This window comes from Xenopus tropicalis, chromosome 9, assembly GCF_000004195.4.
Source record: "Xenopus tropicalis strain Nigerian chromosome 9, UCB_Xtro_10.0, whole genome shotgun sequence".
In the NCBI taxonomy this organism is placed as follows: Eukaryota; Metazoa; Chordata; class Amphibia; order Anura; family Pipidae; genus Xenopus; species Xenopus tropicalis.
Genome location: NC_030685.2, coordinates 13141651 through 13261692, shown reverse-complemented (window position 1 = coordinate 13261692; position 120042 = coordinate 13141651). Strand labels below are relative to the sequence as shown.

The 120042-nt window shown below is 43.3% G+C and overlaps 2 protein-coding genes and 1 long non-coding RNA gene across 9 annotated transcripts; 2 read left to right on the top strand and 1 right to left on the bottom strand.

Annotated features, from left to right (window-relative positions):
* The first annotated feature begins 6375 nt into the window (after positions 1 to 6375).
* Positions 6376 to 33547, top strand: LOC100497972. Of its 2 annotated transcripts, none has more exons than XR_209048.4 (6): positions 6376 to 6477; positions 6944 to 6976; positions 7590 to 7622; positions 8739 to 8771; positions 10233 to 10301; positions 33346 to 33547. It is a non-coding gene; the product is annotated as an uncharacterized LOC100497972 (long non-coding RNA). The 2 variants fall into 2 exon arrangements; XR_004220493.1 differs by lacking the exon at positions 33346 to 33547 and adding an exon at positions 11477 to 11678 and having other exon boundaries at positions 6377 to 6477.
* Positions 33548 to 39074: 5527 nt separating this feature from the next.
* LOC101734936 lies at positions 39075 to 46877 on the top strand. 6 transcript variants are annotated; one of them, XM_031893451.1, is made up of 12 exons: positions 39075 to 39182; positions 39975 to 40028; positions 40520 to 40585; positions 41687 to 41716; positions 42494 to 42523; positions 43044 to 43109; positions 43241 to 43267; positions 43824 to 43853; positions 44360 to 44425; positions 44554 to 44583; positions 45282 to 45311; positions 46707 to 46877. In XM_031893451.1, exons 1-12 carry the CDS (start codon positions 39134 to 39136, stop codon positions 46742 to 46744), a joined length of 516 nt encoding a protein of 171 aa, XP_031749311.1. In that variant the 5' UTR covers positions 39075 to 39133; the 3' UTR covers positions 46745 to 46877. The 6 variants fall into 6 exon arrangements, with proteins under 6 accessions (XP_031749311.1, XP_012826843.2, XP_012826842.2 ...); XM_012971389.3 differs by having other exon boundaries at positions 43238 to 43267; positions 44557 to 44583; XM_012971388.3 differs by having other exon boundaries at positions 43238 to 43267.
* Positions 46878 to 76873: 29996 nt separating this feature from the next.
* Positions 76874 to 79114, bottom strand: LOC101734221 (tubulin monoglycylase TTLL3). Its single transcript, XM_031893831.1, has 2 exons — positions 78502 to 79114; positions 76874 to 78396 (listed from the first exon to the last, which is right to left on the bottom strand). Exons 1-2 carry the CDS (start codon positions 79112 to 79114, stop codon positions 76874 to 76876), a joined length of 2136 nt encoding a protein of 711 aa, XP_031749691.1.
* Positions 79115 to 120042: the final 40928 nt, after the last annotated feature.

Genomic DNA, 120042 nt, shown 5'->3' with positions numbered 1-120042 from the left:
GCTACTACTGCTACTACTACTACTGCTCCTGCTACTACTACTGCTACTATGACTACTACTAGTACTACTGCTCCTGCTACTACCACTACAGCTGCTGCTGCTACTACTACTGCTACTATTACTACTGCTACTACTACTACTACAAATAAAGCATGCAAAAAAGCTATCAGGCAAGCTAAAATAGAGATGGAAAGGGATATTGCTGCTAGGAGTAAAAAGAATCCAAAATTATTTTTTAATTATGTGAATAGTAAAAAAATGAAGCAAGAAGGGGTGGGAACTTTATTATCACGGGGGGGTACGTTGGTTGATGAAAACGGGGAAAAAGCTGAAATTTTGAACTCTTATTTTTCATCTGTCTATACATCTGAGGAGCCAGATAATGAAGGCTTCCCTTTTAATATACCCAGTGCTAGTAATTTAGCTACTGACGCATGGGTCACTCGGGAGGAAATTCAAAAGAGACTTGAACATGTAAAGGTAAACAAAGGTCCAGGGCCGGATGGGATTCATCCCAGGGTATTAAATGAGCTGAGCGCTGTGATTGCCAAACCTCTTCACTTAATTTTTCAGGATTCATTGAGGTTTGGCATGGTGCCAAGAGACTGGCGGATTGCTAATGTGGTGCCGTTATTTAAAAAGGGATCCCGTTCTCAGCCTGAAAACTATAGGCCTGTTAGTCTGACATCAGTAGTAGGAAAACTTTTGGAAGGGGTAATAAGGGATAGGGTACTTGAATACATTGCAGTTCACAATACTATTAGTTTGTGCCAGCATGGTTTTATGCGTAACAGATCTTGCCAGACTAATTTAGTCGCCTTTTATGAGGAGGTGAGTAGGAACCTTGATGCTGGAATGGCAGTTGATGTCATCTACTTAGATTTTGCTAAAGCGTTTGATACAGTACCTCACAGAAGGTTAATGATCAAATTAAGGAATATTGGCCTAGAACATAATATTTGTAATTGGATAGAGAACTGGCTGAAGGATAGAGTACAAAGAGTGGGGTAAATGGAACATTTCCTAATTGGACCAGTGTGGTTAGTGGAGTACCGCAGGGGTCAGTCCTTGGTCCTTTGCTTTTTAACTTGTTTATTAATGACCTGGAGGGGGGCATAGAGAGTACTGTTTCTATTTTTGCTGATGACACTAAATTGTGCAAAACTATAAGTTCCATGCAGGATGCTGCCGCTTTGCAGAGCGATTTGACAAAATTAGATAACTGGGCAGCAAACTGGGAAATGAGGTTCAATGTTGATAAGTGCAAAGTTATGCCCTTTGGTAGAAATAATATAAACGCAAACTATCTACTGAATGGTAGTGTGTTGGGGGTTTCCTTAATGGAGAAGGATCTAGGGGTTTTTGTTGATAACAAGTTGTCTAATTCCAGGCAGTGTCATTCTGTGGCTACTAAAGCAAATAAAGTGCTGTCTTGTATAAAAAAGGGCATTGACTCAAGGGATGAGAACATAATTTTGCCCCTTTATAGGTCCCTGGTAAGGCCTTACCTTGAGTATGGGGGCAGTTTTGGGCTCCAGTCCTTAAGAAGGATATTAATGAGCTGGAGAGAGTGCAGAGACTGCAACTAAACTGGTAAAGGGGATGGAAGATTTAAGCTATGAGGTGAGACTGTCGAGGTTGGGGTTGTTTTCTCTGGAAAAGAGGCGCTTGCGAGGGGACATGATTACTCTGTACAAGTACATTAGAGGGGATTATAGGCAGTTGGGGGATGTTCTTTTTTCCCATAAAAACAATCAACGCACCAGAGGTCACCTCTTTAGATTAGAGGAAAGGAGTTTCCATTTGAAGCAGCGTAGGTGGTTTTTCACGGTGAGGGCAGTGAGGTTATGGAATGCCCTTCCTAGTGATGTGGTAATGGCAGATTCTGTTAATGCCTTTAAGAGGGGCCTGGATGAGTTCTTGAACAATCAGAATATCCAAGGCTATTGTGATACTAATATCTACAGTTAGTACTAGTGGTTGTATTTATAGTTTATGTATGTGAGTGTATAGATTGGTAGGTGTGGGTTAGGTGTGCTGGGTTTACTTGGATGGGTTGAACTTGATGGACACAGGTCTTTTTTCAACCCTATGTAACTATGTAACTATGTAACTATGTATGTACTGCTGCTACTGCTCCTGCTACTACTACTACTGTTGCTACTGCTGCTATTACTATTACTGCTACTACAACTATTACTACTGCTCCTGCTGCTACTACTAGTAACACCTAAGGGAGTACTTTAGTAGGTTAAACATTTTTTATTTTCATTGTGTTTTTAGGATTTATATCAGGTTCTGACATTTTGAAACTGTATCTGTTGTTTTGAAATAGTTCTCCCTCTCCTTCCAACTCAGCTGTTGGGTTGTGTAGTTGAACAGAAGCAGGAGGGATGCAGGCAGTGCTGGGCCCAGAGCCCCAGGGGACCCAGGGATCATACAGTCAGTAGCTTGAAGTTTGCTGCCACTGCCCCATCAACCCGGGGTACTCACTATGGGCCCCCAGGGGTTGTTGTGGCCCCAGGGGAACTGTATCATTAATGGGATGTTGGTATAGCAGGGACTCAGTGATACACAGCTGGGTATTTAGAGATATAGAGAGTGCTACTCTGTGCCAATTTGCAATTGGGTGTCATTTATTATTATTTGGGGTTTTTGAGTTGCTAATTAAAATACTCATTTTTGAGACAAGAACTGTCTGTACTTGTCAAGCAGTTCAATTGACATCAATGCAAGCAGCATGGGTAAATTCAGGCCTTCTGCTGCCAGCTAAAATACACAGTTAAAAAACTGCCCCATATACTATGAGCTTCAGGCTAGGAATCAGCTTGTATAGTAAAGGCCATATCTATGTATAGCTCTGTAAATAATGTTATAGTGAGTTCCAAGAACAATAACTCCACATCCTAAAAACATTATGCAGTGAGAGGCAGAGAGTACCGACACCCCAAATACATAAGATACAGTATAAGGGATATATTACGGGCTGGCACTCTTATTAATGCCTATGAAGATTTTCATTCATCCAGGTCGTGATATTCAGTATCTAATAAGGATAAGACTCAGCAGGTCCAACTGCTTTACTCACTACTTGTAATTAATGGATCGATAGATAACTAGCACTACAGAGAGAGGTGACTTTCGGTGGCCAAAACATGTGGCAGAAGGGCTCTGATTCCAGTGTCGGACTGGGTCTCCTGTCAGGGAACCTGATATCCAGGGGTACAAACCGCTGCACTTGGAGTTTTCACTGATCCCCATAGCAGTGATCATGCAGAAGTGATTGACATGCAGCTATGTGTGTAATTCCAACATTTAGTACATACACGTTGCCCTTGCTGGAAGGTCCATGCTGCGAGGCTCGGTATCTTCTAGTTACACCACTGGTGCCGTCACTGGGGTCCCATTACTGACGTGTGAAATTCCTTGTTTTGTGCTTTTTACCAAAACCTGTTTTACTACTTGGAAGTTGTCAAGTGCTCATCAAAGAAAGGAATTATCAGTTGGGCAACTGCCTTTCCATTACAGAGTCTAATGGGCATAAAGGTGGCCACACACGTACCAATTACGACCTGGACCATTGGTTGAAGGAAAGATCGTTCGTATCCTCCACTGAGGTTCAAGGCTGAATCGTCAAATATGGAGGTAGAAACAATAGGGACTTTACCCCTATATGATGATTCAGCCCTAAACGCAGCTTTTGCTCGGGCGCCCAATCAAAACCTTTTGTCCCGTCGGATCGACGAGACAACCGATATCCAAGGCCTTTGCGGCCTTCTCATTGATCCACCATACATGCACCGAATATCGTACAAAACCTTCTTGAGCTTCAAGAAGGGAAAAAATAGCTCTTTGGACAAAGTTGATCCAGGGACTTTGTCTGACTTTGTCTGATTGTCATGGGGAGATTAGTTGCCCGCGGTTAACCTTGGCTAGCGCAGGTGATTAATCTCCACAAAATGCCTTCCCACTGGCAATAAAGTAAAAACACTGGTGGAAAGTCATACAGGCTACTTCTTCCAAAGTCACGTAGGAGAAAACTTTGCCCGGCTTTGGAAAATGAAGTGCCGTGTAGGCCTTCCCAGGGGCGATTCACTTTATTGCCGGTGGGAGGGTATTTTGGTGGGATTAGTCCCCCGCGGGAGCAGAGGTTTAACCAGGGGCAACTAATCTCCCAGTCCAGGCAACTAATCTCCCATATCTGCCAGTTATCAGAGACTGGGGAGGCCAGTGGTCACTACTGAGCATGTGCAAGCCTTCGACTTGTGCACACACTCCAGCCTTCAGCTTCTATCACTTGCAAGGAGGGGTAAACGGGCGGAATGGGATGGCATCTGCCAACAGATACACTGGGATTAACCACATCACATTGACCCTTTCTCTGTCAATCAGATAGAACCTGCTTCACAGGCAGGAATATTACCAGGATAGAAGTTCCCCCAGCACACCTATGTCTTCTCCAATAATAAACTCGGTGCAGAGCCTAGAGGGTCGGCACCCTCAAAGGAACTAGAAAAGTAGTGACTGGCACAACGAGTATAATGCAAGTGGGGCTTAGCCCCTGCGTCTTTATTGAAAGTGTAGCAGCAACGTTTCGGTGGCGTACCCCTTCGTCAGGCATACAAATGAGTACATTGCGAGTTGTTATATAGTCACACAATTAATAAGCATAAGTAAACCCAGATTTCCATAGTAGCAAGTATCAATGTAAAAAAGAGCAATTGTCCAACCTTAGAAAATGACCAGGACATTTCCACAGCTGCTTACAGGGTAGGGGGTTTGTTTATCTTTAATAAACATATATGGAATCCCTACACTTATTTAACACCTTAAGACCTCCTTGAACACAATGCCATGGATCTCCCAAGAACCCAATATGCTTGGGTAGGCACCTTCTCCGATTTCAAGGCTCCATCACCTTTTTGCAGTCACTTGTAGCACCCCAAATAATTAGGTTCAGGCAGTGTTTCCTAGGTGGTCCTAGTTTCAGTGAAGATTTACGCCTGATTTACTCTCCTGCAGTTCTAAAGTTGTCCAGTAGGTGGCAGTGGATTACATTATTAAAGGGGAAGCCCACGTGCTAGGGGTCTTTTGTGGGACGTCACCTCACCGGGAGGTGGTTACAGGTCTGTGTACTAGCAAGTTTGAGTTCGAGAGAGGCTTAGCTTCTAAAGTAGTCGCTACAGGAGTGCAAACTAGGTTTAGGGGAGGTTAATTGTGCAGTTGATTGCCCCACCGAGGAGATCAGAGGGGTTAGGCCCCTGCGGTGGTTTAACCACTAGGTTAGGGACACGAGTGGGTGAGCTCAGGTAGTGTGCAAGACCCCAATGTCGGATCGCCTACACTGGTGATAAAGCCATTTTTCGGGCATGTGTGACCTCCAGGGAGACTGATATACACTGGCATTTGCCCATACTGCCTAACAACCTGTCACTGATGGGCATCTGGAAGAGGACAATGACGGGGAGGCCATGCAAGTATTTGGCATTGGACAAAACCAGTCCCAGGGCCTAGATAATATCTTCTACTTACACCACTGGGGCTGTCAATTGGATCCTTTCACTGAGTTGAACATTTTTCTACCAAGACTTTTTTCCACTGCTAGTGGGTTCCCTAAAGTGCAATTCAAAGAAAAGAAGGACCAGTCCTCAGTCGAACATGTTGGGCAGCCTCTAGGAACATCCATATGCCAACGCTTGGGCTAACCTTCATTTTGTAGTTGCCTGGCTTCTACCAACAATATCAAATCACACAAATAATGGAAAACATTGCCAGGGCACAGACCGAGACTGTGTAAACATACACATGTATTATATTATATAAATGAGATGCCTCCGGTCCAGACAGAGTCTAATGGGCAGTAGATCCTTCAAGCAGACACAGGGGCATCCATAGAAAATAGATGAAAGGAGGTTCCATCATAACTATCATAAAGGGTTTCAGTAAGAACTGGAGAGTGGTCAAAATCTCTCCTTGACGTGGTTGTTTTGGCTTCAAGAAGTTGATTATTAGTAGGGGAGGCAGCAGAAAATGGAGAAATAGCTTATTTCCCCTTTATCAAAAGTATATTGCTCTGTCTATGATATGCCACCTATAACTAGCCTACACTGGTATTTGCCCATATTGTCTAGCAACCTGTCGCCGACGGGCAGCTGGACGAGGACAATGACAGGGATGACAAGCAAGTCATTGAGACTCTGAAGAACCTGTCCCTAGGCTTGTTTCCATCACGAAGAATTCAAGAGGTCTTTAAGGTGAAAGCCATTAGCTAAAAAATGTTGTACTTGAACAATTATTGGAATGCTGAGTCTGCTTTCTGTTGACTATGGGTTGGGGTTGAAGGGGAGTGGGCAAGGGGACAGCAGGGTATAAAAGAAGATGGAGAGAGACAGACCTTTATCCCCAACACCCTGAGAAGGAACAAGATGAAAGCCATTATCCTGTGCGCTCTGCTAGCCACCGTCCTGATTCAGGCTGGTAAGTGAAATAATACACGAGGGATGGGGGGAGATGGCACTATACAAAGTGATTTTTTTTACTTCCCAATACAGAATAAATAGAACAATATTATTTTACATTTTGTAACCTTGGGAGAATCTTTTGCAAATTATAGGGGGGGGTTCGACCAAATCCCAAAATAGTGAATTCAGTGCATCACAAGTAGAGCATGGTAATAACAGTGAAGGCCAACTGCATAGCTGCAGAGGCAGTGCAAACTCTTTGAGGGCAATGAGAAGGTAGTACTGCCCATAGAACACTTTCAGCTCTGTCCAAAGTACTTAAATAAGGGTAAAGGAGAAACCAAGGTAAGTAGGGAAGGAAGGGTTAGTAGAGCAATAGGAAAGGTATAGATAACAAGGGCAATGTATTTCATTGTAGAGAAATGTGTTCTTCGCAGGTTGCTGGACCTCTAAACTCCTCTTTGTTATCTTTTGCTTTGCAGTGGTCAGTGATGATGTGGAGCAATCTGAGAATGGTAGGACGTTTTAATGCCATTATCTCCAACCCTTTCTTATTTTGATTAATATTTTGATTAATTGCTCATTTCTTGCAGCTAACTTCATGCCATTGCTTTTACTTCTCTTATATCCTTCCTTCCATGCAACCAACCATTCATCCATCCATTGCTAAACAAGGCCTATGAGTGGTTGTTTCTAAGCCCCATGTGGATCGCAAGCCTGGAGTAGCTTCTGGCTGCAAACTTGTGTCTTTGTGTCTCCAAGACTTGATGTTGCTCATGAACCACTGGTTGGGGATCACTGATGTAGAATGTCTTGGCCATACATGGGCACCTAAAAACTGATCATTGAGGTTCTTCAGACTGATTTGGCAGCTTATCTGTCTGTATATGATATCTGGCTGCAAATTGGCCAGGTGCCACTCAGGCAGGCTTGATTTTTCCTGTTGGATCAAGGCCCACATCGCTCATGCACTCAGAGATAAATTGCCAAACCCATGCTGGAGGTACTTTGTTTTAGTTAAGGGGAGGTACAGATACTTTTATCTACTTGAGTAGTTTCTGAGACTGGAATGAAGTGTATTGGTCAGATCAAACTCTAAACTCCTCTTTGTTATTTTTCGACTTACAGCAGTTATTGGAGCTGTGGATCAAACTGAGCAAGGTAGGAAGTTTCAGTGCCATTATCTCCAAACCTCCACCAGAATATCTTCTATAATATTTGTATTTATTGCTCATTTCTCATGGCTAACTTCATCCCACTGCTTTCACTTCTCTTCCAGCCATCTATGTTGTATTCCTTTTCTTTCTATCCTATTCTGCTTTCATCTGCAGAATTGTTAGAAGATCACTACACCATTTCCCAGTATTTTATTTTTGATATTATTCTATTTCTTCCTTTTATCCACTTGGTTCTTTCCAGTTAAAAACCCGAGGACAAGCTGTATAAAAAACATTCATAGAAAGGCACACTCAACCCTCCCTTCTCTTTGCATCTTCTTGGCTCCTTCCTGATCATGTTGGCCACCAAAGGTTTTTTGATGTAGAACATCCATGTTAAACCAAGTGGAAAGATGTACAATGTTTAGATAATGGAGGCACCATTTCTGAATAAACAGACCTACATATGAGTGAATATGCTTTGTAAGTAGATATCATGAGTCCATACTGACGAATGCCCCCAACCTTTAGTACTCATGAGCTACATTCAAATGCTGAAAGTCTCGGGGAGCCACAACAGTGGGAATTTAGTAACCCCTACGAATATCTGATGCTAAACAAGGCCTATGGTTAGTTGTGTCTAAGCCCCATGTAGACTGCCAGCCTGAAGTAGCCCCTGGCAACAAACTTGTGTCTTTGTGCCTCCAAGACTGATTTCAAGTCAGGCATGAAAAAATTAGCCATAGGGAGTAACATCCAAGGTGGTGGTGAGGAACATGTTGATTATGAACCATTGGTTGGGGATCACTGATGTAAAATGTCTTTGAAGGTGACCATACACGGGAAGATATATGCTGAAAATTGGGGTCCTTCAGACCATGTATGGGGCCCACTGATGGGGCTCCTTGAGTCATGACCGATTTCTGCCGCAAAATCTGACAGATGTCAATCAGACAGGCTTGATTTTCCTGTCAGATCGGGGACCTCCTTAAACGAGTGGCCACCTTAAGGCTGATGCATGCACAATGTGATAGAGGCAACGCAGAGAGCCTAGGTGCATTTTTCCCCTTATTGGGCAGATGGAACTCTAAGCTCCTTTTTGTTATATTTTGCCTTGTAGGGGTCGTAGAAGCTGCAGGTCAAACTGAGCAAGGTAGGAAGTTTCAGTACCATTATCTCCAAACCTCTCTTGCTGCACCAGAATATCTTCTATAATATATTATATGAATTGCTCATTTCTCATGGCTGACTTCATCCCACTGCTTTCACTTCTCTTCCAACCATCCTTGTTGTATTCCATAGTACTGAAAATGATATTGTTTAAGGCCACTTATAGGGCCACCTACTGTATGGTGGCCATTGCCTTTTGACCAGCAGCAGCCTTTCCAGGCATGAAACTAGTTTGGTCATCAGAAATATTGGTGATATGGTACAATCTTCACAGAGTGCGCCCTCACCAAGGCCATATTGCAACATTTTAAGAAGATAGGGGCCTATAATGTCTTTAAATCTCATACAACGTTCAACGGGGAGGCCATCAGGGCCAGGTAGGCATCTATGGCATCAAAGACAAACCTGTCCCGTGGGTCTGACTTTGTGGCAAGAGGCTGGAATTGTCTTAACTTTTTAAGCAGAATTGGGGTACCTTCTGTATAGGCTGGAAAAGCTGAATGATAGCCAAGCTGAAAGAAACCAAGCAGGATCAGCGATAGATAAAGGTCTAAAAAAACTTAAGTCAACCAGAATATCTTCTATAATCTATGGGTGGATTGATCTCTCTTGGGCCTACTTCACTCCATTCCTTTCCCTCCTCTTCCAGACATCCATGTTATATATCTCTAATTTCATCCTGTTATCCTGCTCCCGTACACTGCTTCCCAGAGCACCACCCCATTAGGGGAGGATTAACTGATGGTAGGGCCCTACATGTTGCCCTGATCCTGCTTGGTTTCTTTCCCAAGACAACCTGCCCCACCCAATACCCACCTGTTTTAATCCAGTACCTGGCCCCATTATATCGTTGTCTTGTTTAGGCCTTCATTTAATCCACTCGGTTTATTGAGATAAACTGCTTGGATAGCAATTATAACATGGCAGGGAAGTCCGGCCTGCTCCATACTTCCTTTCAGCCTAAACAGGAAGTGGGAAACAGGAACAGGATAATGACTCATAAGGCAAAGGGCCAAACTATTGGAATGCCCTTAACCAAAATGTCCGCCCAAGCAGAGGTTACTTCATTCTTAAAATGACATTTTCTTTTACTACAGAACATGGGTGGAGGACTGAAAATAATTTTTGGGTGGATGTGGCCAATGAGATGCCAGGGGGTCATTTACCGCTGGGAAAACAGTGTGCAAGGTGCACTAAAGAAGCAATTTACCATGTTTTCACTTTGAGCCCTGCCTTCCTGGAACTACAGCCGTCCCAATGAATACAGCACTGCCTGGGTTCCGCATCACTGTATTCACTGGGGGGCAGGCAGGGAGACACATACAGGTTCCATCCCAAAGTATTCAAAGATTTCTTAGTGCTGTTTATTTATATAGGAACCTATAGAATGGGAAGGCATTAGGGGTAAGATATAAAACTCTCTTATTCAATATTTTGCTTGCAGAGCATAAGATCCGTCGCCGCCGTCGCTTGCCTGCTTATTAAGACCCTATGGCAACTGGCAAGTTTCAAGGTACGTAACTGAGAGACAGAGAGAGACAAGCAGGTATAGTAAGAGACTGACTAAAGATCAATTCTAAAAATTATATTCCAGCCCCGGACTTTTTTTTGTCTTATGTGCTCATCCCAAGGTGCCCTTTAGCCAAGGCCTTAAACAGCATATCAACTCGAAAAATAACTTAATGTAATCTTCCTCTCTCTAAGATATTTTCAGTTTTAGACTGCTAATACCAATAAAGTTTCAGCATCTCAATAGCAGCAATGATTCAGGGCTTGGCACAGGAGCTCACCATTTTGAAAAGTGCTCAGTGGGCTTTGGGGCAGCTGTTGAGAATATGAGCTTAGGGGTCGTTGCAAATCATTTAGCAGAAAATGAGGTTGCCCTGTCCTATAAGATGATGCTACAGGGCTGATTTTTAAATTCTGATGCTAACTTCACCGGTTTTAGAGCTTCCATGTAGTAATTATCTATATTAATTACTAATCAGCCTTATATTGTGATATTTATAGTCTGTATATGCAGTACAGGTGCATAGGGTGACTCGAGGTTGGTCGGCCCGCCACATACATCACTCCTATAGTTGCTTTGGACTGGAACTCAAGGCCAAAACATAATGTACAACAAAACATTTCTGCCCTGCTTTTAGTTAGGCTTTAGTTCTCCTTTAAATGTAGAACTGATGTTCAAGATCAACTGCATAGCTGTAGGGTGGCAGTAGCTGTTTGGGGGCTATAAGAAGGGGGGGTCCTACTCTAGATTTTTACAAGGACCCATGGGTTTTTAGGTGCACAGAGATACGAGAGAAAAAAACAGAGGAAGGAGGGAATGTCTGGCAGTGTGTGGAACAGTTATCCAACATGGAGGCTTCTCCCCAGATAATACATGGGTACACGGCACAGCAGGGGGAGGGAACACAGTTTATTTAATTGCAGGTGAAGATAAATATAGTTACATAGTTACATAGGGTTGAAAAAAGACTACCATCAAGTTCAACCCATCCAAGTAAACCCAGCACACACACCTACCAATCTATACACTCACATACATAAACTATATACACAACCACTAATACTAACTGTAGATATTAGTATCACAATAGCCTTGGATATTCTGCTTGTTCAAGATTATTGGGAAACTAAAGAATGGGAAGGAATGGTAAAATACTAAACTCATTGTTTTCCTTGCAGAGGTCGACAGCATTGAACATTGCAATCTTTTGATTTGATTTCTTGGGTCTGAGTCCTCGTCGAGTCTTGGGTGCTCTTGAACCTACTGCTCCCCTATACTCTGATTTTACCCCCAGTCTTCCCTGCTGAGTTTTCCTAATCTCAGTTATGTGCTTCTCCCCAACATACAATACCCTATCCCAATAAATCTTGGCTGCTAATATCTCTGTATCTTTTGTCATTTATGACTACCTGCAACTATAACGGTTCAACCCTTTGCCTCGGCTGAGCCATTGCGATGGAGTTGGAGGAAGGAATGGTGTAGGAAAACTACAACTTAGATGCGATGAGGAAAACATAAAGGACGACAATAGTTCTTACATATAAATGGGATGTTAAGTCTACATAAATGAGGTATTCACATAGTACAATGGATCTCCATGTAGTAGTCTGACTATATAGTGACCAGATAAGAGTTAGACATGGAGGCACAGGTACCAATAAGCAGGTCTAGATCACCTGCAGTGGCAGCTTCTCAGGGACTACAGATGGGTGTTCCTTTAGTTTCATCTGGGCAAGCAACACCCAGTCTGTCAATCCATGTTGGAGCCAAGTGCTGCTCTTGCTAAACTCTCCATTTTCCACCACCTACCCTAAATACACCAATCCATAGATCATCCTGAAGATTGTATACAACTAGCTAGTATTTTGTCATTCAGTGAGGGATTCTCACTGACTAGATTGACAATCCAAGTGGTCTATGATGGATATTAAATCCTTATACTCTTCCATCCCCCACCAGAAGGGAATAAACTCCATTTTAACTCCATACATAATACCTCAGACTTTATTGGCACAATCATTTTTATTTAGACATTTTGACAGGTGGGTGTTTACCTCCAGAGATGTAGGACTGCAGTGGGTGCAACCTTTGTGCTCACATATGCCAACCTCTTGGGTTTGTTGTAGCAATCCTTTATACTATGGATATGACAAGCTGTACCACCAGTTTTTTTACTGGTATGGCCGTTACATTGTCCATCTGCTTTTTATTGGGAATGGTCCTGAAGAAGCTGGTTTACTGGAATATATTAGTAAGAATGATCTTTCCACATTGTCACATGATGATTTTACAAATCTTCTTTTTGGATTTTCTTCTAACTGTTATGTTACTACATCAAAAAGAGACTCAGAGACCCTACTGTAGGAAAAGCCGTTCTACGAGCCTATGGTTGCCTGCCAAATCATACCTAAAAAGCATTTCATACGAACAGGTTATTCTGGGGGCCCCAAACCATTTTTACACGTGAGCCACATTCAAATGTAATATAAGTTGGAGAGTAACACAAGAATAGAAAAAGTTCCCAGGGTGCCGAACAAGGGCTGTCATTGGCTATTTGTTATTTATCGCACGCTTTTTTGCGGGAAAAAAGACGCAAAAATTTGCGCGCGATTCACCATAGTATTATCGCGAGCGATAAATCGCCATTTTCGCATGGGGTATTTCAAGCGCTAGTTTTACCGCATGCGTTAATTTCCGCGCTGAAAAGAATACGATCGCATGATTCACTATAACTTTTGCGCGCTAAATATCGCATTCGGCTATGCAAAAATTAACACCTACTACAGGCAGGCGAAAAATTATAGAAAAGTACAGTAAATGAGTTTTTTGGCAATAAAATATGGACTTACAGTGTTATTTATTCAAGTCTGTGTTTCCCCTAGAGTGACGCAGCCGCCAGTTTGCAGCGAAATGGTCATTTTTAATACAGTAACTTTCTGCAAGTATTGGCGTGTATGGCTAACATGGCGTGCGTTCATTTGCGCGACTATTCATATTTGGCTACAAGTGATGAAATGTTTTGCCAGGCATGGATTCGCAGCAAATTTTTGGACGTGCGTTGAATTTTTTCGCGGCGGATTTTTTCATGCGTTTCGCAAAACAATCCGCCAATGGCAAAACGCATGAAAAAATTCGCCACGCAAAAATTCACCGCACATCCAAAAATTTATACAAGCGTCAAAAAATAATAGCCACAGCAACAATTTTTTTGCCCACACAACATTTTTGCCGTTTCGTGGATCTTTCGAAAGATTTGCTAATTTTTCACTAAAGATAACCAGAACACATTTGCTCATCACTAGTGGCTACTATTCATAAGCATCTACTATTTATATGCTACTATTTATATGCTACTATTTATATGCTACTATTTATATGCTACTATTTATATGCTACCATTTATATGCTACCATTTATATGCTACTATTTATATGATACCATTTATATGCTACCATTTATATGTGGCTAATATTTATATGCTACTATTTATATGCTACCATTTATATGCTACCATTTATATGCTACCATTTATATGCTACTATTTATATGCTACCATTTATATGCTACTATTTATATGATACCATTTATATGCTACCATTTATATGTGGCTAATATTTATATGCTACTATTTATATGCTACCATTTATATGTGGCTAATATTTATATACACCATTTATATGCGGCGACAATCTTTATGCACTATTTCTAAGCTACCATTCATTTGCGGCGACTATTCGCGTGCGTAATTTAGTACCAGCAAATACCGCATTGAAATAGTCTTCGCGAGTTAAATAACGCATGCAATATCGCGCGTAAAAAAGCGCGAGTATGCTTATAGTGAATCGTGCGAAAAATCGCCAAAATTAAGACGCGGTAAAAATTTTAGCGCACAATAAGAATAGCGCACGTTTTATCGCACTTTAGTGAATCAGGCCCAAAGTGTATTTGGCATTACATATTTTGTCCAAATTTTTTTTTTCCATACTTCACTCTGTAAGTAGAGTTACACATCACTGGTTCTGTTACATGGATTTTATCCATTTGAGATTTGATAGAATGGCGTTTTATGTGATTTTATGAGATCTTTTTTGTGCACAAATGTAATTTTGTTCTCATACTTGACTAGAAATATTTATTTTGTATATTTTGACCACTGTATATGGCCATAAATACTTATGTACCCTGAGAGAAACTCATTTTGTGTAATAGGGATATTTTTGCATTCAGGATATATGTTTGTAGACAAGACTTGGGGCCAGTAGCGCCCCATAGAAACCCCCACCCTGCAAGCAGCAGCAGACATGGCAAAACTACATCTCTTGCACCTGTTAATTTTCTTGCCAGTGATTTAGGTTCTATCTCATTGGCAGGAAAAGGATTAATAGGATGTGGATAATCCCAGTGCTTCTTTGCATCATAGCCCCACCTAATGATGTCACGGACCCATGCCATCACAGTCCCGCCCCTTCCCTGCCCTCGTGATGTCACCACCCTCCCCCCGCCTGGCGAAAAGAGCCGGCAGAGGTGGCAACCCTACTCTACGGTGAATGTTCACGGTGAACTTTGTGAAGATACTGAAACCAAGTGAAGATATAATAAGAAGTTTGCTCACAGTCTATTAAGTCATAGCAACCAATCAGCAGAAGGATTCAGCAGCCCTATAACGGTAATGATCCAGGCCTACAAAATGGTCCGGAAAAGATCTCCATCTTGGATCTTGTTAGGCCAAGTCTTGTGTGTCAGTGGCACTGCACATGCTCTAAAGATGACTCCAAGATGGGAATGGGACCAGTCCCTGGATCAACTTTGTGCTGAGACTTGATTTCAGTAACCCTGTATTCCTTCACTTGCTAAAAGCCACCCAACCCCTTCTTGTACCTATCTAATGTATCTGCCAGTACGACTGACTCAGGGAGAGAATTCCCACAGCTTCCCAGCTCTCATTGTAATAAACCCTTTTGATAGTAATGATGGAACCTCCTTTCTTCCAATCTTAATGGATGCCCTTGTGCCTGCTGGATGGATCTACTGTCCATTAGACTCTGTAATGGACAGGCAACACCTCATTTTTTGGTAATAATTCATGCATATGTCTATGAAGATTTTCATTCATCCAGGTCATGGTATATCTAGTATAAATAAATCTAAAGCAACTGGACTTGTTAAGTAACCATCAAAGACGTTTCACTACTCATCTGAGTTGAACTGAAGAAGCTGCTCGGATGAGTAGTGAAACATCTTCAATGATTACTTAACCAGTCCAGTTGCTTTAGATTTATTTATACCAGATAATTCATACATATATTTACACATCTTGGCTATTGTTTCCTTTTTTTGGTGTGGCAGTAACCACTGGATATTGTCTGTAGAGGTTAGTCAACTACAAAATGCAGGATAACCCAATGGATGTTCCTAGCTGCTGCTCTGGTTCTGGAGCATTCTTGTATTTCAGTTGCACTTTAGTGAACCTGCGACCCAAAGGGTCTTGGTTAGTCATGGGGGCGAAACATGTTTCGCCAGGCATGTTTTGCAGTGAATTTCCGCGTTTCACCTTTAGCGGATTGTTTCGCAAAACGGATGAAAAAATTTGCAGCGGGAAAATTTGCCGCACATCCAAAAATAGTCGCTGGCGTAAAAATAGAATAGTTGCGGGCGTCAAAAGAATAGCCGCACGACCAAATACTAGCCGCGGGCGACAAAATAATAGCTGCGGGCGACAAAATAATAGCCGCGGGGGCGACGAAATAATAGTCGGGTGACAAAATAATAGCCGCGGGCGACTAAATAATAGCCGTGCGAGGAAATAATAGCCACGGGCGACTAAATAATAGCCGTGCAAGGAAATAATAGCCATGCGAGGAAATAATAGCCACGCGACAAAATAATAGCTGCGGGCGACGAAATAATAGCCACGCGACAAAATAATAGCCGCGTGTGACGAAATAATAGCCGGCTGACAAAATAATAGCCGCGGGTGACTAAATAATAGCCATGCGACGAAATAATAGCCGTGCGAGGAAATAATAGCTGCGGGTGACTAAATAATAGCCATGCAACGAAATAATAGCCGTGCGAGGAAATAATAGCCACGTGACAAAATAATAGCTGCGGGCGACGAAATAATAGCCACGCGTCTAAATAATAGCCGCGGGCGACAAAATAATAGCCACGCGACGAAATAATAGCCGCGGGCGACGAAATAATAGCCGGCCGACAAAATAATAGCCGCGGGCGACATTTTTTTTTGCCACACGAATAGATTCGCTCATCACTAGTTCTTGGTAGAAAAACCCCAGCAAGGAATTTTTCACAATAATATTCACAAGTCAGTTAAGGGACCCCAGTGACGGAGCCAGTGGTGCCACTAGAAGATACCGGGTCCCACAGCAGAATTATTTCATGGACCCATTTCATGGAAAATGAGATATCAGTCAGGGGGCCTGGGGCCCTCAGCAGTCAGAGGCTCTGCCCTTGGACAGAACTGGTTACTTTGCTCGGAGTTTGCCTTCTGGCCGGGGCAATGTGTTTGCACTAAGGGAGTGGAATGGGATGTAGGAATTGCCCCTATTTGTGTTTACATGTGCATAATCATTGCTGTGGGGATGAGTACAAATAAGGGTCATCTCCCTGTGCAGCCCTGAAGGAATATCAGTTATGGAGATGCAAATGAAAGAACGATCCCTAAAACCGTAGGCCCAGGGCATTCCAGATCCTAAATCCCATAGATGTATATGTTTCAGCTAAAAGCACATTAACGTTTATGGACTGAATGGTTAGAAACATCCTGTACAGCGACCCCTTGTTGTGTAATGGGGGGTGCAATCCCATTTGCCTTCTTTATGCTCAAATATAGACTGACAGTTATAATTGCTCATTATCACCATTGTATTATCCTTGAGAAAGGACCAACATGTTAGGTAGATGCAGTACAGGTATTGGATCTGTTATCCAGAATGCTCGGCACCAAGGGTATTCCAGATAAGGGGTCTTTGCGTAATTTGAATCTCCATACCTTAAGTCTACTAAAAAAATCAATAAAACATTAATTAAACCCAATAGGGCTGTTCTGCCCCCAATAAGGGGTAATTATATCTTAGTTGGGATCAAGTACAGGTACTGTTTTATTATTACAGAGAAAAGGGAATCATTTAACCATTAAATAAACCCAATAGGGCTGTTCTGCCCCAATAAGGGGTAATTATATCTTAATTGGGATCAAGTACAGGTACTGTTTTATTATTACAGAGAAAAGGGAATCATTTAACCATGAAATAAACCCAATAGGGCTGTTCTGCCCCCAATAAGGGGTAATTATATCTTAGTTGGGATCAAGTACAGGTACTGTTTTATTACTACAGAGAAAAGGGAATCATTTAACCATGAAATAAACCCAATAGGGCTGTTCTGCCCCCAATAAGGGGTAATTATATCTTAGTTGGGATCAAGTACAGGTACTGTTTTATTACTACAGAGAAAAGGGAATCATTTAACCATGAAATAAACCCAATAGGGCTGTTCTGCCCCCAATAAGGGGTAATTATATCTTAGTTGGGATCAAGTACAGGTACTGTTTTATTATTACAGAGAAAAGGGAATCATTTAACCATGAAATAAACCCAATAGGGCTGTTCTGCCCCCAATAAGGGGTAATTATATCTTAGTTGGGATCAAGTACAGGTACTGTTTTATTATTACAGAGAAAAGGGAATCATTTAACCATGAAATAAACCCAATAGGGCTGTTCTGCCCCAATAAGGGGTAATTATATCTTAGTTGGGATCAAATACAGGTACTGGTGTTGAACTGATCCAGGAAAGTACAATGTTTTATTCCAACCTCATTCAATGGAAACTGATCTTCATTGCTGGCTGAGTTACCATTCTCTTCTTCCCCCTCTGGGGTCTCTCCCTGGCTGGGGTCTCTCCCTGGCTGGGGTCTCTCCCTCCCTGGCTGGGGTCTCTCCCTGGCTGGGGTCTCTCCCTCCCTGGCTGGGGTCTCTCCCTCCCTGGCTGGGGTCTCTCCCTCCCTGTCTGGGGTCTCTCCCTCCCTGGCTGGGGTCTCTCCCTCCCTGGCTGGGGTCTCTCCCTCCCTGGCTGGGGTCTCTCCCTGGCTGGGGTCTCTCCCTCCCTGGCTGGGGTCTCTCCCTGGCTGGGTTCTTGGTCCTGGATCCGCAGTGTCTTGATGATAGGAAATCATTCGTGCGTAAGAGACAGAGATATCAGGCCTCTATACGGTATTTATCTTTCATAATACAAAAACAAGCAACTTTACTTCTTATATTTCATCAGTTGTAAATGATTTATTTCTCGCTACTTACTCGAGAGACAACATTCCCAGTAGGTGGAACTGGTTGCTGGTTAAGAGAAAAGAGAATAATGAGATCAGGGAGATCAACTTGCTCTTTGCTGGAAAAGCTAAAATCTATTTCTAGTGACTATGGTTTACTGCTACTACTATTACTACTGCTCCTGCTACTACTGCTACTACTACTACTGCTGCTACTACTACTACTATTACTACTGCTCCTGCTACTACTGCTACTACTACTATTGCTGCTACTACTACTATTACTACTGCTTCTGCTACTACTGCTGCTACTACTACTACTACTACTATTACTACTGCTCCTGCTGCTACTGCTGCTACTACTACTACTGCTGCTACTATTACTACTACTACTGCTCCTGCTACTACTACTACTGCTGCTGCTACTACTACTGCTACTACTACTGCTGCTACTATTACTACTGCTCCTGCTACTACTACTACTGCTTCTACTACTACTACTTCTACTATGACTACTACTAGTACTACTGCTCCTGCTACTACTACTGCTACTACTACTACTATTGCTACTGCTACTACTACTACTACTGCTAATACTACTACTGCTAATACTACTACTGCTGCTCCTGCTACTACTACTGCTACTGCTCCTGCTACTACTACTACTACTACTACTGTTGCTACTGCTGCTGCTATTACTACTACTGCTACTACAACTATTACTACTGCTCCTGCTGCTGCTACTACTACTACTGCTACTACTACTGGTACTGCTACTACAACTATTACTACTGCTCCTGTTACTACTAATGCTCCTGTTACTGCACATACTACTGCTGCTGCTGCTACTACTAGTAACACCTAAGGGAGTACTTTAGTAGGTTAAACATTTTTTATTTTCATTGTGTTTTTAGGATTTATATCAGGTTCTGACATTGTGAAACTGTATCTGTTGTTTTGAAATAGTTCTCTCTCTCCTTCCAACTCAGCTGTTGGGTTGTGTAGTTGAACAGAAGCAGGAGGGATGCAGGCAGTGCTGGGCCCAGAGCCCCAGGGGACCCAGGGATCATACAGTCAGTAGCTTGAGCTTTGCTGCCACTGCCCCATCAGCCCCGGGGTACTCACTATGGGCCCCCAGGGGTTGTTGTGGCCCCAGGGGAACTGTATCATTAATGGGATGTTGGTATAGAAGGGACTTAGTGATACACAGCTGGGTATTTAGAGATATAGAGAGTGCTATTCTGTGCCAATTTGCAATTGGGTGTCATTTATTATTATTTGGGGGTTTTGAGTTGCTAATTAAAATACTCATTTTTGAGACAAGAACTGTCTGTACTTGTCAAGCAGTTCAATTGACATCAATGCAAGCAGCAGAGGTAAATTCAGGCCTTCTGCTGCCAGCTAAAATACAGTTAAAAAACTACCCCATATACTATTAGCTTCAGGCTAGGAATCCGCTTGTATAGTAAAGGCCATATCTATGTATAGCTCTGTAAATAACGTTATAGTGAGTTCCAATAACAATAACTCCACATCCTAAAAACATTATGCAGTGAGAGGCAGAGAGTACCGACACCCCAAATACATAAGATACAGTATAAGGGATATATTAAGGGCTGGCACTCTCATTAATGCCTATGAAGATTTTCATTCATCCAGGTCGTGATACACAGTATCTAATAGGGATAAGACTCAGCAGGTCCAACTGCTTTACTCACTACTTGTAATTAATTATGCTATTGGCCAATCCCTGGAGAAGCCACTATTTAATGAGGAAATACAGCCTAAAATGGACATTATGCATTGTGCAGGCAGTGGAGCTGTAAAGCATTATGCTTTTGTTTTGAAGGACACGGTGGAAGATGAATAGAGAAGATCTTGGATCGATAGATAACTAGCAGTACAGAGAGAAGTGACTTTGGGTGTAGTGATGGGCGAAATGTTTCGCCAGGCATGGATTTGCAGTGAATTTGTTTTGCGAAACGGATGAAAAAGTTTGCCGCAGAAAAATTCACTGCACATTCAAAAATTGTCGCCCGCATCAAAAAGAGAATAGTCACGGGCGTCAAAAGAATAGCCGCGCGACAAAATAATAGCTGCAGGCGACAAAAGAATAGTCACGTGACAAAAGAATAGCCATGCGACAAAAGAATAGCCACGGGCGACAAAAGAATAGCCGCGGGCGACAAAAGAATAGCCGCAGGCGACAAAAGAATAGCCACGCGACAAAAGAATAGCCGCGGACGACAAAAGAATAGCCACGCAACAAAAGAATAGCCACGAGCGACAAAAGAATAGCCGCGGGCGACAAAAGAATAGTCACGTGACAAAAGAATAGCCATGCGACAAAAGAATAGCCACGGGCGACAAAAGAATAGCCGCGGGCGACAAAAGAATAGCCGCAGGCGACAAAAGAATAGCCACGCGACAAAAGAATAGCCGCGGACGACAAAAGAATAGCCACGCAACAAAAGAATAGCCACGAGCGACAAAAGAATAGCCGCGGGCGACAAAAGAATAGCCGCACGACAAAAGAATAGCCGCGTGCGACAAAATTTTTTGCCGTGCGACATTTTCGAGACAGATTCACTCATCACTATTTGGGTGGCCAAAACATGTGGCAGAAGGGCTCTGATTCAAGTGTCGGACTGGATCTCCTATGAGGGAACCTGATATCCAGGGGTACAAACTGCTCAGTCACCGTGCCGGCTGGGGAAAGACTCAGATCTCACCTCAACAACCAGAACAGAAAATGTCATTGCTCTGTGCTAAGGAATGGGATGCGCATAGTGAATGAGCAGGGTGTGGGCCTAAAGGGGTAGTAGAGAAATAACTGATATTCCATCAGGGCTGCACTTGAAGTTTCCACTGATCCCCATAGCAGTGATCATGCAGAAGTGATTGACATGCAGCTATGTGTGTAATTCCAACATTTAGTACATACACGTTGCCCTTGCTGGAAGGTCCATGCTGCGAGGCTCGGTATCTTCTAGTTACATCACTGGTGCCGTCACTGGGGTCCCATTACTGACGTGTGAAATTCCTTGTTTTGTGTTTTTTCCCAAAACCTGTTTTTCTACTTGGAAGTTGTCAAGTGCTCATCAAAGAAAGGAATTATCAGTTGGGCAGCTGCCTTTCCATTACAGAGTCTAATGGGCATAATGGTGGCCACACACGTACCAATTACAACCTGGACCAGTGGTTGAAGGAAAGATCGTTCGTATCCTCCACTGAGGTTCAAGGCTCTAAACGCAGCTTTTGCTCGGGCGCCCAATCAAAACCTTTTGTCCCGTCGGATCGACGAGACAACCGATATCCAAGGCCTTTGCGGCCTTCTCATTGATCCACCATACATGCACCGAATATCGTACAAAACCTTCTTGAGCTTCAAGAAGGGAAAAAATAGCTCTTTGGACAAAGTTGATCCAGGGACTTTGTCTGACTTTGTCTGATTGTCATGGGGAGATTAGTTGCCCGCGGTTAACCTTGGCTAGCGCAGGTGATTAATCTCCACAAAATGCCTTCCCACTGGCAATAAAGTAAAAACACTGGTGGAAAGTCATATGGGCTACTTCTTCCAAAGTCACGTAGGAGAAAACTTTGCCCCGCTTTGGAAAATGAAGTGCCGTGTAGGCCTTCCCAGGGGCGATTCACTTTATTGCCGGTGGGAGGGTATTTTGGTGGGATTAGTCCCCCGCGGGAGCAGAGGTTTAACCAGGGGCAACTAATCTCCCAGTCCAGGCAACTAATCTCCCATATCTGCCAGTTATCAGAGACTGGGGAGGCCAGTGGTCACTACTGAGCATGTGCAAGCCTTCGACTTGTGCACACACTCCAGCCTTCAGCTTCTATCACTTGCAAGGAGGGGTAAACGGGCGGAATGGGATGGCATCTGCCAACAGATACACTGGGATTAACCACATCACATTGACCCTTTCTCTGTCAATCAGATAGAACCTGCTTCACAGGCAGGAATATTACCAGGATAGAAGTTCCCCCAGCACACCTATGTCTTCTCCAATAATAAACTCGGTGCAGAGCCTAGAGGGTCGGCACCCTCAAAGGAACTAGAAAAGTAGTGACTGGCACAACGAGTATAATGCAAGTGGGGCTTAGCCCCTGCGTCTTTATTGAAAGTGTAGCAGCAACGTTTCGGGGGCGTACCCCTCCGTCAGGCATACAAACGAGTACATTGCGAGTTGTTATATAGTCACACAATTAATAAGCATAAGTAAACCCAGATTTCCATAGTAACAAGTATCAATGTAAAAAAGAGCAATTGTCCAACCTTAGAAAATGACCAGGACATTTCCACAGCTGCTTACAGGGTAGGGGGTTTGTTTATCTTTAATAAACATATATGGAATCCCTACACTTATTTAGCAGACACCTTAAGACCTCCTTGAACACAATGCCATGGATCTCCCAAGAACCCAATATGCTTGGGTAGGCACCTTCTCCGATATCAAAGCTCCATCACCATTTTGCAGTTACGTGTAGCACCCCAAATAATTAGGTTCAGGCAGTGTTTCCTAGGTGGTCCTAGTTTCAGTGAACATTTACTCGTGATTTACTCCCCTGCAGTTCTAAAGTTGTCCAGTAGGTGGCAGGGGATTACATTATTAAAGGGGAAGCCCATGTGCTAGGGGTCTTTTGTGGGACCTCACCTCACCGGGAGGTGGTTACAGGTCTGTGTACTAGCAAGTTTGAGTTCGAGAGAGGGTTATCTTCTAAAGAAGTCGCACAGGAGTGCAAACTAGGTTTAGGGGAGGTTAATTGTGCAGTTGATTGCCCCACCAAGGAGATCAGAGGGGTTAGGCCCCTGCGGTGGTTTAACCACTAGGTTAGGGACACGAGTGGGTGAGCTCAGGTAGTGTGCAAGACCCCAATGTCGGATCGCCTACACTGGTGATAAAGCCATTTTCCGGGCATGTGTGACCTCCAGGAAGACTGATATACACTGGCATTTGCCCATACTGCCTAACAACCTGTCACTGATGGGCATCTGGAAGAGGACAATGACGGGGAGGCCATGCAAGTATTTGGCATTGGACAAAACCAGTCCCAGGGCCTAGATAATATCTTCTACTTACACCACTGGGGCTGTCAATTGGATCCTTTCACTGAGTTGAAAATTTTTCTACCAAGACTTTTTTCCACTGCTAGTGGGTTCCCTAAAGTGCAATTCAAAGAAAAGAAGGACCAGTCCTCAGTCGAACATGTTGGGCAGCCTCTAGGAACATCCATATGCCAGCGCTTGGGCTAACCTTCATTTTGTAGTTGCCTGGCTTCTACCAACAATATCAAATCACACAAATAATGGAAAACATTGCCAGGGCACAGACCGAGACTGTGTAAACATACACATGTATTATATTATATAAATGAGATGCCTCCGGTCCAGACAGAGTCTAATGGGCAGTAGATCCTTCAAGCAGACACAGGGGCATCCATAGAAAATAGATGAAAGGAGGTTCCATCATAACTATCATAAAGGGTTTCAGTAAGAACTGGAGAGTGGTCAAAATCTCTCCTTGACGTGGTTGTTTTGGCTTCAAGAAGTTGATTATTATTAGGGGAGGTAGCAGAAAATGGAGAAATAGCTTATTTCCCCTTTATCAAAAGTATATTGCTCTGTCTATGATATGCCACCTATAACTAGCCTACACTGGTATTTGCCCATATTGTCTAGCAACCTGTCGCCGACGGGCAGCTGGACGAGGACAATGACAGGGATGACAAGCAAGTCATTGAGACTCTGAAGAACCTGTCCCTAGGCTTGTTTCCATCACGAAGAATTCAAGAGGTCTTTAAGGTGAAAGCCATTAGCTAAAAAATGTTGTACTTGAACAATTATTGGAATGCTGAGTCTGCTTTCTGTTGACTATGGGTTGGGGTTGAAGGGGAGTGGGCAAGGGGACAGCAGGGTATAAAAGAAGATGGAGAGAGACAGACCTTTATCCCCAACACCCTGAGAAGGAACAAGATGAAAGCCATTATCCTGTGCGCTCTGCTAGCCACCGTCCTGATTCAGGCTGGTAAGTGAAATAATACACGAGGGATGGGGGGAGATGGCACTATACAAAGTGATTTTTTTTACTTCCCAATACAGAATAAATAGAACAATATTATTTTACATTTTGTAACCTTGGGAGAATCTTTTGCAAATTATAGGGGGGGGTTCGACCAAATCCCAAAATAGTGAATTCAGTGCATCACAAGTAGAGCATGGTAATAACAGTGAAGGCCAACTGCATAGCTGCAGAGGCAGTGCAAACTCTTTGAGGGCAATGAGAAGGTAGTACTGCCCATAGAACACTTTCAGCTCTGTCCAAAGTACTTAAATAAGGGCAAAGGAGAAACCAAGGTAAGTAGGGAAGGAGGGGTTAGTAGAGCAATAGGAAAGGTATAGATAACAAGGGCAATGTATTTCATTGTAGAGAAATGTGTTCTTCGCAGGTTGCTGGACCTCTAAACTCCTCTTTGTTATCTTTTGCTTTGCAGTGGTCAGTGATGATGTGGAGCAATCTGAGAATGGTAGGAAGTTTTAATGCCATTATCTCCAACCCTTTCTTATTTTGATTAATATTTTGATTAATTGCTCATTTCTTGCAGCTAACTTCATGCCATTGCTTTTACTTCTCTTATATCCTTCCTTCCATGCAACCAACCATTCATCCATCCATTGCTAAACAAGGCCTATGAGTGGTTGTTTCTAAGCCCCATGTGGATCGCAAGCCTGGAGTAGCTTCTGGCTGCAAACTTGTGTCTTTGTGTCTCCAAGACTTGATGTTGCTCATGAACCACTGGTTGGGGATCACTGATGTAGAATGTCTTGGCCATACATGGGCACCTAAAAGCTGATCATTGAGGTTCTTCAGACTGATTTGGCAGCTTATCTGTCTGTATATGATATCTGGCTGCAAATTGGCCAGGTGCCACTCAGGCAGGCTTGATTTTTCCTGTTGGATCAAGGCCCACATCGTTCATGCACTCAGAGATAAATTGCCAAACCCATGCTGGAGGTACTTTGTTTTAGTTAAGGGGAGGTACAGATACTTTTATCTACTTGAGTAGTTTCTGAGACTGGAATGAAGTGTATTGGTCAGATCAAACTCTAAACTCCTCTTTGTTATTTTTCGACTTACAGCAGTTATTGGAGCTGTGGATCAAACTGAGCAAGGTAGGAAATTTCAGTGCCATTATCTCCAAACCTCCACCAGAATATCTTTTATAATATTTGTATTTATTGCTCATTTCTCATGGCTAACTTCATCCCACTGCTTTCACTTCTCTTCCAGCCATCCATGTTGTATTCCTTTTCTTTCTATCCTATTATTCTGCTTTCATCTGCAGAATTGTTAGAAGATCACTACACCATTTCCCAGCATTTTATTTTTGATATTATTCTATTTCTTCCTTTTATCCACTTGGTTCTTTCCAGTTAAAAACCCAAGGACAAGCTGTATAAAAAACATTCATAGAAAGGCACACTCAACCCTCCCTTCTCTTTGCATCTTCTTGGCTCCTTCCTGATCATGTTGGCCACCAAAAGTTTTTTGATGTAGAACATCCATGTTAAACCAAGTGGAAAGATGTACAATGTTTAGATAATGGAGGCACCATTTCTGAATAAACAGACCTACATATGAGTGAATATGCTTTGTAAGTAGATATCATGAGTCCATACTGACGAATGCCCCCAACCTTTAGTACTCATGAGCTACATTCACATGCTGAAAGTCTCGGGAAGCCACAACAGTGGGAATTTAGTAACCCCTACGAATATCTGATGCTAAACAAGGCCTATGGTTAGTTGTGTCTAAGCCCCATGTAGACTGCCAGCCTGAAGTAGCCCCTGGCAACAAACTTGTGTCTTTGTGCCTCCAAGACTGATTTCAAGTCAGGCATGAAAAAATTAGCCATAGGGAGTAACATCCAAGGTGGTGGTGAGGAACATGTTGATTATGAACCATTGGTTGGGGATCACTGATGTAAAATGTCTTTGAAGGTGACCATACACGGGAAGATATATGCTGAAAATTGGGGTCCTTCAGACCATGTATGGGGCCCACCGATGGGCCTCCTTGAGTCATGACCGATTTCTGGCCCATAATCTGACAGATGTCAATCAGACAGGCTTGATTTTCCTGTCAGATAGGGGACCTCCTTAAACAAGTGGCCACCTTAAGGCTGATGCATGCACAATGTGATAGAGGCAACGCAGAGAGCCTAGGTGCATTTTTCCCCTTATTGGGCAGATGGAACTCTAAGCTCCTTTTTGTTATATTTTGCCTTGTAGGGGTCGTAGAAGCTGCGGGTCAAACTGAGCAAGGTAGGAAGTTTCAGTACCATTATCTCCAAACCTCTCTTGCTGCACCAGAATATCTTCTATAATATATTATATGAATTGCTCATTTCTCATGACTGACTTCATCCCACTGCTTTCACTTCTCTTCCAACCATCCTTGTTGTATTCCATAGTACTGAAAATGATATTGTTTAAGGCCACTTATAGGGCCACCTACTGTATGGTGGCCATTGCCTTTTGACCAGCAGCAGCCTTTCCAGGCATGAAACTAGTTTGGTCATCAGAAATATTGGTGATATGGTACAATCTTCACAGAGTGCGCCCTCACCAAGGCCATATTGCAACATTTTAAGAAGATAGGGGCCTATAATGTCTTTAAATCTCATACAACGTTCAACGGGGAGGCCATCAGGGCCAGGTAGGCATCTATGGCATCAAAGACAAACCTGTCCCATGGGTCTGACTTTGTGGCAAGAGGCTGGAATTGTCTTAACTTTTTAAGCAGAATTGGGGTACATTCTGTATAGGTTGGAAAAGCTGAATGATAGCCAAGCTGAAAGAAACCAAGCAGGATCAGCGATAGATAAAGGTCTAAAAAACTTAAGGCAATTGGTAAGTATCAATGCCTTTAGCTCCAAACCTCTCTTGCTCAACCAGAATATCTTCTATAATCTATGGGTGGATTGATCTCTCTTGGGCCTACTTCACTCCATTCCTTTCACTCCTCTTCCAGACATCCATGTTGTATATCTCTAATTTCATCCTGTTATCCTGCTCCCGTACACTGCTTCCCAGAGCACCAACCCATTAGGGGAGGATTAACTGATGGTAGGGCCCTACATGTTGCCCTGATCCTTCTTGGTTTCTTTCCCAAGACAACCTGCCCCACCCAATACCCACCTGTTTTAATCCAGTACCTGGCCCCATTATATCGTTGTCTTGTTTAGGCCTTCATTTAATCCACTCGGTTTATTGAGATAAACTGCTTGGATAGCAATTATAACATGGCAGGGAAGTCCGGCCTGCTCCATACTTCCTTTCAGCCTAAACAGGAAGTGGGGAACAGGATAACGACTCATAAGGCAAAGGGCCAAACTATCGGAATGCCCTTAACCAAAATGTCCGCCCAAGCAGAGGTTACTACATTCTTAAAATGACATTTTCTTTTACTACAGAACATGGGTGGTGGACTGAAAATAATTTTTGGGTGGATGTGGCCAATGAGATGCCAGGGGGTCATTTACCGCTGGGAAAACAGTGTGCAAGGTGCACTAAAGAAGCAATTTACCATGTTTTCACTTTGTGCTCTGCCTTCCTGGACCTACAGCCGTCCCAATGAATACAGCACTGCCTGGGTTCCGCATCACTGTATTCACTGGGGGGGGGAGGCAGGGAGACACATACAGGTTCCATCCCAAAGTATTCAAAGATTTCTTAGTGCAGTTTATTCATATAGGAGCCTATAGAAAGGGAAGGCATTAGGGGTAAGATATACAGTAAAACTCTCTTATACAATATTTTGCTTGCAGAGCATAAGATCCGTCGCCGCCGTCGCTTGCCTGCTTACTAAGACCCTATGGCAACTGGCAAGTTTCAAGGTACGTAACTGAGAGACAGAGAGAGACAAGCAGGTATAGTAAGAGACTGACTAAAGATCAATTCTAAAAATCATATTCCAGCCCCGGGCTTTTTTTTTTCTTATGTGCTCATCCCAAGGTGCCCTTTAGACAAGGCCTTAAACAGCATATCAACTCAAAAAATAACTTCATGTAATCTTCCTCTCTCTAAGATATTTTCAGTTTTAGACTGCTAATACCAATAAAGTTTCAGCATCTCAATAGCAGCAATGATTCAGGGCTTGGCACAGGAGCTCACCATTTTGAAAAGTGCTCAGTGGGCTCTGGGGCAGCTGTTGAGAATATGAGCTTAGGGGTCGTTGCAAATCATTTAGCAGAAAATGAGGTTGCCCTGTCCTATAAGCTGATGCTACAGGGCTGATTTTTAAATTCTGATGCTAACTGGACTGGTTTCAGAGCTACCATGTAGTAATTAACTATATAATAACTTCACTGGTTTCAGAGCTACCATGTAGTAATTAACTAGAGGTTGGTCGGCCCGCCACATACATCACGGGAGCTTAGGGAGCTAAATGCGTGGCTAAAGTCTTGGTGTAGGAAGGAAGGGTTTGGGTTCCTAGAGCACTGGGCTGACTTTTCCTTGGGGTACAATCTATACAGCCCTGACGGATTGCACCTCAATGGAAGGGGGTCTGCTGTGCTAGGGGAGAGAATGGTTAAGAGGTTGGAGGAGTGTTTAAACTAGACAAGGGGGGGGGTGGGTGAGCTAGAATTCCATGGGAAAATTAGTGTAGACGGGGTAGGGGGACTAGCAAAGGGTTGTGGGGGAGGAGTGAGGGGGGCATATAGTTTATCAGATAAGGAGCTTCCGTTACAAGGAAAGCAGTCTCATAATTGCCTTAGCTCTAATTCTCCCTTAGCTAATGTAAACATCAGAGGGAGAAGTAATAATCTCCGCTGCATGCTGGGTAATGCGCGTAGCTTGTCGGGTAAATTAGGGGAGCTGCAGGCTATTGCATGTATTGAAAATTATGATTTAATAGGTATCACTGAGACCTGGTGGGATGATAAATGCGACTGGGCTGTGAATTTAAATGGGTATACACTTTTTAGGAGGGACAGAGAGATTAAAAAGGGTGGAGGGGTTTGTCTTTACGTAAAGTCAGACTTAAAGCCATGTAATAAAGACATTACCAATGAAAACGTCGAATCTCTTTGGGTAGAAATTTCAGTAGGGCTGAAGGTCACAAAGAAAATGATCATTGGTGTATGTTATAAACCCCCCCGTATAGATGAGGGGGATGAGGCCCAGCTATTGTTGCAAATGGAGGAGGCTTCAAAACTGGGTCAAGTTGTTGTTATGGGGGACTTTAATTATCCGGACATTGACTGGAGTAATGGGGTGGCTAAGTCAGAAAAAGCTAGTAGGTTTGTAAATATGCTAAATGACAACTTTTTATTTCAGGCAGTTCAAGAACCCACTAGGAATGACGCTATTTTGGACCTGGTGATTTCTAATAATAATGAACTTATCTCTAACATTTGTGTGGGTGAGCATTTGGGGAACAGTGATCACAACATGGTCTCCTTTGAGATAATGCTGCAGAGACAGCGCTATAAGGGAGTAACTAAAACACTCAATTTTAGACGTGCAGACTTTGCCAGTATAAGGGCATCTCTGCAATGTGTCAACTGGGAAAGGCTTTTCATGGGGTTAGGCACAGAAGGAAAATGGAACATCTTTAAAACATTGCTTTGTAGGTATACACAACAGTATATTCCCCTTGTAAGCAAGGAGAGGCATCGCAAAGCAAAACCTTTATGGCTGAATAAAAGTGTTATTGTCGAGGTTGGTAAGAAAAAACGTGCTTTTAGGGCATTCAAGTTAGCTGGGACAGCAGAAACTTTCATCAGGTACAAGGAAGCAAATAAAGCAGCAAAAAAGCTATCAGGCAAGCTAAAATAGAGATGGAAAGGGATATTGCAGCTAGGAGTAAAAAGAATCCAAAATTATTTTTTAATTATGTGAATAGTAAAAAAATGAAGCAAGAAGGGGTGGGAACTTTATTATCACGGGGGGGTACGTTGGTTGATGAAAACGGGGAAAAAGCTGAAATTTTGAACTCTTATTTTTCATCTGTCTATACATCTGAGGAGCCAGATAATGAAGGCTTCCCTTGTAATATACCCAGTGCTAGTAATTTAGCTACTGACGCATGGGTCACTCGGGAGGAAATTCAAAAGAGACTTGAACATGTAAAGGTAAACAAAGGTCCAGGGCCGGATGGGATTCATCCCAGGGTATTAAATGAGCTGAGCGCTGTGATTGCCAAACCTCTTCACTTAATTTTTCAGGATTCATTGAGGTCTGGCATGGTGCCGAGAGACTGGCGGATTGCTAATGTGGTGCCGTTATTTAAAAAGGGATCCCGTTCTCAGCCTGAAAACTATAGGCCTGTTAGTCTGACATCAGTAGTAGGAAAACTTTTGGAAGGGGGTAATAAGGGATAGGGTACTTGAATACATTGCAGTTCACAATACTATTAGTTTGTGCCAGCATGGTTTTATGCGTAACAGATCTTGCCAGACTAATTTAGTTGCCTTTTATGAGGAGGTGAGTAGGAACCTTGATGCTGGAATGGCAGTTGATGTCATCTACTTGGACTTTGCTAAAGCGTTTGATACAGTACCTCACAGAAGGTTAATGATCAAATTAAGGAATATTGGCCTAGAACATAATATTTGTAATTGGATAGAGAACTGGCTGAAGGATAGAGTACAAAGAGTGGTGGTAAATGGAACATTTTCTAATTGGACCAGTGTGGTTAGTGGAGTACCGCAGGGGTCAGTCCTTGGGCCTTTGCTGTTTAACTTGTTTATTAATGACCTGGAGGTGGGCATAGACAGTATTGTTTCTATTTTTGCTGATGACACTAAATTGTGCAAAACTATAAGTTCCATGCAGGATGCTGCCGCTTTGCAGAGCGATTTGACAAAATTAGATAACTGGGCAGCAAACTGGAAAATGAGGTTCAATGTTGATAAGTGCAAAGTTATGCATTTTGGTAGAAATAATATAAACGCAAACTATCTACTGAATGGTAGTGTGTTGGGGGTATCCTTAATGGAGAAGGATCTAGGGGTTTTTGTTGATAACAAGTTGTCTAATGCCAGGCAGTGTCATTCTGTGGCTACTAAAGCAAATAAAGTGCTGTCTTGTATAAAAAAGGGCATTGACTCAAGGGATGAGAACATAATTTTGCCCCTTTATAGGTCCCTGGTAAGGCCTCACCTTGAGTATGGGGGGCAGTTTTGGGCTCCAGTCCTTAAGAAGGATATTAATGAGCTGGAGAGAGTGCAGAGACTGCAACTAAACTGGTAAAGGGGATGGAAGATTTAAACTATGAGGTTAGACTGTCGAGGTTGGGGTTGTTTTCTCTGGAAAAGAGGCGCTTGCGAGGGGACATGATTACTCTGTACAAGTACATTAGAGGGGATTATAGGCAGTTGGGGGATGTTCTTTTTTCCCATAAAAACAATCAACGCACCAGAGGTCACCCCTTTAGATTAGAGGAACGGAGCTTCCATTTGAAGCAGCGTAGGTGGTTTTTCACGGTGAGGGCAGTGAGGTTATGGAATGCCCTTCCTAGTGATGTGGTAATGGCAGATTCTGTTAATGCCTTTAAGAGGGGCCTGGATGAGTTCTTGATCAATCAGAATATCCAAGGCTATTGTGATACTAATATCTACAGTTAGTACTAGTGGTTGTATTTATAGTTTATGTATGTGAGTATAGATTGGTAGGTGTGGGTTAGGTGTGCTGGGTTTACTTGGATGGGTTGAACTTGATGGACACAGGTCTTTTTTCAACCCTATGTAACTATGTAACTATGTAACTATGTAACTATAGTTGCCTTGGACTGGAACTCAAGGCCAAAACATAATGTATAACATTTCTGCCCTGTTTGTAGTTAGGCTTTAGTTCTCCTTTAAATGTAGAACGGATGTTCAAGATCAACTGCATAGCTGTAGGGTGGCAGTAGCTGTTTGGGGGCTATAAGAAGGGGGGGTCCTACTCTAGATGTTGACAAGGACCCATGGGTTTTTAGGTGCACAGAGATACGAGAGAAAAAGACAGAGGAAGGAGGGAAGGTCTGACAGTTATCCAACATGGCGGCTTCTCTCCAGATAATACATGGATACACGGCACAGCAGGGGGAGGGAACACAGTTTATTTAATTGCAGGGGAAGATAAATATAGTTACATAGTTACATAGTTACATAGTTACAAAAATGAATAGATGCCGCACTCACAGGTCTTAGTGAAAAAATAAAGAAGAATTTATTATATCAAACTAACGTTTCGGCTGACTCCACAGCCTTTCTCAAAGTGAACAAACATTACAGCAAACCCACTCATAAACCCAAACTGGCGCCAAAAACCAGCTGATGACGTCATAGACTGTGTGATCAGTGATTCCCCACCCACTATGTGCAAGAGAGACGTAAAAATATACAAAAAACTATCCAGAAGGGAAGTAAACAGTGCAGATTAGATTAAATATACCACAATAAAGATTCAGTAGAAAGAATAAACAGAAAGCAAACTATAGTTACATAGTTACATAGTTACATAGGGCTGAAAAAAGACCATCGAGTCCATCAAGTTCAACCCATCCAAGTAAACCCAGCACCCACAACCCACGCCTACCAATCTATACACTCACATACATAAACTATATATACAAACACTAATACTAACTGTAGGTATTAGTATCACAATAGCCTTGGATATTCTGCTTGTTCAAGATTATTGGGAAACTAAGGAATGGGAAGGAATGGTAAAATACTAAACTCATTGTTTTCCTTGCAGGGGTTGACAGCATTGAACATTGCAATCTTTTGATTTGATTTCTTGGGTCTGAGTCCTCGTCGAGTCTTGGGTGCTCTTGAACCTACTGCTCCCCTATACTCTGATTTTACCCCCAGTCTTCCCTGCTGAGTTTTCCTAATCTCAGTTATGTGCTTCTCCCCGACATACAATACCCTATCCCAATAAATCTTGGCTGCTAATATCTCTGTATCTTTTGTCATTTATGACCACCTGCAACGATAATGGTTCGACCCTTTGCCTCAGCTGAGCCATTGCAATGGAGTTGGAGGAAGGAATGGTGTAGGAAAACTACAACTTAGATGTGATGATGAAAACATAAAGGAAGGCAATAGTTCTTACATATAAATGGGATGTTAAGTCTACATAAATGAGGTATTCACATAGTACAATGGATCTCCATGTAGTAGTCTGACTATATAGTGACCAGATGAGAGTTAGACATGGAGGCACAGGCCTAGATCACCTGCAGTGGTAGCTTCTCAGGGACTACAGATAGGTGTTCCTTTAGTTTCCTCTGGGCAAGCAACACCCAGTCTATCAATCCATGTTGGAGCCAAGGGCTGCTCGTGCTAAACTATCCTGACTGTCTAATGACAAGATTCAAAACTAACTAACTACTTGATGGCCCTGTTACCCCCATTTTCCACCACCTACCCTAAATACACCAATCCATAGATTATCCTGAAGATTGTATAAAATTGGCTGGTATTTTGTCATTTAGTGGGGGATTATCACTAAATAGATTGACAATCCAAGTTGGTTATGGTGGAAAGTAAATCCTTATACTCTTCCATCCCCCACCAGAAGGGAATAAACTCCATTTTAACTCCAGACATAATACCTCAGACTTTATTGGCACAATTGTTTTTATTTAGACATTTTGATAGGTGGGTTTTTACCTCCAGAGATGTGTAACTGTAATGGGTGCAACCTTTATGCCCAAATACGCCAACCTTTACATGGGTTTGTTGTAGCAGTCCTTGAACCTAAGGATATGAGAAGCTGTACCACCAGTTTATTTACTGGTATGCCCGTTACATTGTCCATCTGCTTTTTATTGGGAATGGTCCTGAAGAAGCTCGTTAACTGGAATATATTAGTAATAATGATCTTTCCACATTGTCACATGATGATTTTACAAATCTTCTTTTTGGATTTACTTCTGTTATGTTACTACATCAAAAAGAGACTCAGAGACCCTACTGTAGGAAAAGCCGTTCTACGAGCCTATGGTTGCCGGCCAAATCACACCTAAAAAGCATTTCATATGGACAGGTTATTCCGGAGGTCCCCAAACCATTATTACACGTGAGCCACATTCAAATGTAAAATAAGTTGGAGAGTAACACAAGCACCATGAAAGTTCCCAGGGTGCCAAACAAGGGCTGTGATTGGCTATTTGGTAGCCCCATGTGGACTGACAAGCTACAGGAGGCTCTGTTTGGCATTACACATGGTCTTTATACCTCCAAGCGAGAAAAAATAAGCACCTGCTTTGAGGCCACTGGGAGCAACATCCAAGGGGTTGGAGGGCAACATGTTGCTACTGAGCCACTGGTTGGGCATCACTGGGTTATTTGCTACAGAAGGAAGTGGTCATTATTGGAGCTTTTTGAGCTTCAAGATTTCAGATGGACTGGCTAAGCTTAAGGGGAACATCAGACAAAACAATTGCATTGATTAAACAACTACAACATTGATATATAAGTGCTGGTAGAAATTACGTACAACTAGAAATTATGTTCAACAACGTCTCTGAGGTGCTGGCAGTTTTAGTGGTGACTTAATGCAGCTTTTTCTCCATATGCGTACCAGTGATACTACCATGGGGGAGAAGATAGATACGGTGTGCTTCTTCCACAGCATGGGCTACAAAATAAAGTCTAGATGTTGTAATAGGTCACATGTCAGAAGTATGGTGGTTCCAAAGGGTCAGAGATGACACTGAAACTGGTTCCCTGCATATACAGCTAACAGCCAGCAGAGGGAGTGCACTGATAATGAGCAACAAAAGACAAGACGATGGAAGCCTATGCTGGAGACATGACAGGGATAGTATGAGACACTACCAAAAAGCTGATGAATTATGACGTCTAATCTCATAATTATGACTTTAAAAAGTCGAAATTATGTCCTTTTATCTCATAATTTTGAATTTTAACAACAGCTTTTGTAAAAAAATTAAATTTTCCTACTTTTTAAAGTCATAATTATGGGTTTAAAAGTCATCATTTCGACAAAAATAATAAATTATCAGATTTTTTTTTCTGGCCCCAGTGCTCTTTAACCCAACCCACATATAATAATAACGAATAGACTCACACCCAGCATATAGTTTGCTTTTTTAGGGCTTATTTACCATAATAAACACAACTTTGACCTATAGAACTTTAGCATTCTGCCTTGAAGCCCAGGAGTAGCCGTATAACCAGAACCTATACTCACTCGAGCGACATTTACTCTGTAAATAATGGCGACAATAACAATACAAATAAACCATTTACAAGTTGTTTTTTTTTTTAAACTGAATCCCCCAAATTGGGTGGGTTGGGAGAAGCTCATTCCAACGCTGCCCAAGGGGCTGAATTCCTGATTTCCCAGGTATTTATAACCCCGCCCAGGTCCACACAGGTTATTTATATGGGGCCCCCCATTATCACAAGTGCACAGTACGAAAATTTTGGCCACGCCCCTTGTGTGCGCAATAGAAACAGCTGATGTTACTCTATAATAAGCAATTCCTATAAAGAGTTCCATTGATTAATGTGCTAATAAGTCAGTTTATTGGGGATCAGTGGGGTTTGCCCTAAGTTTAACCCCTTCCCACCTACCTGCTCTGGGCTGTCCCTGCTTGATACGGAAGTTACGTACGTTTTTGCATTAGTTACGTAAACTGCGTAACCGTAGGGGCCCAATAACTAGTAGTCAGTAGTAGTTCATAACAATAGTAAAAATAATTAATGTGCTAATAAGTCGTTCAGTTTATTGGGGGGCAGTGGGGTTTGCCCTAAGTTTAACCCCTTCCTACCTACCTGCCCCTGGCTCTGCGCTGTCACTGCTTGATATGGACGTTACATACGTTTTTGCATAAGTTCCGTAAACTGCGTAACCCTAGGGGCCCAATGATATTGCTGTGGGGCCCAATAACTAGTCAGTAGTAGTTCATAACAATAGTAAAAATAATTAATGTGCTAATAAGTCAGTTTATTGGGGGTCCGTTGGGTTTGCCCTAAGTTTAACCCCTTCCCACCTACCTGCCCCTGCTCTGCGCTGTCACTGCTTGATACGGAAGTTACGTAAATTTTCACATTAGTTAAGTAAACTGCGTAAGTTTAGGGGCCCCAATGCTCTTGCCGTGGGGCCCAATAACTAGTCAGTAGAAGTTCATAACAATAGTAAAAATAGTTTATTGGGGGTCAGTGGGGTTCGCCCTAAGTTTCACCCCTTCCCAAACTGCATAAGTTTAGGGGCCCCAATGCTCTTGCCGTGGGGCCCAATAACTAGTAGTCATTAGTAGTTCATAAAAATAGTAAAAATAGTTCATGTGCTAAAAAGTCAGTATTTTAAATAAGGGGTCAGTGGAGTTTATGTGTAAGTTATGTAAGTTTCTTTGAAAGTAGGGTAAATTGCGTAAGCGTAGGGGCCCAATGATGTTGCAGTTGAACCCAATAACCGGTCATTCCCCTGCTGGAAAGTTCATGTAGGAGGATAAAATTCAGTAAATAGCTCCTCAAATCAAATAATTCATTGGTGGGGAGTGGAGTTTGCCCCTATCTGCCCCTATCTGCCCCTTCTCTGCATTGGCCTTTGCTGCTACGCAAGTTACCTAAGTTTCTAGCAAGTTACGTCAGTTTCTTAGGATTATAGGCGACTTTTATGAAAGTTACGTTAATTGCGTAAGTTTTAATGTAACCTTATGCATAATGTACATATCTTTTGAGACGGGTCCCCGTCCGAAGAAGATTTTCACTGGGCCCTGCACATCAGTACCCCCTCTCCCGCCTCTCACCTTTCCCACCTATAGACAATCCCCGCCTCCCAGCACTGCCGCTAATAAACCACTTGACACATATTTGGCCTTAGTAATCCCACAATGCCATTCACTTTAATGTTCAGCCCTTTTCATGACCCCCATACTAAACGCTATCCCCAGTGAATCCACTATCAAAGTACCAACCCAGTGCAATTCCGCCATCACCAATATCACGCCAGGGGGTTGCCGCCATTTCCCTGGCCCCTTTACCGCAAGTCTATTGAAGTTCTCTCCCCTTCATCTTCCACCAAGCCCTTCAAATCAATGGGCAGTTACTATGTAGCGGCAGAACTACAAGCCTGGATTCAAAATTTGCCCCAGTTGCGCCATCGCGGTACCTGCGTTAGTGTTACCATGGTGATCAGAATGGCTTTGGTTTTGAATAGAATGTAATGGAGAGTAACAAACATTAAAAATAGTGTTCTGTTTCTCTTCGCAATAAAAGAAAAAGAAATGTCGTAAAATTATAGCGAAACGCATTTGTTGCGCAATTCTTTTGGCACCCGTGTCTTTTTTGTCGCCCGCGTCTTTTTATTTTGTCGCCCACGTTTTTTTTGATGCAACTGTGCCCAATTTGACTTGGCACAATTTTTTTTTCACCCGCGGTGAATTTTCACGGAAGTCTGCGTGAAACAATTCTTTCGTTGTGCGCCAAATTGGGAGTGGTCGCGTCAACATTGGGCGCAGTCGCATCACAAAAGGGCGTGGTCGCGTCAAAAAAACATGGGCGACAAAAAGAAAAAGGACGCGGGCGACCAAAAACGATGGGGGCCACAAAAAAAATGCAGGCAACAAAAAAATGCGTTTCACAAATGTTTCGCGAATTTTCTTGCCATTTCACGAATTTTATGGCGAAGCGAAACAGGAGAGATTCGCTCATCACTATTTGAGATAATTGGTTTTTGGTCTCTGATAGTGATGAGCGAATTGGTTCCGTTTCGCTTCGCTGAAATATTCGCATATCTTTCAAGAGATCCGCGAAATGTGAAAAATTTGCGAAACAGCGAAAATGTTGTGCGCCAAAAAAATTGTCGCCCGTGGCTATTCTTTTGTCGCACATGGCTATTCTTTTGTCGCCGCGGCTATTATTTTGTGGCACGGCTATTATTTTGTCGCCCGTGGCTATACTTTTGTTGCACGGCTATTCTTTTGTCGCCCGCGGCTATTATTTTGTCGCACGGCTATTATTTTGTCGCACGGCTATTCTTTTGTCGCCTGCGGCTGTTATTTTGTCGCACGGCTATTATTTTGTCGCCCGCGGCACGGCTACTCTTTCATTTATTCAATTTTTGGAAGTGCAGCAAATTTTTAGGCAGCAAATTTTTTCATCCATTTCACTAAACAATCCACCAATGGCGGAACGCGGAAATTCGCCGCAAATCCATGCCTGGCGAAACATTTCGCCCATCACTAGTCTCTGATTATTCCTTCAGTAAATGTTAATGCCCCTCAGACTCGCTGCCCAAAACGGGAAACTTAACAGGGACGGGGGACTCTGGACATGACGGGCCCTGGGGCCTAGATAAATATTTGCCCCTGTGCAAACTTCTCTAGCACTTTAAACCAACAGCCAGAAGCTGAATTGCTTTGTAGGAAAATGAATTTTAATGCTGTCCAGTACTTCGGGTTTTTGTTGGTTTTGGTTTGGGGTTGGGGGAGGGAAGAGAGAAAGCCAGGTATAAAGAGACATGGAGAGAGACAGCCCTGTATCCCAGGGACCCTGAGAAGAACAAGATGAAAGCCATTATCCTGTGCGCTCTGCTAGCCGCCGTCATGATTCAGGGTAAGTGAGATACAGAAACATAAGGAACTATTTGCTTTCTTGAATAGTCTTGGAAACCCGACTTAAAGGTCGTTTTGGGCAAGATGGGGTAAACTTTTGGACTGTATAGCAATCTACTCCAGAGACAGGGACAAGACAAAGTTGTTTACACCGATCTCTAAGGCAGAGGGTCCTAATACTGTGTGGCTGCCCCCTCCCCCAGTGAGTTGGTCATATAATTGCCCCTACAGAGTACACCCTAAGACTGATATAGTACATTATTGACTATAAACTGCCTGTCACAAGCAGTAAAAGTTGGTTTCCATTATTGACCATGCTAGAAGGCTGAAGGGTGCCGGCAAAGAATCCAACCCATCAGCCTAAAGCTCCTGGACTCCAGTGCCTTTATGGAAATCTTGACCTCCTAGTGCTTGGGTCCCTTACCTTTTTCACCCGTAAACCACAGTCAAAGGTAAAAAGAGTTGGGGAGCAACACAAGCATTAAAAAAGGGCTGTTATTGGCTATTTGGTAGCCCCTATATGAACTGGCAGTATACACGAGGTTCTGTTTGTCTGTACACCTGGTTCTTATACAAACAAAACTTGCCCCCAAGTCAGGAATTCAAAAATAAACCTACTTTGAGGCCACTTGGAGCAACATCCAAGGGGTTGGGGAGCAACATGTTACTCCTGAGCCACTGGTTGGGGATCCCTGCCCTAGACGAATACAGAGAGCTAAGAGAAAACTACAGACAGGGAATGGGGTGAGATAAGGAGGGGGCTACTAACCACTTACTTTCATTTTCCTTTCAGGGGCTAAATGCCTAGCAATTGCAAAAATATCTGATGATGGATCCGGAATGGTTGGTAAGTAGAATTATTCATTCAGATTCTCCTACGGCAGACATGACATAGTACTTAGAAATATTTCCAAATCAATGTTATAGCACACAAAAGTGCATAGTAATGTCACCCCTGCCTCGTTCCCTGTACCATGGCCGTCAGGACTTGGGGACCACATGGCTGGAGATATCCCTGACCAGTTCTAGCAATTATATCCGGGTAAATGGGGCTTCAGTAGCCATCTCTCAGGGCTGTTGCGTTGGTGGCCTGAGGGAACAATATCCTAATATGTTACATGAGAGCAATTTGCAAAAGAGCTCAGCAGATCACTCTCAACAAGTAGCATTTTATTTTATTCTTGACTTTATTGTCTGTATTAAATAGAAACCAGAATAATAAGCTGTCACATTTATAATCCTATAACCTCTTCCTAAATGAAATGCAACCACTGTATAGGCCAGGGATATAGTTCTCTATAGTTCAATCATATACTAAGTGGTGTTTAATTCCCTCAGAGCCATGGACACCCAATGGAAACATTGAAGAACTGACTTCTGGGGATTCAGATAAAAGCAACACTGGTGAGTAAAAGATCCTGGTTTTCCAAGCCCAGCTCTCTTCTTCCGCAACCTGTGGGTCACCCACTCTTGATCTACCTAGCACTTCCACGCTACTCACCCCTCTACATCATCTCCTAGCTTGACCCCTAATCCTCAGTGGTACAGGAGACCAAGACTCCAGGATTTAGCTAGACAAAAGTAACTCAAGCATATGGCCATCTCTAATCTAAATCCAAATTTGAGTCTACTTTGTTCCCCTCAATCCATTGGGACCAATCTCCACCCCAAGAAGCCAAGAAATTTCCCGCTCTAAAAGCCAATGAGCAGAAAGTCAAACAAACTATGAATAAGCACCAAACTTATTCTGGGCTGAATAATTAAGACTCAGGAAGACTTGTATGTCCTGAAACATTTGTATCACCTTGGTTCCTATCAATCCATTGGGACCGATCTCCACCCCAATCCCATTCCCCTGAATGAAGCCAAGGAATTCCCCATTCTAACAGCCAATGAGCAAAAAGTCTAAACAAACTATGAATAAGCACCAACATTCTTCTGGGTTGAATAATTAAGACTCAGGAAGACTTGTATGTCCTGAAACATTTGCATCACCTTGGTTGCCTTCAATCCGTTGGGACCAATCTCCACCCCAATCCCAATTCTAACAGCCAATGAGCAGAAACCTAAAGAAACTATGAATAACAACCAACATGATTCTGGGTTGAATAATTAAGACTCAGGAAGACCTATCCCCACAGAAGGGAAACAATAACTCTATATTCCTATATACACATGATTATCCTGTCCAATACTCTCTTTCCCCACACACTTTTGTTCAACACATTTTATCTTTCTTATATTTATTTTCAATGCTGTACTATGTTCTCCAAAAAACCCCAATGGGAAAAATAATCCAAAAGTTGTGGGTCTTAACTTTTTACTCTACCCTGCAGCCTACAGCGTGTCCAACATGATCCCCTCTCTGTAACCTCACTCCTCCCCAGATGTCAACAAATAGTCAGATTTACATTGTGACAGTGTGAGAAGAGCACAAATATAGGGCGGGAAGCAGAAATGGAGGTCATAATACTAATCTCTGGCTCTTTATCCTTTTCCATTTAGTCATTGACAAAGAATCCCTCCTTCGGGACGGTGAGTAAATATTCTTGAATTTCAAAACCTTCTGGTCTCACCTGCATCTTATCATTCTGTAGTCATCTGTCCCCCTTAGCTAAACCCCATAGTTCTATAATCAGTCAGATATGAGGGATCATTTACTGTTCTTCAACTCAGCACTAGGGTCTGAGATCAGTGAAATTGTCGCAAAAACATAGCAGAAAAATTCGAGAAGCATCAAAAAGTCAAGGGGAATTTTTCTTACCCCAAATGCACAGAAGTGAAGGGGTGTTTTTCTTTGCGTTCTTTACTGTTTTTCTCGTGTTTTTTGAAGCAAAAATTTTCAAGGTGCCTTGTGCTAGAGCAGTGATCCCCAACCAGTGGCTCGGGAGTAACATGTTGCTCTCCAACCCCTTGGATGTTGCTCCCCGTGGCCTCAAAGTAGGTGCTCATTTTTGAATTCCTGGCTTGGAGGCAAGTTTTAGTTGCATAAAAACCCAATGTAAAGCCAAACAGAACCTTCTATAGGCTGCCAGTCCACATAGGGGCTACCAAATAGCCAATTATAGCTTTTATTTGCACCCCCAGGAAGTTTTTCCATGCTTGTGTTGCTCCCCAACACTTTTTTCCATTTGAATCTGACTCACATGTATAAAAGGTTGGGGATCCCTGAGCTAGGGCATGGAGGGATATGGAAAAGCTGACCCTCCCCTGAACAACCTAACACTAAATAGGATGCAGGTGTTATATTTTTATCTAATGTTCTCTCCTTCCTATACTAATAACACTAATTATTTATTATTTTCTCCTCAGCATTGCTCTTAGGTTTACTTCAGGGACAAGGTGAGTAAAAGATCCTGAATTCCAAAACCTCCAGATTTCACCGTCTCACCTGCATTATCTTCTCATTCTGTGGGTTATTCCATTCCCTCTCTCTGTTCCAACCTTCACTCCCCCACTGCCGCCCCCAGCTGGTCACATTGGGATACTGTCGGCTAGTGGCTTGGTGACCAGAAGTCAAATGGAACTAAAATGGACAGAGCAAGTTTTAAAATGCCTTTATCCAACCATTTCCATTAACATGTCACCCTTGAGGTTTCTGGAACTGAACTTCCATGATGCTTTTAGAGCAGTTTAATAGTTTGTTTCATGACTAAACTGAAGATCACTCTCAACAAGTAGCATTTTTATTTTTTTTCTTGACCTAATGTCTGTATGAAATAGAAACCAGAATAGTAAGCTGTCACATTTATAATCCTATAACCTCTTCCTAAGTGCCCAACACCAATGCAACCACTGTATAGGCCAGGGAGATAGTTCTGTAGAGTTGAATCACATACTAAGTGGTGTTTATTTCCTTTAGCGCCCAGGGCACCCAGTGATAGCCCTGTAGAACTGACTTCTGGGGATTCAGATGGAAGCAACACTGGTGAGTAAAAGATCCTGGTTTCCCAAGCCCAGTCTTGCTCTTTCCCTCCCCAACCTGCGGCTCTTGGGCAGGAAGAAGAAGTGGACATCATAATACTTATCTCTGGCTCTTTATGCTTTTCCATTTAGTAAATGACAAAGAAGCCATTTTGCGGACTGGTGACCCCCACCTGATCCCCCTTAACCAAGTCAATGGGCTTTTTTGTTTCTCACACCAAATGCATTGAAGTCAATTGAAGTTTTTTCCTTACTTCAAATGCATAGAAGTGAAGGGCGTTTATCTTCATTCCATAGCAAATTTTTACTGCGGGTTTGTGAAAAAATGTGGAATTTTATTGTGGGCTATAAAATTGGTACCTTGAAAACCTGAGCCTCCCCTGAAGTTAAATATAAAATCATAATTATTCTACTAAGGGTCCCAAAAGGCCGTTGTTTTCATAGGTTTAGAAAGCTTTAGGCATTGAGGCCAATGGTATGATGGTGGAGGCTGGGGGGAAAGAATGGAGAGGAGTAACCAGTAGGCGAGAGACCTTGATAAAGCATTGGGGAAATATATATTGTTATTAAACTCAAAATTGTTATGTTACAGAGCTTTAGATATGTGTTATTTTTGTACAATATACATTTATTTTACAAATCTTCCATGCACCCTATGTAAGGCACTGCCCTTCCTATACTAATATCACTAATTATTTATCGTTTTCTCCACCCACAGCGTTGCTCTTATCATTACTTCAAGCCCATGGTGAGTCCTGAATTCCAAAACCTCCAGATTTTCACCTGCATTATCTTCTCATTCTGTGGGTCATTCCATTCCCTCTCTCTGTTCCAACCTTCACTCCCCCACTGCCGCCCCCAGCTGGTCACATTGGGATACTGTCGGCTAGTGGCTTGGTGACCAGAGGTCAAATGAAATTGAAATGGACAGAGAAAGTCTGAAAATGCCTTTATCCAACCATTTCCATTAACATGTCACCCTTGAGGTTTCTGGAACTGAACTTCCATGATGCTTTTAGAGCAGTATAATAGTTTGTCTCATGACTAAACTGAAGATCACTCTCAACAAGTAGCATTTTTACTTTTTTCTTGACTTTAATGTCTGTATTAAATAGAAACCAGAATAGTAAACTGTCACATTTATAATCCTATAACCTCTTCCTAAGTGCCCAACACCAATGCAACCACTGTATAGGCCAGGGAGATAGTTCTGTAGAGTTGAATCACATACGAAGTGGTGTTTATTTCCTTTAGCGCCAGCGGCACCCAGTGATAGCCCTGTAGAACTGACTTCTGGGGATTCAGATGGAAGCAACACTGGTGAGTAAAAGATCCTGGTTTCCCAAGCCCAGTCTTGCTCTTTCCCTCCCCAACCTGCGGCTCTTGGGCAGGAAGAAGAAGTGGAGATCATAATACTTATCTCTGTCTCTTTATGCTTTTCCATTTAGTAGCTGACAAAGAAGCCATTTTGCGGACTGGTGAGTAAACATTCTTGAATTTCAAAACCTTCAGGTTTCACCTTCATCTTCCCATTCTGTGGGTCACCTGATCCCACCTGATCCCCCTTAACCAAGTCAATGGGCTTTTTTGTTCCTCACACCAAATGCATTGAAGTTTTTTCCTTACTTCAAATGCATAGAAGTGAAGGGCGGTTTCCTTGTGTTCTTTACTGCACTGTTTCTTGCGTATTTTACAGTTAAACAATTTCACAGCAAATTTTTACCGCAGGGTTGTGAAAGAATTCGCCGATGGTGCTCATCAGTACTAGGCTATAAAATTGGTGCCTTGTGCTAGAACATGGAGGGATATTGAAAACCTGAGCCTCCCCTGAAGTTGTTCTTCGAAGAAATAAAATATTAATCATAATTATTCTACTAAGGGTCCCAAAAGGCCGTTGTTTTCATAGTTTTAGAAAGCTTTAGTCAGTGAGGCCAATGGTATGATGGTGGAGGCTGGGGGGAAAGAATGGAGAGAAGTAACCAGTAGGCGAGAGACCTTGATAAAGCATTGGGGAAATATATATTGGTATTAAACTCAAAATTGTGATATTACAGAGCTTTAGATATGTGTTATTTTTGTACAATATACATTTATTTCACAAATCTTCCATGCACCCTATGTAAGGCACTGCCCTTTCTATACCAATATCACTAATTATTTATCATTTTCTCCACAGCGTTGCTCTTATCATTACTTCAAGCCCATGGTGAGTCCTGAATTCCAAAACCTCCAGATTTTCACCTGCATTATCTTCTCATTCTGTGGGTCATTCCATTCCCTCTCTCTGTTCCAACCTTCACTCCCCCACTGCCACCCCCAGCTGGTCACATTGGGATACTGTCGGCTAGTGGCTTGGTGACCAGAAGTCAAATAGAATTGAAATGGACAGACAAAGTCTGAAAATGCCTTTATCCAACCATTTCCATTAACATGTCACCCTTGAGGTTTCAGGAACTGAATTACCATGACCCATTTAGAGCTTACTTGACTCAACTGATCAGGGAACAGATAGACTCCAGGTTTACAGCCATGTCGTCTCCATATGACCATACCAGCAAACATTTAAATGTAGACAGATGCTTAGGAAAAAAAGATGGTGGAAAGACCCAAAAAAACCATGATGCCCCTCTTCAACAGAAGAGATTATAATGATAAGGATGAATGAGAAAAAGATTATGTACTGTATCAAAAAGAGAAATATCCTACATTTTCATATAATCTTAGATGAGATTTTTTTGTTTCTAGTGCAAATACTTCTGCCAAAATGGTGCTCAGGGGGACTAATCCTGGGAGAGCCAATAAGAGTGCCAACATGGTAGTGGCAAATTCTCAGCTACAAACAATGTGACTGAGCACATAGGTCCTAGGTCCCTATATTATATACCACACCATCTAGAGCAGTGGCTCTCAACCTCTCTAATGCCGCGACCCTTTAACACAGTTCCTCATGTTGTGGTGACCCCCAACCATAAAATTATTCCTAAGAACAATCGGAAATATGTGTTTTCTGATGGTCTTAGGGACCCCTGTGTATGGGGGCAATTGGGGGCACTGTGTATGAGGGGCACTGTGTATGGGGGGTACTGTGTATGGGGGCAATTGGTGGCACTGTGTATGGGGGCAATTGGGGGCACTGTGTATGAGGGGCACTGTGTATGGGGGTACTGTGTATGGGGGTACTGTGTATGGGGGAAATTGGGGGCACTGTGTATGGGGTACTGTGTATGGGGGGCATTGTGTATGGGGGGCACTGTCTATTGGGCCATTGGGGGCACTGTGTATGGGGGGGCAAAACTGGTACATAGTTATAACTCACATATAACTGACTACCTTCTCTCTATATTTGTATTTTATATGTAGGAGTTACTATATTGTTTTCCTTAGGTAGTACAGTATGGGGGTATAGCACATTTTGCGTCTGATCCCACCATTTCAACTATATAAAAGGAGGTTTTTTTTTTAAAAATGGGGCGTGGAAATTAGGGCATGACCATAAAAGTGGGCGTGGGCAAAAAAATTGCCGCACTGTTATGATTCTGTAGCTTCCTCAGAAAAAATCATCTTTGGAAGTGAAATGATCAGTTCTTTCTATTCCCAACAGGTGAAGACTTGAAGAAACTCAATGATGGACAGAACTAAAATGTATCTACAGAACATTGGATGGATCCTGGGCAAAAATAACTTTTTTTGCTAGAAAGCACGTCCTTAACTTATTTGACCATTGGATTCTATCTGAAATGTACAATGTAATAAATGTTAATTATCCCATTGATTTTGTGTGGTGTTCTTTATATTTAATAGACAAATCTAGCTGGATCATTAGTTATGTAACCGCGTGCCCGACTTCTAGTTCTACAACGTTTATAAAGAAATTCTTTTTTATTTTATGGTAGATTTGTATTGCATTCAAAGAACAGCATCCCACTAAATGGGTTCTCTCCCATTGGATGGTCCCCTCAAAGCTGCCTCCCCCACCTCATATCTAACCTGACAGCTCCTAGTAACATAACAGGGTTGGCCAAGTCCAATGTGCGGTCTCCCGACATTGGTCACCAACATGCAACTAGAAGGTTCCATCAGCTTACAGTGTCTATGGTCCTTCTGCGTAACAGATCTTGCCAGATTAATTTGCCTTTTATGAGGAGGTGAGCAGAAACCTTGATGCTGGAATGGCAGTGAATGTGATCTACTTAGACTCAGATCTCACCTCAACAACAAGAACAGAAAATGTAATTGCTCTGTGCTAAGGAATGGGATGGGCAGAGCCAGTTTGATGAAAAATATCTTTGGGCCCAGTATCTTCTAGTGACAGTACCGGTTCTGTTAATGGAGTCCATTTACTGGCTATGGTTTTTTTGAGTCACAGGTTCACTAAAAAATGAGGTGCTGCCTGTTTACTGGGCATTAGATCCACTGAGATCCACTGAGATTGGAAGAAAGGAGGTTCCACCATAACTACCAAAAATGGTTGGTTACAGTGAGAGATGGGAAGCTGTGGGAATTCTCCCCATGTACTGGTAGATACATTAGATAGGTACAAGAAGGGGTTGGGTGGCTTTTTAGCAAGTGAGAAAATACAAGGTTACTGAAATCAAGTCTTAGTACAAAGTTGATCCAGAGACTAATCCGATCACCATCTTGGAGTCAGGAAGAAGTATTTGCCCCTCTGAGGCAACTTGGAGTGGCAGAAAAGAAGATTGGGGGCATTTTAGGAGGCACAGATCTTCCCTGCTACACGGCTGTAGTTACATAGTTACATAGGGTTGAAAAAAGACCAGAGTCCATCAAGTTAAACCCAGCACCCACAACCCACACCTACCAATCTATACACTCACATACATAAACTATATATACAACCACTAGTACTAACTGTAGATATTAGTATCACAATAGCCTTGGGTACTCTGCTTGTTCAAAAACTCATCCAGGCCCCTCTTATAGGCATTAACAGAATCTGCCATTACCCCATCCCCCGACAGGGCATTCCCCAACCTCACTGCCCTCACCGTGAGGAACCCCCTACCTAACATCCCCCGGCAGGGTATTCCCCAACCCCCTCACTGCCCTCACCGTGAGGAACCCCCTACCCAACATCCCCTGGCAGGGCATTCCCCAACCCCCTCACTGCCCTCACCGTGAGGAACCCCCTACCTAACATCCCCCGGCAGGGCATTCCCCAACCCCCTCACTGCCCTCACCGTGAGGAACCCCCTACCTAACATCCCCCGGCAGGGCATTCCCCAACCTCACTGCCCTCACCGTGAGGAACCCCCTACCCAACATCCCCCGGCAGGGCATTCCCCAACCTCACTGCCCTCACTGTGAGGACCCCCCTACCCAACATCCCCCGGCAGGGCATTCCCCAACCTCACTGCCCTCACCGTGAGGAACCCCCTACCCAACATCCCCCGGCAGGGCATTCCCCAACCTCACTGCCCTCACCGTGAGGAACCCCCTACCCAACATCCCCCGGCAGGGCATTCCCCAACCTCACTGCCCTCACCGTGAGGAACCCCCTACCCAACATCCCCCGGCAGGGCATTCCCCAACCTCACTGCCCTCACCGTGAGGAACCCCCTACCCAACATCCCCCGGCAGGGCATTCCCCAACCTCACTGCCCTCACCGTGAGGAACCCCCTACCCAAAATCCCCCGGCAGGGCATTCCCCAACCTCACTGCCCTCACCGTGAGGAACCCCCTACCCAACATCCCCCGGCAGGGCATTCCCCAACCCCCTCACTGCCCTCACCGTGAGGAACCCCCTACCCAACATCCCCCGGCAGGACATTCCCCAACCTCACTGCCCTCACCGTGAGGAACCTCCTACCCAACATCCCCCGGCAGGGTATTCCCCAACCCCCTCACTGCCCTCACCGTGAGGAACCCCCTACCCAACATCCCCCGACAGGGCATTCCCCAACCTCATTGCCCTCACCGTGAGGAACCCCCTACCCAACATCCCCCGGCAGGGCATTCCCCAACCTCACTGCCCTCACCGTGAGGAACCCCCTACGCTGCTTCAAATGGAAGCTCCGTTCCTCTAATCTAAAGGGGGGGCCTCTGGTGCGTTGATTGTTTTTATGGGAAAAAAGAACATCCCCCAACTGCCTATAATCCCCTCTAATGTACTTGTACAGAGTAATCATGTCCCCTCGCAAGCGCCTCTTTTCCAGAGAAAACAACCCCAACCTCGACAGTCTCACCTCATAGTTTAACCCTTCCATCGCCTTTAACAGTTGCCTTGGGCTGGTACAGAATTTACTATTCTCCAGGGCAGAAGTGCAAGAGCATTAAGGGTCTCTTCACATTACACATTACAAGTCATTATAGTGTATAAATCATCCCTGTACGTTTAGCTTCTGTTACAGATAATCCTTTTCTCAGCAGCCGCCCAGAGCACACTGAGCATGTGCAGTGCCACTGACACACAAAACCTGGCCTAACAAGATCCAACATGGGGATCTTCTTCTCTGGGCAACTCTATAGGCCTTGATTTTACTGTTATCTTTCTGCTGATTGGTTGCCATGAGTTACTAGACTACTAGCAGACTTTTCACTTGGTTTAAAGGAATACCGTCATGGGAAAACATGTTTTTCTCAAAACCCATCAGTTAATAGAGCTTCTCCAGCAGAATCCTGCATTGAAATCTGTTTTTCAAAAACACAGACAGATTTTTTCAATATTTTTTTTAAATTGATAAATATTTCTCCTTGTACAAACTTCACTAGGGCTTTAGGGTGACAGCCAGAAGCGAAACTGTTGTGTAACTGTTGAATATGAAGATGTATTTGACTGACCTGTCCATCTGGTCCTTGTTGACTTTGGGTTGGGGGTTGGATGGATGAAAGGGGAGTGGGGAAGGGGAGAGCCGGGTATAAAGGGAGAGGGAGAGAGACAGACCTGTATCCCAGGGACCCTGAGAAGAACAAGATGAAAGCCATTATCCTGTGTGCTCTGCTAGCCGCCGTCCTGATTCAGGCAGGTAAGTAGAACAATACTGTATTACTGCACATAAAATGGCACCTTGGAATTTTCTAGGACGTTCTGGTAGAAAATAGAAGGCCTTGAAGCCCTGCACTTACTGGGGTTCATTCATCAACACTGGGCCAATTTCTCCTGGGCAGTGACCTAATCCTTGATTTTATTTTTCTGCCTTCAGCTGGCTAAAATAAAACTAATCCCTAATTGGTTTCCAAGGGTTACTGCCCAGGGGCAAATTTGCCCAATGTTGATAAATGAACCTGACTGATTATTTATATTATGTTCAGGGCTTTCCAGTGCCGTAGAGTGATGATTGGGTGGTTTTCCATTTAGAGACCCTGGAGGGTTTATAAACCATGTGCTAAAAGTTGTAAGGGCCAACCAAGAGGACTTGGGCAGGTATTGAGGTAAGGACCTGGGTACTTTCAAGGGAAGGGCCCTGAAAACTTAGTAGTGCGGGGCCCCAAACTTCTGATGGCAGCCCTAGGGGGCAACCCCACCCCCATAAGTGACTTAGGGGCATATTTATTATGCTGTGTAAAAAACGGCGAGAAAATTCGCCACACATCGGCAGGCTTCGCTGTGTAAAAACGGCGTAAAATCGGCGTAATTTTTTTACGCGGTTTTTCTTCCACTGGAACTTATGGAAAATAACGGCGTAATATCCGGCGTAATACTGGGCGTTCAGACGGCGATCTTTTCCATTTATTTTACGCAGCTTTTTACTCCGTTTTTTCGGCAAATTAGTTTTACGACGAGAAAATTCGCCACACATCGGCAGGCTTTGCCGTGTAAAAATGGCGTAAAAACGGCGTAAAAACGGCGTAATTGTTTTACGTGTTTTTTCTTCCACTGGAACTTATGGAAAATAACGGCGTAATATCGGGCGTTCAGACGGCGATCTTTTCCATTTATTTTACACAGCTTTTTACTCCGTTTTTTCGGCAAATTAGTTTTACACAGCATAATAAATACGCCACTAAGGGGCATATTTATTATGCTGTGTAAAAAAACGGCAAAAAAATTTGCCAGGCTTCGCCATGTAAAAATGGCGGTAATTGTTTTACTCGTTTTTTCTTCCACCGGAACTTATGGGAAATAATGGCGTAATATCCGGCGTTCAGATGGCGATCTTTTCCATTTATTTTACACAGCTTTTTACTCCGTTTTTTCGGCGAATTAGTTTTACACAGCATAATAAATACGCCCCTTAGTCTTTATTTCTGCTTGAATTGGGAAGTGCGTTGTACCCGTGTTTATCACTTTTGAACAGCAAAAAAAGGTAATTAAAATGTAATCTGACTTCCAATGGGAGCGGTTGGTGGGGCTTGAGGAGCTGTAGGTGCGCAATGGGCCCCCCTGAAGATTTTTTTACAGGGAGGGAGGGGCATCATGATAAAGCTACAGTGCCGGGAGCTATGGATTTCATTGTAGAGAAAGATACATTTAGTATCAGATCCTTAAGTCTCTCTCTTTCCATATCTGACTTGCAGAGACTAGGGACTGCATTTCGATTGTACCCGGTTTATGTGTACAAAAAACAGAAGCTTTGGAATTACCTAAGGCAAATGATACATATTTAGAATCCTTGAGGCCAAACATTTATTGCGCCCCCTACTGCTATATGTTCCCTTCACGCCATCCTTATTGTATTCCTCTCTGTTTCACTCCATTATTCGACTCCCATCTGTGTCCTGGGTCCCACTATACCCTATCCCAATACTCTTTACATCCCTCTATATATTTCCTTTTTTCATACTCATAGCTCCTCCCTGATCACCTCCCGAGGGCCAACTGTCAGCTTAACATGTGATCTGAATTTGGATGATCTTGATCAGTGATCCCCAACCAGTGGTGCAGGGCCAACATGTTGCTCCCCAACCCAACTTGAGGGCAAGTTTTGGTTGAATAAAAACAAGATTTCCTACCAAATAAAGCCCCCTGTAAGCTGATAGGGTGCATAGAGGCCCCTAATCACAGCCCTTATTTGGCACCTCCATGAACTTTTATGGTGCTTGTGTTTCTCTCCAAGTTTTACATTTGACTGTGGCTCAAATGAGAAAGAAAGGCTGGGGACCCCACTAATGAATAAGATGTAAAAAGGCTTTAAACGTTTTTTATCGGTTAGTTTAAAGAGGGTGCCTTATGTATCCCAAGAAAGCCAGCCATGTTCCCCTATATGTGATCCCACACCAACCGGCTCCTTCATATGTGTCCCTCTCCCCACCAATCCAAACATGGAGGGAGATAAAAACACAATGAAGCAATCAAAGTCTTTTATCCCAGGGAGGGCTTTTCAGGTTGCTGAGACAGGAATGAAGTAACCCCCCCCTATTGCTCTTCTCTTTTTTATTATTTGCAGTTGAAGGTGAAGGTCTGATGAAACCTAATGGAATTGGTAAGCACCAATGTCTTTATCTTCAAACTTCTCTTGCTCGACCAGAATATCTTCTATAATATTTTTTTTGAGTTTCTCTTGTCTTTTGGGTCTGCTCTCTTCTTCTCACTCATCATCTCCTTCTTTACTCTAGAAGTCACTCTATAAGTTCATTTCATAAGCCCACATTCATGCTGCCTACAATCAGTTGGTTACCTCAGTAGGGCGGTGCTCTGTGTATTTCCCAAGGACCAGCCATGTTCCTTTTGATATGATTCCTGGCCAGCTGGTTCCCTCATCTCTGCCCCTCTCCCCACCAGTTCAATCAGGTAGGCTTGTTCACACAGTAAAAGGAAGGTACCATGAAGCAAAGTCCCTAAGCCCAGGCCCAATAGGTTTTATAGGGAGGTTCCTTGGGTTTTCTCACTACTTATAATTAATGATGCTATTGGCCTAACCTTGGAGAAGCCACAACCCCACAACCCGATTTCTTTGGGTGAGCAGCAAATGGGCATTGTTCTTGGATTTTTACTGAAGCAGTTACGTGGTTGCTAGTGTCCCATGAATCATTGTAACTGTTTCACTCCATTCTCCAACTCCCATGTGTGTCCTGGGTCCCACCATGCCCCATTTGCTCTATTAAATGCAACGTCTGCCACAAAGTGCTCACTTTAGAGACAGCCCTTCAGCTGGTTCTGCCACTTCCCATATTGGATTTTGCTTTAGTATTATCCAGGATTATGACTTGGGTGAGGAAATTCAGTTTCAGCTGCTGCACAGGGCACAGGAAGTAAAACCTGGGTATTAAAAGCAGCACAGAGTGGCACAATGAGGAGAAAGAATGCTAGACTGATGTGCAGGGAAAGCTACTTTAAGAAGAAGGATGGATCAGGGATACAGAGAAAATGCAGTAGTAGAACAAAATAGTAGAACAAAAAGGGACAGAGAAAGGAAAAAAAATGGTTTACAGGGGCATAGAGAGGGCACAGAGAGGAGAGAATGGCTCACAATGGCATAGAGAGGGTACAGAGTGAAAAGAATGTCTCACAGGGGAATAGAGAGGGTACAGAGGGGAGAGATTGGGTCACAGGGGCATAGAGAGGGTACAGAGGGAAAAGAATGGCTCACAGGGGCATAGAGAGGGTACAGAGGGGAGAGAATGGCTCACAGGGGCATAGAGAGGGTACAGAGGGGAGAGAATGGCTCACAGGGGCATAGAGAGGGCACGGAGGGGAGAGAATGGCTCACAGGGGCATAGAGAGGGCACAGAGGGGAGAGAATGGCTCACAGGGGCATAGGGAGGGTACAGAGGGGAGAGAATGGCTCACAGGGGCATAGAGAGGGTACAGAGGGGAGACAATGGCTCACAGGGGCATAGAAAGGGTACAGAGGGGAGACAATGGCTCACAGGGGCATAGAGAGGGTACAGAGGGGAGACAATGGCTCACAGGAGCATAGAGAGGGTACAGAGGAGAGACAATGGCTCACAGGGGCATAGAGAGGGTACAGAGGGGAGAGAATGGCTCACAGGGGCATAGAGAGGGTACAGCGGGGAGAGAATGGCTCACAGGGGCATAGAGAGGGTACAGAGGGGAGAGAATGGCTTATGGGGGCATAGAGAGGGCACAGAGGGGAGACAATGGCTCACAGGGGCATAGAGAGGGTACAGAGGGGAGAGAATGGCTCACGGGGGCATAGAGAGGGTACAGAGGGGAGAGAATGGCTTACGGGGGCATAGAGAGGGTACAGAGGGGAGAGAATGGCTCACAGGGGCATAGAGAGGGTACCGAGGGGAGAGAATGGCTCACAGGGCATAGAGAGGGTACAGAGGGGAGACAATGGCTTACGGGGGCATAGAGAGGGTACAGAGGGGAGAGATTGGCTCACAGGGGCATAGAGAGGGTACAGAGGGGAGAGATTGGCTCACAGGGGCATAGAGAGGGTACAGAGGGGAGAGATTGGCTCACAGGGGCATAGAGAGGGTACAGAGGGGAGAGATTGGCTCACAGGGGCATAGAGAGGGTAAAGAGGGGAGAGAATGGCTTACGGGCATAGAGAGGGTACAGAGGGGAGAGAATGGTTCACAGTGTCATAGAGAGGGTAAAGAGGGGAGAGAATGTCTTACAGGGATTCATAGAATCATGGCAGGAGAGAAAATGGCGCAAAGAGAGGGTGTCACATGGGGGTTACATTAATATATATATATATGAAGCATTTATGAAGGAATGGGATCTCTACCATCTGCAATTCTTTTTGTAATTGTATTTTTGCTGTGATGTTACCAGTTGTATCAGAAACACCAATGACAAAATGTATATTATGTGAAGGAATGGATAGTGCATCTCCAAAGAGACAGCAATGTGCCCCCAATGAGACCCACTGTGCAATGGTCCGTTATCCTAAGCTACCCCCTCCTCCTGGAAAGCCCACAAGTGAGTATTATATTATTATTGTAATTTATTCCTACAGCATTAATCTGTTACTCGTTACTTTACAGAGATCGTTCATTTGTCCCAACAGCTCTCTGTCTAATGGCCCTACCATGAATCTGCACATATTGGTGTCCACTTACGGTTGCAGCCTTTTGAGAATTTCTTTACCGACTGGGGCAGGTCCATAAGGGGTGGACTGTGACATTAAGGGGTGGAGTCATGACATCAAGAGGGCGGAGTTGTAAAGCTGAAAGGGAAGAGTCACATTGTCAAATTGAAGATTGTATGGGAGCTAGTAGAGAGAAAAAGGGATGATCAGAGGCGGATGGGGGCAGATTGTCTATTTATTGCAGATTTACTGGCAAGTACATTGCTGGTAAATTTGTAATACAGTCCCTGGCCTTGGTTGGTATTATACTTGTGAAATACTGGCCAGGTGGCAACCCTAGCTCCACTTTACCAGTGGCTTATTCCCTTACAGCCTTTAAATTGTAGTCCCTACATTAGGCAAGTATCACCCTGGGGAGTAGTAACCCCACTAACTCAGTACACCCTTGCTCATCAATCCTGCCTATCTTACACCTATATGGTATACTATGACAGGGTCTGACTATCACTTACTTATCCTCACTCATGGAGTTCTGGTACCCTGGTTTATTCCAGAAGTGAGGCCTATTCCAGCCCTAGGACCCTTAGTGATCCTACCAGCCTCTCGGGTGGAGCACAAAGAGCCAAGCACATAGCAATCCCTCCACTTTTGTCAACTAGGAAAATGGGCATCCCATAGTATCCTTACACCAAAGGGAGAATGCCATCGTCCTTTAGGGTACAAGCATTGTGGGAGCTGTAGTCCATCTCCAATCTGAGTTGGTGCAATATTACTCAATTAAAAATAAAACTTAAATAAATCTGTGACCTTCTGTAATATTATCTGCTCCTCTTTCCTTCTCCATAGTCGTCTACAGGAGCTGTGCAGGGTGTAAGGGACTTCTGAAGAACTTCAGACGCTACACAATCTACTGCATCTGATATATGCAGTACATATGTGCTCTAACAGTTGGTGCAAACATACAATAAACTAGAGAAACTGCAGAGGAATAAAGCAGGAATGGGTGTAGAACATTAGAATGACAATATTGGATATTGGGACTTGGACAATGTGGTGTTTAGATTGTTGGTGCCGAGAAATTATTTTAAAACTTCTTGGGATCATCATATGTCTCTTTCCTTTGACAGCAATAAGAATTGCCATAACTGGCCATTGTAGTCAAACTGTCATATTCCTGAGGCTTTATATACATCTATATTCCCTTATGACATTTTTATTTGTCATCAATTTGATGTGATCGTCCCCCATCCCTGGCTTTCTGAGGGGCAACAATCCAATGCCTGGCATGCTATAGTCCTTCTGGGAAAGAGATGCGGTGGGGTGAATCTGGGCCCCAATGGGGAGAGATGGGTAATGTAGTAAAGATCATGTATAAACTGATGCCTGTTTATATGGATAGCACTTTGTATGTTTATATATAATGTATAGCAGTAGAAGCTACATCCTGATTGGTTGCTATGGGTTAAAGAGAATTTAAGCAAAACCATCAAGCTGTCTCTCTGCACCCCCTTGTACAATTTCACCATCCTGAAATTGTAGGATGCATCCTACAAGGAGGTGCAAGGAGCAAAGTTTGATGCAATCAACTGACTGAGGGCAAAGTGTGGGGACCACAACTGCACTTGCAGATGTACCATGTTGTTGCCTTATGTCTCTTCCAGTTAACACAAGGAAAAATATCAAAATTTGCCACCAGGTGGCACATGGTCTATGGCATTTTCTATTGTGTTTTGCTGGTAAGTCTCTAGCACCATCTAGAGGAAGCATTAAACACTTGAATAATGGTGTCTGGACACGGTGAGACGAAATGTGAAAACTCGCCGGCTGCATCTGAATGTGTGCTAAATGCTGAATAGGCTGTGATTGGAGTGAGCAGGGGGAGGTATCAGGAACTCGGAATGACCGGAATGCAATTAATTTTAATCTAAAAAAATGATTTCCTTTTTCACTCTAATAATAAAACAGTAGCCAGGTGCCAGATGTTAGAATTCATGACCCGAAACCAGTAGAATAGTGCAAGTAAATTCTAGGGATCATTCTCTGGGTTTTTGCACCTTTCACTACTGATTAAATTAATTGCACAGCACATTAATAATGAAGGGTGGGCGGGGAGGGGGGGCATTTAGGCAACCCCCACCTGCTACTTAACCCCTTTCTTGTGTGCCATTTGGACTTGTATGTTAAGGGGGCGGCTGTGGGTGCAGTTGGGGCCCTGTACTTATTGCTGCCTGAATCACAGGGTTGTCCTGCACCTCGTGGCATACTTTAAATGAGCACTAATGGGGCACTTTTGTGTAATTGTGGCAAAGTCAGTAATAAATGATCCTCCCTGTGTTTCACCATATCTATCAATACAAGCTGCTATGCTGGCATTGGGGCCGGTATTCAAATGTAAATTCCACTTTAAGAAACCCCAGAAGGGACAGAAAACAATTGAGAAGCCTGCATGGCCCCCTGGGAACTGTTACATGTAATCAGACTCTGGGGGTTTGGGAGGCTTAGAAGGAAAGGTATTTATGGCTGAGGTTTCTCACTGATCACAGAAGTGCTCTTTATATTACAGGTAAGACATTGTATTATTGTATTTTTGAAAATAGTATTTGATGTTAATTAAGGGGATCCCGGAATTATTTCCATAAGGTAAAGTGACAAAACCAACAACATCAGCTCAACATTTTGGACAATTCTCTAGAATGTTATTAAGGGTACTATTATCTGACATGTCACTAATTATCTTTCTGAGGCCCAGCAAACACTTTCCTTCCACATACGGTCCCGCATTCTCCACCTGTAGTTCTACTGATGAAGAGATTCTATAGATTTGCCTTCATTTGGGAGCAGGGTCAGGGCCTTTACAATTTAACTACTTTTAGGGAAAAAAAACTAAGCAAAATTTTGATGCCGGGTTTTGCCACAAAAAGATGCCCATAGACTCTATTGGCTGTAAATAAATGTTGCACAACAACAAAAAATTGATGTCGTTGACTTCAATACATTTTGCTAATTTTTGCCCATCACTAGTTATTTATGGACATTTTCTTTTCTTCAGTTAGTTTCTGTTTTCATGTATTACATTGTTGCGGCATATTTAGTAATAAAATAATAATGGAAAACCAAACAACAGTGAATACATTGGTTCTCGCTGGTCTGTCTGATCTTCTAAGTCTTCAGCTTCCTCTGTTCCTGGTGTTTCTCCTCATCTATCTTATAACTCTGACTGGGAACCTTCTCATCCTTCTCCTGATCTTCACTGATTCCCATCTTCACACCCCCATGTACTTCTTCCTTGGAACCCTGGCATGTCTGGATATGAGTTGCTCCTCAGTCACTGTCCCAAGAATGCTCTTTGATTTGCTCAGAGAAAGAAGAATCATTTCTGTACCAGCTTGTATAACTCAGTTCTACTTCTTCTTCTTCTTTGTTTTGTCAGAGGCATCTGTGCTGGCAGTGATGTCCTATGACAGATACATTGCCATCTGCTGCCCTCTTCACTACATGCAGATAATGAGCTGGAATGTTTGTGTTCAGTTTGTATCAGGTGTGTTGGTTATTAGTGCAATATATTCCTTGGTGCACACTCTTTTTTTATCTAAACTGACCTTTTGCCGCCAAAAGGTTTTGCAGAGTTTCTTTTGTGACCTGCCCCAGTTGCTTGAGGCCTCCTGTAGTGACACATCCATCAATCGGTTGCTTATATTTCTCCTTGGAATACTGTTTGGAGGAGGGGTTCTAGGAGGCACCATTTACCCATACATCCCTATAATCACCACTGTACTGAAAATGACTTCTAAACACACAAGAGCCAAAGCTTTCTCCACCTGCTCCTCCCATCTAACTGTGGTCTCTATATTTTACTCTACTGTTTTCTTCAACTACTTTCGCTCAAATGCAAACGATCATCTAGTTGAGGACAAAGTGGCTTCTGTAGTTTTTGCAATATTAACTCCCTCTCTAAACCCTGTGATCTACAGTCTGAGGAACCAGGAACTCAAATTATCCCTAAGAAGAGCTTTAGGGACACTACAATAGTTTCACAACATCAATAAAGCAAATGGGTTTATAGCTGCTCTCATTTTAGTCAGGGTTCTGATATATTATGCCTCATCCCCTCTGTGATTATCCACTCTTTATTCAAAACAACTTGAGGTTGTTGCCGTAAAGCTCGACCACAGGAGAAGCCCTGGTTTAATGCCTTCATCAAAGTGCTCTGGATTTGGTAGAGTAACTTCTCCCTCTACTGTGGCTGAACAGTCTGTATCCTGGTAATTAGTTATTGTGTGTTGATAGATAAGGCCTGAGGCAAGATGGCCGATCAGAAGTATTTTTTGTATTTATTTGGATCTACAAAACATTGGTTTTGGGTGTCAAGAAAAATGTACTATGTGGTTTTAGAAGTAAATGCTATGGAAAACATTCCATTCATGCCAGATACACTTAGGCTGTAGGTTCTACACTGGTTAAACATCCCCCCTACGTGGCAGATAATTTCCAGATGCCACAATCCTGCAGCCCCCACCAACCCTACCATCAAGCCATGGGGTAATATCGCTTCATCGTCTGACTTACAGAGGTACAGATAAGGAAACCAGATACAGTAATAGATTCTACTCCAATATCAAGCTGGCCAAGTTGGGATTGTTCACATTAGAGATGGGGGTGGATGTGATCACTATGTATAACCTGGATTCTGATGAAATTGCTGCTGCTTCATTTGGTTTTATCAGAACTGTTGCATTGAACAGTGTTGGGTTCTATTTCTATCAGGGAGATGCAGTGGGTTTTATAGTCTCCGTTACACAATCTCTGGGTTTTATAAACCAAAGGGCACTGGTGCAGTTGTGCCAATTCTACTAATTCAATTTATTTCAGGAAAAAAAATTGTAAAATGTTGTACAGGTATGGGACCTGTTATCCAGAATGCTCGGGACCTGGGGTTTTCCGGATAAGGGATCTTTATGTAATTTTGATCTCCATACCTTAAGTTTGCTAAAAATCATTTGAAGATACAGGTACTGTTTTATTATTACAGAGAAAAGGGAATCATTAACCATTAAATAAACCCAATAGGGCTGTTCTGCCCCCAATAAGGGGTAATTATATCTTAGTTGGGATCAAGTACAGGTACTGTTTTATTATTACAGAGAAAAGGGAATCATTTAACCATGAAATAAACCCAATAGGGCTGTTCTGCCCCCAATAAGGGGTAATTATATCTTAGTTGGGATCAAGTACAGGTACTGTTTTATTATTACAGAGAAAAGGGAATCATTTAACCATGAAATAAACCCAATAGGGCTGTTCTGCCCCCAATAAGGGGTAATTATATCTTATTTGGGATCAAGTACAAGGTACTGTTTTATTTCTACAGAGAAAAGGGAATCATTTAACCATTAAATAAACCCAATAGGGCTGTTCTGCCCCCAATAAGGGGTAATTATATCTTAGTTGGGATCAAGTACAGGTACTGTTTTATTATTACAGAGAAAAGGGAATCATTTAACCATGAAATAAACCCAATAGGGCTGTTCTGCCCCCAATAAGGGGTAATTATATCTTAGTTGGGATCAAGTACAGGTACTGTTTTATTATTACAGAGAAAAGGGAATCATTTAACCATGAAATAAACCCAATAGGGCTGTTCTGCCCCCAATAAGGGGTAATTATATCTTAGTTGGGATCAAGTACAAGGTACTGTTTTATTTCTACAGAGAAAAAGGAAATCAGTTTTAAAATTCTGAATTATTTAATTAAAATGGAGTCTATGGGACATTGGCTTTCTGTAATTTGGAGCTTTCTGGATAACGGGTTTCCGGATAAGGAAACAACTATTATCTTTATAGTTACCCTTTGTGGATGAAAAGGCATAAATAGAAAGAAAAGGTACATGTGCATCATACCCTACCAGCCCTGCCACCTACATCCCAACACTCTCTGCTTTGTGTCTGGGTTCTATCACCATGATAATGGCAGCTACCAAAACCCATTTTCATTTGGAATGTTCTGATTAAACAAAATGGAAACTACAATTTTTAGAAAATAAGGTCCCCATTTCTTCAGAAATGTACTATGTAAGTTTGTGCCATATTCATGTAGTGTAAAATATGTTACGATATGGAGCCTCCGTACCGGACATGGTGTAGCCAGACATGGTGACCTCCAACCCTACTGCGCTAATCTCCATTCTCATCTTAGGTACGGGGCAAAGGGTCAACTTCATCGGATATGGTTTTGTCCATAAGCACACACAGCAGGGTTAATCTCATGAAATAGACTTTTCAAAATATCATTAATATAAGGCAGGGGGTGTGAAATGCGAGTCCTGCAGCGGGTCGGGTACCTGCGGGAGAGCACCCTGTGGTTTGCAGGTAGGATTTCTAGATGCAGGTATAGATGTAGGTCTGTGGGTTGCTGGTTGGGGTTCAGGTCTTATTTACATTTCTTATCTGCTTATATTACTCTTTAAAACATTTTTTTTAAACATTTACTCCTTCAAACATTCTTTTTCTACTCCGCCCACTGTCAATGATGCCACTTCCGGTTTGCAGCAACAGCACTTCCTGTTTAATGGTGGTCAGCGGGTCATAGATCAGGTTGTGGATAAGGCAGTTGTAGGTAAGGTAGCAGGTCCGGGTTTCAAAAATTGGTTCCACGCAAGACTCTATAATAGGGTGGTGGGGGGCCCTTCACTTGGGTACTTGGTGGGCCCTGAGTATCCCAGTCTGACATTGAGTATAGCAACAGGCAGACCTAAAATATATGTGGTACTGGGAACATGTTAATAAAATGATAATATACAGTGTGCTTTCCCAGAATACTCTAGTTTGGCTGCCTTTTCTGGCTTTGTTTATTTTGGCTTGGGGAAATATAAATGATTGGGGAGGGACAGGCAGGTACAAAGTGATAGGAAGAGAGAGTTCTTCAACACTGGGATCCTGAGAGGGAACAAGATGAAACCCATTTCGCTCTGTTTTGGGATTGTCGCTGTTTTGCTTCATGGTGAGTGACTCAGATGGAGACTTAGAGACAAGGAATAAGGTGGAAAGAATGGAACACAGGGACATAGAGAGGGTACAGAGGCGATAGAATGGCTCACAGGGGCATAGAGAGGGTACAGAGGGGAGAGAATGGCTCACAGGAGCATAGAGAGGGCACAGAGGGGAGAGAATGGCTCACAGGGGCATAGAGAGGGTACAGAGGGGAGAGTATGGCTCACAGGAGCATAGAGAGGGTACAGAGGGGAGAGAATGGCTCACAGGGGCATAGAGAGGGTACAGAGGGGAGGAAATGGCTCACAGGGGCATAGAGAGGGCACAGAGGGGAAAGAATGGCTCGCAGGGGCATAGAGAGGGTACAGAGGGGAGGGAATGGCTCGCAGGGGCTTAGAGAGGGTACAGAGGGGAGGGAATGGCTCACAGGGGCATAGAGAGGGTACAGAGGGGAGAGAATGGCTCAAAGGGACATAGAGAGGGGACAGAGGGGAGAGAATGGCAAAAAGGGGCATAGAGAGGGTACCGAGGGGAGAGAATGGCTCACAGGGGCATAGAGAGTGTACACTGGGGAGAGAATGGCTCACAGGGGCATAGAGAGGGCACAGAGGGGAGAGAATGGCTCACAGGGGCATAGAGAGGGTACAGAGAGGAGAGTATGGCTCACAGGGGCATAGAGAGGGCACAGATGGGAGAGAATGGCTCACAGGGGAATAGAGGGGGTACAGAGGGGAGAGAATGGCTCATATGGGCATAGAGAGGGTACAGAGGGGAGAGAATGGCTCACAGGGGCATAGAGAGGGTACAGCGGGGAGAGACTGGCTCACAGGGGCATAGAGAGGGCACAGAGGGGAAAGAATGGCTCACAGGGGCATAGAGAGGGTACAGAGGGGAGAGAATGGCTCACATGGGCATAGAGAGGGTACAGAGGGGAGGGAATGGCTCACAGGGGCATAGAGAGGGTACAGAGGGCATAGAGAGGGAACAGAGGGTAGAGAATGGCTCACAGGGGCATAGAGATGGCACAGATGGGAGAGAATAGCTCACAGGGGCATAGAGAGGGGACAGAGGGGAGAGAATGGCTCACAGGGGCATAGAGAGGGTACAGAGGGGAGAGAATGGCTCACAGGGGCATAGAGAGGGTACAGAGGGGAGAGAATGTATCACAGGAGCATAGAGAGGGTGCAGAGGGGAGAGTAAAGGGTTACAAGTTTATTCCCAGGGGGCAGGGGACTCAGTAGTACAGCTCATTCCCTTACAAATATTGGCGTGCCTTCATGAGTGAACACAATGTGCAGTACTTGGAACAACCTGTGCTGTCCTATCCCTGAAAACTCTGGGATAGCTCCATCTCCATCTTAACCCACAGCTCTGCCAGACATATTAATACATTCAGTCCAAGTTCATTAATATCATTAGGCCATTGTTGCCAAACCACACAATATCCCACCATTCAAGACAGTTCCTGGCAAGTTCCATGGAACATATAAATAAAGAATATTATAATAGCTGAGGCTGGAACAAGGCACATGACCGGCAAGTTTAATCCTTTTGTCCAAGTGAAACCTGCCTAGACGTGCAACTAAACTGGTAAAGGGGATGGAAGATTTAAACTATGAGGTGAGACTGTCGAGGTTGGGGTTGTTTTCTCTGGAAAAGAGGCGCTTGCGAGGGGACATGATTACTCTGTACAAGTACATTAGAGGGGATTATAGGCAGTTGGGGGATGTTCTTTTTTCCCATAAAAACAATCAACGCACCAGAGGTCACCCCTTTAGATTAGAGGAAAGGAGTTTCCATTTGAAGCAGCGTAGGTGGTTTTTCACGGTGAGGGCAGTGAGGTTATGGAATGCCCTTCCTAGTGATGGGGTAATGGCAGATTCTGTTAATGCCTTTAAGAGGGGCATGGATGAGTTCTTGATCAATCAGAATATCCAAGGCTATTGTGATACTAATATCTACAGTTAGTACTAGTGGTTGTATTTATAGTTTATGTATGTGAGTGTATAGATTGGTAGGTGTGGGTTAGGTGTGCTGGGTTTACTTGGATGGGTTGAACTTGATGGACACAGGTCTTTTTTCAACCCTATGTAACTATGTAACTATGTAACTGCTAGTTGACCAAAGGGAACCGAAGTCTCTAATGTTTGTCTCAGAAGGGGAACGTTTTCTCTGGGCCAAAACCTGGATCAGCTTGGACTTAATTTAGTATCCTTGCATTTTCTTCCTTGCATTCAACCCTTTCTTGAAGCTATCTAATGTATCTTATGTAACGAGGGCTCCTTATGGCAGCCTTATGTAAGGAACTAACTTATGAAAGAACTGCCAAACTTCTATCATGTTCTTTCCAGATGCTGTGGGCCAAGGAACTGAAAATAGTGATGATGAACAGTCATATTGTAAGTTTAAATGTCATTCATTCCAAAAGTCCCCATTACTGAAGTCAATGTAAATCTGATGCTGCTCCCCAATTTCACTGAAACCCTTATCCCATTGGGTAACTTGGTTGTATGGAACACTGCTTTGCTCTGCCTCTTTCTTCTTCTTCTTCTTCTTCTTCTTCTTCTTCTTCTTCTTCTTTTTTTTCTTCTTCTTCCTGCTGGTTGCATTGAACCTCAAAGCTCAACATTTTAGTGGACAGAAAATAGGGTAGGGGCTCTCTGGTTCCCAAGAGAACATGCTGTAGCATGGCCGAGACAGAAGGGGCATTTAAGAAGGAACAGGATCTCTACCATCTGCAATTCTTTTTCTAACTGTATTTTTGCTGTGATGTTACCAGTTGTATCAGAAACACCAATGACAGAATGCATCTTATGTGAAGGAATGGATTGTGCATCTCCAAAAAGACAGCAATGTGCCCCTGATGAGACCCACTGTGCAATGGTCCGTTATGCTAAGCTACCCCCTCCTCCTGGAAAGCCCACAAGTGAGTATTATATTATTATAGTTTATTCATACAGCAATAATCTGTTACTCGTTACTTTACAGAGATCGTTCATTTGTCCCAACAGCTCTCTGTCTAATGGCCCTACCATGAATCTGCACATATTAGTTTGAGAATTTCTTTACCGGCTGTGGCAGGTCCATAAGGGGTGGACTGTGACATTAAGGGGTGGAGTCATGACATCAAGAGGGCGGAGTTGGGAAGCTGAAAGGGAAGAGTCGCATTGTCAAATTGGAGATTTGATAAGTATGGGAGCTAGTAGAGAGAAAAATGGATGGCGGGTGGGGGCGGTTTGTGTAGTTATTGCAGATTTACTGGCAAGTACATTGCTGGTAAATTTGTAACTCCGTCCCTGGCCTTGGCTAGTATTTTACCTGTAAAATTCCGGCCAGGTGCCAACCATAGCTCCTCTTTACCAGCGGCTCATTCACTGGCCTGTATTTTTTTTTTTGTGTGGAATAGCAATATCCCACTAAAGTATTGGGCTAATGAGTTCACATTTACCCAGATCGACCATCTTGGCATAAGGTATTAACTCTTCCTTGTGAATAAAGGGTAGATTAAAGGTTGTAGTTAGGGTACAAGATCAATATAGGGTGCCTCCACAATGTCCTGATCAGCCATTTTTTCTGCACTTTGGCCACTGTGGCATTGTGCAATTAGCCACAGGCCCCTGTGCTCGTTAGCCTGTGGTTTATTCTACTAGATGATTACTAAACAATCATCAAGCCATATTGATGGCAAAACGTATGCTCCAAACTAAGGGGGAGACCTGCATCCAGATGTCCTAGATCCAATAGCTATATATAAGCTGCATATTAAACAGTGTTAAATATTTAAGATCAGTTGCTGATGAATAGTTTGATTGTCTAACACCAACAGTTACATGAGAACTTAATACACGCAACAATAATATCGTATGAAACCTCTTTCGTAGGAATGGTGGCTCGACGAGGTGACCGATATCGCAGAAGGTTTTGGATATCGGTCAGCTTCCATTGAAGGCGCCAAAGCAAGATCTACGTTCAGGGCTGAATCGGCAGAAGGAGGTAGAATTCCTATTGTTTCTACCTCCTTATCTGACGATTCAGCCCTAAATGTCAGTGGAGGGTGGGAACGATCTTTTGTGAAAAATTGCCAAGTTTATGGCCACCTTTAAAGTCTACTGCGTGTGTAATATTTCAATTGCAGTAGTGACAACAATGAATAAGTGACATACTCGACTGAATGAGGTAGAACACATTAGGTAGAACCCATAGGTTCCAGACACTTGGATGCCCACAGTACGTAACAGCCTTTCCACTGTAGTCCCTACATTAGGCAAGTATCACCCTGGGGAGTAGTAACCCCACTAACTCTCCTAAGTTGGTACTCCCTTGCTCATTAATCCTGCCTATCTTACACCTATATGGTATACCATGACAGGATCTGACTATCACTTACTTGTCCTCACTCATGGGGTTCTGGTACCCTGGCTTATTCCAGAAGTGAGGCCTATTCCAGCCCTAGGACCCTTAGTGATCCTACCAGCCTCTCAGGTGGAGCACAAAGAGCCAAGCACATAGCAATCCCTCCACTTTTATCATCTAGGGAGATGGATATCCCCAGTGTCGGACTGGCCCACCAGGATACCAGGAAAACTCCCGGTGGGCCCAGGTGTCAGTGGGCCCTCCTGCTCCTGACCATTTGGCCTACTTCATGGTCATTCACCATTTCTGAATGGGGACAAAGGAGATGGAAGGAGAGATACTAACATATAAATAAAAGAGACTAGGAGAGTAAAGAGGTTGGGTGAGGAAAGGAGAAAAAATAGTTTGGAGATGGTGTAAGGTTTTCTGGTTGGCCCTGGGGTCCCAGTCCGACACTGGGCATCCCATAATATCCTTCAACCAAAGGGAGAATGCCATCGTCCTTTAGGGCACAAGCATTGTGGGAGCTGTAGTTCATCTCCATCATGCAGCAATACAATATAAAATCTAAATAAATCCTTCTGTAATATTATCTGCTCCTCTTCTTTCTCCATAGTCGTCTACAGTAGCTGTGCAACAATGAGAAAGTGTAAGGAACTGCTGAAGAAGTACAGACGCTACAAAATCTACTGCATCTGATATATACAGTACATATGTGCTCTAACAGTTGGTGGAAACATACAATAAACTAGAGAAACTGCAGAGGAATTAAGCAGGAATGGGTGTAGAACATTAGAATGACAATATTGGATATTGGGACTTGGACAATGTGGTGTTTAGATTGTTGGTGCTGAGAAATTATTTTAAAAGTTTTGGGATCATCATATGTCTCTTTCCTTTGACAGCAATAAGAATTGCCATAACTGGCCATTTTTGCCAAACTGTCATATTCCTGAGGCTTTATATACATCTATATTCCCTTATGACACTTTTATTTGTCATGAATTTGATGCGTTCGTCCCCCATCCCTGGCTTTCTGAGGGGCAACAATCCAATGCCTGGCATGCAATAGTCCTTCTGGGAAAGAGATGCGGTGGGGTGAATCTGGGCCCCAATGAGGAGAGATGGGTAATGTAGTAAAGATCATGTAAAATAAATTCATGTAAAACCATAAACTGGCATTTTTGTTGTCCTTTAGTGTATAAACTGATGCCTATTTATATGGATAGCACTTTGTATGTTTATAGATATAGACCTTTGTTGGGGTATTTCTTGCTTTTAGGCTATACAGTCTATCTGCCAAAGAGCTCCCATTGGCTGTTCTTATTATGTTGGGTTGAAATACTGTTCTTCGACTTCAGCTTATTCTTCCGCTTCTTCTTCTTCTTAGCGCCCCCCATTTTCTAAACGCTACTCCTCCTACAATTTTAGTGGTACAACACCCAAATGCTCCACACTTCTTCGCCCTATAGCAGAGCAGGTTGCTTGTGCTTTTCTAAGTGATCCCGCCCCCCGTCTTTTTGTGTTGCCGCTCTGAACCCCCCAATTTTCCCATTGACTTTGACAGGGAAGATTTTCAAACTGCTGCCACTCTTACAGCTTTGAAGCTACTCCCCCCAAACTTGAATAACATAATCATGGGGTCACCCTGAATGAAACAGCGACATTTGTTGGATGACCCAAAGTGGGAGGGGCCAATCAAATTTCACCCTTTGACTTTAATGGGGAAAGTGCTGCCAATCTTACAGCTTTGAGGCTACATTCCCCAATTCCCATAGTCATGGGGTCACCCTGAATGAAAATATGATGATTGTTGGATGCCCAAAAGTGGGTGGAGCTGTGAACAGCCAATCTACTTGCAGAATCTACTTCCAATCTACCTTTACATATAGGATATCAATGAACTCTTTATCTGGATAAGGATACCCTGCATCTAGAACATGGTACATCAGAACCATAGATCAGGTCGTCTCCAGGTGACTAAGCTGTGTCCAGTCAAAAAAGATTTAGAAGATCATTCTAAACTTCTAACTAGAGTACTTTAGATCCATATTAACTACTGTAGCCATATTTTCCAGGACCAATGTATAAAAGGTCAAATATAATATAGTGAGTATCTTCTCCCACAATCCCATGGTGTGACTAGTGTGCATATTATGTTTTGTTATGGAATAAAATCATTATAACTGATACAATTTTTTTCTGTTCTGTCCTTCGAAGGGTGATTGTGGAGAGGATAAGGTAGCAATGTTTTGTCTGTCTTTTGTTGTGTTGCTTAAGCTGGCCATAGACGCACCGGGCCAAGTGTGGGCTCCGAATTATCGCCCTAATAATTATCGTACCATGGCGATCGGCCGTTTTGTTGATTGGACAGGTCAAGGTGACCATACATGTTCAGATTTTAGCCTTCTTTTAACTAAAATTCTGATATCGATCTTATGTTTAAACGCAATGATCTAAAACTCAGATTTAAATTGTAGGAGTGCATTTTGATGCAATCAACTGACTGAGGACAAAGTGCGGGGACCACAACTGCACTTGGGGATGTACCATGTTGTTGCCTTATGTCTCTTCCAGTTAACACAGGGCAAAAATATCAAAATGTGCCACCAGGTGGAACATGGTCTATGGCGTTTTCTATTGTGTTTTGCTGGTAAGTTTTTGCTCGCTAGCACCATCTAGAGGCAGCATTTAACACTTGAATAATGGTGTCTGGAAACGGTGAGATGAAATGTGAAAACTCGCCGGCTGCATCTGAATGTGTGCTAAATGCTGAATAGGCTGTGATTGGAGTGAGCAGGGGGAGGTATCAGGAACTGGGAATGATCGTGGCACAAAAACAAAAGAATGCATTATTATTCTGAAATTTGGAATAAAAATGGATACAAGTATGGGATCTCTTTTCTAAAACCCTTTTAAAAAAAAAAGTAATTAATTCTAATCTAAAATAAAAATATTTTCTTTTTCATTCTAATAATAAAACAGTAGCCAGGTGCCAGATGTTAGAATTCATGACCCGAAACCAGTAGAATAGTGCAAGTAAATTCTAGGGATCATTCTCTCTGGGTTTTTGCACCTTTCACTACTGATTAAATTAATTGCACAGCACATTAATAATGAAGGGTGGGCGGGGAGGGGGAGCCATTTAGGCAACCCCCAACCTCTACTTAACCCCCTACTTGTGTGTCATTTGGACTTATATGTTAAGGGGGCGGCTGTGGGTGCAATAATACACAAATGAGCACTAATGGGGCACTTTTGTGTAATTGTGGCAAAGTCAGTAATAAATGAGCCTCACTGTGTTTCACCATATCTATCAATATGAGGTGCTATGCTGGCATTGGGGCCGGTATTCAAATGTTAATTTCCCTTTAAGAAACCCCAGAAGGGATAGAAACCAATTGAGAAGCCTGCATGGCCCCCTGGGAACTGTTACATGTAATCAGACTCTGGGGGTTTGGGAGGCTTAGAAGGAAAGGTATTTATGGCTGAGGTTTCTCACTGATCACAGAAGCTTTCTTCATATTACAGGTAAGACTTCTTATATTGCATTTTTGAAAATAGTATTTGATGTTAATTAAGGGGATCCCGGAATTATCTCCATAAGGTAAACTGACAAACCAACAACATCAGCTCAACATTTTGGACAATTCTCTAGAATGTTATTAAGGGTACTATTATCTGACATGTCACTAATTATCTTTCTGAGGCCCAGCAAACACTTTCCTTCCACATACGGTCCCGCATTCTCCACCTGTAGTTCTACTGATGAAGAGATTCTATAGATTTGCCTTCATTTGTGAGCAGGGTCAGGGCCTTTACAATTTAACTATCTTGAGGAAACAAAACTAAATGAAATTTTGATGCCGGGTTTTGCCACAAAAAGATGCCCATAGACTCTATTGGCTGTAAATAAATGTTGTACGACAAAAGAAAATAGATGTCGTTGACTTCAATACATTTTGCTCATTTTCACCCATCACTAGCTATTTGTGGACATTTTCCTTTCTTCAGTTAGTTTCTGTTTTAATGCATTACATTGTTGTGGCATTTTTAATAATAAAATAATAATGAAAAACCAAACAACAGTGTATACATTGGTTCTCGCTGGTCTGTCTGATCTTCCAAGTCTTCAGCTTCCTCTGTTCCTGGTGTTTCTCCTCATCTATCTTATAACTCTGACTGGGAACCTTCTCATCCTTCTCCTGATCTTCACTGATTCCCATCTTCACACCCCCATGTACTTCTTCCTTGGAACCCTGGCATGTCTGGATTTGAGTTTCTCCTCAGTCTCTGCCCCAAGAATGCTCTTTGATTTACTGAGAGAAACAAGAATCATTTCTGTACCAGCTTGTATAACTCAGATCTACTTCTTCTTCTTTTTTGTTTTGTCAGAGGCATCAGTGCTGGCAGTAATATCCTATGACAGATACATCGCCATCTGCCGCCCTCTTCACTACATGCAGATAATGACCTGGAATGTTTGTGTTCAGTTTGTATCAGGTGTGTTGGTTTTTAGTGCAATACATTCCTTGGTGCACACTCTTTTTTTAACTAAACTGACCTTCTGCCGCCCAAATGTTTTGCAAAGTTTCTTTTGTGACCTGCCCCAGTTGCTTGAGGCCTCCTGTAGTGACACATTCATCAATCGATTGCTTATATTTCTCCTTGGAATACTGTTTGGAGGAGGGGTTCTAGGAGCCACCTTTTACCCATACATCCCTATAATCACCACTGTACTGAAAATGACTTCAAAACACACAAGATCCAAAGCTTTCTCCACCTGCTCCTCCCATCTAATTGCGGTCTCTATATTTTACTCTACTGTTTTCTTCAACTACTTTCGCTCAAATGCAAACGATCATTTAGTTGGAGACAAAGTGGCTTCTGTAGTTTTTGCAATATTAACTCCCTCTCTAAACCCTGTGATCTACAGTCTGAGGAACCAGGAACTCAAATTATCCCTAAGAAGAACATTACGGACACTACAATAGTTTCACAACATCAATAAAGCAAATGGGTTTATAGCTGCTCTTGGAAAAAGATAAAAAAAAAGTTCCAGTCTCTCATTTTATCACATTCAAAGTCAAAATCAAATTGGATTTGTCCCAGCAGCACTGAAAATCCTTTTACACCCCTCTACATCTTCTCCTAGTTGGCACAGCTTGACCCCTAATCCTTCATGATACAGGGGACAAAGACTTCAGGATTTAGCTAGACAAAATCAACCCAGGCATATGGCCATCTCTGATCCTGGGATCCAGCAACTTAAAAGAGAAGTAAAGGCCTTTGTCATGTTACTGCCAATAGATTAGTCACAATAGTGCAAGCTAGAGCACTGTATCTGGATATTATTGAATTAGAGAGGGTCCAAAGAAGGGCAACTAAGCTGGTAAAGGGTATGGAAAGTCTCAGTTATGAAGAAAGACTGGCCAAGCTTGGTCTGTTTACACTGGAGAAGAGGCGCTTAATGGGTGACATGATAACTATGTATAATCATATAATAACCTCTCTAATGCCTTATTTACCAGTAGGGCCTTCCAACGGACACGAGGGCACCCACTCCGTTTAGAAGAAGGGAGGTTCCATTTAAATATTCGGAAAGGATTTGTTACTGTGAGAGCTGTGAAGTTGTGGGATTCCCTCCCCGAATCAGTCGTACTGGCTGATACATTATATAGCTTTAAGGGGCTGGATGGATTCTTAGCAAGTGAGGGAATACAGGGGTAGGGGGGATAGCTCTTAGTACAAGTTGATCCAGGGACAGGGAATTTTTTCTAGAGGCTTCAGATGGGGTCTTTTGCCTCTGGATCAACTATCAGTTAGGCAGGTTATATATAGGCATTATGGTTTAGCTTGATATATGTCTTTTTTCAACCTAACTTACTATGTTACTATGTTACTGTATTAATTCTGCAGAAAGCTTTACCATACCTGAGTAAACAGCCCTAGAAGCTCTCTCTGTTTGTTTAAGATAGCAGCTGCCATTTTAGCTTGGTCTGCCTAGCATCCTGCTGCAGCTGTAGCCGTTGGTAGCTCAAATCACACATTCCAAAAGGGGGGGGAATGAATTCTTATGCATTTTTATGGGAGGGGGGAACAGGAGAAGGGAGGGGGAGAGAGGAGAGAACTGAGCAGACTTGTGCCCCAAACTTGAAGGAGCCTTAAAGGAGAGGAAGTCTGATACCAAAGAACATGTTTACAGAATGTACAGAATGTAAAAAAATTATGAATAAGCCCCAAAAGGATTCTGGGTTTAAGCTAGAACGCAGTATTCATACTCCACAAAGAGAAACCAATTGCTATGTATTCCTATATACACATGATTATCGTGCCCAATACTCTTTCCCCAAACACTTTTGTCCAATACATCCATGATTTAGGGTGTACTATGAGGCCCTTTATCCCCTTAATATTTTTTAAATACAGCTATTTAGATGCAGTAGTAAAGGGAAAGTCTACTACATCAGCTTTATAGGGGGTGTAAGCTCAACGTACTTGTGCTGGGTCCCAAAAATCAGATTCTCAGAACATATGTAACTGCTCAAATGTACAACTGCCCATAAAACAGCTCAGTTCCAAAAAGGATTTTCCATAATAATATTAAGAACAGCAAACCCTTATGTCTCTTCCAGTTAACACAGGGGAAAAAAATATCCAAATTTGCCACCAGGTGGCACATGGTCTATGGCATTTTCTATTGTGTTTTGCTGGTAAGTCTTTGCGCTCTAGCACCATCTAGAGGCAGCATTTAACATTTGAATAATGGTGTCTGGACACAGTGAGACGAAATGTGAAAACTCGCTGGCTGCATCTGTATGTGTGCTAAATGCTGAATAGGCTGTGATTGGAGTGAGCAGGGGGAGGTATCAAGAACTCAGAATGATCATGGCACAAAAACAAAAGTATCATTATTCTGAAATTAAGAATGAAAACGGATATAGGTATGGGATCCCTTATCTAAAAACCTGTTATACAGAAAGCAATTCATTTTAATCTAAAAAACTGATTTCCTTTTTCACTCTAATAATAAAACAGTAGCCAGGTGCCAGATGTTAGAATTCATGACCCGAAACCAGTAGAATAGCGCAAGTAAATACTAGGGATCATTCTCTCTGGGTTTTTGCACCTTTCACTACTGATTAAATTAATTTCTCAGCACATTAATAATGAAGGGTGGGCGGGGAGGGGGAGCCATTTAGGCAACCCCCAACCTCTACTTAACCCCCTACTTGTGTGTCATTTGGACTTATATGTTAAGGGGGCGGCTGTGGGTGCTATGCTGGCATTGGGGCCGGTATTCAAATGTTAATTTCCCTTTAAGAAACCCCAGAAGGGATAGAAACCAATTAAGAAGCCTGCATGGCCCCCTGGGAACTGTTACATGTAATCAGACTCTGGGGGTTTGGGAGGCTTAGAAGGAAAGGTATTTATGGCTGAGGTTTCTCACTGATCACAGAAGCTTTCTTCATATTACAGGTAGGACTTATTTTATTGTATTTTTGAAAATAGTATTTGATGTTAATTAAGGGGATCCCGGAATTATTTCCATAAGGTAAACTGACAAAACCAACAACATCAGCTCAACATTTTGGACAATTCTCTAGAATGTTATTAAGGGTACTATTATCTGACATGTCACTAATTATCTTTCTGAGGCCCAGCAAACACTTTCCTTCCACATACGGTCCCGCATTCTCCACCTGTAGTTCTACTGATGAAGAGATTCTATAGATTTGCCTTCATTTGTGAGCAGGGTCAGGGCCTTTACAATTTAACTATTTTTAGTTTTTTGCCGGGTTTTGCCACAAAAAGATGCCCATAGACTCTATTGGCTGTAAATAAATGTTGCACAACAAAAAAAATTGATGTACCGTATATATTCGAGTATAAGTCGATCCGAATATAAGCCGAGGTACCTAATTTTACCTAAGAAAACTAGAAAAACTTATTGACTCGAGTATAAGCCTAGGGTGGGAAATGCAGCCGCTACTGCTAAGTTTCAGTAATCAAAATAAATACCAATAAAATTACATTAAATGAGGCATCAGTGGGGTATATGTTTTTAAATATTTATTTAAAAGAAATACAGTAAACTAGCTCAATCAGCAACCAAGCTAAAACACAAAGAGTTACAATCCTTCAAAACTATATATAGTTTATATAGAATATAAAGTGCAATGTCTAGTGCAGAATAGAACAGGTGAGGGTGGTAGATGAAGATGAATTTGGGAGCGGGCCAGGGCACTGGAGGGTCTGATTGTGGGTGACCTAATTTGCACAAAAAGGACAGAGGGTGCAAGTCTGGAGGGACCCAAGCCAAGGGTGACTTTTTCAGCACATTTTGGGTGCTGAAAAACTAGGCTTATACTCGAGTATATACAGTAATTGACTTTAATACATTTTGCTCATTTTAGCCCATCACTAGTTATTTATGGACATTTTCTTTTTTTCAGTTAGTTTCTCTTCTAATGTATTACACTGTTATGGCATTTTTAGTATCTAGGCAATATCAATGCAAAATGGAAAACCAAACAATAGTGTATATGATGGTTCTTGCTGGTCTGTCTGATCTTCCAAGTCTTCAGCTTCCTCTGTTCCTGGTGTTTCTCCTCATCTATCTTATAACTCTGACTGGGAACCTTCTCATCCTTCTCCTGATCTTCACTGATTCCCATCTTCACACCCCCATGTACTTCTTCCTTGGAACCCTGGCATGTCTGGATATGAGTTGCTCCTCAGTCACTGCCCCAAGAATGCTCTTTGATTTACTCAGAGAAAGAAGAATCATTTCTGTACCAGCTTGTATAACTCAAGTCTTCTTCTTCTTCTTTTTTGTTTTGTCAGAGACGTCTGTGCTGGCAGTGATGTCCTATGACAGATACATTGCCATCTGCCGCCCTCTTCACTACATGCAGATAATGACCTGGAATGTTTGTGTTCAGTTTGTTTCAGGCATATTGGTTTTTAGAACAATATATTCCTTGGTGCACACTCTTACTTTAACCAAACTGACCTTCTGCCGCCCAAAGGTTTTGCAAAGTTTCTTTTGTGACCTGCCCCAGTTGCTTGAGGCCTCCTGTAGTGACACATTCATCATTTTAGAGACTTTTGGATATATCCAGCGATGGCCAGTTCTCCCATTATGCGCCTCCTCCCCCTGCCCTCCATCCCACCCTGATAAATCCATTTAGAGACTTTTGGATATATCCAGCTATGGCCAGTTCTCCCATTATGCGCCCCTTCCCCCACCCTCCATCCCACCCTGATCATTGCCAAAAGTCAATCTCCAAATCTGGGCTTATATTTCTTTTTTTTCTTTTTCTTTTTTTTTACTATTGCAACTGTTCTTTCCAAATCTTCTCCATTTAAAATGTTCTGTATCTGAGACATCAGTCTTCTGGGGGGGTGATTTTTGTGAGACTTTTGGATATTTCCAGCTATGGCAAGTTCTCCCATTATGTGCCCCCACCCTCCATCCCACCCTGATAAATCCATTTAGAGACTTTTGGATATTTCCAGCTATGGCAAGTTCTCCCATTATGTGCCCCCGCCCTCCATCCCACCCTGACTTTGTCTTTAAAATTAGTCAATACGGTATGGAAAGTCTCAGTTGTGAAGACAGACTGGCCAAGTTGGGTCTGTTTACACTGGAGAAGATGCACTTAAGACAGTGATCCCCAACCAGTGGCAACATGTTGCTCTTCAACCCCTTGGATGCTGCTCACAATGGCCTTCAAACAGGTGCTTATTTTTGAATTATTGGCTTGGGGGCAAGTTTTGGTTGAATAAAAACCAGATGTACTGCCAAACAGAGCCTCCTGTAAGCTTCAAGTCCATATAGGGGCTACCAAATAGCCAATAACAGTCCTTATTTTGCACCCCCAGGAACATGTATTATGCTTGTGTTGCTCCCCAAATCTTTTTACATTTGAATGTGGCTCACAGGTTAAAAAAGGTTGGGGACCCCTGGCTTAAGAGGTGACATGATAATTATGTATAAATACCTCTCTAATGCTTTATTTACCAGTAGGGCCTTCCAACGGACATGAGGGCACCCACTCCGTTTAGAAGAAGGGAGGTTCTGTCGGAATATTCGGAAAGGATGTTTTACTGAGAGCTGTGAAGTTGTGGGATTCCCTCCCCGAATCAGTGGTACTGGCTGATACATTATATAGCTTTAAGAAGGGGCTGGATGGCTTCTTAGCAAGTGTGGGAGATAGCTCTTAGTAAAAGTTGCCCCAGGGACTGGTCCGATTGCCATCTAGGAGTCAGGAAGGAATTGTTTCCCCTCTCTGGCAAATTAGAGAGGCTTCAGATGGGTTTTTTTGCCTTTCTCTGGATCAACTGGCAGTTAGGCAGGTTATATGTAGGCATTAAGGTTGAACATGATGGACACAGGTCTTTTTTCAGCCTAACTTACTATGTTACTATGTAATACCAAAAGTCCCAGTTCTTTGTTCCTGTATTCTGTTCTGCTAGGTGTGTAATTTCCATGCCCTCTTCTTCTTTTTTTTCCCATTAGCTTTTACTTTTTGCCACCGGTAAACATTTGATATGGAGATGCTAAAGAGTGTGTTCCTTTACACAATGACCTGGTTAGTGGTTGTTGTATCTTTGCTAAACGACCAATTACTTGTAATTGGCCAGAATCTATGCTGGGCAATTTCTTATTGTCAAAGGCTTCATTTTTAGCCCTTGCTGGGTCCTTCCTTCTAATGGTCTTTTCACGTGCACAGAGTTTTGGTAGCTGATACTGGTTAACCCCTTCTTTTCTCTTCTCCAGTCCCTGTTTAATAGTAGGAAGTATGAGACGCTCAACCTTCTTAGAAGGTGATGTTTCTCTCCCTTCTTTTATTCCTCTCCAGGTTGCTGTGGTTTTTGCTCTGTGTAATAAGCAAAGGTTCCTTTCACCCTTAGCAATACTTTCTTTGAACGTTTGATTCTTCTCGTCGGTCATTAATGGTGAGGTCTGGAGTGGTTTTTTGATCTCACTCCCTTTGACTAACAGCTGCTTTCTCTCATATAGAGGGATTTTTATTACAGGTTGTCTATAAATGAGCTCAAATGCTCCCACGTAAGCGTCGGCGTCCTGTTTCCGGTCTAGGATGAGGCGCAATATGTCCTCTTGGACTCTATTGACGAGCCTGCTGGTCACTGATGTAGACAGTGACATATCGGGATTAGCATTGATCTCAATCAACCAGGGTTGGAAGTCCTCATCAAACATGAAGTCCGCACCATAGATCTGAAAACTATTTTTCCTTCCCTCCTCCACGTCCTGGGAACATCGCATGGTGTGAATAATGGCTGCTTTCATGCCTGGTTCAATTATTTCTTTCCATGCGTTGGTTGCTCCGGTCATCTGGAGGTAATCTTGAAACTGATTCTTGAACCACATGTTTTCTTTTGGGAGCTGCGGATGTCGGCTTCTGGAAATCTCATAGTTCTTTTGAACGGCATTATTGCACAGGTGTATGGAAGAGTGCAGGTTCTTCAAGGAGAACGGTTGCGATGAAAAACGCAGGTAACACTCCTCGTAGTACCAGATGGTTAGCGGATTCCAGTTGGTTACCACAAACCATTGGCGTATGTCAAACTTGGTGCCGTAAATTAGCAATGGCTTCTCGATATATTTTTGCACCACCAACTTGTCATCGTTTATAGACAGTGAATCGCAGTCCACAAACGTAAGGGCTTCCTCTAGGCAATCAACACAGGTTATGCCCCTTCCTCTGCTGCTAGCTCCGGGCTTTACAATCCATATATTTCTTTCCCCGTCAATGTCCAGCTGCGGTTTCACTGCCTTCAGCTTTTGTAACATATCTTGGCACCGGCTAACATAATTTTCAGCCTCGTTTATGATGATATTTTTATGGATCGCCTGATAATATCCGTCCAGGAACTCTTTCCATTCATCTTCTGTAATGGCATGAGTAGAACCCGGTTTCCAGTCGATATCTTCGTGCTCCGAGGTGTTCAAGTATTGCTTGCACGCCTTGAGAGCCGTTTTGATCACTTGAACCGGGACGCTTGCTACAAGCGGTTTGGCTTTCTTGTTATAGTTCAACTGAAGTACCGCGGTGATTTCTTTTTTCACGCCTCTCCTGTTGGGCATGTTTTTTCCTTCGCGCGAAACGAGTTTTAGAATGCTACAGGCGGCGGTGAGCCGGAAATCCTCAATAAACGCTTGGTTTTCCTCTTTGGCTCCCAGTCTGTAGCAACGTGGGAAAAAGGAATTGAGGTCAGCGTCTGCAAACCAATGTAGGTTTCTTAAATTGAGGCACAGGCCCACCTTGGTTGTGAACATTGATTTGGAATAATGATTCACGATAATGTCATCGTTTTTTAACAAGCGGCTATCCAAGGAGTTATAGGTCGGTACCCAGACAAAATTGGGATCTTGATGACGTAAAAGCCTTGATGTAAGATCACAGAGACCTTCTGGATCATCAACATAATCATGTTGGCTCTTATGAAAGTTTTTCTCCAGCCATCCTCTGCTTCTCAGGCCACTCCGTATGTACGGATAATAGCCTTGGATAGTAAATATTTTATTTTCCTGAATGGCTTTTTCTGCCAATAATTTAGCCTGTTTAAGGGAATCCGGATTGATTTTCTTTCTCTGGGTGTTTTTGGATACTTGTCCTTTTGTAGGAGAAACATCGTGTTTGTCCTTAGCTGTAGGCTGGTTTTTGGCTTTGGTGTCTGAAATACATTCTTTTTTTTGTTGTGTTCTAACAGTCTTCATGATTATAGTTCTCTCCATCTAGCTAGCTAAAGTGTTCAGTGATCTTGCTTGTACACTAAAGACTAGCTTGATTAAACTCGTAGACTAAAGCTCCACTGGATGAAACTCACAGTGTGTCTCTAGTCAGAGTATACTAACTCAAGTGAGCTTGATCAAGCCCTTAGTTTTAGTCATTGTGATGTCATCACGTTTCCATGGCGATTATCTCTGACCATTGTGATGTCATCACGTTTCCATGGTGATTATCTCTGACCATTGTGATGTCATCACGTTTCCATGGCGATTATCTTTGATGTCATCACGTTTCCATGGCGATTATCTCTGACCATGGTGATGTCATCACGTTTCCATGGCAATTATCTCTTAACTTTGTTTTTCTTTTTCTTTTACTCGCTGTGGTGTCATCACGTTTCCATGGCGATTATCTTTTGTCTTGTCATCCCGTTTCCATGGCATTTATCTCCTATCTTTGTTGTTGTCCTATCTCAGTTACGGAAACAGCATGGTTCTTTTCTCATCACGATGACATCACAATATGATATTAAAACAATAACAAAGATAGGAGATAATTGTCATGGAGACTTGATGATATCACAATTCATAGAAAAGCAATAGCAAAAGCAGGAGGGCTGAAGCTGATCAGTTTTCAGATATATATTGCAACACTTTTATTACATGAACATACAAATAATCCTTTATTAAAAAAACTCCACTTCAAAAAGAAAGACATTTTTATTTAGTTATTTTTAGTTTTTTTTTTATGGTCCTGGCTACCAGTGTGTTTTTTTTTTTTTTTAACTTGTAGGGAGGCCCTGGCCATTATTATTTTTGTAAAGGGCAATAAGTAAATGACAACATATTCCTTAGCATTGTACAATAATTGCATGTATACATTAGGCACATAAGTAAAGGGAAGTTATTTGTAGGTGATTTGCTACACATTATAAAGTACAGCTAGTAAAGTAAGTTTAGTACTGGTATGGGATCTGTTATCCGGAATGCTGTATATCTTAATTGGGATCAAGTACAGGTACTGTTTTATTATTACAGAGAAAAGGGAATCATTTAACCATGAAATAAACCCAATAGGGCTGTTCTGCCCCCAATAAGGGGTAATTATATCTTAGTTGGGATCAAGTACAGGTACTGTTTTATTATTACAGAGAAAAGGGAATCATTTAACCATGAAATAAACCCAATAGGGCTGTTCTGCCCCCAATAAGGGGTAATTATATCTTAGTTGGGATCAAGTACAGGTACTGTTTTATTATTACAGAGAAAAGGGAATCATTTAACCATGAAATAAACCCAATAGGGCTGTTCTGCCCCCAATAAGGGGTAATTATATCTTAGTTGGGATCAAGTACAGGTACTGTTTTATTATTACAGAGAAAAGGGAATGCGAGGGGCCACGATTACTCTGTACAAGTACATTAGAAGGGATTATAGGCAGATAGGGGGGTTCTTTTTTCCCATAAAAATGATTAACGCACCAGAGGCCCCCCCTTTAGATTAGAGGAATGGTGCTTCCATTTGAAGCAGCGTAGGGGGTTCCTCACGGTGAGGGCAGTGAGGTTGGGGAATACCCTGCCGGGGGATGTTGGGTAGGGGGTTCCTCACGGTGAGGGCAGTGAGGTTGGGGAATACCCTGCCGGGGGATGTTGGGTAGGGGGTTCCTCACGGTGAGGGCAGTGAGGGGGTTGGGGAATGCCCTGCCGGGGGATGTTGAGTAGGAGGTTCCTCATGGTGAGGGCAGTGAGGGGGTTGGGGAATGCCCTGCCGGGGAATGTTGGGTAGGGGGTTCCTCACGGTGAGGGCAGTGAGGTTGGGGAATGCCCTGCCGGGGGATGTTGAGTAGGAGGTTCCTCACGGTGAGGGCAGTGAGGGGGTTGGGGAATGCCCTGCCGGGGAATGTTGGGTAGGGGGTTCCTCACGGTGAGGGCAGTGAGGTTGGGGAATGCCCTGCCGGGGGATGTTGAGTAGGAGGTTCCTCACGGTGAGGGCAGTGAGGGGGTTGGGGAATGCCCTGCCGGGGGATGTTGAGTAGGAGGTTCCTCACGGTGAGGGCAGTGAGGGGGTTGGGGAATGCCCTGCCGGGGGATGCTGAGTAGGAGGTTCCTCACGGTGAGGGCAGTGAGGGGGTTGGGGAATGCCCTGCCGGGGAATGTTGGGTAGGGGGTTTCTCACGGTGAGGGCAGAGGGGGTTGGGGAATGCCCTGCCGGGGGATGTTGGGTAGGGGGTTCCTCACGGTGAGGGCAGTGAGGGGGTTGGGGAATGCCCTGCCGGGGGATGTTGGGTAGGGGGTTCCTCACGGTGAGGGCAGTGAGGTTGGGGAATGCCCTTCCTAGAGATGGGGTAATGGCAGATTCTGTTAATGCCTATAAGAGGGGCCTGGATGAGTTTTTGAACAAGCAGAATATCCAAGGCTATTGTGATACTAATATCTACAGTTAGTATTACTGGTTGTATATATATAGTTTATGTATGTGAGTGTATAGATTGGTAAGTATAGGTTGTGGGTGCTGAGTTTACTTGGAAGGGTTGAACTTGATGGACACTGGTCTTTTTTCAACCCTATGTAACTACGTAACTATGTAACTATGTGTACTTCTGTTGTATTTAATTTTTCTTTATCATATAAAAAATAACATAGGGACCTGAAAATGTTGTGCTGTATAAATCTCTCCATGTCATTTGCAAAGAGTATATCTAAAGACAGGGATCCCCAACCAGTGGCTCGGGGGGCAACATGTTGCTCACCAACCCTTTTGATGTTGCTCCCAGTGGCCTCAAAGTAGGTGCCCGTTTTGGCTTGGAGACAAGTTTTGGAAGCACTGAAACACAGTTTTTCTCCAAGAAAAGCCTTCTGCAGGCCAGCATTTAATATGGGGCTACCAAATAGCCAGTCACAGCCCTTATTTGACATCCCCAAAGACATTTTTACATGCTTGTGTGGCTCACCAACACTTTTACATCTGAGTGTGGCTCACCAGTAAAAATGAAGGGCTCCACCTTCTGGGGATCAGTGCACCAAGCCCGAATGCAGTAAGGCTGTGCTATTGTTTGCTCTTACAGAATGTATTATTAGCAATGGCACTCCTCTCACTACAGACCTATCACCTCCTCTAATAACTGTCATCCCATATTTGTCTCCGCAGTTTATTTCAAAACATGTACTACTGAAGCCAAGTGTCTGGAAAGACAGACGTATAACCTGGCAGACTCAGTGACCTGCTGCAAGGAATCTGGATGCAACAAATAAGTGGGAAGCAGAAGGAAATTTGGGAGAAGAAGAGATGTAAATAGAGCTGGTTGGGTGGGAGTAGACCTGGAAGACTTCTGTTGCACAGTTGCTGCAATGTATGTCTTCCTTCCTCGTCATGCTTTACACCTGATCTAAGTGCCACTAATAAACTTACTGTGCTATTATAGTTATATATTTATCTTCTCGAAATGCTTTCCATATATCGGTTTTGGACGTGGAGCATTGAAATCCACAGGATATTATTCAGTGGAGGGATGGGGTGGGCATAGTCATCAACCAAAAAAACATCAGAGTTCCTATACTAAGCCTATATACAATACCTAGGGCAGTGATGTCCAACGTATTACAGGTACTGGGCCAGTTATTTCTTAAATTGCTCGTTGGAAGGCCAGATTCAAGTAAAATGATGACTTCAGGTAGCAAAGTCTATGGAGCCTATGAGCAAATTGGCGGCCATAAAAATTCTTTGGAAGGCCATAACCGACCCATGTGCCTCCACTTGGACAGCCATGACCTAGGAAACTAATATACTGACGAAGCCCAGCAAGTGGCCCAGTACAGCACTGCAGGGAATTAGCAGAATGAAGATGGAGAGCTATGGGGCATTTTCAGATGCACAGATGGCTGTTATTGAAAACATAGGCTTTAGTTCCCCTTTAATTAGACTGTACAAATACAGGTATCATCTGGACTAATATATAAAAGGTTTATGTTGCATTATAACATTTCTTCATCATGTGCAGGGGGTGATGCTGCTGTCCTGTTTTGGAGGGCTGTATTAATGTTCTCCACTCTGGAGGTTGGGACCACTGTCCTTCCCTTATAATGTGCCAGAGGGCTGTATTATGTGCCATAAGCCGATAACTCTACTTTGCCATTTATAAAGAAGGCTGTAGGAACTATAAATAAAACCCCATAAGGCCAAATGGCAGTGGAATTGGGCATTTGAACAGCTGGGGAGTGGGTTGTGGTACTAATGCCTTGGTGGGTACCCAATATTACATCAGTACAATATCACATCTCCACATAGAAACAGCAACTCACCTCATAATACACACACATACACATAAATACAAGCCCGGATTTGTGGCGAGGCCACAAAGGCCCGGGCCTAGGGCGGCACAATTTTAGGGGCCGAAAAGAAATTGTGAAATTTTGCTCCCATACAGAGCAATGGGGACTTCTCCCCACTGCTCCGTACTGGAGTTTGAATGGGCGCACGTGCGCGCTGTGTGGCGGGGGGGTTGGGGGGGTGGTTTGGTGGTGCCAGAGGTTTGTTTGCGCAGTGTGAGGGGGGGGAGGCGCGAATGGGGATTTGAAATCCGGCGCTGCATAAATATGAGGCAGTTTATTCTAGCATTTATTATTAATATACAATCCTCAATTCCATATTTTCTTAGAGATTCATGTATCCGTTTTATCCAGACATACCCTGTACTCTAACATTCTCTACTCCAGTAGAGTCACCATCTCATCTTCTTTGCTCTTTTTCCTCCCCTATTCCCCAAGCATTGCATGGTATCTCCCAGTATTTTCTTGGTCGCTTCTTAAATGTTGCACCCGGACTCCTTGCAGCAGGTCCCTGCAGTTCTGTGTGTAATAGAGGTCATATGACAAATGCACAGTGAGATCTTCAGGGAGTGCTAACAAGGGTGGGATTCATGGCAGATAACTAGTGATAAGCAAAATGTTTCGCCAGGCATGGATTTGTGGTGAATTTACGCGTTTCGCCATTGACAGATTGTTTCGCGAAACGGATGAAAAAATTTGCAGCAGAAAAATTTGCCGCACGTCCAAAACTTGTTGCCCGCATCAAAATAATAGTCACGCGGCAAAAAAGAAAAGTGCGACAAAAGAATAGCCGCGGGCGACAAAAGAATGGCCGCGGGCGACAAAAGAATGGCCGCGGGCGACAAAAGAATGGCCGCGAGCGACAAAAGAATGGCCGCGGGCGACAATAGAATAGTTGCAAGCGACAATAGAATAGTTGCAAGGGGAACAGTGATCACAATATGGTGTCCTTTGAGATAATGCTACAGAGACAGCTCTATAAGGGAGTAACTAAAACGCTCAATTTTAGACGTGCAGACTTTGCCAGTATAAGGGCATCTCTGCAATGTGTCAACTGGGAAAGGCTTTTCATGGGGTTAGACACAGAAGGAAAATGGAACATCTTTAAAACATTGCTTTGCAAGTGTACACAACAGTATATTCCCCTTGTAAGCAAGGAGAGGCATCGCAAAGCAAAACCTTTATGGCTGAATAAAAGAGTTAGGGTCGAGGTTGGTAAGAAAAAACGTGCTTTTAAAGCATTCAAGTTAGCTGGGACAGCGGAAACTTTCATCAGGTACAAGGAAGCAAATAAAGCAGCAAAAAAGCTATCAGGCAAGCTAAAATAGAGATGGAAAGGGATATTGCAGCTAGGAGTAAAAAGAATTATTTTTTAATTATGTGAATAGTAAAAAAATGAAGCAAGAAGGGGTGGGAACTTTATTATCACGGGGGGGTAAGTTGGTTGATGAGAACGGGGAAAAAGCAGAAATTTTGAACTCTTATTTTTCATCTGTCTATACATCTGAGGAGCCAGATAATGAAGGCTTCCCTTTTAATATACCCAGTGCTAGTAATTTAGCTACTGACGCGTGGGTCACTCGGGAGGGAATTCAAAAGAGACTTGAACAAGTAAAGGTAAACAAAGGTCCAGGACCGGATGGGATTCATCCCAGGGTATTAAATGAGCTGAGCGCTGTGATTGCCAAGCCTCTTCACATAATTTTTCAGGATTCGTTGAGGTTTGGCATGGTGCCGAGAGACTGGCGGATTGCTAATGTGGTGCCATTATTTATAAAGGGATCTCGTTCTCAGCCTGAAAACTATAGGCCTGTTAGTCTGACATCAGTAGTAGGAAAGCTTCTGGAAGGGGTAATAAGGGATAGGGTACTTGAATACATTGCAGTTCACAATACTATTAGTTTGTGCCAGCATGGTTTTATGCGTAACAGATCTTGCCAGACTAATTTAGTTGCCTTTTATGAGGAGGTGAGCAGGAACCTTGATGCTGGAATGGCAGTTGATGTCATCTACTTAGATTTTGCTAAAGCGTTTGATACAGTACCTCACAGAAGGTTAATGATCAAATTAAGGAATATTGGCCTAGAACATAATATTTGTAATTGGATAGAAAACTGGCTGAAGGATAGAGTACAAAGAGTGGTGGTAAATGGAACATTTTCTAATTGGACCAGTGTGGTTAGTGGAGTACCGCAGGGGTCAGTCCTTGGTCCTTTGCTTTTTAACTTGTTTATTAATGACCTGGAGGTGGGCATAGACAGTACTGTTTCTATTTTTGCTGATGACACTAAATTGTGCAAAACTATAAGTTCCATGCAGGATGTGCCGCTTTGCAGAGCGATTTGACAAAATTGGAAAACTGGGCAGCAAACTGGAAAATGAGGTTCAATGTTGACAAGTGCAAAGTTATGCATTTTGGTAGGAATAATATAAACGCAAACTATCTACTGAATGGTAGTGTGTTGGGGGTTTCCTTAATGGAGAAGGATCTAGGGGTTTTTGTAGATCACAAGTTGTCCAATTCCAGGCAGTGTCATTCTGTGGCTACTAAAGCAAATAAAGTGCTGTCTTGTATAAAAAAGGGCATTGACTCAAGGGATGAGAACATAATTTTGCCGCTTTATAGGTCCCTGGTAAGGCCTCACCTTGAGTATGCAGTGCAGTTTTGGGCTCCAGTCCTTAAGAAAGATATTAATGAGCTGGAGAGAGTGCAGAGACTGCAACTAAACTGGTAAAGGGGATGGAAGATTTAAGCTATGAGGTGAGACTGTCGAGGTTGGGGTTGTTTTCTCTGGAAAAGAGGCGCTTGCGAGGGGACATGATTACTCTGTACAAGTACATTAGAGGGGATTATAGGCAGTTGGGGGATGTTCTTTTTTCCCATAAAAACAATCAGCGCACCAGAGGTCACCCCTATAGATTAGAGGAACAGAGCTTCCATTTAGAGCAGCGTAGGTGGTTTTTCACGGTGAGGGCAGTAAGGCTGTGGAATGCCCTTCCTAGTGATGTGGTAATGGCAGACTCTGTTAATGCCTTTAAGAGGGGCCTGGATGAGTTTTTGAACAAGCAGAATATCCAAGGCTATTGTGATACTAATATCTACAGTTAGTATTACTGGTTGTGTATATATATATAGTTTATGTATGTGAGAGTATAGATTGGTTAGTATAGGTTGTGTGCTGGGTTTACTCGGATGGGTTGAACTTGATGGACACTGGTCTTTTTTCAACCCTATGTAACTATGTAACTATGTAACTATGTAACTAAGTTGCAAGCGACAAAAGAATGGCTTCATTATACATTTTTTATACCTCATTTAGACTTGAGGGTGCTCATGCTACTCCCTTTTTATTTTATCATAATTGTTCTTCTGGAAGGCTGACCAAACATCCATGTGGTGGTAGCACCCCAACCTTTCCCTTTATTTAGGGTCTGATGCCTTTAAAATTAGTGCTGGTCTCCCCTATAAAGGACAACTATAGGAAAGGACACCAATTCTTTGGTCAGAAGAAGTTGTTCCAAATAAAGCAGGGAGGTTCTGGCCTAAAACTAATATCAAGGTAGCTAGGTAGCTAGGAACAACCATATGGGTATCACCTTGATGTTGTATGGTGACCTGGCTACGTAATGATCATAAACTTGTAACTAAGAATCCATGTTTTATAAATTGTATTATATACTGTGTATATATATATATAATTAGAATTCTGAAGAATCCAAAATGGGCAAAGCTTTGCTAGAAATTAGCCATTGTTATGACATTTTTTCAAATTTTCTGCATTGCTGCATACAAACATAAAACACCCATTGATATGAATGCCAGGGGGCTTCTGAACATTTTGATGCCCAATATGTATAGATTTAGCAAGGTATGTGGCATGTAGGAACATGAAAATAGTGCACATGAAGTTTCTTGGCTGAAAATTCATAATCTGCAAATAATGGCATACAAATATATCTTTCCACTCTTCTCTATTCTACAGTAGGAGAGCAAAGATTTTGCTCACTTTTACTTCTTGTGATCCCCATAAGGTTTAAGCCAGCTAAACGCTGATCCTATTTTACAAATAAGAGGGGGAACTGCTTTCTTCCCCAGTCAAAATGCAGTTGACAAGGATTCCCTAGTATTTAAAAGAGGAAGACACTGGGGCACATTTACTAATCCATGAACGTCCGAAAAGCGTCCGAATGCGTTTTTTTCGTAATGATCGGTATTTTGCGATTTTTTTGTAAATTGTCGTGACTTTTTCGTAGCCGTTCTGACTTTTTCGGAAATTGTAGCAACTTTTTTGTAGCGTTACGACTTGCGCGAATCGTTGCGACTTTTTCGTAAGTTTCGGATTCATTCAAGCTTCAGTATCGTGACTTTCCTTGGGCCAGGTTGGAGCTGCAGAGTGCCATTGGGCCCTATGGGAGACTTTCCTTGGGCCGGGTTGGAGCTGCAGAGTGCCATTGAGTCCTATGGGAGACTTTCCTTGGGCCGGGTTGGAGCTGCAGAGTGCCATTGAGCCCTATGGGAGACTTTCCTTGGGCCGGGTTGGAGCTGCAGAGTGCCATTGAGCCCTATGGGTGACTTTCCTTGGGCCGGGTTGGAGCTGCAGAGTGCCATTGAGCCCTATGGGAGGCTTTCCTTGGGCCAGGTTGGAGCTGCAGAGTGCCATTGAGCCCTATGGGAGGCTTTCCTTGGGCCGGGTTGGAGCTGCAGAGTGCCATTGAGCCCTATGGGAGACTTTCCTTGGGCCAGGTTGGAGCTGCAGAGTGCCATTGAGCCCTATGGGAGACTTTCCTTGGGCCAGGTTGGAGCTGCAGAGTGCCATTGAGCCCTATGGGAGACTTTCCTTGGGCCGGGTTGGAGCTGCAGAGTGCCATTGAGTCCTATGGGAGGCTTCCAAAATCACGAAAAAGTCACGGCAATAATCTAGCAAATCGTAGCGGCTACGAAAAAGTTGCGACAATTCGCGCAAGTCGTAATGGCTACGAAAAAATCGCGACAATTTACAAAAAAGTCGTAACGGCAACGAAAAAACCCCACAAAAAGTACGAAAAAGTCGCAAAATGTCCCTTTCCAATCCGAATTTTTCCCATTCAGATTCGGATTCGTGGATTAGTAAATCAGCCCCACTGTGTGGTCAGTCTCTTTTGAACCCATTTGCTGAAGAAGGTTGAAGGTACTCAGAGCTTGAGGTGGTGTTTGGGCTCAGGAGGAGAAATCTTGTGTAAAAAAAAAAAACATATGGCTTGTAAGGACAATATAATAATTTCATGGCTCACATTTCAACTTCGTCAAAAGCACACCGCCTGTTGTATGTGTGGTAGAAGATGCAAAAATGTACGTTGACCTAAAGAACCATATATTTTAGTAAAGTACCAAGAGTGCATTTTGATGCAACCTTTAGTGAAAATGGTTGCATCAACTGACTGTGGGCAAAGTATGGGGACCACAACTTCACTTGCAGACGTGCAGTCTTTCTCCCCAGGTTATCTGAGCCATAGGCAAAGAAGCAAAGCACCAAAGCAGAATAGTGGTTCCTTAGGAAGCAGACAGAGAGGATTGTGATTGGCTAGCTTGTATGCATACTGAACAGTAAATAGTGACTGGATTGAGCAGGGAGAGGTACAAGGAACTCTGAAGGATCATAGCACAAAAACAAATGATTATTATATTTTCCCTGAAATGTAGAATAATATTGATGCAGGAATGGGATCCCATGTCTAAAAAACCTGTTATACAGAAAGCAACTAATTCTAATTCCCCTTTAAAAATCATAGAAGGGATAGAAACCAATTGAGAAGCCTGCATGGCCCCCTGGGAACTGTTACATGTAATCAGACTCTGGGGGTTTGGGAGGCTTAGAAGGAAAGGTATTTATGGCTGAGGTTTCTCACTGATCACAGAAGCTTTCTTCATATTACAGGTAAGATGTTTTATTGCGTTTTTGAAAAATGTTATGTTTATTAAGGGGATCCCTGGATTCTTTCCATAAGATGATCTGACAAAACCAACAGAAATGTGTTCACCATTTTAGAAGGTCTATTTTCTGAAGGTCCGTTAAAGAGACACAGACTCCACTTGTAGTTCTACTGATGTAGATATTCTGTATATTTGCCTTCATTTGTGAGCAGGGTCAGGGCCTTACCTTACAAAAGCTTATACCAGAGCAACACACTTTCTAGCAAAGCACATCCCTGCCCACAGAACCTCTCACTACATGGGGAAAGTCACACATTGACCAAAGACCTACAGTTGCTTCCGTTGAGCTGTTACCTTTTTGTCTGTTTTACATTGTTATGGCGCTGTTAATATTTATAGGCAATTTAAAAAAAAAATGGAAAACCAAACAACAGTGTATATGTTGGTTCTTGCTGGTCTGTCTGATCTTCCAAGTCTTCAGCTTCCTCTGTTCCTGGTGTTTCTCCTCATCTATCTTATAACCCTGACACTAATTATCTATTAATGAGTCACAGTAAAGCACTTACCTTCTGCATATGGTCCCACATTCTACTGAAGAAGATAGCTCATAGCAAAAATAACCATAAAGCATATCCCTGCCCACAGACCTTCACACTACATGGAAAAAGTCATTAAACACATTGAACAAACAAACAAACAAGCAACAGTTACTTCCCTAGAGTCTGTTGGTGCCTTTATTTGTATCTTTTTGACAGGTCAGTCTCATTAAGTTTTGTTCTAATTTATTACATTAGCGCAAAATGGAAAACCAAACAACAGTGTATACTTTCATTCTAGCTGGTCTGACTGATCTTCCAAGTCTTCAGCTTCCTCTGTTCCTGGTGTTTCTCCTCATCTATCTTATAACTCTGACTGGGAACCTTCTCATCCTTCTCCTGATCTTCACTGATTCCCATCTTCACACCCCCATGTACTTCTTCCTTGGAACCCTGGCATGTCTGGATATGAGTTACTCCTCAGTCACTGCCCCAAGAATGCTCTTTGATTTACTCAGAGAAAGAAAAATCATTTCTGTACCAGCTTGTATAACCCAAGTCTACTTCTTTGTCTTTTTTATTGTATCAGAGATGTCTGTGCTGGCAGTGATGTCCTATGACAGATACATTGCCATCTGCCGCCCTCTTCACTACATGCAGATAATGACCTGGAATGTTTGTGTTCAGTTTGTATCAGGCATATTGGTTATTAGTACAATATATTCCTTGGTGCACACTCTTTTTTTAACCAAACTGACCTTTTGCCACCCAAAGGTTTTGCAGAGTTTCTTTTGTGACCTGCCCCAGTTGCTTGAGGCCTCCTGTAGTGACACATTCATCAATGTATTGCTTATATTTCTCATTGGATTACTGATTGGAGTAATAATTTTTGGAGCCACCTTTTACCCATACATCCCTATAATCACCACTGTACTGAAAATGACTTCAAAACACACAAGAGCCAAAGCTTTCTCCACCTGCTCCTCCCATCTAACTGTGGTCTTTATATTTTACACTACTAGCTTCTTCAACTATTTACGCTCAAATGCCAATGATCATTTAGTTGAGGACAAAGTGGCTTCTGTAGTTTATGCAATATTAATTCCCTCTCTAAACCCTGTGATCTACAGTCTGAGGAACCAGGAACTCAAATCATCCCTAAGAAGAACATTACAAAGACTACAATAGTTCCAGGACAATAATAAGGAAAATGGTCTGAACAATAATAAAGAAACTGGCTGCTCTTGGAAAAAGTTAAAAAATAGTTTGCTCTTACAGTTCCCTGTGATTATCCTCTCCATATTCAATATAATTTGAGGTTCTGATGTAGTCAACACACCAGAATCGATCCTGTGCCATAAAGACTTTTACTAGAGGAGACTAATAATAACTTTTGTTGCAATGGCTTAAGTCTTTCATCAAAGTGGTCTGGGTGTGGTAGAGCAACTTCTCCCTCTATTGTAGTCTGTATATTTTGATATTCATTGAAAAGGCCTGAGACAAGACATTTATTTGTATGGGCAAAACATGAGGTTTGGGTGTCAACATAAATGTGCAACTTGGCAAATAATCAATCCATTGGATATCACTATCATGTGAGTTACAAATTATGTATTTTGGGGGAGCCAGATACAGTAATACAGTCTGTTCTACCATCAAGCTGGACAAGATGGGATTGTTCACATTAGAGAGGATGGTGGTGCCAAGTCTGGGTGGTTTCCCACGAAACAGGACACCTGGAGACCCTTGTACTCAATTACATGACCCTTTTATACCCTCATGTAAAATCTCATATCTCATTAGTTAATACATTAGTTTAGATCATAGAAGCATTAGTTGGATTAAACTATCAAGTGTCACTTGTTGTATAACAAAAGCCTAGCGACAAAGGACCTTGTCCGCCACTTCCCTCGGCTAGAACATGATATCCTGTTTATTATGAAATGTTATGGGGTTTCCTCGCATTATACGATACCTGACGCCAAGCACTTAAATATCACGGTCACATGAACCATTTGGTGAGCGGAGAACCATAAGGCCCACTAAGCAGTTTTATTTTTAACCCTAACAGTGGATATGATCACTTTATTTGACCTGGATTCTAAAGAAATCGCTGCTGCTTGATATGATTTTATCAGAACTACTGCATTGATCAGTGTTGGGTTCTCTTTCTATCAGAAAGATTCAATGGGTTTTATTGTCTCCATTACACAATCTCTAGGTTTTATACACCAAAGGGCACTGGTGCAGTTGTGCCAATTCTACTAATTCAACTTATCCATACGATAAAACGATACTCCAAAAATGCTATATAAATATAAATTAAAAAAGCTGCCTAGACTGAACCTCTCAGATATGGCTTGTTTTTTTTTTCTTTGAAGGACTCCTATCATAGTATCATAGTAAAATGACTTACCTTACCGGAGCTGTTGGGTGATAGAGCTTGCACTCCGATTGGGGGAAACAATACTATTTGAGCCAGAAAATTATCCTGCCAAGTGCAATTTCATTCACACTGGGAAACTGCTTCTGGTGTGGGCAGCCATGTTTGGTCAGACACATGTACAAAACGAGCAAGTCTCACTCATTATGTGCATGTGTGTGAAGTAAGATGTTCTTTAACATTCCTTACCAACAGGAGTTTGACCCAAGTGCTCTCCATGTGCCTGAATAACTGTTATTTGCAGGAGGATCATTGAGCTCATCTGAGCATGCTCAAAGCCCTGGGCTACAGCGCTAAATCTGAATGTAAATCTGGCAGTATATTTGGGCAGTAAAAGGTGTAGAACAAAGCTAAATTTAAGCTGATTAGCCTAAGGACATACACAGGACATGATTTTGAGTAGATACATATTTAAATCAATTTTTTGGACTTTCCATATCGAATAGAACAAACTGTAGAAACTACAATTACTCTGCCCTATTTAAAAATGTGCACAAACACTATCTGAAGGTACATAAATAAATGTAAATATAATTTTTCTTATACCGACATACATACCTAATCTCACAGATTGAAACCATGATTAGTGATGAGCGACTTTTTTCACCAGGCATGGATTCACAGCGAAGAACGTCGTGCATGTCAAATTGGGCGTGGTCGTGTCAAAAAAGGGCCGAGTTGGAGCTGCAGAGTGCCATTGAGCCCTAGGAGACTTTCCTTGGGCCGGGTTGGAGCTGCAGAGTGCCATTGAGCCCTATGGGAGACTTTCCTTGGGCCAGGTTGGAGCTGCAGAGTGCCATTGAGCCCTAGGAGACTTTCCTTGGGCCGGGTTGGAGCTGCAGAGTGCCATTGAGCCCTATGGGAGACTTTCCTTGGGCCAGGTTGGAGCTGCAGAGTGCCATTGAGCCCTAGGAGACTTTCCTTGGGCCGGGTTGGAGCTGCAGAGTGCCATTGAGCCCTATGGGAGACTTTCCTTGGGCCGGGTTGGAGCTGCAGAGTGCCATTGAGCCCTATGGGAGACTTTCCTTGGGCCGGGTTGGAGCTGCAGAGTGCCATTGAGCCCTATGGGAGACTTTCCTTGGGCCGGGTTGGAGCTGCAGAGTGCCATTGAGCCCTATGGGAGACTTTCCTTGGGCCGGGTTGGAGCTGCAGAGTGCCATTGAGCCCTATGGGAGACTTTCCTTGGGCCGGGTTGGAGCTGCAGAGTGCCATTGAGCCCTATGGGAGACTTTCCTTGGGCCGGGTTGGAGCTGCAGAGTGCCATTGAGCCCTATGGGAGACTTTCCTTGGGCCGGGTTGGAGCTGCAGAGTGCCATTGAGCCCTATGGGAGACTTTCCTTGGGCCGGGTTGGAGCTGCAGAGTGCCATTGAGCCCTATGGGAGACTTTCCTTGGGCCGGGTTTGAGCTGCAGAGTGCCATTGAGCCCTATGGGAGACTTTCCTTGGGCCGGGTTGGAGCTGCAGAGTGCCATTGAGCCCTATGGGAGACTTTCCTTGGGCAGGTTGGAGCTGCAGAGTGCCATTGAGCCCTATGGGAGACTTTCCTTGGGCCGGGTTGGAGCTGCAGAGTGCCATTGAGCCCTATGGGAGACTTTCCTTGGGCCGGGTTGGAGCTGCAGAGTGCCATTGAGCCCTATGGGAGACTTTCCTTGGGCCGGGTTGGAGCTGCAGAGTGCCATTGAGCCCTATGGGAGACTTTCCTTGGGCCGGGTTGGAGCTGCAGAGTGCCATTGAGCCCTATGGGAGACTTTCCTTGGGCCGGGTTGGAGCTGCAGAGTGCCATTGAGCCCTATGGGAGACTTTCCTTGGGCCGGGTTGGAGCTGCAGAGTGCCATTGAGCCCTATGGGAGACTTTCCTTGGGCCGGGTTGGAGCTGCAGAGTGCCATTGAGCCCTATGGGAGACTTTCCTTGGGCCGGGTTGGAACTGCAGAGTGCCAATGAGCCCTATGGGAGACTTTCCTTGGGCCGGGTTTGAGCTGCAGAGTGCCATTGAGCCCTATGGGAGACTTTCCTTGGGCTAGGTTGGAGCTGCAGAGTGCCATTGAGCCCTATGGGAGACTTTCCTTGGGCCGGGTTGGAGCTGCAGAGTGCCATTGAGCCCTATGGGAGACTTTCCTTGGGCAGGTTGGAGCTGCAGAGTGCCATTGAGCCCTATGGGAGACTTTCCTTGGGCCGGGTTGGAGCTGCAGAGTGCCATTGAGCCCTATGGGAGACTTTCCTTGGGCCGGGTTGGAGCTGCAGAGTGCCATTGAGCCCTATGGGAGACTTTCCTTGGGCCGGGTTGGAGCTGCAGAGTGCCATTGAGCCCTATGGGAGACTTTCCTTGGGCCGGGTTGGAGCTGCAGAGTGCCATTGAGCCCTATGGGAGACTTTCCTTGGGCCGGGTTGGAGCTGCAGAGTGCCATTGAGCCCTATGGGAGACTTTCCTTGGGCCGGGTTGGAGCTGCAGAGTGCCATTGAGCCCTATGGGAGACTTTCCTTGGGCCGGGTTGGAGCTGCAGAGTGCCATTGAGCCCTATGGGAGACTTTCCTTGGGCCGGGTTGGAACTGCAGAGTGCCAATGAGCCCTATGGGAGACTTTCCTTGGGCCGGGTTTGAGCTGCAGAGTGCCATTGAGCCCTATGGGAGACTTTCCTTGGGCTAGGTTGGAGCTGCAGAGTGCCATTGAGCCCTATGGGAGACTTTCCTTGGGCCGGGTTGGAGCTGCAGAGTGCCATTGAGCCCTATGGGAGACTTTCCTTGGGCCGGGTTGGAGCTGCAGAGTGCCATTGAGCCCTATGGGAGACTTTCCTTGGGCCGGGTTGGAGCTGCAGAGTGCCATTGAGCCCTATGGGAGACTTTCCTTGGGCCGGGTTGGAGCTGCAGAGTGCCATTGAGCCCTATGGGAGGCTTCCAAAATCATGCACTGAAGGGTCAAAGTCAAAAAGTTTTTCCCGCCGTTTATGATCGTTCAGATATGAAAATTTCAGAACTTTCGGATCGTACCACGATATTTTCACACAACCACGTTACGAATTTTCGCGCAATTAACCCACATCAGAAATTTTCATATTTAATCCGAATTTTTAGCAATTGTACTTTTAATCATCTAAAATTTGGATAAATCTAGCCCTACGTGTGGTTCTGAAATGGGAGCTATCATTGATAAAGACATGCACCCAAACTGTATTGGTCTGCACCTCATGGCAGATTTTCAATTTGGTGCAGAGAGGACACTGGCAAGGGCAGTAATAAATAAACCCCACTATGTTGCCCCATGCCTAGCAATGTGTGGTGCTATGCTGATATTGGTGCCAGCACTCAAAAGTTCATTCCCCTTTAATAAACCATAGAGTAAATATAAACCAATTGAGAAGCCTGCATGGCCCCCTGGGAACTGTTACATGTAATCAGACTCTGGGGGTTTGGGAGGCTTAGAAGGAAAGGTATTTATGGCTGAGGTTTCTCACTGATCACAGAAGCTTTCGTCATATTACAGGTGAGATGTGTTATTATATTTTTGAAAATAATATTCTATATTATTATATTATTAATGTTACTTAAGGGGATCCCAGAATTCTTTCCATAATTTGAGTTGACAAAACCAACAAACATTTACTTTACCATTTTGGAGGAGGCCTATTAATACGTTGCAGAAAACACTTTCCTTCCACATACGGTCCCACATTCTCCATTTGTAGTTCTACTGAAGAAGATAGCTCATAGCACAAAAGCAGAAAGCACATCCCTACCCACAGACCTTCACACTACATGAGAAAATTCATTAAACGCATTGACCAAACAAGCAAAATTTAGTTCCCTAGAGTCTGTTCGTACCTTCTTTTGTATCTTTTTGACAGGCCAGTCTCAGTGAGTTTTTTTTACCTAATTACCTAATGTATGTATATTAAAGCAAAATGGAAAACCAAACAACAGTGTATACATTGGTTCTCGCTGGTCTGTCTGATCTTCCAAGTCTTCAGCTTCCTCTGTTCCTGGTGTTTCTCCTCATCTATCTTATAACTCTTACTGGGAACCTTCTCATCCTTCTCCTGATCTTCACTGATTCCCATCTTCACACCCCCATGTACTTCTTCCTTGGAACCCTGGCATGTCTGGATATGAGTTACTCCTCAGTCACTGTCCCAAGAATGCTCTTTGATTTACTCAGAGAAAGAAGGATCATTTCTGTACCAGCTTGTATAACTCAGATCTACTTCTTCCTTTTTTTTGCTGTATCAGAGATATCCGTGCTGGCAGTGATGTCCTATGACAGATACATTGCCATCTGCCGCCCTCTTCACTACATGCAGATAATGACCTGGAATGTTTGTGTTAAGTTTGTATCAGTTGTGTTGGTTTCTAATGCAATATATTCCTTCGTGCACACTCTTTTTTTAATAAAACTGGCCTTTTGCCGCCCAAATGTTTTGCAGAGTTTCTTTTGTGACCTGCCCCAGTTGCTTGAGGCCTCCTGTAGTGACACATTCATCAATGTATTGCTTATATTTCTCCTTGGAATACTGGTTGGATCAGGAATTTTAGGAGGCACCTTTTACCCATACATCCCTATAATCACCACTGTACTGAAAATGACTTCAAAACATACAAGAGCCAAAGCTTTCTCCACCTGCTCCTCCCATCTAACTGTGGTCTCTATATTTTACAGTGCTACTTTTTTCAACTACTTACGCTCAGATGTTAATGACCATTTAGTTGAGGACAAAGTGGCTTCTGTAGTTTTTGCAATATTAACTCCCTCTCTAAACCCCGTGATCTACAGTCTGAGGAACCAGGAACTCAAATTATCCTTAAGAAGAACATTACAGAGACTGCAATAGCTTTAGAACAATAATAAAGAAACTGGCCGCTCTTGGAAAAGATAAAACATAGTTTGCTCTTACAGTTCCCTGTGATTATCCTCTCCATATTCAATATAATTTGGGATTCTGATGTTGTCAACACACCGCAATCGATCCTGTGCCATAAAAACTTTTACTAGAGGAGACATTTAATAACTTTTGATGCAATGGTTTCATTCTTTCATTAAAGTGGTGGGTGTGGTGGAGCAACTTCTCCCTTTATTGCGGCTGAACCGTCTGTGTCCTGGCAATTCATTTGTGATATTCATTGGAAAGGCCTGAGACAAGATGACAGTTGAAAATTATTTTTTTGTATTTATTTGTATGCGAAAAAAAAATAATCATGATAATAATATAATGGTCTCTATTCATATGATACTCAATCTCCAAAAATGCTATATAAATATAAAATTAAGAAAAGCTGTCTAGAACTTCTCAGATACAGCTGTTTTTTTCCTGAAAGGGCACCTACCATAGTAAAATTACTTCCCTCGCTGGAGCTGTAGGGTGATAGAGCTTGCACTCCGATTGGGGGAAACAATATTATTTGAGCCAGAAGGAATTGTCAAGTGCAATTTCATTCACACTGGGTAACTGCTTCCAGTGTGGGCAGCCATGTTTGGTCAGACACATGCAAAAAATGATCAAGTCTTCTGTCTCACTCATTATATGCATGTGTGTAAAGTAAGATGGTCTTTAACATTCTTTACCAACAGTTTGACCCAAGTGCTCCCCATGTGCCTGAACAACTGTTATTTGCAAAATGATCATCTGAGCATGCTCAAAGCCCTGGGCTACAGCGCTAAACCTGAATGTAAATCTGTCAGAATGGCAGTATATTTGGGCAGTAAAAGGTATAGAACAAAGCTCCATTTGAGCTGATTAGCCTAAGGACATACACAGGACATGATTTTGAGTAGATACATATTTTGGACACAACACAACATTCCATATTGAATAGAACAAACTGTAGGAACGACAATTACTTAAATGTGCACAAACATCTGAGGGTACATCAATAAATGTAAATATAATTTTTCTTATACCGACATACGTACCTGATCTCACAGATTGAAACCATGAAACTGTAAAAACAGTAACTAGTTCCCCACCCACCTTAGGCTCACAGTATGATGAAACCCCTCCATCCCCTTGTTGCCTTGGGAAGTGATGGATTCTGGGGCTTGATCTCCTGCATCTTTCAAGAGAATCTGTGCAAATGATGTGACCTATGGCCTCTGGTTGCAGGTTTAACAAGTTGGAAGAAAAGAGAAATAATTATGGGGAGTCGAATATGTTTGTGTTATTCTATAAGTGCCCTTTGATAGGATTCATAATCAGCATAGAGCATTCATTTATATGTCCTTAATGATCTCATTAACAGCCGGTGGGACTATCAAGTGCTTTTCTGGTCCTGTCCATTTGCATCCTTTTTTCTGGACTCCAGTATTTTCACAAGATTAAATATAATTTATCCTCATACAGTTGAGTCCATCGCTGTCATTGACATTGTTTTATTTACTATTACTGCTGAACCATAGGAATTGGTATAGAGGTATGGGATCCCTTATCTGAAAACCTGTTATCCAGAAAGTTTCAAATTACGGAAAGGCCATCCCCCATAGACACCATTATAAGCAAATAATTCTAATTTTAAAAAATGATTCCCTTTTCTCTGTAATAATAAAACAGTACCTGTACTTGATCCCAACTAAGATATAATTACCCCTTATTGGGGGCAGAACAGCCCTATTGGGTTTATTTCATGGTTAAATGATTCCCTTTTCTCTGTAATAATAAAACAGTACCTGTACTTGATCCCAACTAAGATATAATTACCCCTTATTGGGGCAGAACAGCCCTATTGGGTTTATTTCATGGTTAAATGATTCCCTTTTCTCTGTAATAATAAAACAGTACCTGTACTTGATCCCAACTAAGATATAATTACCCCTTATTGGGGGCAGAACAGCCCTATTGGGTTTATTTCATGGTTAAATGATTCCCTTTTCTCTGTAATAATAAAACAGTACCTGTACGTGATCCCAACTAAGATATAATTACCCCTTATTGGGGGCAGAACAGCCCTATTGGGTTTATTTCATGGTTAAATGATTCCCTTTTCTCTGTAATAATAAAACAGTACCTGTACTTGATCCCAACTAAGATATAATTACCCCTTATTGGAGCAGAACAGTCCTATTGGGTTTATTTAATGGTTAAATGATTCCCTTTTCTCTGTAATAATAAAACAGTACCTGTACTTGATCCCAACTAAGATATAATTACCCCTTATTGGGGGCAATACAAGCCTATTGGGTTTATTCAATATTTAAATGGTTTTTAACAGACTTCAGTTATAGAAATCCAAATCATGGAAAGATCCCCAGGTCCTGAGCATTCTGGATAACAGGTCCCATACCTGTACTGATAATAAAAGCAGAACAGCTATATTTGTTATTCTGCTTCATATCTTTATTCTGTAATTACTCAAGGTTATAGTAGCATAATAGTGAGACTTTATTGAATAAATAGGTTGGATCTCTATACTCTACATTACAAAAATATTTGGCCCCTGGGCAAACTTACTGGGCCCTACTGCTGAATAAACATTATGAATTCATACAAATGGTTGTAAACACACCAAGTGTGTTCTTGGGGATGAACTAATGGTCTTTCTTTAATATGTTCTGGGGGTGGTGTTGGAGACCTGTCTACTGCTCTTTGCTTTGGATGTTGGTACCACTGTTGTCCCACCTTTATAATGTGCCAGAAGGTGGTACCTCTTATTTGCCATTAGACAGAAGGCCAGAGGGAATATAAATGAGGCCACATATGGCCAAATGGCAGTGGAACTGAGAATGTGACCAGCACCAAAGGTGGTTAAATAACAACAACATGGCTGCCAGCAGCCAGTGAAGGGGACCCAGTGAAGGGGACCCATATACACATGGGTCTGGGGTTAAGGTTCCCATAAATTGATGCCCGAGTGGTTAATAAAGGCAGCCAAGGATTCTGAATAAAGAAAATCAAAGAGTAGAATCAAAAATTTAAAAAAATCCTTCAAACTTGGTCCAGGTACAAAGGATAATGATAATAACGTGAGTACCAAATCTATCCAGCCTAAATCTGTTAGCCTACCGGTACAATAACTCAATGCACAACTCCACACACAACATAAACTCACCTTATATACACACACCTGCCCAGAAACATGTGTCAACAAACTGAGGCCATTTATTCTAGCAGTTATTTTATTGTACAGCATCGCTGACAGATTTATTTTTATGATTCCACCTCCAAGCTTCTAATCCCATCTTTTCTTTAAGATCCATCTTGCCCCAAAATACCCCATGCTCTACTCCCCCAGTCAACATTTCTACATTTTCCTCCTCCCCCCCTCCCCCATTCCCCAAACATTGCATGGTATCTCCCAGTATTCTCTTGGTCCCTTCTTAAATGTTGCATCTGGACTCCTTCCAGCAGGTCACTTTTTGGAGAAATGCAATAAAAATCACAAGTGATGTGCAAAATAGTTTTTTTCACAAAGGTACTTTTTGACTGCCCAAATGATAGGGTTGTCCTGCAGCTACAGTGGTCTGTACCTAATGGCAGATTTTCAATCTGGTGCAGAAAAGACACTGCCCTAATGAGCAATTAGGAGGACACTTTTGTGCACCTTAGTGCAGCTGCACTTGTGGCAAGGGAAGTAAGAGATGAGCCCCACCATGTCTCCCCATGCCTAGCAATGTGGGGTGCTATGCTGACATTGGGGCCAGCACTCAAAAGGTAATTCCCCTTTAAGAAACCATAGAAGGGATAGAAACCAACTGAGAAGCCTGCATGGCCCCCTGGGAACTGTTACATGTAATCAGACTCTGGGGGTTTGGGAGGCTTAGAAGGAAAGGTATTTATGGCTGAGGTTCCTCACTGATCACAGAAGCTTTCTTCATATTACAGGTAAGATGTGTTATTATATTTTTTAAAAAATGATTTGATGTTAATTAAGGGGATCCCAGAATTCTTTCCATAATTTGAGTTGACTAAACCAACAGACGTTTTCTTTACCATTCTGGGTTTTGCTATAATATTATTAAGACATATCACTAATTATCTTTCTAAGGCCTATTAATGAGTCACAGAAAACACTTTCCCACTTTCCTACCACATACGGTCCCACATTCTCCACTTGTAGTTCTACTGATGAAGATAGCTCATAGCACAAAAACAGAAATCACATCCCTGCCCTCAGACCTTCACACTACTTGGGAAAAGTCATTGAACGCATTAAACAAACAACAGTTACTTCCCTAGAGTCTGTTCGTACCTTCTTTTGTATCATCTTGACAGGCCTGTCTCAGTGAGTTTTTGACCTAATGTATGTATATTAAAGCAAAATGGAAAACCAAACAATGTTGCTTAAATTCATTCTCGCTGGTCTGTCTGATCTTCCAAGTCTTCAGCTTCCTCTGTTCCTGGTGTTTCTCCTCATCTATCTTATAACTCTGACTGGGAACCTACTCATCCTTCTCCTGATCTTCACTGATTCCCATCTTCACACCCCCATGTACTTCTTCCTTGGAACCCTGGCATGTCTGGATATGAGTTACTCCTCAGTCACTGTCCCAAGAATGCTCTTTGATTTACTCAGAGAAACAAGAATCATTTCTGCACCAGCTTGTATAACTCAGTTCTACTTCTTCATCTTTTTTGGTGCATCAGAGATGTCTGTACTGGCAGTGATGTCCTATGACAGATACATTGCCATCTGCCGCCCTCTTCACTACATGCAGATAATGAGCTGGAATGTTTGTGTTCAGTTTGTTTCAGGTGTGTTGGTTAGTAGTGCAATATATTCCTTGGTGCACACTCTTTTTTTAATAAAACTGACCTTTTGCCGCCCAAAGGTTTTGCAAAGTTTCTTTTGTGACCTGCCCCAGTTGCTTGAGGCCTCCTGTAGTGACACATTCATCAATGTATTGCTTATATTTCTTCTTGGATTACTGTTTGGAGTAATAATTTTAGGAGCCACCTTTTACCCATACATCCCTATAATCACCACTGTACTGAAAATGACTTCTAAACACTCAAGAGCCAAAGCTTTCTCCACCTGCTCCTCCCATCTAACTGTCGTCTCTATATTTTACACTACTAGTTTTTTCAACTATTTACGCTCAAATACAAACAATCATCTAGTTGAGGGCAAAGTGGCTTCAGTATTTTTTGCAATATTAACTCCCTCTCTAAACCCTGTGATCTACAGTCTGAGGAACCAGGAACTCAAATTATCCCTAAGAAGAACATTACAGAGACTACAATAGTTCCAGAACAATAATAAAGAAACTGGCTGCTCTTGGAAAAGATAAAAAATAGTTTGCTCTTACAGTTCCCTGTGATTATCTTCTTCATATTCAATATAATTTGAGGCTCTGGTGTAGTCAGAACCTCAGAACATAAATCCATGGGATGATATCACCTTAGTTACAGAGATACAGATGAAGAAGCATCTGGCAAATTATATTTTTGGGGGAACCAGATACAGTAATACAGTCTACTCTAGTATTAAGCTGACAAAGAAGGGATTGTTCACATTGGAGATGAGGGTGGATGTGATCACTTGGTTTAACCTGGATTCTAGTGGATTCTAACTGCACCGATGCAGTTGTGCCAATTCTACTAATTCAACTTAGTCTAAATTGACTTCACAAATGCTATATAAATATAAAATTAAAAAGAGCTGGCTAGATTGAACCTCTCAGAAAGGCACCTATCATAGTAAAACGACTTCCCTCACTGGAGCTGCATTGAGCTTGCACTCTGGTTGGGGGAAACAATACTATTTGAGCCAGAAAATTCTCCAGCCAAGTGCAATTTCACTCACAATGGGAAACTGCTTCAAAGTGTGGGCAGCCATGTTTGGTCGGACACATGCAAAAAATTAGCTACTCAAGTCTCACTATGTGCATGTGTGTAAAGTAAGATGTTCTTTAACATTCTTTACCACCGGGAGTTTGACCCAAGTGCTCTCCATGTGCCTGAATAACAGAAGGATCATTGACAGCTCATCTGAGCATGCTCAAAGCCCTGGGCTACAGCCCTAAACCTGAATGTAAATCTGTCAGAATTGCAGTATATTTGGGAAGTAAAAGGTGCAGAACAAAGCTCCATTTAAGCTGATTAGCCTAAGGACTTAAACAGGACATGATTTGGAGTAGATACATATTTAAATTCATTTTTGGATTTCCATATCAAATAGAACAAACTGTAGGAACTACAATTACTCTGCCCGATTTTAAAATGTGCACAAACTTCTGAAAGTACATCAATAAATGTAACAATAATTTTTCTTATACGGACATACATACATGATCTCACAGATTGAAACCATGATATCCTACCTGTAAAAACAGTAAGTAGTTCCCCACCCACCTTAGGCTCACAGTATAATGAAACCCCTCCATCACCTTGTTGCATTGGGAAGTGATGGATTCTGGGGCTTGATCTCCTGCATCTTTCCAGTGAATCTGTGCAAATGATGTGACCCATGGCCTCTGGTTGCAGGTTGAGTCCATCGCTGTCATTGACATTGTTTTATTTGCTATTATTGCTGTACCATGGGAATCGGTACACTGATAATAAAGGCAGAACGGCTATATTTATTATTCTACTTCATATCCTCATACTGTAATTACTCAAGGTTATAGTAGCATAATAGGGAGACTTTATTGAATAAACAGTTGGATCTCTATACTCTACATTACAAAAATATTTGGCCCCTGGGCAAACTTACTGGGCCCTACTGTTGAATAAACATTGTGAATTAATACAAATGGTTGTAACTCCTTTAGTTTTCTCTCTCCTCTGTACTTACTTTGTTTGTAGCTTTACTGATCCATTTGTGCCATGAAAATGTCAAATAAATACCATAAAAATGTGTGTTCTTGGGGATGAACTAATGGTCTTTCTTTAATATGTTCTGGGGGTGGTGTTGTAGAACTGTTCTACTGCTCTTTGCTTTGGATGTTGGTACCACTGTTGTCCCACCCTTATAATGTGCCAGAAGGTGCTACCTCTTATTTGCCATTAGACAGAAGGCCAGAGGGAATATAAATGAGGCCACATATGGCCAAATGGCAGTGGAACCGAGAATGGGACCAGCACCAAAGGTGGTTAGATAACAACAACATGGCTGCCGGCACATCCCCAGTGAAGGTGGGAAAACAGTAGGCTCCGAGGTGGAAGGAAGTGTATGTACACATGGGTCTGGTGTTAAGGTTCCCATAAACTGACGCCCGAGTGGTTAATAAAGGCAGCCAAGGATTCTGAATAAAGAAAATCAAAGAGTGGAGTAAAAAATAAAAAAAAATCGCCTTTCTGCTGCCTCCACCTTGGTCCAGGTACAAAGGATAATGATAAAAACGTGAGTACCCAATCTACCCAGCCTAAATCTGTCAGCCTACCGGTACAATAACTCAATGCACAACTCCAACAGAAAACTCACCTTATATACACACACCTGCCCAGAAACATGTGTCAATTCTAGCAGTTATTTTATTGTACAGCATAGCCAACAGATTTATTTTTATGATACCACCTCCAAGCTTCTAATCCCATCTTTTCTTTAAGATCCATCTTGCCCCAAAATACCCCATACTTTACTACCCCAGTCAACAGCAGTAAAATTTAAGAAGTATAAGATTTGACTCTCCGGGTCTCAGCAATTAAAGGACCCCCAACAATCGTACAGTGTAGCACATTCTATTCAATAGGTAACACTATGGGGCCCATTCATCAAAGTCCAAATGAGTACGAATGAGAAAAATTAGTATTGTTTCTAGCTTTTAGAACTTAAATCACGCAACTTTTTCGTGCTTTGCATCAATTAGTACGACAAAATCATATTTGTCGCAACGACTATGAAAGTTTTGCAATTCATTCAAGCTTCAGTATGGTGACTTTTCTTGGGCCGGGTTGGAGCTGCAGAGTGCCATTGAGTCCTATGGGAGGCTTTCCTTGGGCCGGGTTGGAGCTGCAGAGTGCCATTGAGCCCTATGGGAGACTTTCCTTGGGCCAGGTTGGAGCTGCAGAGTGCCATTGAGCCCTATGGGAGACTTTCCTTGGGCCGGGTTGGAGCTGCAGAGTGCCATTGAGCCCTATGGGAGACTTTCCTTGGGCCGGGTTGGAGCTGCAGAGTGCCATTGAGCCCTATGGGAGACTTTCCTTGGGCCGGGTTGGAGCTGCAGAGTGCCATTGAGCCCTATGGGAGACTTTCCTTGGGCCGGGTTGGAGCTGCAGAGTGCCATTGAGCCCTATGGGAGACTTTCCTTGGGCCGGGTTGGAGCTGCAGAGTGCCATTGAGCCCTATGGGAGGCTTTCCTTGGGCCGGGTTGGAGCTGCAGAGTGCCATTGAGCCCTATGGGGAGACTTTCCTTGGGCGGGTTGGAGCTGCAGAGTGCCATTGAGCCCTATGGGAGACTTTCCTTGGGCCGGGTTGGAGCTGCAGAGTGCCATTGAGCCCTATGGGAGACTTTCCTTGGGCCGGGTTGGAGCTGCAGGGTGCCATTGAGCCCTATGGGAGACTTTCCTTGGGCCGGGTTGGAGCTGCAGAGTGCCATTGAGCCCTATGGGAGACTTTCCTTGGGCCGGGTTGGAGCTGCAGAGTGCCATTGAGCCCTATGGGAGACTTTCCTTGGGCCGGGTTGGAGCTGCAGAGTGCCATTGAGCCCTATGGGAGACTTTCCTTGGGTTGGGTTGGAGCTGCAGAGTGCCCTTGAGCCCTATGGGAGGCTTTCCTTGGGTCGGGTTGGAGCTGCAGAGTGCCATTGAGCCCTATGGGAGACTTTCCTTGGGTTGGGTTGGAGCTGCAGAGTGCCATTGAGCCCTATGGGAGACTTTCCTTGGGCCAGGTTGGAGCTGCAGAGTGCCATTGAGCCCTATGGGAGACTTTCCTTGGGCCGGGTTGGAGCTGCAGAGTGCCATTGAGCCCTATGGGAGACTTTCCTTTGGCCGGGTTGGAGCTGCAGAGTGCCATTGAGCCCTATGGGAGACTTTCCTTGGGCCGGGTTGGAGCTGCAGAGTGCCATTGAGCCCTATGGGAGACTTTCCTTGGGCCGGGTTGGAGCTGCAGAGTGCCATTGAGCCCTATGGGAGACTTTCCTTGGGCCGGGTTGGAGCTGCAGAGTGCCCTTGAGCCCTATGGGAGGCTTTCCTTGGGCCGGGTTGGAGCTGCAGAGTGCCATTGAGCCCTATGGGAGACTTTCCTTGGGCCGGGTTGGAGCTGCAGAGTGCCATTGAGCCCTATGGGAGACTTTCCTTGGGCCGGGTTGGAGCTGCAGAGTGCCCTTGAGCCCTATGGGAGGCTTTCCTTGGGCCGGGTTGGAGCTGTAGAGTGCCATTGAGCCCTATGGGAGACTTTCCTTTGGCCGGGTTGGAGCTGCAGAGTGCCATTGAGCCCTATGGGAGACTTTCCTTGGGCCGGGTTGGAGCTGCAGAGTGCCATTGAGCCCTATGGGAGACTTTCCTTTGGCCGGGTTGGAGCTGCAGAGTGCCATTGAGCCCTATGGGAGACTTTCCTTGGGCCGGGTTGGAGCTGCAGAGTGCCATTGAGCCCTATGGGAGACTTTCCTTGGGCCGGGTTGGAGCTGCAGAGTGCCCTTGAGCCCTATGGGAGGCTTTCCTTGGGCCGGGTTGGAGCTGCAGAGTGCCATTGAGCCCTATGGGAGACTTTCCTTGGGTTGGGTTGGAGCTGCAGAGTGCCATTGAGCCCTATGGGAGACTTTCCTTGGGCCGGGTTGGAGCTGCAGAGTGCCATTGAGCCCTATGGGAGACTTTCCTTGGGCCGGGTTGGAGCTGCAGAGTGCCATTGAGCCCTATGGGAGACTTTCCTTTGGCCGGGTTGGAGCTGCAGAGTGCCATTGAGCCCTATGGGAGACTTTCCTTGGGCCGGGTTGGAGCTGCAGAGTGCCATTGAGCCCTATGGGAGACTTTCCTTGGGCCGGGTTGGAGCTGCAGAGTGCCATTGAGCCCTATGGGAGACTTTCCTTGGGCCGGGTTGGAGCTGCAGAGTGCCATTGAGCCCTATGAGAGACTATCCTTGGGCTGGGTTGGAGCTGCAGAGTGCCATTGAGCCCTATGGGAGACTTTCCTTGGGCCGGGTTGGAGCTGCAGAGTGCCATTGAGCCCTATGGGAGACTTTCCTTGGGCCGGGTTGGAGCTGCAGAGTGCCCTTGAGCCCTATGGGAGGCTTTCCTTGGGCCAGGTTGGAGCTGCAGAGTGCCATTGAGCCCTATGGGAGACTTTCCTTGTGCCGGGTTGGAGCTGCAGAGTGCCATTGAGCCCTATGGGAGACTTTCCTTGGGCCGGGTTGGAGCTGCAGAGTGCCATTGAGCCCTATGGGAGACTTTCCTTGGGCCGGGTTGGAGCTGCAGAGTGCCATTGAGCCCTATGGGAGACTTTCCTTTGGCCGGGTTGGAGCTGCAGAGTGCCATTGAGCCCTATGGGAGACTTTCCTTGGGCCGGGTTGGAGCTGCAGAGTGCCATTGAGCCCTATGGGAGACTTTCCTTTGGCCGGGTTGGAGCTGCAGAGTGCCATTGAGCCCTATGGGAGACTTTCCTTGGGCCGGGTTGGAGCTGCAGAGTGCCATTGAGCCCTATGGGAGACTTTCCTTGGGCCGGGTTGGAGCTACAGAGTGCCATTGAGCCCTATGGGAGACTTTCCTTGGGCCGGGTTGGAGCTGCAGAGTGCCCTTGAGCCCTATGGGAGACTATCCTTGGGCTGGGTTGGAGCTGCAGAGTGCCATTGAGCCCAAGCTGCAGAGTGCCATTGAGCCCTATGGGAGACTTTCCTTGGGCCGGGTTGGAGCTGCAGAGTGCCCTTGAGCCCTATGGGAGGCTTTCCTTGGGCCGGGTTGGAGCTGCAGAGTGCCATTGAGCCCTATGGGAGACTTTCCTTGGGCCGGGTTGGAGCTGCAGAGTGCCATTGAGCCCTATGGGAGACTTTCATGGGCCGGGTTGGAGCTGCAGAGTGCCATTGAGCCCTATGGGAGACTTTCCTTGGGCCGGGTTGGAGCTGCAGAGTGCCATTGAGCCCTATGGGAGACTTTCCTTGGGCCGGGTTGGAGCTGCAGGGTGCCATTGAGCCCTATGGGAGACTTTCCTTGGGCCGGGTTGGAGCTGCAGGGTGCCATTGAGCCCTATGGGAGACTTTCCTTGGGCCGGGTTGGAGCTGCAGGGTGCCATTGAGCCCTATGGGAGACTTTCCTTGGGCCGGGTTGGAGCTGCAGAGTGCCATTGAGCCCTATGGGAGACTTTCCTTGGGCCGGGTTGGAGCTGCAGGGTGCCATTGAGCCCTATGGGAGACTTTCCTTGGGCCGGGTTGGAGCTGCAGGGTGCCATTGAGCCCTATGGGAGACTTTCCTTGGGCCGGGTTGGAGCTGCAGAGTGCCATTGAGCCCTATGGGAGACTTTCCTTGGGCCGGGTTGGAGCTGCAGAGTGCCATTGAGCCCTATGGGAGACTTTCCTTGGGCCGGGTTGGAGCTGCAGGGTGCCATTGAGCCCTATGGGAGACTTTCCTTGGGCCGGGTTGGAGCTGCAGGGTGCCATTGAGCCCTATGGGAGACTTTCCTTGGGCCGGGTTGGAGCTGCAGGGTGCCATTGAGCCCTATGGGAGACTTTCCTTGGGCCGGGTTGGAGCTGCAGAGTGCCATTGAGCCCTATGGGAGACTTTCCTTGGGCCGGGTTGGAGCTGCAGGGTGCCATTGAGCCCTATGGGAGACTTTCCTTGGGCCGGGTTGGAGCTGCAGGGTGCCATTGAGCCCTATGGGAGACTTTCCTTGAGCCGGGTTGGAGCTGCAGAGTGCCATTGAGCCCTATGGGGAGACTTTCCTTGGGCCGGGTTGGAGCTGCAGGGTGCCATTGAGCCCCTATGGGAGACTTTCCTTGGGCCGGGTTGGAGCTGCAGAGTGCCATTGAGCCCTATGGGAGACTTTTTCCCATTGAGCCCTATGGGAGACTTTCCTTGGGCCGGGTTGGAGCTGCAGAGTGCCATTGAGCCCTATGGGAGACTTTCCTTGGGCCGGGTTGGAGCTGCAGAGTGCCATTGAGCCCTATGGGAGGCTTTCCTTGGGCCGGGTTGGAGCTGCAGGGTGCCATTGAGCCCTATGGGAGACTTTCCTTGGGCCGGGTTGGAGCTGCAGAGTGCCATTGAGCCCTATGGGAGACTTTCCTTGGGCCGGGTTGGAGCTGCCAGAGTGCCATTGAGCCCTATGGGAGACTTTCCTTGGGCCGGGTTGGAGATGCAGAGTGCCATTGAGCCCTATGGGAGACTTTCCTTGGGCCGGGTTGGAGCTGCAGAGTGCCATTGAGCCCTATGGGAGACTTTCCTTGGGCCGGGTTAGAGCTGCAGAGTGCCATTGAGCCCTATGGGAGACTTTCCTTGGGCCGGGTTGGAGCTGCAGAGTGCCATTGAGCCCTATGGGTGACTTTCCTTGGGCCAGGTTGGAGCTGCAGAGTGCCATTGAGCCCTATGGGAGGCTATCCTTGGGCCAGGTTGGAGCTGCAGAGGGCCATTGAGCCCTATGGGAGACTTTCCTTGGGCCGGGTTGGAGCTGCAGAGTGCCATTGAGCCCTATGGGAGGCTTCCAAAATCATGCACTGAAAGTTTCACGTTTTCGCAAAAATTTTGTAACTTTCGGATCGCACCACAATATTTTCGTACAACCACGATACAAATTTTCACTCAATTAGCGCACATCAGAAATTATCGCATTTACTCCGCATCCCTATGTGTGGGTCTGAAAGTGGAGCTACCATTGATAAAGACATGCACCTAACACTGCTCATTAAATGAATTACCACAGGTCTCTGCTCTCCGATACTACAGCACTTTAATAATGAAGGGCGGGCATTGGCCAAATGACAGGGTTGTCCTGCAGCTCCAGTTGTCTGGCAGATTTTCTGGTGCAGGGAGGACACTGCCCTAATGAGCAATTAGGAGGACACTTTTGTGCACCTTAATGGCACTTGTGCACTTGTGGCAAGGGAAGTAAAAAATGAGCCCCACTATGTTTCTGCGTGCCTAGCAAAGTGGGGTGCTATGCTGACATTGGGGCCAGCACTCAAAAGGTATTTCCCCTTTAAGAAACCATAGAGGAAATATAAACCAATTGAGAAGCCTGCATGGCCCCCTGGGAACTGTTACATGTAATCAGACTCTGGGGGTTTGGGAGGCTTAGAAGGAAAGGTATTTATGGCTGAGGTTTCTCACTGATCACAGAAGTGCTCTTTATATTACGGGTGAGATGTGTTATTATATTTTTGAAGATATTATTTGATGTTTATTAAGGGGATCCCTGAATTCTTTCCCTACACTGAGCTGACAAAACCAACAGACATTCACTTACCGTTTAGGAATTTTGTCTGTAATGTTATTAAGGTTATTTTCTAAAACATGTCACTAATTATCTTTCTGAGGCCTATTAATGAGTCACAGAAAACACTTTCCTTCCACATACGGTCCCGCATTCTGCACTTGTAGTTCTACTGATGAACAGAGCTCGTAGCAAAGCTACAGAAAGCAGATCCCTGCCCACAGACCTTCACACTACATGGAAAGTAACACATTGAACTCACAAACCATAGTTACTATGTATAGGCAATATCAAAGCAAAATGGAAAACCAAACAACAGTGAATACATTCATTCTCGCTGGTCTGTCTGATCTTCCAAGTCTTCAGCTTCCTCTGTTCCTGGTGTTTCTCCTCATCTATCTTATAACTCTGACTGGGAACCTTCTCATCCTTCTCCTGATCTTCACTGATTCCCATCTTCACACCCCCATGTACTTCTTCCTTGGAACCCTGGCATGTCTGGATATGAGTTACTCCTCAGTCACTGTCCCAAGAATGCTCTTTGATTTACTCAGAGCAAGAAAAATAATTTCTGTACCAGCTTGTATAACTCAGTTCTACTTCTTCCTCTTTTTTGGTTTATCAGAGATGTCTGTGCTGGCAGTGATGTCCTATGACAGATACATTGCCATCTGCCGCCCTCTTCACTACATGCAGATAATGAGCTGGAATGTTTGTGTTCAGTTTGTATCAGGTGTGTTGGTTATTAGTACAATATATACCTTGGTGCACATTACTTTTTTAACCAAACTGACCTTTTGCCTCCCAAAGGTTTTGCAAAGTTTCTTTTGTGACCTGCCCCAGTTGCTTGAGGCCTCCTGTAGTGACACATTCATCAATGTATTGCTTATATTTCTCCTTGGATTACTGTTTGGAGTAGGAATCTTAGGACTCACCTTTTACCCATACATCCCTATAATCACCACTGTACTGAAAATGACTTCTAAACACTCAAGAGCCAAAGCTTTCTCCACCTGCTCCTCCCATCTAACTGTCGTCTCTATATTTTACACTACTACTTTCTTCAACTACTTTGGCTCAAATGCAAACGATCATTTAGTTGAGGGCAAAGTGGCTTCTGTATTTTATGCAATATTAACTCCCTCTCTAAACCCTGTGATCTACAGTCTGAGGAACCAGGAACTCAAATTATCCCTAAGAAGAACATTACAAAGACTGCAATAGTTTCAGATCAATAATAAAGAAACTGGCTGCCCTTGGAAGATATAAAAAATAGTTTGCTCTTACAGTTCCCTTTGATTATTCTCTCCATATTCAATACAACTGAGGTTCTGATGTAGTCAACACACCGCAATCGATCTTGTGCCGTAAAGACTATTAATGGAGGAGATGTTCAATAACTTTTGATGCAATGATTTAAGTCTTTCATCAAAGTCTGGGTGTGGTGGAGCAACTTCTGCCTCTACTGCGGCGGAACAGTCTGTATCCTGGTAATTCCTTTCTGATTCTCATCAAAAAGGCTTGAGGCAAAAATAATTTTTTGTATTTATTTGTAAGTGCAAAATATGATTTTTGGATGTCAGCATAAATGTGCTATATGTTTTAGGAAGTTAATGTTATAAAAAATATTCCATTTATGCCCAGATACACTTTGGCTGCAGGTACTACACAGGTTAAACATCAACCCTACATGGCAAATCATTTCCAGATGAAGATGGTGTACAGTTCCCCCTACAGCCCTAACATAAATCCATGGGATGATATCGCTTAGTTACAGAGATTAGTGATGGGCGAAAAGTTTCGCCAGGCATGGATTCGCGGCGAATGTCCGCGTTTCACCATTGGCGGATTGTTTCGCGAAACGGATGACAAATTTCGCCGCGGAAAAATTCGCCGCACGTCCAAAAATTGTCGCCGGCGTCAAAAAGAATAGCCGCGTGAGACGAAACAATAGCCGCGCGCGACGAAACAATAGCCGCGTGCGACGAAACAATAGCCACATGCGACGAAACAATAGCCGCGTGTGACGAAACAATAGCCGTGCGACAAAACAATAGCCGTGCGACAAAACAATAGCCGCGTGACAAAATAATAGCCGCGGGCGGCGAAACAATAGCCGCGCAACAAAATAATAGCCGCGGGCGACAATTTTTTTTGTCGCACGACATTTTTGCCGTTTCGCGGATCTTTTGAAAGATTCGCTATTTTTTGGCGAAGCAAAACGGAACAGATTCGCTCATCACTAACAGAGATGCAGAGAAGAATCTGGCAAATTATATTTTTGGGGGAACCAGATACAGTAATACATGCTACTCTAGTATTAAGCTGACAAAGAAGGGATTGGTCAGATTGGAAATGAGGGTGGATGTGATCACTTTATTTAACCTGGATTCATGTGGATTCTTACTGCCCTGATACAGTTGTGCCAATTCTACTAATTCAACCTCCTGCAACCCCCCAGTCAATATATCCTCTTCTTTGCTATTTTTCCTCCCATACTCCCCAAGCATTGCATGGTAGCTCCCAGTATTCCTATGGTTCCTTCTTAAATGTTGCATCTGGACTCCTTGCAGGAGGTTACTGTGCCTTTAAAGTTTTTCTGAAACCTTTCATAGCCACGCATTTTGCAAAAAAGCTATAGAAAAAAATGTTGAGGACAGTAATTAGAAAAGGTTATAAGAAAGCTGTGAGAGGTATCAGGGAGCCATCAGACCAATATCTTTTCCTTGGGTCCCAGTTCAGCAGTAACATTTATGCTCAGCAGTATAAGATTTGACTTTCCGGGCCCCCAGCAGTTGTACAAAGTACTTGTAAATTAGTTTACATTCTATATATAACGCTATATGTGGTTCTGAAAATGGGGGCTGTCATTGACAAATGCATGCACCCAAACTGTAAGCATTAAATCTTTTTCACAAATAGGTTTTATCATAGTTTATGTTCTATAGTTTATGAATGTGTAACTGTGCACTTTTCCCTAAAGCAAACAAATCAACCATGGCTTCCCCTCACTCCTAGAAGAAGCAACAGGTAAGAGCTAGACCGTACTTTAGCTGGTTCTCCTTCACAGACAGACTCTTTCACAACCTTCACTGAGGTTTACCTCTCACCCCAGGGTTCTCTCCTCTTCCTTTTCTGACCTACATTGCCAACTAGGGAAGACACCCCGGAATTGAATGTACAATGAGAGCTTTTAACCTTAGGACCCCAACAGAGGCTTCCCTCTTCCTCCAAAACCTCATCACAAAGGACCCCCAATACTGCCTCATTTTCTTACCTGTTGATAAAATGTACATGAGTGTGGTGGGGTTACCTAGAGGACTTATCTAATGAAGTTGCTTGTGAACAAATAATGCTATACTGGCAGACCATGATCTATCCCCCCTTGTGCTAGGAAAGCCCCCTGCCTGGGCTAGTGGGCATTTTCAGCCATGAACCAGTCCTTTAACTATTTCTTTGCCCTATTCTGTGAGTCACTTACCCAGAAGCAGGAAGGCAGCAAACACAGCACAATGGGTTCCATCTTATCGATCTCAGGGTTCCTGGGATGAAGGGTTCTCATACATGGTGTAAGGAGGCAACATAATGTCTAGTGACTAATGTGCCCCCAATTGTAAGGATTTTATTTATATAAAATGGTATTCCAAGGGACTCTGAGGTGTCACCAAGCATCTCCAAGCACTAATTTTACAGATATAAATATATTCATGGGTCTTTTTTATTATAATACATATAAAAATACACCACACATAATACAACCACAATAAATTAATGGCTTACATTTCAACATTTCAGCTAGTTCAAAAGCACACCGCCTGTTGTATGTGGTAAAAGCTGCAAAAAAGTATTCTGACCTCTGAGAACCATATATTTTTGTAACATACATGTTCTGGCAAATCCAAAATGGGTATGAGCTTAACATGTTTCAATAGGAAATGCCATGGGTGGTTTAGGGATTTCTCTTCCAACACAAATACACTTTAAAATACTGGCCTGTACTTCAGACTTCAGTAAGGGCACACACACACACATACACACACACATATATATATATATAAAATAAAAAAATGATCTACATGCAAATCTTCCGCAACTTAAAGGGGAGGAGGACATGTAGGCAGTGGGCAGTAGGAAATATAAAAGAGGCCTCATATGGCCAAATGAGAATATGACCAGCTGGGGAGTGGGAGGTGGTTAGAGAATAACAACATGGCTGCCAGCACATCCCTACTAAAGGTGGGAAAACAGTAGGCTCTGAGGTTGAAGGGAGTGTATGTACACCTGGATCAGGTTTTTAGGATCCTATAGATTGCTGCCCAGGTGGTTAATAAAGGCAGCCAAGAGTTCTGAATAGTGATGAGCGAATCTGTCCCAAAAAATAAGCAAAACGACAGGAAAGTTAATTTTTTGCCATGGCCATGCCTATTTTTGCAGCAACTGCACCTTTTTTGATGCGACCGTGCTTTTTTTTGTGCAACCGCCCAACGAGTGGCAAATTTTTGCAGAGGTTTCGCAAAACAATTCGCCAATGGTGAAATGCAGAAATTCGCTGTAAATCCATGCTTGATGGAAAAATTCACTCATTACTTGTTCTGAATAGAAAAATGGAGGCAAAAAGTGTAAGGTTTGATATAATATCCTATGTTCTCATATTCATATAATCATATATTCATATATGCATGTATTTTGATACTTTGATACACTTTGATGCTTAGCATATCATACTCCATTTTAGAAATGTACCTCCATTTTGTGACAGCAGACAGCAAGGCTTGAGCATCCCATAATAGTTGTTTTTCCCAATTAGTACTTTTGCATAGCTTGCATTTTACAGGATGTGAACCTTCAAAAAGTAACTTTTTCTTATCTGTGCACTCTATGTAAAATTTATGTCCCGCCTTGGCTGTCCTTAACAAATGTCCTTGAGGATAATGAGGTTCTACTCTGTTTTTTGGAAATGATTCCTTTGTATCTGCATGTACTCAAAAAGGGTATAAAAGCTATAATCACGTAAGAATAAACTGAACAAATTTGAACCTCCATTGTGGTTGTGTCGTCCTTGTTCCCGTGCACGTCTTTGTCCCGGCAGGAGGGCTCCCACGGCTGACTTGGTTTACGATTTGAGGTCAGGAACCCTTACAAAAAGTAAAAAAAAACACGTTTTAACCCAAGAATACCGTTTCTGACTCCCACCCCCACTTCCAGACCAAGACTTGGGTTTATTCCCTCCAACTTTGTCGAGGTACAAAGAATTATAATAATAATGCCTCAGTGAGTGCCCAGTTTTTACTACTATAATCCCTCAATGCACATAGAACATAAACTCACCTTATATACCTATAGTTCCCCACAAACTTATTTTAGCAGTTATTTCATTTAATAGCAAAGCTGACCAATGTATTTGTATTATACCACCTCCAAGCTAATCCCATCTTCTTCAAGATCTATCTTGCCTGGAAATACCCCATATTCTACTCCCCCAGCCATCATTTAAGTTTCCCCACTGAAAGTCAATGAGTGACGTCTGATTGGCAGTTGGTGGCTCCACCCACTTTTCCCAGCCTGGAACTGCAGTTACCTCGTGACTAACTCTGTAAAGTTTAGGGACCCTAGGATTAATAGTTAATGAATGGCAGCAGTTTAAATTTAAACCAATAAAAGTCAATAGGTAAATTGAGATTGGTGATTGGTGGGTGTGCCCACTTTTTCTAACCTTGAGTCGAAGTCACCCAGTGACAAACAGTGGGCACCCTGGCATAAACAGTGTGAGAATGGCTGCACATTATATTTAAACCACAAAAATTCAATGGATGAAATCTGATTGGCTGTTAGTGGCTATTGGTGGCTCCGCCCACTTTTTCTAACTTTGAATGGCAAATACCCAGTGACTAACTTTGGAAAGTTTAACAAATCTGGAATTAATACTTAAATAATGGCATCAGTTTAAATATAAACCAATGAAATGGAATTGGTGGAAATTAATTGATTGTTGGTGGCTCCACCCACTTTTTCTAACCCTGAATACGTAGTCAGCCAGTGACTGACTGTGCAGAGCTTGGGAACACAGACATAAATAGTGTGAGGAAGGCAGTATTTTAAATTTAAACCAAAAAATTTCAATAGGTGAAGTCTGTTGGTGGCTCCACCCACTCTTTAAAATCTTAAAATGCAGTCCCCTAGTGACCCTGGTCTTAATACTGTGAGAATGGCAGCAGGTTGAATTTCCCCCAAGTCAATAGGTAAAATCTGATTGGGTGTTCACAGCTCCTACCACTTTTCGGCATCCAACAATCATCATATTTTCATTCAGGTTGACCCCATGACTATGTGATTCAAGTTTGGGGGGTGTAGCCTCAAAGCTGTAAGATTGGCAGCAGGTTCAATTTCCCCATTAAATCAATGGGTGAAATTTGATTGGCTATTGGCTGGCCCCTCCCACTTTGGGTTATCCAACAAATGTTGCTTTTTCATTCGGGGTGACCCCATTATTATATTATTAAAGTTTGGGGGGTGCAGCTTCAAAGCTGTAAGAGTGGCAGGCATTTGAATATCTTCCTTGTCAAAGTCAATGGGAAAATTGGGGGGTTCGGAGCGGCACCACAAAAAGACAGGGAGCGGGATCGCTTAGAAAAGCACAAGCAACCTGCTCCGCTATAGGGCGAAGAAGTGTGGGGAGTTTGGGTGTTGTACCCCTAAAACTATAGGAGGAGTAGTGTTTAGAAAATGGGGGGCGCTAAGAATAAGAAGAAGCGGAAGAAGAAGATAAATTGGAAGAAAAAGCTGAAGTTGAAGAACAGTATTTTGGGGTTTTAGACCCAACATAATAAGCAAATAAGCAATTGGGAGGAGACTTTTGTGCACCTTAGTGCAGCTAGACTTATGGCAAAGGAAGTAAAAAATAAATGAGCCCCACTATGTTTCCCCATGCCTAGTAATGTGGGGTGCTATGCTGACATTGGGGCCAGCACTTGAAAGTTAATTTCTCTTTAAGAAACAATAGAAGAAATAATAAAACAATTGAGAAGCCTGCATGGCCCCCTGGGAACTGTTACATGTAATCAGACTCTGGGGGTTTGGGAGGCTTAGAAGGAAAGGTATTTATGGCTCAGGTTTCATCGAGGCCACAGAAGTGCTCTTCACATTACAGGTGAGATGTGTTATTATATTTTTTAAAATGTTATTTGATGTTTATTAAGGGGATCCCTGAATTCTTTCCCTACGCTGAGCTGACAAAACCAACAGATATTTACTCACCGTTTTGGAATTTTATCTGTAATGTTATTAAGACATGTCACTAATTATCTTTCTGAGGTCTATTAATGACCTCAGAAAGCACTTTCCTTCCACATATGGTCCCACATTCTCCACTTGTAGTTCTACTGATGAAGATAACTCATAGCAAAAAATACCATAAAGCATATCCCTGCCCACAGACCTTCACACTACATGGAAAAAGCCATTAAACACATTGAACAAACAAACAAGCAACAGTTACTTCCCCAGAGTCTGTTGGTGCCTTTATTTGTATCTTTTTGACAGGTCAGTCTCAGTAAGTTTTGTTCTAATTTATTACATTAGCGCAAAATGGAAAACCAAACAACAGTGTATACTTTGGTTCTAGCTGGTCTGTCTGATCTTCCAAGTCTTCAGCTTCCTCTGTTCCTGGTGTTTCTCCTCATCTATCTTATAACTCTGACTGGGAACCTTCTCATCCTTCTCCTGATCTTCACTGATTCCCATCTTCACACCCCCATGTACTTCTTCCTTGGAACCCTGGCATGTCTGGATATGAGTTGCTGCTCAGTCACTGTCCCAAGAATGCTCTTTGATTTACTCAGAGAATTCAGACTAATATCTGTACCAGCTTGTTTAACTCAGTTCTACTTCTTTCTCTTTTTTGCTGTATCAGAAATAACTCTGCTGGCAGTGATGTCCTATGACAGATACATTGCTATCTGCCGCCCTCTTCACTATATGCAGATAATGACCTGGAAAGTTTGTGTTCAGTTTGTATCAGGTGTGTTGGTTTTTAGTGCATTATATTCCTTGGTGCACACTATTTTTTTAACTAAACTGACCTTTTGCCACTCAATTGTTTTGCAAAGTTTCTTTTGTGACCTGCCCCAGTTGCTTGAGGCCTCCTGTAGTGACACATTCATCAATCAAATACTTAGATTTCTCCTTGGATTAGTTTTTGGAGCAGGAATTTTAGGAGCCACCTTTTACCCATACATCCCTATATTCACCACTGTTCTGAAAATGACTTCAAAACACACAAGATCCAAAGCTTTTTCCACCTGCTCCTCCCATCTAACTGTGGTCTTTCTATTTTACACTACTACTTTCTTCAACTACTTAGGCTCACATGCAAATGATCATTTAGTTGAGGACAAAGTGGCTTCTGTAGTTTTTGCAATATTAACTCCCTCTCTAAACCCTGTGATCTACAGTCTGAGGAACCAGGAACTCAAATTATCCCTAAGAAGAACATTACAAAGACTTCAATAGTTCCAGAACAATAATAAAGAAACTGGCTGCTCTTGGAAAAGATAACAAAAAGTTTGCTCTTACAGTTCCCTGTGATTATCCTCTCCATATTCAATATAATTTGAGGTTCTGATGAAGTCAACACACCGCAATCGATCCTGTGCCATAAAGACTTTTAATAGAGGAGATGTTCAATAACTTTTTATGCAATGGTTTAATATTTTCATCAACGTGGTCTGGGTGTGGTGGAGCAACTTCTCCCTCTATTGCGGCTGAACAGTGTGTATCCTGTCAATTCATTTGTGATATTCCCAGATACACTTTGGCTGCAGGTTCTACACAGGTTAAACATCCTACATGGAAAATCATCCAAAAAATAACTGTAATAATAATGAAATAGTCTCTATTCATATGATACTCAAAAAATGCTATATAAATATAAAATTAAAAAGAGCTGCCTAGATTGAACCTCTCAGATACGGCTTTTTTTTTCTTGGAAGGGCACCTATCATAGTTAAATTACTTCCCTCGCCAGAGCTGTAGGGTGATAGAGCTTGCACTCCGATTAGGGAAAACAATACTTTTTAAGCCAGAAAATTCTCCTGCAAAGTGCAATTTTATTCATACTGGGAAACTGCTTCCAGTGTGGGCAGCCATGTTTGCTCAGACACATGCAAAAAATTAGCAAGTCTGCTGTCCCACTCATTATGTGCATGTGTGTGAAGTAAAATGTTATTTAACATTTTTTACCAACTGGTGTTTGGCCCAAGTGCTCTCCATGTGTCTCAATAAATGTTATATGCAGGTGGATCATTGACAGCTCATCTGAGCATGCTCAAAGCCCTGGGCTACAGCACTAAACCTAAATGGCAGTATATTTGGGCAGTAAAAGGTTTGAGCTGCTTACCCAAGGACATGCGTAGGACATACTATGAGACATACATAGTGAGTACATACATAGTTAAATACTTTATTTGGGCTTTATTTGCTTTATCCATTAATATAACGCTTCATATCAAATA

Excerpts from the sequence above, each read along its gene's own strand:
- LOC101734936 (XM_012971388.3), top strand. The coding sequence starts at position 39,134 with ATGAAAGCCATTATCCTGTGCGCTCTGCTAGCCGCCGTCATGATTCAG. Across the intron at positions 42,524-43,043 it reads AGGTTTACTTCAGGGACAAG|CGCCCAGGGCACCCAGTGAT; the intron begins GTGAGTAAAAGA and ends TATTTCCTTTAG. Across the intron at positions 44,426-44,553 it reads TTCAGATGGAAGCAACACTG|TAGCTGACAAAGAAGCCATT; the intron begins GTGAGTAAAAGA and ends TTTTCCATTTAG.
- LOC101734221 (XM_031893831.1), bottom strand. The coding sequence starts at position 79,114 with ATGGAGAGAACTATAATCATGAAGACTGTTAGAACACAACAAAAAAAA. Across the intron at positions 78,397-78,501 it reads TTTCCGGCTCACCGCCGCCT|CCAAACCGCTTGTAGCAAGC; the intron begins GTAGCATTCTAA and ends ATAACAAGAAAG.